Source organism: Engystomops pustulosus, chromosome 2 (genome assembly GCF_040894005.1).
Source record: "Engystomops pustulosus chromosome 2, aEngPut4.maternal, whole genome shotgun sequence".
In the NCBI taxonomy this organism is placed as follows: domain Eukaryota; kingdom Metazoa; phylum Chordata; class Amphibia; order Anura; family Leptodactylidae; genus Engystomops; species Engystomops pustulosus.
In genome coordinates, this window is record NC_092412.1 from 17,360,715 (window position 1) to 17,504,893 (window position 144,179).

At 44.9% G+C, this 144,179-nt stretch overlaps 1 protein-coding gene across 1 annotated transcript; it reads left to right on the plus strand.

Annotated features, from left to right (window-relative positions):
• The first annotated feature begins 18,654 nt into the window (after window positions 1-18,654).
• On the plus strand, window positions 18,655-88,325 carry CHRDL2 (chordin like 2). Its single transcript, XM_072133808.1, has 11 exons — window positions 18,655-18,813; window positions 56,240-56,349; window positions 59,411-59,504; window positions 60,026-60,168; window positions 62,598-62,691; window positions 63,199-63,254; window positions 63,614-63,785; window positions 67,899-68,093; window positions 69,314-69,496; window positions 79,804-79,896; window positions 85,147-88,325. Exons 1-11 carry the CDS (start codon window positions 18,723-18,725, stop codon window positions 85,224-85,226), a joined length of 1,311 nt encoding a protein of 436 aa, XP_071989909.1. The 5' UTR covers window positions 18,655-18,722; the 3' UTR covers window positions 85,227-88,325.
• The last annotated feature ends 55,854 nt before the right edge of the window (window positions 88,326-144,179 follow it).

Genomic DNA, 144,179 nt, shown 5'->3' on the forward strand with positions numbered 1-144,179 from the left:
CCTACAAAAATCACTGTGATAGGACCGAACCAAAGAATAAAGGACACAAATGATTTGGAGCAGCAAAAGTATTAAAATCTACAGCTTCCCAGTACACGACATGGAATAATAAATGACAAGTAAAATATGTTACGCAAAATATAAGCCCTCACACAGGTATATATAAATGCACATATAAATTTATAATATAATATGCATATACATAATTACATACATAAAAATACATATGTTACTTACTCTTGCTCAGGTGTCTGTTGTTCCAGGGGGGGGGGATGCAGCATCTGGAGTTCTGGGCAGTTTGGTTATGAGGCATGAGTTCCAGGGGAGAGGGTGATGGGGGGGGGGGGGGCAGTGACCGGAGTTGAGCGGGGGGGGGGGCGCTAGTGAGAGCGGCCGGAGTTCTTGCGGGGGGGGGGGGGGCAGTGACCGGAGTCGAGCGGGGGGGGGGGGGGTTGAATTGCGATAGCGGGCAGAACAGGCTGGGGTTCGGGGGCGGGGGGGGGGGTGTGCTTGTGGTAGTGCTTGTGGCGCAGTTTGTGCACTGACTTTCGGCCCGGTTGCGGGCGGAGTTTTATGGGAGGTGCGGGAGCGGGCAGGAAATCAGCCTTCCTATCTATCTGTGGAAGCGCCGAAGTAAAAAAAAAAAAAAAAATACACTCACCTGAGACTCGGCGTTCCTCCGGCTGATCACTGCAGCACACACGGAGTAAGGTTCCCCAGCGCTGGCAGCGTAATGACATCATTTCGCTGCCAGCGCTGGGACGCTTACCGTCCTGTGCGCTGCTGTGATCGGAGTGACAGAGGAGGCAGTGTCGGCGCCCTGCACTGTCATGGCTGTTAGCAGTATCGGAGCGCAGCTCCGATACTGCTAGCAGCCATGACAACCAGGTGTGGACAGTGGTTGTCCGCACCTGGCAGTGGTTGGGAGGATGGGGCGCGTGCCAGCAGTGAGGGCTCTGCGTGCCCTCTCTGGCACGCGTGCCATAGGTTCGCCACCGCTGATCTAGAGGATTGTATGGTGTCTCTAAGGGTCCAAAGAGAAAAATGTGGAGTAGCCGCGCCCAAGTCCTGATGCTTTATGGCGTCTCGTCAGTGACAGTCGTGATAAAATGGGTCGACTCCACAAACATATAATAAATTGCAAAATTCCCTTTAAATGTCTGTCCTAGTCCTGATCTAAGGATTTAGGACAGGGGTGAGCAACATTTATTGGTCCAAGGGCCCCATTGTCATACTGCTCAGGGGCCACATCAGTAACCAGCACCCTAGACGCACCAAAAACCACAAAATGCCACCCCCAGAAATTACACCCCATTATAGACAGACCTCGGGTTACCTACAAGATTGGTTCTTCAGGTTTCTACTTTTAAGTTAAATTTGTATGTAAGTCAGATCTGGTATATTTTATAATTGTAGCGGCAGACAAATTTTATTTTTGTCCCGGTGAATATTGGATTTAAAAATGTTTCTTAATTTTTTTTTTTTCTTTTTGCTGTCATGGGAACAAAGATTTGTAACAAAACTTGATTGCAGCCTGGGATTAATCACTTGTCCCTGTCACCTCTACCTGTTGGAGCAGCTCACAAGGATCCCATCCCAGCCTTTATCTAGTTACTTCATACATTAATCATTATAAAATCATCTTTTCTTTATTATGTAAATGAGGCTGGTCACATGGTCAGAGGCAGGGATGTCACCCCTGTTACCCCTCCCCTCTCCTCCCCCTGCTCATGTCTGTGTGTAATGTATAGTAAAGCATGGCTGGTGTGTGTGCTGCATCTGCTGACATGCTGCATCCTCCTAATATACAGGTGAGACACACAGACATCAGCTACACAAGTACCTGACATGTTCTGCTATAACATGGCTGCCTGGAGCTGCTGTATCTCTCCTATGCACATACACACACACATGCACACACAGGCTGCAGGGGGCGTGGCCACCAGCACCAGGAAGCACATCATTATACAGCCTCACATCATTATACAGGCTGTCAGTCATGCACTGGGGGTGTGGCTGTGCCTCCCACTCATAAATAAGATGGACAGCACGAATATGCTAATGCTTCATTGGACATTTCACAGGTCATTTGCATACAGCTTTAGGACCTCATTGCTTAGGTTTACAGGCATGTAGAGGGACAATGAAGGGATAGAGGCAATGCTCTCTAATGGCAGTTTATGAAAATATATTTAGTTTAGGGGGGTTATTTGGCATGACGGGTTCTCTTTAAAGTAACATCCAGAGGGATTAGGGGTCGGATGTCCTGAAGTCAGGGACCACCTGTACAGCACATAATACCAACCCCGCAACTAAATGCTGTATTCAGAGCAGACCATGATAATAATGGAGTGACCCTCCCTCCCCCCTCCTTCTAGAGAAGACACATCGTGCAGGACACCCCAGGGCTGTGGAGTCTTGGGACAAGTGTCCCATAAGTACTATACTCTCTATACTAGTCCATTTCCAAATATCTGGGTAGTTCTCATCTATGACTATAGCTGCATCACCCAATAAATGGTAACAAGCTGCCCCAAATATATATATATATATATATATATATATATAGGAAATGGTCAAGCGTTCACCCATGACTGTCAATTTGTCGTAAAAACGAATTCCTCCAATTGGCAATGATTAAAGGAAAGATCCATCCTGATAAACCAGGGACATTACTCCTAGATCCAGGCACCGGGACTGTGGTATCTTCTTATATGTGTTATCCATGGCCTCCTTCCTTCTAACATCAACTTTTAAAATGATGTTAATGAGCCAGAAGGACTCCTGTGGGGGTGTTACCAGAGCCCCTCATGCTCTGTCTTCACAGGCTGTTACACTGTCTCACCCTCCCCCTGCTCCCGCAGCGCTTCTCAGAACGGCCAACACATTGGGGCAGATTTATCAAGCAGTCTGAAAGTCAGAATATTTCTAGTTGCCCATGGAAACCAATCACAGCTCCCCTTTAAAATATTCATGAGCACTGGTAAAATGAAAGCTGAGCTGTGATTGGTTGCCATGGGCAACTGGAAATATTCTGACTTTGACTGACTGATAAATCTGCTCCTTTATGGATTTTGAAAAGAGGGGAGCAAAAACACAAGTTTGTCATTTGTTAAGAGCGCAGTTTTTTTTATAAGCTCCCCCCCCCCCCCTTTAAAAGTCTGTAACTTTTCATTTTTCCGTTCGCATAGCTGTGAAAAATTCCCAATGCGGTGGAACTGGCAAAAAAAACAACGCATTTTCTTGTGGGCTCAGTTTTTATGGACTTCACTGTGCGCTTTAAATAATACGTGTACTTTCTTCTTTCGGTCGGTACAATCACGGTGATACCACATTTATACGGTATTCTTGCCATATACTGCAATACTACGTTTTTACATATGATCTATTACAGTGTGCCACTGGCACATTGTAACAGATCAGCATAAAATGAGCAGCCTCACATAAAGACCCAAGGTTGTCACTGATAGTCGCTCCCCGGTGACCTGACAGGAAGCGACAAGCAAAAACAACATGACAGCACCCATGCTCCACTGTGGTTATGAGTGCCACTGAGGGTGCTAGCGTTGGGTAATTGCTGCAATATGTAGCAAACTCCGTGTCTGTATGACTTCATATTTCCTTAACAACTACATGATGTACCTCTGGCAGGAAGCTTGGTGAACTCCCCCCCCCATACAGCAGTTTCGGCACATATGGGGCAATTTTACACTCCTGAGAAATTGGGGATCAAACTTTTCAGAGCGTTAAGTCATTTTAACCATTGTTGATGTATAATTTTTGAGAGCAACTGAACGTGTGTTTTTTTTTTTTTTGTTTTTTTTAAATAACTTCTAATCGCTTCTTTTTTTTTTTGTTTGTTTGTTTTAACCCCTGTGAAACACTTTTAAAGGGGTAACAAACTTCCTAAAAATTGTTCTACATTGAGTGAAGCAGCTTCTATAATGGAGTAATTCATGGGAGGTTGTGTTTTTTTTTTTGTTTGTTTTTTTTTTTTTCACACCCCCCCCATTCTATTATACGGGCTTCTCAAAATTGCTGAAAACCGAGCAGGTCCCTCACAACGGGGAAAATGTGTAAAATCGTTCCTAAATTTCTTAGCCTCCTAATATCCTACGAAAATGAGAGGGCAGAATCCGATCAATGTATAGCAGGCATCCGGTAAATATTAAAACAGATTTCACCCAAACGCTTTGATAACTAAGAAGAAGTTGGGGGGGGGGGAGGGGGGCAAAAAAACAGAAAACTTTCAAACTTTTTAACCAAGTGCAATGTGTAATGAGCTTGGTTATATGAAAATGTTCCAAAGTTATAACTTTGCATTAAAGGTAAAAATAAGGGGTTAACGTAGACCCCCATAGCGGCTCCCTAGATGTTAAGAAATAATTGCCATTAAAACAAATAATTTGCCTGAAAAAGATTGTAACGTAGCATAGACATTCCTTTAGGTAATCCGTGTATCCATTGTACCTATTATAGGATTGTAAACCCACCATTGAAATTAACACACTCGGAATAAATGCATATTTAAAAACTCTGATTTTAAAGTTTTGCCCTTATCCCTACATAGTTCCTTTTCCGTTTCTGCAATGTTAAAAAAAAAAATAATTTTTGTTTTTTATCGGACTCAAATCAGGAGAGTTCTGCGAGTCCAAGTGGTTACTGCATTGCCCCACCTACTTGTTCCTGATTGACAGGTGTCACTGCTAGCACATGCTGCTGTATGGTACATTGAGAGAGACATCGGTTACATTATTGGGCACTTCATCTCTTCTTACCACGGTGATGTCATTAAAGGTCCATTTACATTTGCCTCACCTACCCTATGTGTGTATCTGATCACATGAAATCGCAGCAGCCTCCATAGACTTTTACACCTCTATGCTGGCTGCTGTCATTTCATGTGATCAGATAAATACACGGGGTAGATCATTCAAATGTAAAAAAAGATTGTTAGATGATATTACCCTGGTCCCATGACAGGAAGTTCTGAATGCTTAGAGGCAGGGGAGGAGGAATAGATGGGAGGGGCCAGCTGAGCAGGACATGCTCGCTCTGATGCAGGCTATAGAAGAGAAAGTTGAGTAATGGAGACTTGAGGGAAAACATTTTTTATTTAAAAGGGTGTCACTTAATAGGGCTCTATGGGTCACTATGCTACTAGCTGTATTTGTGAAAAGGTGGTGACAGGTTTCCTTTAAGTTGGATAGGGAGTGCTTCCAATGCTATGTACACAGGTACAGCAGCGTAATGTCGCAAGTTGTGTTATTATGCACCAAATGAAGCAGAATTGTAATCTGTGTCTCTTTGAAGAACCCACGTGTCCCCTGAACCAATGATTGTAGATGTTTGTTGACCCAATTGCGCAGGTTTTCCTTCGAAGAACCCAAATCGGCAATGATGGCTCTAAAGAGGGAGGAAGAGTTGGCTTATGGACTCTGACTACGACTACATGCCTGGGGACAATGGTTGTATCTTTAGGAGGTTTAGAGGGAAAATTTTTCTGGTACTACTGTCTAATACGACCCCTTCTGCCAGGTCCGATGACACCACATGGAAGGATCCGGGCCCATTACAGTTTTTTTTTTGCACTGGTCCATTAAAAAAAAAGTTCAACTTTGGTTTCTACTAGGGACTGCAAAAGTTCATCTCCTATCTTCTCTGAAGTAGTTAAGTTCTCGACAACCTTTACGACTCAGCAGTTGGAAAAATAATTTGCCATAATAAGATGTTTGTCGAAAATTGAAAAATTCTCTTGGAACAATCCCAGTGCGGTTATATCTCCCCCCCGGCACCGCGTCATCACCCCTCAAAAAATGTCACAGTAAATACCTGTCTTCTGCCACATGGCGAGTGGGGGAGTGAGAAGGTTATTGTTTCTTAGAAGCGGAGATGACACAGCATGTGGTTGTCAACACTTTACGAGACTTGGATCCCCCCCCTTTCCATATTTTCTGTTGCTGGCTCCACGACTTCCTACTTGGATGTATAGTAAAATTTCTTTACGAGATTTTTCTTCGATTTTCAGGCCTGTCCAAAAACATTTATCTGATTTGTTTTGACTCCTCTATGAAACGTGATATTTCGGGAACCGTGAAGGAAGGCAAAGATGATAAAATTCTTGATCTACGGGAAGTCAGTAGCGATCAAGAGGAGACGTCAGCTCTGCGGCGGGATAATTTATGTGGTGAGGGTACACACTGTTGGACTGAGACGCCTATAATTTTCTCTGGAATTTTGGAGATCGTTCTGCCAGAATGAAAGGGCCAAAAACAAAAGGCCGAGATGTCTCCTTCACAAAAGATGTCCTACTAGAAGAAAAAGGCGGAAATGTGTCCTTAAAAAAGATGTTCTTCAAGTAAACAACGGAAAAATGTATCTTTCCAAACATTGACCAGAGATGGTCCAGGCTGTAGGGTGGGGGACAAATCTTTAGGTGAAATGATGTGGATCCTTCCACTGAACTTATTTGAAGACTATTCTGGAACATATGAAAACGGTCACTAAGAAGAGACCGGAACTAGACCGGAGATGAGACCTTCAAGAAAAGCATTGTCCAAATAGTTACTTGAAGTGGAAAGGTAGGCCAAAATGTCTTAGGTAGGCCAATTTGTATCCTACAGAAAATTGACTTGGTATGGTCCAAGCTGTAGCGGGGAATATGTAGAAACCTGTTCTTTGGGTGACATGAAATGGAACCTTCTATAGAATCTGGATAAATTCCAGGACAATGATTCTCTTGCGGCAGATAGAAAGAAGGGGACTACCATTAAAGAAAAAAGTCATACAGAAGCCGGATCTACACAAGAATTTTTTTTAGAAAAACACTTCATTTGATCACCTGAATTTGAATTGAAATGTGTCCTTCAAAAAAGATCTTTGGGTTACATGAAGTAGATCCTTGAATCAGAATGTATTATTGGAACCGACGTGATGATGAAAGTGATACAGAGCCCGGAACAAGAGATAAGACAGGACCTTCTGGAGAAACTGTCCATTTGGGCACCTAAAGACTATATGCCAAGACTTGCCTTTTGTTCCCAAAAGCCTTCTTGGTTCGTCTCTTGTCTAGGTGTATAGCGTTTGTATTGAACTTCATCATCTTCAAAACTTTCTGGAAACAAACTTTCCATGTGGTCACCCGAAGTCAAAAGTTTTGGCCAAGATGTGTCCTTCAAAATGTGACCAGAAAAGGTCCAGTCTGTGCTGTGAAGAGGAAGAAGCCTGATCTTTGGATGACATGGATTCTTGAACCTTCTACTGAATCTGGTTTTAAACCAATACATGTCCCCTCTGTGTGTTTGCATACTGTGGGTACAGAAGTATTCAGATATTTTTTACACTCTGTGTCCCATTGACAAAAAAAAACAAGAAATGAAGATATTTTTATTAATTAAACAAGAAAAACTGAAATGTCCCCTGGTGATAAGTATTTGGCCCCTTTACTCAGTGTTGAGTAGAAACAGTTTTGGAGCAGCCAGGGGTTTCTCACACCTGGATTTGGGGATCCTCAGCCTCTTCCTTGTAGATCCTCTCCAGGTCCCTCAGGTTGGATGGTGAACGATGGTGGAAGCCATTTTCAGGTCTCTCCAAAGAGGTCGGGGCTGTGTCTGGGCCAGTCAGGAATAGTCACTGAGATGTTCTGCAGCCTCTGCTGTGTTTATTTTAGCTTGTCCTTAGGGTCATTGTCTTGTTGAAAGGTTCGGCCCAGTCTGAGGTTCAGAGCATCTGGAAGAGGTTCTCATCCAGGATATCTCTGTACTTGGCCGCATTCATCTTTCCTTCCATTACACGCGGTGGTCCTGTCCCCCCCAATAGCCTGATGCTGCCACCACCATGTGTCAGTGCTGGGATTGTATTTGGCAGGTGATGATCGGCGCCTGGTTTTCTGCACTGCTTAGAATTAGAACCAAAAAGTTCAATCTTCATCTCATCAGAGCAGAGAATCTTATTCCTCATAGTCTCGGATCCTTCATGTGTTTTGGGCACTGTTTGTGGCTTTCATGTGTCTTGTACTGAGGAGAGGCTTCTGTAAAGCCCTGACTATGGCGTTACCTATCACTGCAGCCTCCATATCTCCCTACTGCATCTTTGGAGCTCGGCCACAGTGATCTTGGGGCTCTTCTTTTCTTCTCTCACGACTGCTTAGTTTGGCTGGATGGCCAGGTCAAGGAAGAGATATGGTCCTCCTAAACTACTTCTTCCATTTTTAAGGATTATGGAGGCTACTGTGCTCTTAGGAACCTTAAGTGCTGCAGAAATTCTTTTTAACCTTGGCCAGATCTGTGCCTTGCCACCATTCTGTTTCTAAGTTCCTTGGGCAGTTCCTTAGATCTCATGATTCTCATGTGCTCTGACATGCACTGTGAGCTGTGAGGTCTTCTATAGACAGGTGTGCACCTTTCCTTATCAAGTCTAATCAGTTTAATTAAACACAGCTGGACCCCAATAAAGGAGTAGAACCATCTCAAGGAGGATCAGAAGGAAATGGACAGCATGTGGGTTATAAACAAGTGTCACAGCAAAGGGTCTGAATACTTATAACTGTGATATTTCAGTTTTTCTTGTTTAAATAGCAAAAATCTTTCATCTTTTTCTGTCAAGATGGGGTGCAGTAAGTACATTGATAAGCAAATAAAGAACTTTATATAGCAGTTATATCCTTGTACATAGGGGGCAGTATTATAGCAGTTATATTCTTGTACATAGGGGGCAGTATTATAGTAGTTATATTCTTGTACATAGGGGGCAGTATTATAGTAGTTATATTCCTGTACATAGGGGGCAGTATTATAGTAGTTATATTCTTGTACATAGGGGGCAGTATTATAGTAGTTATATTCCTGTACATAGGGGGCACTATTATAGTAGTTATATTCCTGTACATAGGGGGCACTATTATAGTAGTTATATTCTTGTACATAGGGGGCAGTATTATAGTAGTTATATTCTTGTACATAGGGGGCAGTATTATAGTAGTTATATTCTTGTACATAGGGGACAGTATTATAGTAGTTATATTCTTGTACATAGGGAGCAGTATTATAGTAGTTATATTCTTGTACATAGGGAGCAGTATTATAGTAGTTATATTCTTGTACATAGGGGACAGTATTATAGTAGTTATAGTCTTGTACATAGGGGGCAGTATTATAGTAGTTATATTCTTGTACATAGGGGGCAGTATTATAGTAGTTATATTCCTGTACATAGGGGGCAGTATTATAGTAGTTATATTTCTGTACATAGGGGGCAGTATTATAGTAGTTATATTTCTGTACATAGGGGGCAGTATTATAGTAGTTATATTCTTGTACATAGGGGGCAGTATTATAGTAGTTATATTCTTGTACATAGGGGGCAGTATTATAGTAGTTATATTCTTGTACATAGGGGGCAGTATTATAGTAGTTATATTCTTGTACATAGGGGGCAGTATTATAGTAGTTATATTCCTGTACATAGGGGGCAGTATTATAGTAGTTATATTCTTGTACATAGGAGGCAGTATTATAGTAGTTATATTCCTGTATATAGGGGCAGTATTATAGTAGTTATATTCCTGTATATAGGGGCAGTATTATAGTAGTTATATCCTTGTACATAGAGGGCAGTATTATAGTAGTTATATTCTTGTACATAGGGGGCAGTATTATAGTAGTTATATTCTTGTACATAGGGGGCAGTATTATAGTAGTTATATTCTTGTACATAGGGGGCAGTATTATAGTAGTTATATTCTTGTACATAGGGGGCAGTATTATAGTAGTTATATTCTTGTACATAGGGGGCAGTATTATAGTAGTTATATTCTTGTACATAGGGGGCAGTATTATAGTAGTTATATTCTTGTACATAGGGAGCAGTATTATAGTAGTTATATTCCTGTACATAGGGGACAGTATTATAGTAGTTATATTCTTGTACATAGGGGGCAGTATTATAGTAGTTATATTCTTGTACATAGGGGGCAGTATTATAGTAGTTATATTCTTGTACATAGGGGGCAGTATTATAGTAGTTATATTCTTGTACATAGGGGGCAGTATTATAGTAGTTATATTCTTGTACATAGGGGGCAGTATTATAGTAGTTATATTCTTGTACATATGGGCAGTATTATAGTAGTTATATTCTTGTACATAGGGGGCAGTATTATAGTAGTTATATTCTTGTACATAGGGGGCAGTATTATAGTAGTTATATTCTTGTACATAGGGGGCAGTATTATAGTAGTTATATTCTTGTACATAGGGGGCAGTATTATAGTAGTTATATTCTTGTACATAGGGGGCAGTATTATAGTAGTTATATTCCTGTACATAGGGGGCAGTATTATAGCAGTTATATTCTTGTACATAGGGGGCAGTATCATACATCTCTATACATGATATAAGATACATGTTTGCTCTCTGTAGTAGGTAGTGTTTTGCAGGTTGTACCACCCTGTCAGTGTTGACATGTCGCACATTTCACACTACGCTGTGCGGATAATTGGGTAACGCTGACATGGTGACACGGCGTTGCGCTGCTAATGTTACACTCGCCAAGACCTTGGATTATCCTGACTGCTGGAGACTGACGTGATTGGCGACGCTCCAGTCTCGGTCTTCGCACGTCTCTAAATAAGGTCAGGTATTAGGGGCTCCAGATGTAATCTGCAGATTTTCTATCGGATTCTGGGAGCCTGGAGACTATCGACTGTAAGGAATCACGGAGGAGATGTTCTGTGTCTGGGAGTGAGACCACCGCTGGAGCCTCCTCTGTGTGCGACACATGGGGCACCTCCTCCGCAGTCTATATGGAGAGATGGTTCTGTGTGTTCCTTGTGCCTAAATGTCTGTCTCCCCCAAAATAGTCCTCCAGGATGCTCAAACAAGATTTAATAAATGTCAGATGATAAAAGTTCCTTGTGAATTGCCTTCAGAATATTTTTGTCATGATGTAAAAATGAAAGTTATAGCAAAAAATCCTAAGCAGAAACAGTAATAGTAAGTAATTTGCAATAGACCCAGGACTCCATTGTATTGTAGAATGTGCCCCCTCCCCATGTATCAGGTGCGGTGCAGATACAATGTGACCATGACCGGATGTCCCATCTCATGTTCAGCACCATGGACAGGGGCAGGAGTTAGAGGTGATGGATGGTTGCCATAGGGTGGGGGAGCTGGATGGAGTATATATAGACCATGCCATGATGTTTTTTTTTTTTCTCCAGTTTTTATCATTCTTTTTCAAGATATGTCATCATCTTGTGTCCATCCACCATCAAATGGCTGGTACATGTTGTTCCAGGTCAGACCTTATGATAAGATCTGTACACAAGGCACAGGAAGGTTGGTTAAAGGCTCAGGAGTAGCACAAAGGATCGTTTGGTGGAGGAGCATAACCAGGATATAGGTGGATTTGGTGCAGGAAACTTATGTGTCCCGGTGTTGAAAGTTATATGTAAGAGAAGGCATCAGAACAGGACTCCAGAAAGGTTTGTGGATGAGGAGGCTCGGAAGCAAGAGACGGGAAGGTTTGACGGAGGAGGATGATGCTCAGGATTAGAGCATGAGAAGCTTCTGTGAAGAAAAGGGTCTTGGGGAGCCGGACACGGGAATGTATTGTGGTGCAAGAGGCTTAGGGGCAGGATTCCTGATGATCTGCTGGATGTGGAGGCTCAGGAGCAAAAGAGATGAAGGTTCAATGGAGAATAAAGTTGCAGAAGGACACAGAAATGTTTGAGAGGGGAAAGGCTCAGGACCAGGTCACAGGAAGGTTTGTTGGAGGAGAGGATGGCTCAGGAGCAGGACTAAAGAAGGTTCCATGAGGAATCTCAGGAGCAGTATCCAGGAAAGTTCGGTAAAGGAGTCGGGAAGGTTCAGTAAAGCCGTAGGCTCAGGAGTAGGGGGAATCGGGAAAGTTTGGTGCACGAGGAGGCTCAGGAGCAGCAGACGGTTTTAATGGAGTGAAAGGGGACTCAAAATCAGGAGACTGTAAGATTTAGTGCAGGAAGAGGTTTAGGAGCAGGGCAAAGTTTTATTTAGGGGGAAGATTGCTCAGAAAAAGAATTTCAGGAATCATCAATGGAGAAGGAGGTTCACACAAAGGTTCAAAGGAGGAGGCGGCTCTGGTACAAGACAGATGAAGGTTTAAGGAGGAGGCTGAGGAGCAGGACTGGAGAGGTTCAGCATAAAGAATGCCCCTTCCACTTTTCAGTGAATAGTCATCACCCTGAAGGGTACGCAGTTTCTGGATGCCAGGAACAGAGCACAGGAAGGTATTGTGTAGGAGGAGGTACCAGTGGTTCGGTTCAGTGGTGGGAGAGAAGCAGCAGGACCCAGGATCGCTCTTTGGCGGAGGAGAATGTTCAGAAAAAGGTTTTGGTGAAGGAGGCTCAGGCTGGGACTTGAGCTCCTAGGGCCAATTATTCCTGGTACTCTTGTAGGCCAGTACAACGGTGGAAGCAACGCACAAAAAGCTTAAGTGCAGAAGGTGCACTGAACCTTCCTGTGTCCTGCAACAAAGGAGAAAGGCTCTGGAGCTGTACAGAAGTAAGCTCAGGACATAGGAAGGTTCAGTGCAAGAAGCAAAAGCTCAGGAGCAGGACACAGGAAGGTTCAGTGCAAGAAGCAAAAGCTCAGGAGCAGGACACAGGAAGGTTCAGTGCAAGAAGCAAAAGCTCAGGGCAGGACACAGGAAAGTTCAGTGCAAGAAGTGAAAGTGCAGGACACCGGAAGGTTCAGTGCAATGGAGAAGGACCAGGCTCTGGAGCATTACAGAAGGAAGCTCAGGCGCAGGACACTGGAAGGTTCAGTGCAGAAGGAAGCTCAGGCGCAGGACACTGGAAGGTTCAGTGCAGAAGGAAGCTCAGGCGCAGGACACTGGAAGGTTCAGTGCAGAAGGAAGCTCAGGCGCAGGACACTGGAAGGTTCAGTGCAGAAGGAAGCTCAGGCGCAGGACACTGGAAGGTTCAGTGCAGAAGGAAGCTCAGGCGCAGGACACTGGAAGGTTCAGTGCAGAAGGACGAGCTTCAGGAGCAGGACACTGGAAGGTTCAGTGCAGAAGGACGAGCTTCAGGAGCAGAACACAGGAAGGTTCAGTGCAGAAGGACGAGGTTCAGGAGCAGGACACAGGAAGGTTCAGTGCAGAAGGACGAGGTTCAGGAGCAGGACACAGGAAGGTTCAGTGCAGAAGGACGAGGTTCAGGAGCAGGACACAGGAAGGTTCAGTGCAGAAGGACGAGGTTCAGGAGCAGGACACAGGAAGGTTCAGTGCAGAAGGACGAGGTTCAGGAGCAGGACACAGGAAGGTTCAGTGCAGAAGGACGAGGTTCAGGAGCAGGACACAGGAAGGTTCAGTGCAGAAGGACGAGGTTCAGGAGCAGGACACAGGAAGGTTCAGTGCAGAAGGACGAGGTTCAGGAGCAGGACACAGGAAGGTTCAGTGCAGAAGGACGAGGTTCAGGAGCAGGACACAGGAAGGTTCAGTGCAGAAGGACGAGGTTCAGGAGCAGGACACAGGAAGGTTCAGTGCAGAAGGACGAGGTTCAGGAGCAGAATACAGGAAGGTTCAGTGCAGAAGGACGAGGTTCAGGAGCAAGTTTCAGTGGAGAAGGTGAAAGCTCAGGAGCAAAGCACAAGAATCTTCATTCCAGAAAGAGGAGGCTCAGGAGCAGGACACGGGAAGGTTCAGTGTAGAATAAGGAGGTGAAGGAGCCTGTGTTGAATAACACATGGTGCCGGGCCTGAAGGAAGGAGCATTATTTATTCTCATTGTATTCCTAGAACCTGGAGTCCTGCTCCTCCCTTCAGGACCTGCACAAGGTATAAATCAATGAATCTGCTGTGACTGGAGGGTTCCTTTTAGTTACAGAAAATGTATACACATGTAGTATCTGTGTCTATGTCTCTTCTTGCGGCTCCCCCTGCTGGCTGCATTCTGTCCAGAAACCATGTAACTTCAATGTTTCCATACTCTGCCAGCCCAGGGTTAACCGTACCCCAGTCCTCACACTGCTGTGCTCTGTGTGGTATTGTCCCTGGAGAGATGTGTAATTCTACCGTTGTGTATGTTCATATATACCCATATATCACAGTCCTTCCCCTACTAACAACATACACAACGCTACAGGTTACACATCTCACCAGGAACAATACTACAGAGAGCACAGAATTACTGCTGCTGATCTTGTAGTTCCTGTTATATATGATGGGAAGAAAGCATCACAATCCAACTTCAAACCAGGCTCTATTCTTTATTACATCCACAAATTACATGTGACACGTCAGAACAGAGGTATGGGTAGAGATGCCATACACACCAGAAAATCTGGTTCTTATAGTCCCCCCAATGTCCTGCAGGTGGAGCTCCGCTGCAGTATCTGGTGTTGCTGGTGGTTGTAGTCCTGCAGTCTTCCTGTAGTCCCCCCTGTGCCCTGCAGGTGGCGCCCCCGGTGCAGTATCGGGTATTGCTGGTGGATGTAGTCCTGCAGTCTTCCTGTAGTCCCCCCTGTGTCCTGTAGGTGCGCCCCCCCCCCCCCCCCCCCCCCCCGTTGCAGTATCTGGTATTGCTGGTGGATGTAGTCCCGCAGTCTCCCTGTGTCCTGTAGGTGGCGCCCCAGGGCAGTATCTGGTATTGCTGGTGGATGTAGTCCCGCAGTCTCCCTGTGTCCTGTAGGTGGCGCCCCGGCAGGTGGCGCCCCCGGTGCAGTATCTGGTATTGCTGGTGGTTGTAGTCCCCCTGTGTCCGGCAGGTGGCGCCCCCGGTGCAGTATCTGGTATTGCTGGTGGTTGTAGTTCCCCCTATGTCCTGCAGGTGCTGCCCCCGCTGCAGTATCTGGTATTGCTGGTGGATGTAGTCCTGCAGTCCCCCCTGTGTCCTGCAGGTGGCGCCCCCGGTGCAGTATCTGGTATTGCTGGTGGATGTAGTACCTTAGCCTCTCTGTAGTCCCCACTGTGTCCTGCAGGTGGCGCCCCCGGTGCAGTGTCTGATATTGCTGGTGGATGTAGTCCTGCAGTCCCCCCTGTGTCCTGCAGGTGGCGCCCCTGGTGCAGTATCTGGTATTGCTGGTGGATGTAGTCCTGCAGTCCCCCCTGTGTCCTGCAGGTGGCGCCCCCGGTGCAGTGTCTGATATTGCTGGTGGATGTAGTCCTGCAGTCCCCCCTGTGTCCTGCAGGTGGCGCCCCCGCTGCAGTATCTGATATTGCTGGTGGATGTAGTCCTGCAGTCCCCCCTGTGTCCTGCAGGTGGCGCCCCCGGTGCAGTGTCTGATATTGCTGGTGGATGTAGTCCTGCAGTCCCCCCTGTGTCCTGCAGGTGGCGCCCCTGGTGCAGTATCTGGTATTGCTGGTGGATGTAGTCCTGTAGTCCCCCCTGTGCCCTGCAGTGGCGTCCCCCCAATGCAGTATCTGGTGTTGCTGGTGGTTGTAGTCCCCCCTGTGTCCGGCAGGTGGCGCCTGCAGTGCAGTATCTGGTATTGCTGGTGGATGTAGTCCTGCAGTCCCCCGTGTGTCCTGTAGGTGGCGCCCCTGGGGCAGAATCTGGTACTTCTGGTGGATGTAGTCCTGCAGTCCCCCCTGTGTCCTGCAGGTGGCGCCCCGGTGCAGTATCTGATATTGCTGGTGGATGTAGTCCCGCAGTTTTCCTGCAGTGCCCCCTGTGTCCTGCAGGTGGCGCCCCTGGTGCAGTGTCTGGTGTTGCTGGTGGATGTAGTCCCGCAGTCTCCCTGCAGTGCCCTCTGTGTCCTGCAGGTGGCGCCCCCGGGGCAGTATCTGGTATTGCTGGTGGATGTAGTACCTTAGCCTCTCTGTAGTCCCCCCTGTGTCCTGCAGGTGGCGCCCCTGGTGCAGTGTCTGGTGTTGCTGGTGGATGTAGTCCCGCAGTCTCCCTGCAGTGCCCTCTGTGTCCGGCAGGTGGCGCCCCCGGGGCAGTATCTGGTGTTGCTGGTGGATGTAGTACCTTAGCCTCCCTGTAGTCCCCCCTGTGTCCGGCAGGTGGCGCCCCGTTGCAGTATCTGGTATTGCTGGTGGATGTAGTCCCGCAGTCTCCCTGCAGTGCCCCCTGTGTCCTGCAGGTGGCGCCCCCGGGGCAGTATCTGGTATTGCTGGTGGATGTAGTACCTTAGCCTCTCTGTAGTCCCCCCTGTGTCCGGCAGGTGGCGCCCCCGGGGCAGTATCTGGTGTTGCTGGTGGATGTAGTACCTTAGTCTCCCTGCAGTGCCCCCTGTGTCCGGCAGGTGGCGCCCCGGTGCAGTATTTGGTGTTGCTGGTGGATGTAGTCCCCCCTGTGTCCTGAGGTGGCGCCCCTGGGCAGTATCTGGTGTTGCTGGTGGATGTAGTCCCCCCTGTGTCCGGCAGGTGGCGCCCCCGGGGCAGTATCTGGTATTGCTGGTGGTTGTAGTTCCCCCTGTGTCCGGCAGGTGGCACCCCCGGTGCAGTACCTGGTATTGCTGGTGGATGTAGTACCTTAGCCTCCCTGTAGTCCCCCCTGTGTCCGGCAGGTGGCGCCCCCGGTGCAGTATCTGGTGTTGCTGGTGGATGTAGTACCTTAGCCTCCCTGTAGTCCCCCCTGTGTCCGGCAGGTGGCGCCCCTGGTGCAGTATCTGGTGTTGCTGGTGGATGTAGTACCTTAGCCTCCCTGTAGTCCCCCCTGTGTCCGGCAGGTGGCGCCCCGGGGCAGTATCTGGTATTGCTGGTGGTTGTAGTTCCCCCTGTGTCCGGCAGGTGGCGCCCCGGTGCAGTATCTGATATTGCTGGTGGATGTAGTCCCGCAGTCTTCCTGCAGTCCCCCCTGTGTCCTGAGGTGGCGCCCCTGGGCAGTATCTGGTGTTGCTGGTGGATGTAGTCCCCCCTGTGTCCAGCAGGTGGCGCCCCCGGTGCAATATCTGGTATTGCTGGTGGATGTAGTACCTTAGCCTCTCTGTAGTCCCCCCTGTGTCCGGCAGGTGGCGCCCCCGGTGCAGTATCTGGTGTTGCTGGTGGATGTAGTACCTTAGCCTCCCTGCAGTCCCCCCTGTGTCCGGCAGGTGGCGCCCCCGGTGCAGTATCTGGTGTTGCTGGTGGATGTAGTACCTTAGCCTCCCTGCAGTCCCCCCTGTGTCCGGCAGGTGGCGCCCCCGGGGCAGTATCTGGTGTTGCTGGTGGATGTAGTACCTTAGCCTCCCTGCAGTGCCCCCTGTGTCCGGCAGGTGGCGCCCTGGTGCAGTATCTGGTGTTGCTGGAGGATGTAGTACCTTAGCCTCCCTGTAGTCCCCCCTGTGTCCGGCAGGTGGCGCCCCTGGGGCAGTATCTGGTATTGCTGGTGGATGTAGTACCTTAGCCTCCCTGCAGTGCCCCCTGTGTCCGGCAGGTGGCGCCCCGGTGCAGTATCTGGTGTTGCTGGTGGATGTAGTACCTTAGCCTCCCTGTAGTCCCCCCTGTGTCCGGCAGGTGGCGCCCCCGGTGCAGTATCTGGTGTTGCTGGTGGATGTAGTACCTTAGCCTCCCTGTAGTTCCCCCTGTGTCCGGCAGGTGGCGTCCCGGTGCAGTATCTGGTGTTGCTGGTGGATGTAGTACCTTAGCCTCCCTGCAGTGCCCCCTGTGTCCGGCAGGTGGCGCCCCCGGGGCAGTATCTGGTGTTGCTGGTGGATGTAGTACCTTAGCCTCCCTGTAGTCCCCCCTGTGTCCGGCAGGTGGCGCCCCCGGTGCAGTATCTGGTGTTGCTGGTGGATGTAGTACCTTAGCCTCCCTGTAGTTCCCCCTGTGTCCTGCAGGTGGCGCCCCCGGTGCAGTATCTGGTATTGCTGGTGGATGTAGTACCTTAGCCTCCCTGTAGTCCCCCCTGTGTCCGGCAGGTGGCGCCCCCGGTGCAGTATCTGGTGTTGTTGGTGGATGTAGTACCTTAGCCTCCCTGTAGTCCCCCCTGTGTCCGGCAGGTGGCGCCCCCGGGGCAGTATCTGGTATTGCTGGTGGATGTAGTACCTTAGCCTCCCTGTAGTCCCCCCTGTGTCCGGCAGGTGGCGTCCCGGTGCAGTATCTGGTGTTGCTGGTGGATGTAGTACCTTAGCCTCCCTGCAGTGCCCCCTGTGTCCGGCAGGTGGCGCCCCCGGTGCAGTATCTGGTGTTGCTGGTGGATGTAGTACCTTAGCCTCCCTGTAGTTCCCCCTGTGTCCTGCAGGTGGCGCCCCCGGTGCAGTATCTGGTATTGCTGGTGGATGTAGTACCTTAGCCTCCCTGCAGTGCCCCCTGTGTCCGGCAGGTGGCGCCCCCGGTGCAGTATCTGGTGTTGCTGGTGGATGTAGTACCTTAGCCTCCCTGTAGTTCCCCCTGTGTCCTGCAGGTGGCGCCCCCGGTGCAGTATCTGGTGTTGCTGGTGGATGTAGTACCTTAGCCTCCCTGCAGTGCCCCCTGTGTCCGGCAGGTGGCGCCCTGGTGCAGTATCTGGTGTTGCTGGTGGATGTAGTACCTTAGCCTCCCTGTAGTCCCCCCTGTGTCCGGCAGGTGGCGCCCCCGGTGCAGTATCTGGTGTTGCTGGTGGATGTAGTACCTTAGCCTCCCTGCAGTGCCCCCTGTGTCCGGCAGGTGGCGCCCTGGTGCAGTATCTGGTGTTGCTGGTGGATGTAGTACCTTAGCCTCCCTGTAGTCCCCCCTGTGTCCGGCAGGTGGCGCCCCGGGCCGTGACGTCGCGCTGTCCCGCTGGCCGCTGGGCTCTTATAGCCGGGGAGGAGAAGCGGCCGGAGCAGAGGAGACACCGGAGACATGACACCCGCAGCCCGGGAGCTCGCACTCATCCTGGGGGCACTCACCCTCATCTGTGTCACCCGGAGCACGCCCGCCAGAGCCCGAGCCCGTGAGTACAGGGGGGAGACTGAGGGTGCAGGTGAGTGTGAGTGCAGGTGAGTGACAGATGACATGTGTGCAAGTGAGTGCAGGAGGTGAGTGACAGGGAGTGTGTGACTGAGTGTAACGGTAAGTGCAAGGGGGGAATGAGCAGAAGGGGAGTGTGTGCAGGTGAGTGTCAGTGTGTGACACTGAGTGCAAGAGGTGACAGTGAGTGACCCTCAGTGATAAGAAAGCTGCAGAGATATGCAAATTCTGTAAGTAAGAATCAGCACCTGTGCAGGTAAGTGGCATCTATATGAGTGTGAGGGGACAGTGATTGTACAGATGATAAGTGCACACTCACCCCCAGTGTCAGAGATGACTGAATACTGACTGTAACCAGGGGGTAAGAAGTGAGTGTGAGATCAACCAGGAGCCGGAGAGTGACAGGAGAGACAAATCATCACAGGTCAGGGGAGGGGTCAGTCCTGCAGTCCTATGTAACACCACAGATAACACAGTGATATCTCTCTGAGTACAGATCATGTAGTAGATGTGTCCTGCAGTCCTATGTAACACCACAGATAACACAGTGATATCTCTGAGTACAGATCATGTAGTAGATGTGTCCTGCAGTCCTATGTAACACCACAGATAACACAGTGATATCTCTGAGTACATATCATGTAGTAGATGTGACCTGCAGTCCTATGTAACACCACAGATAACACAGTGATATCTCTCTGAGTACAGATCATGTAGTAGATGTGTCCTGCAGTCCTATGTAACACCACAGATAACACAGTGATATCTCTGAGTACAGGTCATGTAGTAGATGTGGCCTGCAGTCCTATGTAACACCACAGATAACACAGTGATATCTCTGAGTACAGATCATGTAGTAGATGTGTCCTGCAGTCCTATGTAACACCACAGATAACACAGTGATATCTCTCTGAGTACAGATCATGTAGTAGATGTGTCCTGCAGTCCTATGTAACACCACAGATAACACAGTGATATCTCTGAGTACAGATCATGTAGTAGATGTGTCCTGCAGTCCTATGTAACACCACAGATAACACAGTGATATCTCTGAGTACAGATCATGTAGTAGATGTGTCCTGCAGTCCTATGTAACACCACAGATAACACAGTGATATCTCTCTGAGTACAGATCATGTAGTAGATGTGACCTGCAGTCCTATGTAACACCACAGATAACACAGTGATATCTCTCTGAGTACAGATCATGTAGTAGATGTGACCTGCAGTCCTATGTAACACCACAGATAACACAGTGATATCTCTCTGAGTACAGATCATGTAGTAGATGTGTCCTGCAGTCCTATGTAACACCACAGATAACACAGTGATATCTCTCTGAGTACAGATCATGTAGTAGATGTCACCTGCAGTCCTATGTAACACCACAGATAACACAGTGATATCTCTGAGTACAGATCATGTAGTAGATGTGACCTGCAGTCCTATGTAACACCACAGATAACACAGTGATATCTCTCTGAGTACAGATCATGTAGTAGATGTGACCTGCAGTCCTATGTAACACCACAGATAACACAGTGATATCTCTCTGAGTACAGATCATGTAGTAGATGTGACCTGCAGTCCTATGTAACACCACAGATAACACAGTGATATCTCTCTGAGTACAGATCATGTAGTAGATGTGTCCTGCAGTCCTATGTAACACCACAGATAACACAGTGATATCTCTCTGAGTACAGATCATGTAGTAGATGTGTCCTGCAGTCCTATGTAACAGCACAGATAACACAGTGATATCTCTGAGTACAGATCATGTAGTAGATGTGTCCTGCAGTCCTATGTAACACCACAGATAACACAGTGATATCTCTGAGTACAGATCATGTAGTAGATGTGTCCTGCAGTCCTATGTAACACCACAGATAACACAGTGATATCTCTGAGTACAGATCATGTAGTAGATGTGTCCTGCAGTCCTATGTAACACCACAGATAACACAGTGATATCTCTCTGAGTACAGATCATGTAGTAGATGTGTCCTGCAGTCCTATGTAACACCACAGATAACACAGTGATATCTCTGAGTACAGATCATGTAGTAGATGTGTCCTGCAGTCCTATGTAACACCACAGATAACACAGTGATATCTCTCTGAGTACAGATCATGTAGTAGTCACCTGCAGTCCTATGTAACACCACAGATAACACAGTGATATCTCTGAGTACAGATCATGTAGTAGATGTGTCCTGCAGTCCTATGTAACACCACAGATAACACAGTGATATCTCTGAGTACAGATCATGTAGTAGATGTGTCCTGCAGTCCTATGTAACACCACAGATAACACAGTGATATCTCTGAGTACAGATCATGTAGTAGATGTGACCTGCAGTCCTATGTAACACCACAGATAACACAGTGATATCTCTCTGAGTACAGATCATGTAGTAGATGTGACCTGCAGTCCTATGTAACAGCACAGATAACACAGTGATATCTCTGAGTACAGATCATGTAGTAGATGTGTCCTGCAGTCCTATGTAACACCACAGATAACACAGTGATATCTCTCTGAGTACAGATCATGTAGTAGATGTGTCCTGCAGTCCTATGTAACACCACAGATAACACAGTGATATCTCTCTGAGTACAGATCATGTAGTAGATGTGTCCTGCAGTCCTATGTAACACCACAGATAACACAGTGATATCTCTCTGAGTACAGATCATGTAGTAGATGTGTCCTGCAGTCCTATGTAACACCACAGATAACACAGTGATATCTCTGAGTACAGATCATGTAGTAGATGTGTCCTGCAGTCCTATGTAACACCACAGATAACACAGTGATATCTCTGAGTACAGATCATGTAGTAGATGTGTCCTGCAGTCCTATGTAACACCACAGATAACACAGTGATATCTCTGAGTACAGATCATGTAGTAGATGTGTCCTGCAGTCCTATGTAACACCACAGATAACACAGTGATATCTCTGAGTACAGATCATGTAGTAGATGTGCCCTGCAGTCCTATGTAACACCACAGATAACACAGTGATATCTCTGAGTACAGATCATGTAGTAGATGTGTCCTGCAGTCCTATGTAACACCACAGATAACACAGTGATATCTCTGAGTACAGATCATGTAGTAGATGTTTCCTGCAGTCCTATGTAACACCACAGATAACACAGTGATATCTCTGAGTACAGATCATGTAGTAGATGTGTCCTGCAGTCCTATGTAACACCACAGATAACACAGTGATATCTCTGAGTACAGATCATGTAGTAGATGTGTCCTGCAGTCCTATGTAACACCACAGATAACTCAGTGATATCTCTGAGTACAGATCATGTAGTAAATGTGTCCTGCAGTCCTATGTAACACCACAGATAACACAGTGATATCTCTGAGTACAGATCATGTAGTAGATGTGTCCTGCAGTCCTATGTAACACCACAGATAACACAGTGATATCTCTCTGAGTACAGATCATGTAGTAGATGTGTCCTGCAGTCCTATGTAACACCACAGATAACACAGTGATATCTCTGAGTACAGATCATGTAGTAGATGTGCCCTGCAGTCCTATGTAACACCACAGATAACACAGTGATATCTCTGAGTACAGATCATGTAGTAGATGTGACCTGCAGTCCTATGTAACACCACAGATAACACAGTGATATCTCTGAGCACAGATCATGTAGTAGATGTGACCTGCAGTCCTATGTAACACCACAGATAACACAGTGATATCTCTGAGTACAGATCATGTAGTAGATGTGTCCTGCAGTCCTATGTAACACCACAGATAACACAGTGATATCTCTGAGTACAGATCATGTAGTAGATGTCTCCTGCAGTCCTATGTAACACCACAGATAACACAGTGATATCTCTCTGAGTACAGATCATGTAGTAGATGTGTCCTGCAGTCCTATGTAACACCACAGATAACACAGTGATATCTCTCTGAGTACAGATCATGTAGTAGATGTGTCCTGCAGTCCTATGTAACACCACAGATAACACAGTGATATCTCTGAGTACAGATCATGTAGTAGATGTGTCCTGCAGTCCTATGTAACACCACAGATAACACAGTGATATCTCTCTGAGTACAGATCATGTAGTAGTCACCTGCAGTCCTATGTAACACCACAGATAACACAGTGATATCTCCGAGTACAGATCATGTAGTAGTCACCTGCAGTCCTATGTAACACCACAGATAACACAGTGATATCTCTCTGAGTACAGATCATGTAGTAGATGTGTCCTGCAGTCCTATGTAACACCACAGATAACACAGTGATATCTCCGAGTACAGATCATGTAGTAGATGTGTCCTGCAGTCCTATGTAACACCACAGATAACACAGTGATATCTCCGAGTACAGATCATGTAGTAGATGTGTCCTGCAGTCCTATGTAACACCACAGATAACACAGTGATATCTCTCTGAGTACAGATCATGTAGTAGATGTGTCCTGCAGTCCTATGTAACACCACAGATAACACAGTGATATCTCTGAGTACAGATCATGTAGTAGATGTGTCCTGCAGTCCTATGTAACACCACAGATAACACAGTGATATCTCCCTGAGTACAGATCATGTAGTAGATGTGACCTGCAGTCCTATGTAACACCACAGATAACACAGTGATATCTCTGAGTACAGATCATGTAGTAGATGTGTCCTGCAGTCCTATGTAACACCACAGATAACACAGTGATATCTCTGAGTACAGATCATGTAGTAGATGTGACCTGCAGTCCTATGTAACACCACAGATAACACAGTGATATCTCTCTGAGTACAGATCATGTAGTAGATGTGTCCTGCAGTCCTATGTAACACCACAGATAACACAGTGATATCTCTCTGAGTACAGATCATGTAGTAGATGTGACCTGCAGTCCTATGTAACACCACAGATAACACAGTGATATCTCTGAGTACAGATCATGTAGTAGATGTGACCTGCAGTCCTATGTAACACCACAGATAACACAGTGATATCTCTCTGAGTACAGATCATGTAGTAGATGTGTCCTGCAGTCCTATGTAACACCACAGATAACACAGTGATATCTCTCTGAGTACAGATCATGTAGTAGATGTGTCCTGCAGTCCTATGTAACACCACAGATAACACAGTGATATCTCTCTGAGTACAGATCATGTAGTAGATGTGTCCTGCAGTCCTATGTAACACCACAGATAACACAGTGATATCTCTCTGAGTACAGATCATGTAGTAGATGTGACCTGCAGTCCTATGTAACACCACAGATAACACAGTGATATCTCTGAGTACAGATCATGTAGTAGATGTGTCCTGCAGTCCTATGTAACACCACAGATAACACAGTGATATCTCTGAGTACAGATCATGTAGTAGATGTGTCCTGCAGTCCTATGTAACACCACAGATAACACAGTGATATCTCTGAGTACAGATCATGTAGTAGATGTGTCCTGCAGTCCTATGTAACACCACAGGTAACACAGTGATATCTCTCTGAGTACAGATCATGTAGTAGATGTGACCTGCAGTCCTATGTAACACCACAGATAACACAGTGATATCTCTGAGTACAGATCATGTAGTAGATGTGTCCTGCAGTCCTATGTAACACCACAGATAACACAGTGATATCTCTCTGAGTACAGATCATGTAGTAGATGTGTCCTGCAGTCCTATGTAACACCACAGATAACACAGTGATATCTCTGAGTACAGATCATGTAGTATATGTCCTGCAGTCCTATGTAACACCACAGATAACAAAGTGATATCTCTCTGAGTACATATCATGTAGTAGATGTGCCCTGCAGTCCTATGTAACGCCACAGATAACACAGTGATATCTCTGAGTACAGATCATGTAGTAGATGTGACCTGCAGTCCTATGTAACACCACAGATAACACAGTGATATCTCTGAGTACAGATCATGTAGTAGATGTGTCCTGCAGTCCTATGTAACACCACAGATAACACAGTGATATCTCTCTGAGTACAGATCATGTAGTAGATGTGTCCTGCAGTCCTATGTAACACCACAGATAACACAGTGATATCTCTCTGAGTACAGATCATGTAGTAGATGTGACCTGCAGTCCTATGTAACACCACAGATAACACAGTGATATCTCTCTGAGTACAGATCATGTAGTAGATGTGTCCTGCAGTCCTATGTAACACCACAGATAACACAGTGATATCTCTCTGAGTACAGATCATGTAGTAGATGAGTCCTGCAGTCCTATGTAACACCACAGATAACACAGTGATATCTCTGAGTACAGATCATGTAGTAGATGTGTCCTGCAGTCCTATGTAACACTACAGATAACACAGTGATATCTCTGAGTACAGATCATGTAGTAGATGTGTCCTGCAGTCCTATGTAACACCACAGATAACACAGTGATATCTCTGAGTACAGATCATGTAGTAGATGTGTCCTGCAGTCCTATGTAACACCACAGATAACACAGTGATATCTCTCTGAGTACAGATCATGTAGTAGATGTGACCTGCAGTCCTATGTAACACCACAGATAACACAGTGATATCTCTCTGAGTTAGGATCATGTAGTAGATGTGACCTGCAGTCCTATGTAACACCACAGATAACACAGTGATATCTCTGAGTACAGATCATGTAGTAGATGTGTCCTGCAGTCCTATGTAACACCACAGATAACACAGTGATATCTCTGAGTACAGATCATGTAGTAGATGTGTCCTGCAGTCCTATGTAACACCACAGATAACACAGTGATATCTGAGTACAGATCATGTAGTAGATGTGACCTGCAGTCCTATGTAACACCACAGATAACACAGTGATATCTCTGAGTACAGATCATGTAGTAGATGTCTCCTGCAGTCCTATGTAACACCACAGATAACACAGTGATATCTCTGAGTACAGATCATGTAGTAGATGTGTCCTGCAGTCCTATGTAACACCACAGATAACACAGTGATATCTCTGAGTACAGATCATGTAGTAGATGTGACCTGCAGTCCTATGTAACACCACAGATAACACAGTGATATCTCTGAGTACAGATCATGTAGTAGATGTGTCCTGCAGTCCTATGTAACACCACAGATAACACAGTGATATCTCTGAGTACAGATCATGTAGTAGATGTGACCTGCAGTCCTATGTAACACCACAGATAACACAGTGATATCTCTCTGAGTACAGATCATGTAGTAGATGTGTCCTGCAGTCCTATGTAACACCACAGATAACACAGTGATATCTCTCTGAGTACAGATCATGTAGTAGATGTGTCCTGCAGTCCTATGTAACACCACAGATAACACAGTGATATCTCTGAGTACAGATCATGTAGTAGATGTGTCCTGCAGTCCTATGTAACACCACAGATAACACAGTGATATCTCTGAGTACAGATCATGTAGTAGATGTGTCCTGCAGTCCTATGTAACACCACAGATAACACAGTGATATCTCTCTGAGTACAGATCATGTAGTAGATGTGTCCTGCAGTCCTATGTAACACCACAGATAACACAGTGATATCTCTGAGTACAGATCATGTAGTAGATGTGACCTGCAGTCCTATGTAACACCACAGATAACACAGTGATATCTCTGAGTACAGATCATGTAGTAGATGTGTCCTGCAGTCCTATGTAACACCACAGATAACACAGTGATATCTCTGAGTACAGATCATGTAGTAGATGTGACCTGCAGTCCTATGTAACACCACAGATAACACAGTGATATCTCTCTGAGTACAGATCATGTAGTAGATGTGTCCTGCAGTCCTATGTAACACCACAGATAACACAGTGATATCTCTGAGTACAGATCATGTAGTAGATGTGTCCTGCAGTCCTATGTAACACCACAGATAACACAGTGATATCTCTGAGTACAGATCATGTAGTAGATGTGACCTGCAGTCCTATGTAACACCACAGATAACACAGTGATATCTCTCTGAGTACAGATTGTGTAGTAGATGTCTCCTGCAGTCCTATGTAACACCACAGATAACACAGTGATATCTCTGAGTACAGATCATGTAGTAGATGTGTCCTGCAGTCCTATGTAACACCACAGATAACACAGTGATATCTCTGAGTACAGATCATGTAGTAGATGTGTCCTGCAGTCCTATGTAACACCACAGATAACACAGTGATATCTCTGAGTACAGATCATGTAGTAGATGTGATTTGCAGTCCTATGTAACACCACAGATAACACAGTGATATCTCTCTGAGTACAGATTGTGTAGTAGATGTCTCCTGCAGTCCTATGTAACACCACAGATAACACAGTGATATCTCTGAGTACAGATCATGTAGATGTGTCCTGCAGTCCTATGTAACACCATAGATAACACAGTGATATCTCTCTGAGTACAGATCATGTAGTAGATGTGTCCTGCAGTCCTATGTAACACCACAGATAACACAGTGATATCTCTGAGTATAGATCATGTAGTAGATGTGTCCTGCAGTCCTATGTAACACCACAGATAACACAGTGATATCTCTGAGTACAGATCATGTAGTAGATGTGACCTGCAGTCCTATGTAACACCACAGATAACACAGTGATATCTCTGAGTACAGATCATGTAGTAGATGTGTCCTGCAGTCCTATGTAACACCACAGATAACACAGTGATATCTCTCTGAGTACAGATCATGTAGTAGATGTGTCCTGCAGTCCTATGTAACACCACAGATAACACAGTGATATCTCTGAGTACAGATCATGTAGTAGATGTGTCCTGCAGTCCTATGTAACACCACAGATAACACAGTGATATCTCTCTGAGTACAGATCATGTAGTAGATGTGTCCTGCAGTCCTATGTAACACCACAGATAACACAGTGATATCTCTGAGTACAGATCATGTAGTAGATGTGTCCTGCAGTCCTATGTAACACCACAGATAACACAGTGATATCTCTGAGTACAGATCATGTAGTAGATGTCTCCTGCAGTCCTATGTAACACCACAGATAACACAGTGATATCTCTGAGTACAGATCATGTAGTAGATGTGTCCTGCAGTCCTATGTAACACCACAGATAACACAGTGATATCTCCGAGTACAGATCATGTAGTAGATGTCACCTGCAGTCCTATGTAACACCACAGATAACACAGTGATATCTCTGAGTACAGATCATGTAGTAGATGTGTCCTGCAGTCCTATGTAACACCACAGATAACACAGTGATATCTCTGAGTACAGATCATGTAGTAGATGTGTCCTGCAGTCCTATGTAACACCACAGATAACACAGTGATATCTCTGAGTACAGATCATGTAGTAGATGTGACCTGCAGTCCTATGTAACACCACAGATAACACAGTGATATCTCTGAGTACAGATCATGTAGTAGATGTGTCCTGCAGTCCTATGTAACACCACAGATAACACAGTGATATCTCTCTGAGTACAGATCATGTAGTAGATGTGTCCTGCAGTCCTATGTAACACCACAGATAACACAGTGATATCTCTCTGAGTACAGATCATGTAGTAGATGTGTCCTGCAGTGCTATGTAACACCACGGATAACACAGTGATATCTCTGAGTACAGATCATGTAGTAGATGTGTCCTGCAGTCCTATGTAACACCACAGATAACACAGTGATATCTCTCTGAGTACAGATCATGTAGTAGATGTATCCTGCAGTCCTATGTAACACCACAGATAACACAGTGATATCTCTGAGTACAGATCATGTAGTAGATGTGTCCTGCAGTCCTATGTAACACCACAGATAACACAGTGTTATCTCTCTGAGTACAGATCATGTAGTAGATGTATCCTGCAGTCCTATGTAACACCACAGATAACACAGTGATATCTCTGAGTACAGATCATGTAGTAGATGTGACCTGCAGTCCTATGTAACACCACAGATAACACAGTGATATCTCTGAGTACAGATCATGTAGTAGATGTCTCCTGCAGTCCTATGTAACACCACAGATAACACAGTGATATCTCTGAGTACAGATCATGTAGTAGATGTGACCTGCAGTCCTATGTAACACCACAGATAACACAGTGATATCTCTCTGAGTACAGATCATGTAGTAGATGTGACCTGCAGTCCTATGTAACACCACAGATAACACAGTGATATCTCTGAGTACAGATCATGTAGTAGATGTGACCTGCAGTCCTATGTAACACCACAGATAACACAGTGATATCTCTCTGAGTACAGATCATGTAGTAGATGTGTCCTGCAGTCCTATGTAACACCACAGATAACACAGTGATATCTCTGAGTACAGATCATGTAGTAGATGTGACCTGCAGTCCTATGTAACACCACAGATAACACAGTGATATCTCTGAGTACAGATCATGTAGTAGATGTCTCCTGCAGTCCTATGTAACACCACAGATAACACAGTGATATCTCTGAGTACAGATCATGTAGTAGATGTGTCCTGCAGTCCTATGTAACACCACAGATAACACAGTGATATCTCCGAGTACAGATCATGTAGTAGATGTGTCCTGCAGTCCTATGTAACACCACAGATAACACAGTGATATCTCTGAGTACAGATCATGTAGTAGATGTGTCCTGCAGTCCTATGTAACACCACAGATAACACAGTGATATCTCTCTGAGTACAGATCATGTAGTAGATGTCACCTGCAGTCCTATGTAACACCACAGATAACACAGTGATATCTCTCTGAGTACAGATCATGTAGTAGATGTGTCCTGCAGTCCTATGTAACACCACAGGTAACACAGTGATATCTCTCTGAGTACAGATCATGTAGTAGATGTGTCCTGCAGTCCTATGTAACACCACAGATAACACAGTGATATCTCTGAGTACAGATCATGTAGTAGATGTGTCCTGCAGTCCTATGTAACAGCACAGATAACACAGTGATATCTCTCTGAGTACAGATCATGTAGTAGATGTTTCCTGCAGTCCTATGTAACACCACAGATAACACAGTGATATCTCTCTGAGTACAGATCATGTAGTAGATGTGACCTGCAGTCCTATGTAACACCACAGATAACACAGTGATATCTCTGAGTACAGATCATGTAGTAGATGTGTCCTGCAGTCCTATGTAACACCACAGATAACACAGTGATATCTCTCTGAGTACAGATCATGTAGTAGATGTGTCCTGCAGTCCTATGTAACACCACAGATAACACAGTGATATCTCTGAGTACAGATCATGTAGTATATGTCCTGCAGTCCTATGTAACACCACAGATAACAAAGTGATATCTCTCTGAGTACTTATCATGTAGTAGATGTGCCCTGCAGTCCTATGTAACACCACAGATAACACAGTGATATCTCTGAGTACAGATCATGTAGTAGATGTGACCTGCAGTCCTATGTAACACCACAGATAACACAGTGATATCTCTCTGAGTTAGGATCATGTAGTAGATGTGACCTGCAGTCCTATGTAACACCACAGATAACACAGTGATATCTCTGAGTACAGATCATGTAGTAGATGTGTCCTGCAGTCCTATGTAACACCACAGATAACACAGTGATATCTCTGAGTACAGATCATGTAGTAGATGTGTCCTGCAGTCCTATGTAACACCACAGATAACACAGTGATATCTCTGAGTACAGATCATGTAGTAGATGTGACCTGCAGTCCTATGTAACACCACAGATAACACAGTGATATCTGAGTACAGATCATGTAGTAGATGTGACCTGCAGTCCTATGTAACACCACAGATAACACAGTGATATCTCTGAGTACAGATCATGTAGTAGATGTCTCCTGCAGTCCTATGTAACACCACAGATAACACAGTGATATCTCTGAGTACAGATCATGTAGTAGATGTGTCCTGCAGTCCTATGTAACACCACAGATAACACAGTGATATCTCTGAGTACAGATCATGTAGTAGATGTGTCCTGCAGTCCTATGTAACACCACAGATAACACAGTGATATCTCTGAGTACAGATCATGTAGTAGATGTGTCCTGCAGTCCTATGTAACACCACAGATAACACAGTGATATCTCCGAGTACAGATCATGTAGTAGTCACCTGCAGTCCTATGTAACACCACAGATAACACAGTGATATCTCCGAGTACAGATGATGTAGTAGTCACCTGCAGTCCTATGTAACACCACAGATAACACAGTGATATCTCTCTGAGTACAGATCATGTAGTAGATGTGTCCTGCAGTCCTATGTAACACCACAGATAACACAGTGATATCTCTGAGTACAGATCATGTAGTAGATGTGATTTGCAGTCCTATGTAACACCACAGATAACACAGTGATATCTCTCTGAGTACAGATTGTGTAGTAGATGTCTCCTGCAGTCCTATGTAACACCACAGATAACACAGTGATATCTCTGAGTACAGATCATGTAGTAGATGTGTCCTGCAGTCCTATGTAACACCACAGATAACACAGTGATATCTCTCTGAGTACAGATCATGTAGTAGATGTGTCCTGCAGTCCTATGTAACACCACAGATAACACAGTGATATCTCTCTGAGTACAGATCATGTAGATGTGTCCTGCAGTCCTATGTAACACCATAGATAACACAGTGATATCTCTCTGAGTACAGATCATGTAGTAGATGTGTCCTGCAGTCCTATGTAACACCACAGATAACACAGTGATATCTCTCTGAGTACAGATCATGTAGTAGATGTGTCCTGCAGTCCTATGTAACACCACAGATAACACAGTGATATCTCTCTGAGTACAGATCATGTAGTAGATGTGTCCTGCAGTCCTATGTAACACCACAGATAACACAGTGATATCTCTGAGTACAGATCATGTAGTAGATGTGTCCTGCAGTCCTATGTTAAACCACAGATAACACAGTGATATCTCTGAGTACAGATCATGTAGTAGATGTGTCCTGCAGTCCTATGTAACACCACAGATAACACAGTGATATCTCTGAGTACAGATCATGTAGTAGATGTGACCTGCAGTCCTATGTAACACCACAGATAACACAGTGATATCTCTGAGTACAGATCATGTAGTAGATGTGTCCTGCAGTCCTATGTAACACCACAGATAACACAGTGATATCTCTCTGAGTACAGATCATGTAGTAGATGTGTCCTGCAGTCCTATGTAACACCACAGATAACACAGTGATATCTCTGAGTACAGATCATGTAGTATATGTGACCTGCAGTCCTATGTTAAACCACAGATAACACAGTGATATCTCTGAGTACAGATCATGTAGTAGATGTCTCCTGCAGTCCTATGTAACACCACAGATAACACAGTGATATCTCTGAGTACAGATCATGTAGTAGATGTGTCCTGCAGTCCTATGTAACACCACAGATAACACAGTGATATCTCTGAGTACAGATCATGTAGTAGATGTGTCCTGCAGTCCTATGTAACACCACAGATAACACAGTGATATCTCCGAGTACAGATCATGTAGTAGATGTCACCTGCAGTCCTATGTAACACCACAGATAACACAGTGATATCTCTGAGTACAGATCATGTAGTAGATGTGTCCTGCAGTCCTATGTAACACCACAGATAACACAGTGATATCTCTGAGTACAGATCATGTAGTAGATGTGTCCTGCAGTCCTATGTAACACCATAGATAACACAGTGATATCTCTGAGTACAGATCATGTAGTAGATGTGTCCTGCAGTCCTATGTAACACCACAGATAACACAGTGATATCTCTGAGTACAGATCATGTAGTAGATGTGACCTGCAGTCCTATGTAACACCACAGATAACACAGTGATATCTCTGAGTACAGATCATGTAGTAGATGTGTCCTGCAGTCCTATGTAACACCACAGATAACACAGTGATATCTCTCTGAGTACAGATCATGTAGTAGATGTGTCCTGCAGTCCTATGTAACACCACAGATAACACAGTGATATCTCTCTGAGTACAGATCATGTAGTAGATGTGTCCTGCAGTCCTATGTAACACCACAGATAACACAGTGATATCTCTCTGAGTACAGATCATGTAGTAGATGTGTCCTGCAGTCCTATGTAACACCACAGATAACACAGTGATATCTCTCTGAGTACAGGTCATGTAGTAGATGTGTCCTGCAGTCCTATGTAACACCACAGATAACACAGTGATATCTCTCTGAGTACAGATCATGTAGTAGATGTGTCCTGCAGTCCTATGTAACACCATAGATAACACAGTGATATCTCTGAGTACAGATCATGTAGTAGATGTGTCCTGCAGTCCTATGTAACACCACAGATAACACAGTGATATCTCTGAGTACAGATCATGTAGTAGATGTGTCCTGCAGTCCTATGTAACACCACAGATAACACAGTGTTATCTCTCTGAGTACAGATCATGTAGTAGATGTGTCCTGCAGTCCTATGTAACACCACAGATAACACAGTGATATCTCTGAGTACAGATCATGTAGTAGATGTATCCTGCAGTCCTATGTAACACCACAGATAACACAGTGATATCTCTGAGTACAGATCATGTAGTAGATGTGTCCTGCAGTCCTATGTAACACCACAGATAACACAGTGTTATCTCTCTGAGTACAGATCATGTAGTAGATGTATCCTGCAGTCCTATGTAACACCACAGATAACACAGTGATATCTCTGAGTACAGATCATGTAGTAGATGTGACCTGCAGTCCTATGTAACACCACAGATAACACAGTGATATCTCTGAGTACAGATCATGTAGTAGATGTCTCCTGCAGTCCTATGTAACACCACAGATAACACAGTGATATCTCTGAGTACAGATCATGTAGTAGATGTGACCTGCAGTCCTATGTAACACCACAGATAACACAGTGATATCTCTCTGAGTACAGATCATGTAGTAGATGTGACCTGCAGTCCTATGTAACACCACAGATAACACAGTGATATCTCTGAGTACAGATCATGTAGTAGATGTGACCTGCAGTCCTATGTAACACCACAGATAACACAGTGATATCTCTCTGAGTACAGATCATGTAGTAGATGTGTCCTGCAGTCCTATGTAACACCACAGATAACACAGTGATATCTCTGAGTACAGATCATGTAGTAGATGTGACCTGCAGTCCTATGTAACACCACAGATAACACAGTGATATCTCTGAGTACAGATCATGTAGTAGATGTCTCCTGCAGTCCTATGTAACACCACAGATAACACAGTGATATCTCTGAGTACAGATCATGTAGTAGATGTGTCCTGCAGTCCTATGTAACACCACAGATAACACAGTGATATCTCCGAGTACAGATCATGTAGTAGATGTGTCCTGCAGTCCTATGTAACACCACAGATAACACAGTGATATCTCTGAGTACAGATCATGTAGTAGATGTGTCCTGCAGTCCTATGTAACACCACAGATAACACAGTGATATCTCTGAGTACAGATCATGTAGTAGATGTGTGCTGCAGTCCTATGTAACACCATAGATAACACAGTGATATCTCTGAGTACAGATCATGTAGTAGATGTGTCCTGCAGTCCTATGTAACACCACAGATAACACAGTGATATCTCTCTGAGTACAGATCATGTAGTAGATGTGTCCTGCAGTCCTATGTAACACCACAGATAACACAGTGATATCTCTGAGTACAGATCATGTAGTAGATGTGTCCTGCAGTCCTATGTAACACTACAGATAACACAGTGATATCTCTGAGTACAGATCATGTAGTAGATGTGTCCTGCAGTCCTATGTAACACCACAGATAACACAGTGATATCTCTGAGTACAGATCATGTAGTAGATGTGACCTGCAGTCCTATGTAACACCACAGATAACACAGTGATATCTCTGAGTACAGATCATGTAGTAGATGTGACCTGCAGTCCTATGTAACACCACAGATAACACAGTGATATCTCTCTGAGTACAGATCATGTAGTAGATGTGTCCTGCAGTCCTATGTAACACCACAGATAACACAGTGATATCTCTGAGTACAGATCATGTAGTAGATGTGTCCTGCAGTCCTATGTAACACCACAGATAACACAGTGATATCTCTCTGAGTACAGATCATGTAGTAGATGTGTCCTGCAGTCCTATGTAACACCACAGATAACACAGTGATATCTCTCTGAGTACAGATCATGTAGTAGATGTGTCCTGCAGTCCTATGTAACACCACAGACAACACAGTGATATCTCTCTGAGTACAGATCATGTAGTAGATGTGTCCTGCAGTCCTATGTAACACCACAGATAACACAGTGATATCTCTGAGTACAGATCATGTAGTAGATGTGTCCTGCAGTCCCATGTAACACCACAGATAACACAGTGATATCTCTCTGAGTACAGATCATGAAGTAGATGTGTCCTGCAGTCCTATGTAACACCACAGATAACACAGTGATATCTCTCTGAGTATAGATCATGTAGTAGATGTCACCTGCAGTCCTATGTTACACCACAGATAACACAGTGATATCTCTGAGTACAGATCATGTAGTAGATGTGTCCTGCAGTCCTATGTAACACCACAGATAACACAGTGATATCTCGGAGTACAGATCATGTAGTAGATGTGTCCTGCAGTCCTATGTAACACCACAGATAACACAGTGATATCTCTCTGAGTACAGATCATGTAGTAGATGTGTCCTGCAGTCCTATGTAACACCACAGATAACACAGTGATATCTCTGAGTACAGATCATGTATTAGATGTGTCCTGCAGTCCTATGTAACACCACAGATAACACAGTGATATCTCTCTGAGTACAGATCATGTAGTAGATGTGTCCTGCAGTCCTATGTAACACCATAGATAACACAGTGATATCTCTGAGTACAGATCATGTAGTAGATGTGTCCTGCAGTCCTATGTAACACCACAGATAACACAGTGATATCTCTGAGTACAGATCATGTAGATGTGTCCTGCAGTCCTATGTAACACCACAGATAACACAGTAATATCTCTCTGAGTACAGATCATGTAGTAGATGTGTCCTGCAGTCCTATGTAACACCACAGATAACACAGTGATATCTCTCTGAGTACAGATCATGTAGTAGATGTGTCCTGCAGTCCTATGTAACACCACAGATAACACAGTGATATCTCTGAGTACAGATCATGTAATAGATGTGTCCTGCAGTCCTATGTAACACCACAGATAACACAGTGATATCTCTGAGTACAGATCATGTAGTAGATGTCCTGCAGTCCTATGTAACACCACAGATAACACAGTGATATCTCTCTGAGTACAGATCATGTAGTAGATGTGTCCTGCAGTCCTATGTAACACCACAGATAACACAGTGATATCTCTGAGTACAGATCATGTAGTAGATGTGTCCTGCAGTCCTATGTAACACCACAGATAACACAGTGATATCTCCCTGAGTACAGATCATGTAGTAGATGTCACCTGCAGTCCTATGTAACTCCACAGATAACACAGTGATATCTCCCTGAGTACAGATCATGTAGTAGATTTGTCCTGCAGTCCTATGTAACACCACAGATAACACAGTGATATCTCTCTGAGTACAGATCATGTAGTAGATGTGTCCTGCAGTCCTATGTAACACCACAGATAACACAGTGATATCTCTGAGTACAGATCATGTAGTAGATGTGTCCTGCAGTCCCATGTAACACCACAGATAACACAGTGATATCTCCCTGAGTACAGATCATGTAGTAGATGTCACCTGCAGTCCTATGTAACACCACAGATAACACAGTGATATCTCCCTGAGTACAGATCATGTAGTAGATTTGTCCTGCAGTCCTATGTAACACCACAGATAACACAGTGATATCTCTCTGAGTACAGATCATGTAGTAGATGTGTCCTGCAGTCCTATGTAACACCACAGATATCACAGTGATATCTCTCTGAGTACAGATCATGTAGTAGATGTGTCCTGCAGTCCTATGTAACACCACAGATAACACAGTGATATCTCTGAGTACAGATCATGTAGTAGATGTATCCTGCAGTCCTATGTAACACCACAGATAACACAGTGATATCTCTGAGTACAGATCATGTAGTAGATGTGTCCTGCAGTCCTATGTAACACCACAGATAACACAGTGATATCTCTGAGTACAGATCATGTAGTAGATGTGTCCTGCAGTCCTATGTAACACCACAGATAACACAGTGATATCTCTCTGAGTACAGATCATGTAGTAGATGTGTCCTGCAGTCCTATGTAACACCACAGATAACACAGTGATATCTCTGAGTACAGATCATGTAGTAGATGTGTCCTGCAGTCCTATGTAACACCACAGATAACACAGTGATATCTCTGAGTACAGATCATGTAGTAGATGTGTCCTGCAGTCCTATGTAACACCACAGATAACACAGTGATATCTCTGAGTACAGATCATGTAGTAGATGTGTCCTGCACTCCTATGTAACACCACAGATAACACAGTGATATCTATCTGAGTACAGATCATGTAGTAGGTGTGACCTGCAGTCCTATGTAACAGCACAGATAACACAGTGATATCTCTCTGGGTACAGATCATGTAGTAGATGTGACCTGCAGTCCTATGTAACACCACAGATAACACAGTGATATCTCTGAGTACAGATTATGTAGTAGATGTGTCCTGCAGTCCTATGTAACACCACAGATAACACAGTGATATCTCTCTGAGTACAGATCATGTAGTAGATGTGCCCTGCAGTCCTATGTAACGCCACTATGAGTAGAGCTCTTCTCCCGTGTTCTCAGTAGTGTGTGTGGGGTCCGGTGCCCCTGTGTTAGTAACTCCACTACATACAGATCATACAGGCCCCTCTAGGGGGAGCTCACTACATACAGATTATACACCACCACTAGGGGGAGCTCACTACATACAGATTATACACCACCACTAGGGGGAGATCACTACATACAGATTATACATCACCACTAGGGGGAGCTCACTACATACAGATTATACACCACCACTAGGGGGAGCTCAATACATACAGATTAAACACCACCACTAGGAGGAGCTCACTACATACAGATTATACATCACCACTAGGGGGAGCTCACTACATACAGATTATACACCACCACTAGGGGGAGCTCACTACATACAGATTATACACCACCACTAGGAGGAGCTCACTACATACAGATTATACATCACCACTAGGGGGAGCTCACTACATACAGATTATACATCACCACTAGGGGGAGCTCACTACATACACATTTTACAGCCACCACTAGGGGGAGCTCACTACATACACATTATACAGCCACCACTAGGGGGAGCTCACTACATACACATTATACAGCCACCACTAGGGGGAGCTCACTACATACAGATTATACATCACCACTAGGGGGAGCTCACTACATACAGATTATACATCACCACTAGGGGGAGCTCACTACATACAGATTATACACCACCACTAGGGGGAGCTCACTACATACAGATTATACACCACCACTAGGGGGAGATCACTACATACAGATTATACACCACCACTAGGGGGAGTTCACTACATACAGATTATACACCACCACTAGGAGGAGCTCACTACATACAGATTATACACCACCACTAGGGGGAGATCACTACATACAGATTATACAGCCAACACTAGGGGGAGCTCACTACATACAGATTATACACCACCACTAGGGGGAGATCACTACATACAGATTATACACCACCACTAGGGGGAGTTCACTACATACAGATTATACACCACCACTAGGAGGAGCTCACTACATACAGATTATATACCACCACTAGGAGGAGCTCACTACATACAGATTATACACCACCACTATGGGGAGCTCACTACATACAGATTATACACCACCACTAGGGGGAGCTCACTACATACAGATTATACACCACCACTAGGGGGAGCTCACTACATACAGATTATACACCACCACTAGGAGAAGCTCACTACATACAGATTATATACCACCACTCGGGGGAGCTCACTACATACAGATTATACATCACCACTAGGGGGAGCTCACTACATACAGATTATACACCACCACTAGGGGGAGATCACTACATACACATTATACACCACCACTAGGGGGAGATCACTACATACAGATTATACACCACCACTAGAAGGGGCTCACTACATACAGATTATACACCACCACTAGGAGGAGCTCACTACATACAGATTATACACCACCACTATGGGGAGCTCACTACATACAGATTATACACCACTACTAGGGGGAGCTCACTACATACAGATTATACACCACTACTAGGGGGAGCTCACTACATACAGATTATACACCACCACTAGGGGGAGCTCACTACATACAGATTATACACCACCACTAGGAGGAGCTCACTACATACAGATTATACACCACCACTAGGAGGAGCTCACTACATACAGATTATACACCACCACTAGAGGGAGCTCACTACATACAGATTATACACCACCATTAGGAGGAGCTCACTACATACAGATTATACACCACCACTAGGGGGAGCTCACTATATACAGATTATACACCACCACTAGGAGGAGCTCACTACATACAGATTATACAGCCACCACTAGCGGGAGCTCACTACATACAGATTATACACCACCACTAGGGGGAGCTCACTACATACATATTATACAGCCACCACTAGGGGGAGCTCACTACATACAGATTATACACCACCACTAGGGGGAGCTCACTACATACAGATTATACAGCCACCACTAGGGGGAGCTCACTACATACAGATTATACACCACCACTAGGGGGAGCTCACTACATACTGATTATACAGCCACCACTAGGGGGAGATCACTACATACAGATTATACACCACCACTAGGGGGAGATCACTACATACAGATTATACACCACCACTAGGGGGAGCTCACTACATACAGATTATACACCACCACTAGGGGGAGCTCACTACATACTGATTATACAGCCACCACTAGGGGGAGATCACTACATACAGATTATACACCACCACTAGGGGGAGATCACTGCATACAGATTATACACCACCACTAGGGGGAGCTCACTACATACAGATTATACACCACCACTAGGAGGAGATCACTACATACAGATTATACACCACCACTAGGGGGAGCTCACTACATACAGATTATACACCACCACTAGGGGGATATCACTACATACAGATTATACACCACCACTAGGGGGAGATCACTACATACAGTTTATACAGTCACCACTAGGGGGAGATCACTACATACAGATTATACACCACCACTAGGGGGAGCTCACTACATACAGATTATACACCACCACTAGGAGGAGATTACTACATACAGAATATACACCACCACTAGGGGGAGCTCACTACATACAGATTATACACCACCACTAGGGGGAGATCACTACATACAGATTATACACCACCACTAGGGGGAGTTCACTACATACAGATTATACACCACCACTAGGAGGAGCTCACTACATACAGATTATATACCACCACTAGGAGGAGCTCACTACATACAGATTATACACCACCACTATGGGGAGCTCACTACATACAGATTATACACCACCACTAGGGGGAGCTCACTACATACAGATTATACACCACCACTAGGGGGAGCTCACTACATACAGATTATACACCACCACTAGGAGGAGCTCACTACATACAGATTATATACCACCACTCGGGGGAGCTCACTACATACAGATTATACATCACCACTAGGGGGAGCTCACTACATACAGATTATACACCACCACTAGGGGGAGATCACTACATACACATTATACACCACCACTAGGGGGAGATCACTACATACAGATTATACACCACCACTAGAAGGGGCTCACTACATACAGATTATATACCACCACTAGGAGGAGCTCACTACATACAGATTATACACCACCACTATGGGGAGCTCACTACATACAGATTATACACCACTACTAGGGGGAGCTCACTACATACAGATTATACACCACCACTAGGGGGAGCTCACTACATACAGATTATACACCACCACTAGGAGGAGCTCACTACATACAGATTATACACCACCACTAGGAGGAGCTCACTACATACAGATTATACACCACCACTAGAGGGAGCTCACTACATACAGATTATACACCACCATTAGGAGGAGCTCACTACATACAGATTATACACCACCACTAGGGGGAGCTCACTATATACAGATTATACACCACCACTAGGAGGAGCTCACTACATACAGATTATACAGCCACCACTAGCGGGAGCTCACTACATACAGATTATACACCACCACTAGGGGGAGCTCACTACATACATATTATACAGCCACCACTAGGGGGAGCTCACTACATACAGATTATACACCACCACTAGGGGGAGCTCACTACATACAGATTATACAGCCACCACTAGGGGGAGCTCACTACATACAGATTATACACCACCACTAGGGGGAGCTCACTACATACACATTATACACCACCACTAGGGGGAGCTCACTACATACAGATTATACAGCCACCACTAGGGGGAGCTCACTACATACACATTATACACCACCACTAGGGGGAGCTCACTACATACACATTATACACCACCACTAGGGGGAGATCACTACATACAGATTATACAGTCACCACTAGGAGGAGATCACTACATACTGATTATACAGCCACCACTAGGGGGAGATCACTACATACAGATTATACACCACCACTAGGGGGAGATCACTACATACAGATTATACACCACCACTAGGGGGAGATCACTACATACAGATTATACAGTCACCACTAGGGGGAGATCACTACATACAGATTATACACCACCACTAGGAGGAGATCACTACATACAGATTATACACCACCACTAGGGGGAGCTCACTACATACAGATTATACACCACCACTAGGGGGAGATCACTACATACAGATTATACACCACCACTAGGGGGAGATCACTACATACAGATTATACAGTCACCACTAGGGGGAGATCACTACATACAGATTATACACCACCACTAGGGGGAGCTCACTACATACAGATTATACACCACCACTAGGAGGAGATCACTACATACAGATTATACACCACCACTAGGGGGAGCTCACTACATACAGATTATACACCACCACTAGGGGGAGATCACTACATACAGATTATACACCACCACTAGGGGGAGCTCACTACATACAGATTATACAGCCACCACTAGGGGGAGCTCACTACATACAGATTATACACCACCACTAGGGGGAGCTCACTACATACACATTATACACCACCACTAGGGGGAGCTCACTACATACAGATTATACAGCCACCACTAGGGGGAGCTCACTACATACAGATTATACAACACCACTAGGGGGAGCTCACTACATACACATTATACACCACCACTAGGGGGAGATCACTACATACAGATTATACAGTCACCACTAGGAGGAGATCACTACATACTGATTATACAGCCACCACTAGGGGGAGATCACTACATACAGATTATACACCACCACTAGGGGGAGATCACTACATACAGATTATACACCACCACTAGGGGGAGATCACTACATACAGATTATACAGTCACCACTAGGGGGAGATCACTACATACAGATTATACACCACCACTAGGGGGAGCTCACTACATACAGATTATACACCACCACTAGGAGGAGATCACTACATACAGATTATACACCACCACTAGGGGGAGCTCACTACATACAGATTATACACCACCACTAGGGGGAGATCACTACATACAGATTATACACCACCACTAGGGGGAGATCACTACATACAGATTATACAGTCACCACTAGGGGGAGATCACTACATACAGATTATACACCACCACTAGGGGGAGCTCACTACATACAGATTATACACCACCACTAGGAGGAGATCACTACATACAGATTATACACCACCACTAGGGGGAGCTCACTACATACAGATTATACAGCCACCACTAGGGGGAGATTACTACATACAGATTATACACCACCACTAGGGGGAGATCACTACATACATCTACATTTTTACTGAGAATCTGATATGGTTATAGTTTATTTTATATTAAGCAGTTTCCCGTTTAGGGCTGAATATACACATAGGTTTAAATATATTCAAAACAATAATACAGTTTATTTAATAATCCTCCACAGTATTTCAGATCTGCTTGCTGTCAGTGAATGAGAACCCTCTAGAAGTAGTAGTCCTGTTCTTTGCTGAGCGTTTGCTACAATTGTATCAGGGCTTTACAGTTCTCTCTAAACTTAACAGCCTGAAGTCCAGACTTTAACATTGTAACCAACTATCATAGAGATCTGTTCAGCCGCTGCCGATGTGTTTAGCTCACAGAGCATCTGTGTCCCCGTCCTATCCCCCCAAGTGTCAGCGTGTCCCTGTCCTGTCCCCCAAGTGTCAGCGTGTCCCTGTCCTGTCCCCCCAAGTGTCAGCGTGTCCCTGTCCTGTCCCCCCAAGTGTCAGCAGGTCCCTGTCCTCTCCCCCAAGTGTCAGCGTGTCCCTGTCCTCTCCCCCAAGTGTCAGCGTGTCCCTGTCCTCTCCCCCAAGTGTCAGCGTGTCCCTGTCCTGTCCCCCAAGTGTCAGCGTGTCCCTGTCCTGTCCCCCAAGTGTCAGCGTGTCCCTGTCCTGTCCCCCAAGTGTCAGCGTGTCCCTGTCCTGTCCCCCAAGTGTCAGCGTGTCCCTGTCCTGTCCCCCAAGTGTCAGCGTGTCCCTGTCCTCTCCCCCAAGTGTCAGCGTGTCCCTGTCCTGTCCCCCAAGTGTCGGCGTGTCCCTGTCCTGTCCCCCAAGTGTCAGCGTGTCCCTGTCCTGTCCCCCAAGTGTCAGCGTGTCCCTGTCCTGTCCCCCAAGTGTCAGCGTGTCCCTGTCCTGTCCCCCAAGTGTCAGCGTGTCCCTGTCCTGTCCCCCAAGTGTCAGCGTGTCCCTGTCCTGTCCCCCAAGTGTCAGCGTGTCCCTGTCCTGTCCCCCAAGTGTCAGCGTGTCCCTGTCCTCTCCCCCAAGTGTCAGTGTGTCCCTGTCCTGTCCCCCAAGTGTCAGCGTGTCCCTGTGCTGTCCCCCCAAGTGTCAGCGTGTCCCTGTCCTGTCCCCCAAGTGTCAGCGTGTCCCTGTCCCTGTCCCCCAAGTGTCAGCGTGTCCCTGTCCTCTCCCCCAAGTGTCAGCGTGTCCCTGTCCTCTCCCCCAAGTGTCAGCGTGTCCCTGTCCTCTCCCCCAAGTGTCAGCGTGTCCCTGTCCTCTCCCCCAAGTGTCAGCGTGTCCCTGTCCTCTCCCCCAAGTGTCGGCGTGTCCCTGTCCTCTCCCCCAAGTGTCGGCGTGTCCCTGTCCTGTCCCCCAAGTGTCGGCGTGTCCCTGTCCTGTCCCCCAAGTGTCGGCGTGTCCCTGTCCTGTCCCCCCAAGTGTCAGCGTGTCCCTGTCCTGTCCCCCCAAGTGTCAGCGTGTCCCTGTCCTGTCCCCCCAAGTGTCAGCGTGTCCCTGTCCTGTTCCCCCAAGTGTCGGCGTGTCCCTGTCCTGTCCCCCAAGTGTCGGCGTGTCCCTGTCCTGTTCCCCCAAGTGTCGGCGTGTCCCTGTCCTGTCCCCCAAGTGTCGGCGTGTCCCTGTCCTGTCCCCCAAGTGTCGGCGTGTCCCTGTCCTGTCCCCCCAAGTGTCAACGTGTTCCTGTCCTGTCCCCCAAGTGTCAGCGTGTCCTTGTCCTGTCCCCCCAAGTGTCAGCGTGTCCCTGTCCTGTCCCCCCAAGTGTCAGCGTGTCCCTGTCCTGTCCCCCCAAGTGTCAGCGTGTCCCTGTCCTGTCCCCCCAAGTGTCAGCGTGTCCCTGTCCTGTCCCCCCAAGTGTCAGCGTGTCCCTGTCCTGTCCCCCCAAGTGTCAGCGTGTCCCTGTCCTGTCCCCCCAAGTGTCAGCGTGTCCCTGTCCTGTCCCCCCAAGTGTCAGCGTGTCCCTGTCCTGTCCCCCAAGTGTCAGCGTGTGCCCTGTCCTGTCCCCCCAAGTGTCAACGTGTTCCTGTCCTGTCCCCCAAGTGTCAGCGTGTCCCTGTCCTGTCCCCCAAGTGTCAGCGTGTCCCTGTCCTGTCCCCCCAAGTGTCAGCGTGTCCCTGTCCTGTCCCCCCAAGTGTCAACGTGTTCCTGTCCTGTCCCCCAAGTGTCAGCGTGTCCCTGTCCTGTCCCCCAAGTGTCGGCGTGTCCCTGTCCTGTCCCCCAAGTGTCAGCGTGTCCCTGTCCCCCAAGTGTCAGCGTGTCCCTGTCCTGTCCCCCAAGTGTCAGCGTGTCCCTGTCCTCTCCCCCAAGTATCAGCGTGTCCCTGTCCTGTCCCCCAAGTGTCAGCGTGTCCCTGTCCTCTCCCCCAAGTATCAGCGTGTCCCTGTCCTGTCCCCCAAGTGTCGGCGTGTCCCTGTCCTGTCCCCCAAGTGTCAGCGTGTCCCTGTCCCCCAAGTGTCAGCGTGTCCCTGTCCTGTCCCCCAAGTGTCAGCGTGTCCCTGTCCTCTCCCCCAAGTATCAGCGTGTCCCTGTCCTGTCCCCCAAGTGTCGGCGTGTCCCTGTCCTGTCCCCCAAGTGTCAGCGTGTCCCTGTCCCCCAAGTGTCAGCGTGTCCCTGTCCTGTCCCCCAAGTGTCAGCGTGTCCCTGTCCTCTCCCCCAAGTATCAGCGTGTCCCTGTCCTGTCCCCCAAGTGTCGGCGTGTCCCTGTCCTGTCCCCCAAGTGTCGGCGTGTCCCTGTCCTGTCCCCCAAGTGTCAGCGTGTCCCTGTCCTGTACTATTATGTTGGTTATCCTCCTCTGTTACCTCTTCTCGGCTTCAGTGCAGGAGATGACAGGCTGCAGGGTGCTGCGGGGCCAGCAGGGGGCGCTCTTCCACACGCTTTGTGTGGTGTGTATTACAGCTGTTATATGATATATGGGGAGGCGCTGTCTTGCTGTGTGGATGTTTGGGGCTATTATGGCTGCACTGTGTGGATGTGATATACATTATAGACAGAAGTATGTGCCCCCTCCCCTCTTCATCCACTTATAGAAGGGGTTGTAGAGCCGCTCCATTACAATAACTCCAGGACATGGAGGATGATGTCAAGGTGCAGAAGCTTCAGCTGTGAACAGTGAGGGCACAGCGCCCCCTGCTCTCAGCGTCAGGACAATGCTCTGTGAGATCAGGACATGCTCAGCAGCTGCACAGATCTCTCTGCTGCTCTGTTACAGTCCGGGCTGTAGCCCGGGTGAGCCCGGCGGGGGGGACTGTGGTAAATGTGGGGGCCGGACGTTCATGCCCCGCTCCCCGCCCGATCAATGACCTGAGAAGGAGATGTAGATGGGTTCTCATAAATCTGGGCCAATGTATCAGTCTGGAATTCAGGCTACTAAGCTGCTAGAGCAGAGTCTAGTCCCTGGTGTCCAGTGGTTTAGTCTCCCTGTCCCTGGTGTCCAGTGGTTTAATGTCAATTGTTTTGGTGTCCCCATGCCTAATGTCCAGGGACCGGGACACTTAACCACTGGTGTCTGGTGGTTTAGTGTCCCGGTTCCTTGGTGTCCAGTGGGTTAGTGTCCCGGTTCCTTGGTGTCCAGTGGGTTAGTGTCCCTGTCCCTGGTGTCCAGTGGGTTAGTGTCCCTGTCCCTGGTGTCCAGTGGATTAGTGTCCCGGTCCCTGGTGTCCAGTGGGTTAGTGTCTTGGTCCCTGGTGTCCAGTGGGTTAGTGTCCCTGTCCCTGGTGTCCAGTAGTTTAGTGTCCCGGTCCCTGGTGTCCAGTGGGTTAGTGTCCCGGTTCCTTGGTGTCCAGTGGGTTAGTGTCCCGGTCCCTGGTGTCCAATGGGTTAGTGTCTCTGTCCCTGGTGTCCAGTAGTTTAGTGTCCCGGTCCCTGGTGTCCAGTGGGTGAGTGTCTCGGTCCCTGGTGTCCAGTAGGTTAGTGTCTTGGTCCCTGGTGTCCAGTGGGTTAGTGTCCCGGTTCCTTGGGGTCCAGTGGGTTAGTGTCTTGGTCCCTGGTGTCCAGTGGGTTAGTGTCCCGGTTCCTTGGTGTCCAGTGGGTTAGTGTCCCGGTCCCTGGTGTCCAATGGGTTAGTGTCTCGGTCCCTGGTGTCCAGTGGGTTAGTGTCTCGGTCCCTGGTGTCCAGTAGTTTAGTGTCCCGGTCCCTGGTGTCCAATGGGTTAGTGTCTCGGTCCCTGGTGTCCAGTGGGTTAGTGTCCCGGTCCCTGGTGTCCAATGGGTTAGTGTCCCGGTCCCTGGTGTCCAATGGGTTAGTGTCCCGGTCCCTGGTGTCCAATGGGTTAGTGTCTCGGTCCCTGGTGTCCAGTGGGTTAGTGTCTCGGTCCCTGGTGTCCAGTGGGTTAGTGTCTCGGTCCCTGGTGTCCAGTGGGTTAGTGTCCCGGTCCCTGGTGTCCAGTGGGTTAGTGTCTCGGTCCCTGGTGTCCAGTGGGTTAGTGTCCCGGTCCCTGGTGTCCAATGGGTTAGTGAAAGAAAAAAACAAAAACAACAGCGGAGGAGGACGGCGCCTCGCATGATAACGTAGAGACAAGTGTACCAATTGTGGTGAGATAAATGGTTGCTCACCTGGTAACCACTTGGATACAAGTGGTATATAGTATCCAGTGAGGGGGAGGATCCTTGAAGGTACGGAGGTTTGAATCCTAGGTTACTGCAGCAACTATTAGGCTCTCCGAAAACCGGTAGCCAAAGGTACCGTAAAATGGATTGTATAAAGAGAAAAATGGAGAGGGCCGGGAAAGTGCGCTAGTAACCGAACAGAAATCTCCAAGTGTAGTGATTAACACAATTTTTATTGGTTGCAGTGAAATCCAAAGGCAACGCGTTTCGGGGAGACCCCTTCGTCAGACCAAAATGGAAGTGCTGAGTGGGAACTCAGAAGAGGACCGCCTGAGCTCCCTCTCAGCGCTCCTCTTCTGAGTTCCCACTCAGCACTTCCATTTTGGTCTGACGAAGGGGTCTCCCCGAAACGCGTTGCCTTTGGATTTCACTGCAACCAATAAAAATTGTGTTAATCACTACACTTGGAGATTTCTGTTCGGTTACTAGCGCACTTTCCCGGCCCTCTCCATTTTTCTCTTTATACAATCCAATGGGTTAGTGTCTCGGTCCCTGGTGTCCAGTAGTTTAGTGTCTCGGTCCCTGGTGTCCAGTGGGTTAGTGTCGCGGTCCCTGGTGTCCAGTGGGTTAGTGTCGCGGTCCCTGGTGTCCAGTGGGTTAGTGTCTCGGTCCCTGGTGTCCAGTAGTTTAGTGTCTCGGTCCCTGGTGTCCAATGGGTTAGTGTCCTGGTCCCTGGTGTCCAATGGGTTAGTGTCCCGGTCCCTGGTGTCTGGTGGTTTAGCTTCCATGTGTCTTCTTTGCATAATGGGTAATATGTGATATAAATTATGACATGTTCAGGAGTTTCCTATGAAGGGATTCTGTATCCTGGACACCAGGCGGGAGCCCCCCACACCCAGCGTCCCCCCTTAGATAGTAGATGCCAGGAGGTCTCACATCCCTTTATGGGAACGCTCTGTGTGCGCTCACAGTCTGCAGCGATCGCTGTCCATGGTTCTGTGTAACGTGAAACATGTGGCGCTGTACTGCAGGAACCCGACATGTAGCCTCATGTAGTGCCTGGAAGAGGCAGCACAGAGTATTTCAGCCCGGGAGTGTATGGATCTTCTGGTGGGTCACAGACAGAGACTTACATGGAGGATGGAGCAGGCTTCACAGCAGCACAGAGTATTTCAGCCCGGGAGTGTATGGATCTTCTGGTGGGTCACAGACAGAGACTTACATGGAGGATGGAGCAGGCTTCACAGCAGCACAGAGTGTTTCAGCCCGGGAGTGTATGGATCTTCTGGTGGGTCACAGACAGAGACTTACATGGAGGATGGAGCAGGCTTCACAGCAGCACAGAGTATTTCAGCCCGGGAGTGTATGGATCTTCTGGTGGGTCACAGACAGAGACTTACATGGAGGATGGAGCAGGCTTCACAGCAGCACAGAGTGTTTCAGCCCGGGAGTGTATGGATCTTCTGGTGGGTCACAGACAGAGACTTACATGGAGGATGGAGCAGGCTTCACAGCAGCACAGAGTGTTTCAGGAGAGGAGTGTATGGATCTTCTGGTGGGTCACAGACAGAGACTTACATGGAGGATGGAGCAGGCTTCACAGCAGCACAGAGTATTTCAGCCCGGGAGTGTATGGATCTTCTGGTGGGTCACAGACAGAGACTTACATGGAGGATGGAGCAGGCTTCACAGCAGCACAGAGTATTTCAGCCCGGGAGTGTATGGATCTTCTGGTGGGTCACAGACAGAGACTTACATGGAGGATGGAGCAGGCTTCACAGCAGCACAGAGTGTTTCAGGACAGGAGTGTATGGATCTTCTGGTGGGTCACAGACAGAGACTTACATGGAGGATGGAGCAGGCTTCACAGCAGCACAGAGTATTTCAGGACAGGAGTGTATGGATCTTCTGGTGGGTCACAGACAGAGACTTACATGGAGGATGGAGCAGGCTTCACAGCAGCACAGAGTATTTCAGCCCGGGAGTGTATGGATCTTCTGGTGGGTCACAGACAGAGACTTACATGGAGGATGGAGCAGGCTTCACAGCAGCACAGAGTATTTCAGCCCGGGAGTGTATGGATCTTCTGGTGGGTCACAGACAGAGACTTACATGGAGGATGGAGCAGGCTTCACAGCAGCACAGAGTATTTCAGCCCGGGAGTGTATGGATCTTCTGGTGGGTCACAGACAGAGACTTACATGGAGGATGGAGCAGGCTTCACAGCAGCACAGAGTATTTCAGGACAGGAGTGTATGGATCTTCTGGTGGGTCACAGACAGAGACTTACATGGAGGATGGAGCAGGCTTCACAGCAGCACAGAGTGTTTCAGGACAGGAGTGTATGGATCTTCTGGTGGGTCACAGACAGAGACTTACATGGAGGATGGAGCAGGCTTCACAGCAGCACAGAGTGTTTCAGCCCGGGAGTGTATGGATCTTCTGGTGGGTCACAGACAGAGACTTACATGGAGGATGGAGCAGGCTTCACAGCAGCACAGAGTGTTTCAGGAGAGGAGTGTGCAGAACTTGTAGGAGATCACACACTGTCATTTTATTGTATCAGGAGGAGAAGGGTCCTCCAGCAGCACAGAGTATTTCAGGAGTGTAGTTCGGTACCAGCCATATAGTATTTCGGCATAGACGCCGTGCTCTCTGGGCATGCTGGTACTTGTAGTAGCTCAGGCTGTGATGTGTTGGCTGCATTCAGGGCTGACAACCTAATACCTAACCTAATGGAACCGAACTCATTACAAGCACCCGGCACTAGTCTGATTGTCCCGGCACTGATGGCGGGAAACCGCGAGCTGACGATCCGAAATAATATACCAAGACCGGCAGAGAGGGTCCACATGACCCCCAGGACAGTGATGAGAGGGTTCAATGCTGTCCCCCCCACCTACAGGCACCGCACCCCCTGCTTATTACAGGAAAATACTGCTGCTATATAATAACCTGATATACTACACACAGGAGGCTACAATGTATCATAGTGGTTATATTCCTGTACATAGGGGGCAGTATTATAGTAGTTATATTCCTGTACATAGGGGGCAGTATTATAGTAGTTATATTCTTGTACATAGGGGCAGTATTATAGTAGTTATATTCTTGTACATAGGGGGCAGTATTATAGTAGTTATATTCTTGTACATAGGGGGCAGTATTATAGTAGTTATATTCTTGTACATAGGGGCAGTATTATAGTAGTTATATTCTTGTACATAGGGGGCAGTATTATAGTAGTTATATTCTTGTACATAGGGGCCAGTATTATAGTAGTTATATTCCTGTACATAGGGGGCAGTATTATAGTAGTTATATTCTTGTACATAGGGGCAGTATTATAGTAGTTATATTCTTGTACATAGGGGGCAGTATTATAGTAGTTATATTCTTGTACATAGGGGGCAGTATTATAGTAGTTATATTCTTGTACATAGGGGGCAGTATTATAGTAGTTATATTCTTGTACATAGGGGCAGTATTATAGTAGTTATATTCTTGTACATAGGGGGCAGTATTATAATAGTTATATTCCTGTACATAGGGGGCAGTATTATAGTAGTTATATTCCTGTACATAGGGGGCAGTATTATAGTAGTTATATTCCTGTACATAGGGGGCAGTATTATAGTAGTTATATTCTTGTACATAGGGGGCAGTATTATAGTAGTTATATTCTTGTACATAGGGGGCAGTATTATAGTAGTTATATTCCTGTACATAGGGGGCAGTATTATAGTAGTTATATTCCTGTACATAGGGGGCAGTATTATAGTAGTTATATTCTTGTACATAGGGGGCAGTATTATAGTAGTTATATTCCTGTACATAGGGGGCAGTATTATAGTAGTTATATTCTTGTACATAGGGGGCAGTATTATAGTAGTTATATTCCTGTACATAGGAGGCAGTATTATAGTAGTTATATTCTTGTACATAGGGGGCAGTATTATAGTAGTTATATTCTTGTACATAGGGGGCAGTATTATAGTAGTTATATTCTTGTACATAGGGAGCAGTATTATAGTAGTTATATCCTTGTACATAGTGGGCAGTATTATAGTAGTTATATTCCTGTACATAGTGGGCAGTATTATAGTAGTTATATTCTTGTACATAGGGGGCAGTATTATAGTAGTTATATTCTTGTACAGAGGGGGCAGTATTATAGTAGTTATATTCTTGTACATAGTGGGCAGTATTATAGTAGTTATATTCCTGTACATAGGGGGCAGTATTATAGTAGTTATATTCTTGTACAGAGGGGGCAGTATTATAGTAGTTATATTCTTGTACATAGGGGGCAGTATTATAGTAGTTATATTCCTGTACACAGGGGGCAGTATTATAGTAGTTATATTCCTGTACATAGGGGGCAGTATTATAGTAGTTATATTCTTGTACATAGGGGGCAGTATTATAGTAGTTATATTCCTGTACATAGGGGGCAGTATTATAGTAGTTATATTCTTGTACATAGGGGGCAGTATTATAGTAGTTATATTCCTGTACATAGGGGGCAGTATTATAGTAGTTATATTCCTGTACATAGGGGGCAGTATTATAGTAGTTATATTCTTGTACATAGGTGGCAGTATTATAGTAGTTATATTCTTGTACATAGGGGGCAGTATTATAGTAGTTATAGTCTTGTACATAGGGGGCAGTATTATAGTAGTTATATTCTTGTACACAGGGGGCAGTATTATAGTAGTTATATTCTTGTACATAGGGGGCAGTATTATAGTAGTTATATTCCTGTACATAGGGGGCAGTATTATAGTAGTTATATTCTTGTACATAGAGGGCAGTATTATAGTAGTTATATTCTTGTACAGAGGGGGCAGTATTATAGTAGTTATATTCTTGTACATAGGGGGCAGTATTATAGTAGTTATATTCCTGTACATAGGGGGCAGTATTATAGTAGTTATATTCTTGTACATAGTGGGCAGCATTATAGTAGTTATATTCCTGTACATAGGGGGCAGTATTATAGCAGTTATATTCTTGTACATAAGGGGCAGTATTATAGTAGTTATATTCTTGTACATAGGGGGCAGTATTATAGTAGTTATATTCTTGTACATAGGGGGCAGTATTATAGTAGTTATATTCCTGTACATAGGGGGCAGTATTATAGTAGTTATATTCCTGTACATAGGGGGCAGTATTATAGTAGTTATATTCTTGTACATAGGGGGCAGTATTATAGTAGTTATATTCCTGTACATAGGGGGCAGTATTATAGTAGTTATATTCCTGTACATAGGGGGCAGTATTATAGTAGTTATATTCTTGTACATAGGTGGCAGTATTATAGTAGTTATATTCTTGTACATAGGGGGCAGTATTATAGTAGTTATAGTCTTGTACATAGGGGGCAGTATTATAGTAGTTATATTCTTGTACACAGGGGGCAGTATTATAGTAGTTATATTCTTGTACATAGGGGGCAGTATTATAGTAGTTATATTCCTGTACATAGGGGGCAGTATTATAGTAGTTATATTCTTGTACATAGAGGGCAGTATTATAGTAGTTATATTCTTGTACAGAGGGGGCAGTATTATAGTAGTTATATTCTTGTACATAGGGGGCAGTATTATAGTAGTTATATTCCTGTACATAGGGGGCAGTATTATAGTAGTTATATTCTTGTACATAGTGGGCAGCATTATAGTAGTTATATTCCTGTACATAGGGGGCAGTATTATAGCAGTTATATTCTTGTACATAAGGGGCAGTATTATAGTAGTTATATTCTTGTACATAGGGGGCAGTATTATAGTAGTTATATTCTTGTACATAGGGGGCAGTATTATAGTAGTTATATTCCTGTACATAGGGGGCAGTATTATAGTAGTTATATTCCTGTACATAGGGGGCAGTAATATAGTAGTTATATTCTTGTACATAGGAGGCAGTATTATAGTAGTTATATTCTTGTACATAGGGGGCAGCATTATAGTAGTTATATTCTTGTACATAGGGGGCAGTATTATAGTAGTTATATTCTTGTACATAGGGGGCAGTATTATAGTAGTTATATTCTTGTACATAGGGGGCAGCATTATAGTAGTTATATTCTTGTACATAGGGGGCAGCATTATAGTAGTTATATTCTTGTACAGAGGGGGCAGTATTATAGTAGTTATATTCTTGTACAGAGGGGGCAGTATTATAGTAGTTATATTCTTGTACATAGGGGGCAGTATTATAGTAGTTATATTCTTGTACATAGTGGGCAGCATTATAGTAGTTATATTCCTGTACATAGGGGACAGTATTATAGTAGTTATATTCTTGTACAGAGGGGGCAGTATTATAGTGGTTATATTCTTGTACATAGTGGGCAGCATTATAGTAGTTATATTCCTGTACATAGGGGGCAGTATTATAGTAGTTATATTCTTGTACATAGGGGACAGTATTATAGTAGTTATATTCTTGTACATAGGGGGCAGTATTATAATAGTTATATTCTTGTACATAGTGGGCAGCATTATAGTAGTTATATTCCTGTACATAGTGGGCAGTATTATAGTAGTTATATTCTTGTGCATAGGGAGCAGTATTATAGTAGTTATATTCTTGTGCATAGTGGGCAGTATTATAGTAGTTATATTCTTGTACATAGTGGGCAGTATTATAGTAGTTATATTCCTGTACATAGGGGGCAGTATTATAGTAGTTATATTCTTGTACATAGGGGGCAGTATTATAGTAGTTATATTCTTGTACATAGGGGGCAGTATTATAGTAGTTATATTCCTGTACATAGGGGGCAGTATTATAGTAGTTATATTCTTGTACAGAGGGGGCAGTATTATAGTGGTTATATTCTTGTACATAGGGGGCAGCATTATAGTAGTTATATTCTTGTACATAGGGGGCAGTATTATAGTAGTTATATTCTTGTACAGAGGGGGCAGTATTATAGTGGTTATATTCTTGTACATAGGGGGCAGTATTATAGTAGTTATATTCTTGTACATAGGGGGCAGTATTATAGTAGTTATATTCTTGTACAGAGGGGGCAGTATTATAGTGGTTATATTCTTGTACATAGGGGGCAGTATTATAGTAGTTATATTCTTGTACATAGGGGGCAGTATTATAGTAGTTATATCCCTGTACATAGGGGCAGTATTATAGTAGTTATATTCTTGTACATAGGGGACAGTATTATAGTAGTTATATTCCTGTACATAGGAGGCAGTATTATAGTAGTTATATTCCTGTACATAGGTGGCAGTATTATAGTAGTTATATTCTTGTACATAGGGGGCAGTATTATAGTAGTTATATTCTTGTACATAGGGGGCAGTATTATAGTAGTTATATTTTTGTACATAGAGGGCAGTATTATAGTAGCTATATTCTTGTACATAGGGGGCAGTATTATAGTAGTTATATTCTTGTACATAGGGGGCAGTATTATAGTAGTTATATTCCTGTACATAGGGGGCAGTATTATAGTAGTTATATTCCTGTACATAGGGGGCAGTATTATAGTAGTTATATTCCTGTACATAGGGGGCAGTATTATAGTAGTTATATTCTTGTACATATGGGTAGTATTATAGTAGTTATATTCTCGTACATAGGGGGTAGTATTATAGTAGTTATAGTCCTGTACATAGGGGGCAGTATTATAGTAGTTATATTCTTGTACATAGGGGGCAGTATTACAGTAGTTATATTCTTGTACATAGGGAGCAGTATTATAGTAGTTATAGTCCTGTACATAGGGGGCAGTATTATAGTAGTTATATTCCTGTACATAGGGGGCAGTATTATAGTAGTTATATTCTTATACATAGGGGGCAGTATTATAGTAGTTATATTCTTGTACATAAGGGGCAGTATTATAGTAGTTATATTCCTGTACATAGGGGGCAGTATTATAGTAGTTATATTCCTGTACATAGGGGGCAGTATTATAGTAGTTATATTCTTGTACATAGGAGGCAGTATTATAGTTTTTTCTAAATTCTTCTTGTATATTCTATATTTATCAGTGGTCCTCATGGCTATTATATTCTGAGCCTCGCATCTCTAGTGTATATGTGGCCTCTCTGCCCCTCTGGTTCTCATGGTTGATACATAATTGCTGCTGAGGATCTTGGACAAGGGATCTTCATGTCTCCGGGACTTCTTTGTCCTCTGGATTTCTCCTTGAAGTATATCAGTTGTCACACATTATTATCCAGGATACAGATCTCCTCCATGATCCAGGACCTGAGCTCCGTGATGCTCTCCAGCTGGAGGACCATATCATCCACCGCATCCCATGGATTATAAATGTGGAGTCCTACATAATCCCCTCCATTGGATTACAAGCCTTTTTGCGCCCCATGGATAATAACTTGGACTGACTGGAGATAACAACCCTGTGGATTATGAATTGACTCTTTCCTATTGGATTGTGGATTATGATGTAACCTGTGGACTACGATTATTCAGTGATGGATTACAAGCGTCATCCCAAGCTCTGCCGATTTGTTCCGATTTGTTTCTCTCTTCCTTTGGGATGTTCCTTGGGATTCTGCAGGAATAGAAGCTGGTAGCAGCCATGGTGGACGCTCTTTGAATTTTTTGGGTGAATTCCTTGGTCATCTTGCGTTTCAGAACCTAGAACAATGTTTTTGGTTTTTGGGCAGAACTCTTGTTTATTACTAAAGGGGGTGATACGTATCCATGTCCTGTGCATAGGAGAGGCCAACAATAAGTAGAATATAATTGCAATACACTCTGGTTGGCTCATGTGCTGAGGTTCAACAGAATTTAATTTTTTTTTTATGATTATTTTAGGTCCAGATATGTTCTGCCTATTTCATGGCAAGAAGTACAACCCCGGAGAGAGCTGGCATCCCCACCTGGAGCCTCAAGGGATTGTCTACTGCATACGTTGCACGTGTGAGGTATGTGTGATGGGTCTTATGAGGTTTGGTGTACAGGGTTTTGGGAGGAGACCTCATCATGTTTAGGAATGGGACAAAGTAACCTGGAGAAAGGTTCCTCGTCGGCTCCTTGGGTGATGTGTTGATCATCCACAGTGGACGCTCTTCTTCAGCATCAGGGTTTGCATCTGATGACCTAAGCCACATATTTCTCCTGCTGGAAGATCTCTGGTGGATCTTCATCCCACATCCCTTCATTGGTCAATAAATCATCTATAGAGACCAGGAAATGTATCTAGCTAGCTTTGGGGGCTCTAGTCACCACCAATTATTAGTTAATAACACACAACTACCAACTGGGAGAGGGTGATGGACACTAGTGACTAACTAGTAGTAACTAATCCTTAGGTGGAAGCTTCCAACCAGTAAGTGATAACCAGCAGCTTGTTCTAACCAATGAATAGATAGTAACAACTTCAATAGCTGGTTACCAACAACTACTAGCCAACAGATGATGACAAAGCTGATATTGACAAGCAACGAGTAATAACTGATGCCAACCGATTCACAGTGAGAAAGCACTAATGATACCAACCAACTCATAACAAGAAGCCACCAGCAGATCCAAATTAACTCCTAGAGAGAAACCAACAACTGATACCAACCAACCCATGTTGAGAAGCCAACAGCTACTACCTACAGTTTCACAAAGAGAAAGCACAATCTGATACCAACCTTCTCCTAGAAAAAAGCCACCAGCTGATACCAACCATCTCCTAGCGAGAAGCCATTAGCCAGTAACCACAACTCAACTCCTAGAGAAAAACCACCAACTGATACCAATCAACACATGGTGAAGAAGCCACCAGCTGATACCAACCAGTTTATAGTGAGAAAGGACAATCTGATACTAACCTATTCCTAACCTATTGATACTAACCTAGCGAGAAGCCACCAGCTAATGCCATCCAATTCAATGCAAGAAGCCACAGCTGATATTGAGCAACCCATATCAAGAGACTGATACCAACCAACTCCTAGCGAGAAGCCACCAGCTGATACCAACCAACTCCTATCGAGAAGCCACCAGCTGATATCAACCAACTTGTAGCGAGAAGCCACCAGCTGATACCAACCAACTCGTAGGGAGAAGCCACCAGCTGATACCAACCAACTCGTAGGGAGAAGCCACCAGCTGATACCAACCAACTCGTAGGGAGAAGCCACCAGCTGATACCAACCAACTCGTAGGGAGAAGCCACCAGCTGATACCAACCAACTCGTAGGGAGAAGCCACCAGCTGAGACCAACCAACTCGTAGGGAGAAGCCACCAGCAGATATCAACCAACTCCTAGCGAGAAGCCACCAGCAGATATCAACCAACTCCTAGCGAGAAGCCACCAGCTGATACCAACCAACTCGTAGGGAGAAGCCACCAGCTGATACCAACCAACTCGTAGGGAGAAGCCACCAGCTGAGACCAACCAACTCGTAGGGAGAAGCCACCAGCTGAGACCAACCAACTCGTAGGGAGAAGCCACCAGCTGAGACCAACCAACTCGTAGGGAGAAGCCACCAGCTGAGACCAACCAACTCGTAGCGAGAAGCCACCAGCTGAGACCAACCAACTCGTAGCGAGAAGCCACCAGCTGAGACCAACCAACTCGTAGCGAGAAGCCACCAGCTGAGACCAACCAACTCGTAGCGAGAAGCCACCAGCTGAGACCAACCAACTCGTAGCGAGAAGCCACCAGCTGAGACCAACCAACTCGTAGCGAGAAGCCACCAGCTGAGACCAACCAACTCGTAGCGAGAAGCCACCAGCTGAGACCAACCAACTCGTAGCGAGAAGCCACCAGCTGAGACCAACCAACTCGTAGCGAGAAGCCACCAGCTGAGACCAACCAACTCGTAGCGAGAAGCCACCAGCTGAGACCAACCAACTCGTAGCGAGAAGCCACCAGCTGAGACCAACCAACTCGTAGCGACAAGCCACCAGCTGAGACCAACCAACTCGTAGTGACAAGCCACCAGCTGAGACCAACCAACTCGTAGCGAGAAGCCACCAGCTGAGACCAACCAACTCGTAGTGACAAGCCACCAGCTGAGACCAACCAACTCGTAGTGACAAGCCACCAGCTGAGACCAACCAACTCGTAGTGACAAGCCACCAGCTGAGACCAACCAACTCGTAGTGACAAGCCACCAGCTGAGACCAACCAACTCGTAGTGACAAGCCACCAGCTGAGACCAACCAACTCGTAGTGACAAGCCACCAGCTGAGACCAACCAACTTGTAGTGACAAGCCACCAGCTGAGACCAACCAACTCGTAGTGACAAGCCACTAGCTGAGACCAACCAACTCGTAGTGAGAAGCCACTAACATCTCCCATTCAACACCAAAACCAACCAACTTACATCTGTGGATCACCATCCTCCACCAGCAACCACAGGAGATCCAGTCCCAGCTCCATGCACTGTATGTACCTGCACCTAATATGTGAGGCTCGGGTCACTTCTCTTCTTTCCTTCACTTATTGTGGAGAACTAAAGACCTACTGGAGATGTGACCTGACCAGCAGAAACCATGTACTGCCCCCCCCCCCTTACTCATATCCAGATCATGGGTGGCCAAAGTCCTGAGGATTACCATCTGGTCGGTGAGGGTCACAGCCCTGGGACCACCACTACACAGGAGAACGGGGTCCTAATTGATGGAATGCCAGGTCCTTCTGCTCCATTCAGTTACTCTGTAAGTTCTATGCAGGACCCTCGTTCTCCTGTTTGGTGGGACCCTCTCAGATCACATGGGGGATAACAAACTTGGCCCAACCTAATGAGGCCGATCTGCTATACCGCACCGAGCCTGTGCACAGAGAGGGCGCTGTATCTGCCGGTGCCACCGCTGATGGGTGCCGGCGCCACCACTGATGGGCCCTGTTCTGAGCTCAATCCTGTTGTTAGTGAATAGAAATCAATGCAGAATACCTGCAAATAGCTGTTACTTCTCAGAGCAGAGGCTTTGTTACAGTTGCGTCCGGTGTAGATGTAACATTTGTGTGTTCTTTTGTGTCCTGCAGGGCGGCACCGTCGGCTGCTACAGGATAAAGTGCCCAGTCCTGCCTTGTGTCCACACTGTCACGGATCCCCAGCAGTGCTGCCCACGTTGTGTAGGTAGGTCTTTGACCTAGTTCTTCTCGCAGCAGAGGGTTTGTTACAGATTTATCCTATCCTGGGAACACATCAGTAATGCATCTCCCTTCTCTCCAGCGTTTGTTGCAATGTATCAGTGCTGGTAAAATGTAACCGTGTACAGTTATATAGACTGGATACAATGGTAGCAAACCCCCAGCTGTGAAAAGTAATATCGGGACCTATTCTAAAAAATTATGTTTTAGTGAATTCTGGAAATAATATTTACATTTAAAGGCCAAAAATCCTGCCGGACCTTATCCCTTTCTACAGCTGAGGGTTTGTTACAGCTGTATCAGGTCCTCTGTGCGGTGAAGTGCACATTTTTCTCCAGCTCTGTGTTTGTTACAATGTGTCAGGAGAGGAACGCATCACTTGGAACTGTTTAACTTGGAGAGAATGATGATGCAATTGTAACAAACCCTCACCTATGAGAAGTTTTTTGTATGTTTGTTTTTTTTTCCCGAAAAGCTTGAATGATAAAGCTGTATCCTCTCTTGCAGAGCCGCACTCCCCCTCAGGGCTCCGGGCCCCTCCAAAGGTTTGTCAGCACAATGGGACGACCTACCAGCAGGGGGAGATGTTCACGACCCAGGAGCTCTTCCCGTCCAGACAGTCCAATCAGTGTGTGCAGTGCAGCTGCTCAGTAAGTGGCCGCCTATAAGGGGTGCACCCCCGCCATAGAGAGGACACCCCAAAATCTGGGATATCGGAAAGTGACGTATTACTGGTATATCATGAGACACAAATGACTAATCCTCAAATGGCAAATAGAGGATTGATTGGATGAGGCTGTAACAAACCCTCTGCTGTGTTTTCCTGCCCCTGTACAGACAAAGAGTCTTGTCACCCAGCTTTCCCCACACCCTGATTACTCTAAATATGAATAGGTTTGAAGTGCTTTTTATTGTGTTTAATTCTATTCATGAACCAGGAGGTACTGGATGAGCAGATTTCTCCCAAGTTATGTAGTGGCGATCCCTCATCTTATGCCTTTCTTTACTTCCCTGAATGATTGTTAGTCCTTACTGTGACTCTGGCATTGAGTTCATGAACCAGGAGGTCCAGGATGAACAATAAAGTGGACCCCCCTATTATTCTATTGATGTTCCTGTAGCCCACGCAGTTGGTATCGCCCAGTTCTGAGCGGCTTGTGTCAGTCTAGTCCTGTAAAGCCTCAGCTTTTAATGTTCTGCTTCTTGTTTCTTATGACCGATTGATATATGGGGAATTTTTGTGATTTTGTTACAGTCTCTGTATACACTCACCGGCCACTTTATTAGGTACACCTGTCCAACTGCTCGTTAACACTTAATTTCTAATCAGCCAATCACATGGCGGCAACTCAGTGCATTTAGGCATGTAGACATGGTGAAGACAATCTCCTGCAGTTCTCCCGAGCATCAGTATGGGGAAGAAAGGTGATTTGTGGCCTGTGAACGTGGCATGGTTGTTGGTGCCAGAAGGGCTGGTCTGAGTATTTCAGAAACTGCTGATCTACTGGGATTTTCACGCACAACCATCTCTAGGGTTTACAGAGAATGGTCCGAAAAAGAAAAAACATCCAGTGAGCGGCAGTTCTGTGGGCGGAAATGCCTTGTTGATGCCAGAGGTCAGAGGAGAATGGGCAGACTGGTTCGAGCTGATAGAAAGGCAACAGTGACTCAAATCGCCACCCGTTACAACCAAGGTAGGCAGAAGAGCATCTCTGAACGCACAGTACGTCCAACTTTGAGGCAGATGGGCTACAGCAGCAGAAGACCACACCGGGTGCCACTCCTTTCAGCTAAGAACAGGAAACTGAGGCTACAATTTGCACAAGCTCATCGAAATTGGACAGTAGAAGATTGGAAAAACGTTGCCTTGTCTGATGAGTCTCGATTTCTGCTGCGACATTCTGATGGTAGGGTCAGAATTTGGCGTCAACAACATGAAAGCATGGATCCATCCTGCCTTGTATCAGCGGCTCAGGCTGGTGGTGGTGGTGTCATGGTGTCTTTGGGCCCCTTGGTACAACGCCACAGCCTACCTGAGTATTGTTGCTGACCATGTCCATCCCTTTATGAGCACAATGTACCCTGTAACATCTGATGGCTACTTTCAGCAGGATAATGCGCCATGTCATAAAGCTGGAATCATCTCAGACTGGTTTCTTGAACATGACAATGAGGTCACTGGACACAAATGGCCTCCACAGTCACCAGATCTCAATCCAATAGAGCATCTTTGGGATGTGGTGGAACGGGAGATTCGCATCATGGATGTGCAGCCGACAAATCTGCGGCAACTGTGTGATGCCATCATGTCAATATGGAGCAAAATCTCTGAGGAATGCTTCCAGCACCTTGTTGTATCTATGCCACGAAGAATTGAGGCAGTTCTGAAAGCAAAAGGGGGTCCAACCCGTTACTAGCATGGTGTACCTAATAAAGTGGCCAGTGAGTGTATAAGTTATGGGGGAATAAGCTGCCCTTTAGGTGTTCACCTGTAATATCACTAACCCCCCTCCCCCATAAGCTGGACAGTTGGTATCACCCAGTTCTGAGCAGCCAGTGTCAGTCTGTTCCCGGAAAGCCTCAGCTTTTATGTTGTGCTTGATCGTTTTTATACCTTGGTTTATTTTTGGGTTTTTTTTGTGATTTTTTTTCTGTATATATAATCCCTGGATGATGAATGCTGCCTGTGAGACGCGGCAGGATCAACAGATCACGTTACACGTCCTACGGAGCGGCGGTCAGTGTGTGGGCTCACTGGCCCGGGGGCTGGACTGTTCCAGCTAGTCATCTGATCGGTCCGCTGCCTTCAGGATTGTTGCTGGAATGTACACTGTTTACATTCCGTGGTCTGAATTCTTACCTAGTACTTCTCACAGCTGAGGGTTTGTTACAGTGTGTGCAGTCTGTAGAAATCACATCTCTTATGTCCTGTTACAATGTATCATTAGATAGAATGTATCTGCAATTCAGGCTGGATGCAATTGTAACAAACCCTCAGCTGTGAGAAGTATAAGGACTTCTGACATTCTGGTGTATTATATGTTATAATCAAGTCACTTCTGATTGGTTCTTCTATCAGGACGGGCAGATATACTGCGGCCTGGTGACCTGTCCCGAACTGGTCTGCTCCTCACCACTGACTGTACCCGACTCCTGCTGTCCAGTGTGCAGAGGTAAGTGGCCACCCCTTGTCTCCTGCACCAGTGTTATATAAGACTTACCTAGTCTGCTGCCAAACATTATAATACACACATCAGCTGCTGCAGAACCTCTTAATACATCCCTCAGCCACTATAGAACATCATAACGCACACCTCGGCTGCTGCAGAACCTCATAGTAAATCCCTCAGCTTCTGCAGGACATCATAACGCACCCCTCGGCTGCTGCAGGACATCATAACGCACCCCTCGGCTGCTGCAGGACATCATAACGCACCCCTCGGCTGCTGCAGAACATCATAACGCACCCCTCGGCTGCTGCAGAACATCATAACGCACCCCTCGGCTGCTGCAGAACATCATAACGCACCCCTCATAGTAAATCCCTCGGCTGCTGCAGAACAAATGGCCTCAGCGAATGGTATTTAGTTATTGGATGTGACATGATATTTTCTGAAATTGTACCTGTTCACTGACATGAAGTGGAGGTAGTGAAAAGTTGCGGTGTTTGTTTCTTGCAGACGGCTCGTACGATCGCTCGCTGGAGGAGGAGCCGCTGCAGTTACACAGAGGTGTTGTACGTGACATTCTCCTCTATTTTCTGTATGACGTCCCCAATTACAGATCCCGGGGGGTCCGGAGCCCCCATCATCCCCTCTACCTCCCCAACCTCACACGGCCCAGTCTCTGGCTGTATTCTCACTATGCAATTACAGGGATGTTCCGATCCTCACATGACCTGCTAAGCTGCAATACCAAATGTCACCACTATATCAGGTGTGGCGCTGTTCTTATCACATTGTAGCCCCCCATATCAGGTGTGACCACTGCTGTATTTCGGTTTTGATCTCCTGCCCCCTCTGTTGCCTTCCATTAGATTTTGATAAGTGAAGTTTAGGGGGTCTTAGTAGTGTGTGACGTGTCTGTCCCCCGCAGAGACATTCCCAGGACCAGTGTCTTAGCGAGCTGCTCAGCAAGAAAACCCTGGGGGCCACAGAGTCCACCATCGTCAGCTCCTCCCTGGGGTTCAACCCTCGCAGCTTCAAGCAGAAAGGTGGCGGAGGGGGGACGACGGTGAAGATCCTGATGAAGGAGAAGCATAAGAAAGGTGAGCAGGAATATGGACGTCCCCTCTCACCACCCCCCCCCCCTCATGCTTTACACTGCGGCTCTGCTTCTCTATAGGCATCTATCAGCAGGTGGGACCATACAGACTGCAGCCAGTGTTATGTATTGTCCCTGGAGAGATGTGTAATCAGACCTTTGTGTATATTGTTAGTAGCAGCAGGGCTGTGAAATACAGATTTTATATTTTAATGATTGTAACTTCTCCAATTGGACTGGGGGGGTGTCCTCACACTCCAGTGCTCTGTGCTCTCTGCAGACAGTTTAAGGTATTGTCCCATAAGAGTTGTGTAATCATACTGTTGTGTATTGTGTAAGTAGCAGCAGGACTGTGATATTTGCATTAATATTCCAGGCTTGTAGTATCTAAAAGTGCACAGTGGGTGTGTGCTCACACTGCTGCGCTCTCTGCCGTCAGTGTAGGGTATTATCACTGTAGAATAATGTGTAATCATACATTTATAAATGTAGTGAGTAGCTGCAGGACTATGATTTATGGATTTCTATTCAATGATTGTAACTTCTCCAAGCGAACTGGGGGGTGTTTCCTCACACTGCTGTGCTCTGTGCCCTTTGCAGATAGTTTAAGGTATTATACCTAGAGAGATGCGTCATCATACTGTTGTGGATTTTTGTTAGAAGCAGCAGGACAGTGATGTATGGATTAATATTCCAAGATTTCAGCTTCTCTAAGAACTCTGGAGCTTTGTCCTCACACTGCTGTGCTCTCTGCACTGACCTACTATACATCCTCCTCTCTGCTCAAAGCGACTTCTTTACTATTTAACTAGAAGACTCCTACATCAAATACTTGTAGAGGCTCAGATCAATTCATTGAACAGTGTGTGTGTGGGGGGGGGGGGGGGGGGGGGGTAGGGGGGGTCCTCACACTGCTGTGCTTTTCACACTTTTCAATGAATTGATCTAAGCCTCTATGAGTATAAAGTAGTCCCTCAGAGTAGAGGATGGAGGATGTGTAGTAGTTAAATGGAGCACAGCAGTGTGAGGAAACACCTCCAGAGCACTTGGAAAAGATGCTAAAAATTTAGAATAATTTTTTGTGTTTTTTAACCCACCCCCAACCATCCCAGAGCTACCAGAGTTAGGGCCCCTCCTGCCCTAGAAAACTATTGTTCCTAAAGAGCCTCCATAACCTCCAGATATAGGCTTAAAGGGGTTTTCCCACGAAACAAGATAGGCGCTATCCACAAGGACCTGCACAGATCATGAGAAAAGGGGGTCCGATGTACCTCTGTTGGACCCCTCGTCGCTCCCTGAGATAAGCGGAGCAGACGCTTGCGCACAACCAGTCTGCCCTGCTCATCTCTATGGAGCAATCTCTCCATAGTCCGCTCCATAGAGATGAATGGGGCGGCCCGGACATGCGCGACCGTCTGCTCCGCTCATCTCGGGGAGCGACAAATGGTCTGACGGGGCCCCCCGTTCTCATGATCTTTGCAGGTCTCATCACTAAGACCCCCACAGATCACCTTGTTAGGCCCTATCCACAGGATAACTAACTTATCAGTGAGAAAACCCCTTAAAGAGCCAGAGAGAGTAGCGGTGTCAGAGGTCGTGATGGGAGTCCTGGCGTGTCCATACACATCCCCCAAATTTTTAATTAAATTTAGATTTACAGTTAAGTTTCAGGTATAAACCATATTCCGGTCTGAGGACATTATTCATTATGGAGAAGATTTATCATCAAGTTTCTGAGGTAAAACTGGTCTAGTTGCCCATGGAAACCAATCAGAGCTCAACTTTCATTTCATAAACAGCTGTGGGAAAATGAAAGCTGGGCTCTGATTGGTTGCCATGGGCAACTAGAACAGGTCCGCTCTAAGAGACTTCTAATAAAGGCCTCGGCCTTATCCAATGTGCTGCAATCAATTTTCCCAGTCATATATTTTATATAAAAAGGGGGAAAGTAATGTTTCCAGGTTATCTGCAATGTGATCCCTCAGCTGACAGGTCACTACTACCTATAAATATATGATCCGAAATACGACCTGCAAAGGGCCCAGAGTCTGAGGGATTGGGTCTAGAGGGAGTAGGACTGATTTGTCCCCCTCTCCAATTCAGAGGCATACGAGATGCTACCATTGACCTTAACCCTTGCCTTTGGTTGGGAATAGAGCAATCGACCCACATAATAAACCCCAACCTGTGTATCACGGCCCATAAAAAGTTCCAGTCCATTCTGTCAAAGTCTTTGGCAGCCTTGAGGGAAAGGCCCTCAAACTTCAAACTTTGTATATTAATGGAAGTGGAATTCGCCCGGATTGGCCTGTGGGGGTAATAACTTTCAGAAGGCGGTGAGCCGGGGCTTTGGGTAATCTTGACGTCTGCCAATAGTATATATTAAGGCGGTAGGAGTCTGCTCATCTCAGGTCCTTGTCTGGGTTAGGTATGAGGTCTACAATGGCTTCGCGCATTGATGGTGGAAGGGAACCCTGTGTATTAGACTCTTGTAGCACCTGTAATAACCAGGGTAACAGTACCTCTAAAGATTACCCCTGGTAGACCATCTAACCCCGGCGCCTTATCATTGGGGGAGGATCTTCAGTGACATTGGTGATTCTAGGCTTTCCACCGGACACTGAGGCCGTCTGGTTTATGCTATAGCATTGAAATAATCATGTATTCCAGATATATATCGCATCGGAGCTTAGATCTGTAAAACCCTTAGGAAAATACTTGATGTTTTCCATAAATTCAACACTTGATCCTTTAAAGGAAACCTACCATCAGGTATGTACCTTACAAGGTAGGTCCAATGGTACCATCGGCCTCATCCTCCCCATACTGTATATAGTAGAATATAAGCAAAACTTATCTTTCAGTTATGCAAATCATCAGCCGCGGCTCTACTGCCATGGAGCAGGAGCTATGGATACTCCTCACCCCTGTAGTAGTGGCCTCTCCCTCCCATCAATGCGTTGGCGCCGCCTTCTGTGCATGCGCCGAACTCCGGCTTCACAATGAGAAAGCTGAAATGACGATAAGGATGCACTGACGCAGCCAATGATTTGCATAAATGAAGGATACGTTTTGCTAAGATTCTACTAAACTCTTAGATATGCTGGATACAGCATGTGGATGACGCCAATAGTAGGAACCTACCGTGTAAGGAGTGTCTGGGCCTCTTTCCAGTTGGTCTCAGAGATGAGACCCTCTGCTGCATGTCCATAGTAAGTAATTTGGAATTATGTCTATAGATCCCCCCCCCCCCCTTAATATAAATCTTCATCGCCCCCCCGCTATAGAATCGGCATTTCTTTGAAAGTTTCAATTTCCTTAGGGAATAAGTCCCCCTTATCTACTCATTGTATCCAAAAGGGATTTTTCGGCAGCTGCCTACTTGATGGATAATATCCGATGAAAACACCATTTTGATGAATATCGGAGAGTGGTCCAATACGCTGCAGGGCGAGCAGTCTACATCTGAGACATAGCTGTGCAATACCCAAAATAGAACTGGCAGACCTCCGGATGTTTTACTAGCCAGTAATCATACCATCCAATCTCCTCCAGCTACTCAGCTAGGATGGTAGGGCTATCAGGGCTTGACTGTATCCCCCTGCCAAACCTATCCAGTCCTGGGATCCTGGAATATTAATCCATATATCACAGTCCTGCTGCTACTAACAAGATACTGATTACACATCTCTCCGGGGACAATACATAACACTGGCTGAAGAGCGCACAGAGCACAGCAGTGTGAGGACACCACCTCAGTGCACGTAGAGAAGCTACAATCATTGAATAGAAATCCATAGATCACAGTCCTGCTGCTACTAACAACATACACAGAGGTCTGATTACACATCTCTTCAGGGACAGTACATAACACTGGCTGAAGAGCGCACAGAGCACAGCAGTGTGAGGACACCACCTCCGTACACTTGGAGAAGCTACAATTATTGAATAGAAATCCATATATCACAGTCCTGCTGCTACATACACAGAGGTCTCTCTCTACATACACATCTCTGCCCACGGACAACCACTGTAGTGTCTGGATGTGACGACCACCTCTGTTTCCCCTATAGTCCCTCCACCTTTATTCCCGTGATTGCCCTTCTTCTCCCCGTAGCCTGCGTCTATAATGGGAAAACGTATTCCCACGGTGAAGTCTGGCATCCCGTCTTCCGGAATTTTGGAGCAATCCCTTGTATCCTGTGTACGTGCAAAGACGGGAACCAAGACTGTCAGCGGATCACCTGTCCGGAGGAATATTCCTGCGATTATCCGGAGAAAGTTGAAGGGAAGTGCTGCAAGGTCTGCCAGGGTAAGAACATATGTGTCAGTCTGTACTGCACTGCTGCCATTGTATTCATCAACCAGTTTGCCGGTCTATATTTATGTGTCTGCAGCTTCTATGCAGAACGATTTTTTTTCCATGGCAACAGACTACAAGCAAATCTTTATGTAGTCTGATCCTGCAGTCATCCCGCTGTTTCTTCCTTACCTATATTCGGTAGGTGATTGAGAATTAGAGGACATTAGAGAGAAGGCAGTGTGACTGTAGAGACCGATGACATGGCTCTGCACAGGGGCTGTGGACACGAAATGATGACGTTATTTGATTAATATAAAATATTAGCGGTAGCTCCCGGCGTTGTCCGCGATAGTAAATAACTGCTCTTCGCTATAACAAAAAGAATGGGTTAACACAAAATATTTTATATGTATCTATCCATCTCTGACTGTTGTGACTGGTTCTGTCTATCTGTCACTGATTGTCTCTGTCTATGACTGTCTCTGTCTTTCTCTGACTCCGGTTGTCTCTGATTGTCTCTGTCTGTTGCTGTCTCTGGTTCTAGTTTTCTCTGTCTGTCTCTGACTATCTCTGTCTTTGTCCCTGATTGTCACTTTGTCTATGGAGAGATTTATTGGAAGTGTCTGAGAGCAGAACTGAATTCCCCATGGCAACCAATCAAAGCTCAAATTTCATTTTCCCACAGCTGTTTATTAAATGACATCTGATCTCTGATTGGTTTCCATGGGCAACTAGAACAGTTTTACCTCAGACACTTCTGATAAATCTCTCCCTATCTCTGTATCCCTCTCCATCTTACCTCACAACTAAGCTGCATTATGCTCATTGCCTATAGTAACCAATCACAGCTCAGAGCTCATATTAATGACCTGTGGCAGAAAAGTAACCAATCACAGCTCAGCTTCCACCTGCCACAGCAGCAGCAGACAATGGCTCCTGTATATGGTGGTTAATAAGTAGATTTTGGAAAGTGTGGGGTTACAGCTCGGGTCTATGACGTTCCCTGGGTCACAGAGAACGACAGTGCAAAATTTGGTGATTGTAAATGCGATGGTGCAGATTCCTTTAGCACACACACATACATACACATATACACACATATACATACACATACATATACATACATACATACATACACATACATATATATATACACACACAGCTTTATATATTAGATGTGTGTAGTGTAATATCCAATAGATGTAAGAACATCTTCTACTTCATCCCAGATGAGAAGGTGAAGCCCACGGCAGAGGTCATCTCCCCCCGGTGTGTGAAGAACCTCAACAAGATCCTGGTCTACATGTACATGTCCCCCAACTCCGCAAACCAGAAGGAGAACCTCCGAAAGATCGCCATCGAGAAGGAAGCGTCCGAGGACGTGGAGATTTATGTCTGGAAGATGGTGAAAGGTGAGAACCAAAACACAGGCCAAGCCGTCTACTCTTCACAGCTGGAGGTTTGTTACAACTCTTTCCATTCATCACCTCCGAAGTTGGGCTCAACCTCCATTAGCCCCTAGAGATTAGACCTTAGTAGCCCCCAATTTGTTTTGTCTTGTGCTTGACATCTCGGGTCCATCATTGGGTTAGACCAGGGGTGGGCAGTTAATTTTCCCATAGGGCCACATGAGAAATTGTAATGGTTTTACTCCCCCATTCATTATGCCCACTTTTATAGTGCCCATTTTTTTGATACTCGCCTTTCTAGTCTCCCCAGTGCGGGGGTTGCCCTGGTCCTGCAGCGAGGTGACAAACCTAGTGACAGCCGCACTGTCCATAGTGGCCCCCTGCGCTCCTGCTGGCCCCACAATATCAGTCGCTGGGGATGTGACCGTGGTGTGCGGTCACGGGTAGCATGCCCAGGGTTAGAGCTTGGGCCCACCATAGGATCCTCTGATTCTATGGTGGGCCTGTCCGACACTGAGTAACCTAACATCATAATTCTAAGTCTGATGGAGTGTAATACTATCAGGACATACGTGCTGCTCATATATATATATTTACCTGATGTAATCGCATGAACTGGATACACAGTAGCAAATTCTCCGCTGTGAAATATATTGGGGTTCCTATTGACTGAGAGCAAGCTGAAATATAGAAGATGGAGAGGGGTTGTAATGCAGAGTATGTTACAAAGTTGCTCAAGTTTCTATGTATCCATGTGACATTTCTCATTCTGTACTGAGTTACATCCAGTATTATACCCCAGAGCTGCACTCACTATTCTGCTGCTGGTGCAGTCACTGTGTACATACATGACATTACTTATCCTGTACTGATCCTGAGTTACCTCGTGTATTACACTCCAGTGCTGCACTAACTATTCTGCTGCTGGTGCAGTCACTGTGTACATACATGACATTACTTATCCTGTACTGATCCTGAGTTACATCCTGTATTATACTCCAGAGCTGCACTCACTATTCTGCTGCTGGTGCAGTCACTGTGTACATACATGACATTACTTATCCTGTACTGATCCTGAGTTACATCCTGTATTATACTCCAGAGCTGCACTCACTATTCTGCTGCTGGTGCAGTCACTGTGTACATACATGACATTACTTATCCTGTACTGATCCTGAGTTACATCCTGTATTATACTCCAGAGCTGCACTCACTATTCTGCTGCTGGTGCAGTCACTGTGTACATACATGACATTACTTATCCTGTACTGATCCTGAGTTACATCCTGTATTATACCCCAGAGCTGCACTAACTATTCTGCTGCTGGTGCAGTCACTGTGTACATACATGACATTACTTATCCTGTACTGACCCTGAGTTACATCCTGTATTATACCCCAGAGCTGCACTCACTATTCTGCTGCTGGTGCAGTCACTGTGTACATACATGACATTACTTATCCTGTACTGATCCTGAGTTACATCCTGTAGATCTTTTATTTTATATAAAAGTAAAAAACATAACAATACAAACAAAACATAATATACAATATATACAATCTTACCTGCTGGTCCAGCCACATTCACTCCTAGCAAAACAATAACTTACAATACACCGAAATGAATAACACCAAATACCACAACCCCCACCCAACCGATTATCACATCCTCAACCAAATCAATAAACAATAAGACAAGCCACACCCACAAATAAACATAAATGACTATAAATATACATAAACCCACCCCACACCCTCTAATAACAAACCACCCCACTCAGATCACATCCCACACCCGTTTTTTTTTTTTTTTTTTTTTTTTAAATATATAATACATAATACACACAACACTACACTAAACTAGATCCCTCGCCCGCACCCTCCCCTTCCCCCCAGACACTGGTCTAACGTCCAAAGTTTGCGTTAAGTAGTCCAGACCAGTGCCCAGGGTCGTTCATAAGTCCCACCACCATCACCCCCCTCCCAACCTAACGCTATGTCCCAAACCCCACTATATACAATATATACAATATATACAGTATTTACAACACAACATAAAGAAAACAGAATACAAATAAAATCTAAACAACTTCAATCAAAACCACATAAAGCCCAGGTTCGGCGCCTGCAAGCCGCTACATCACTATAACCTCAGAACACAAAACAAAAATCTACAGTGCAGCATCAGCCCAACACCAGGAGAGGAGATGACAGACTAAGGGACACTAAAGGAGAACCCCCTCCAAAGGAGAGAGGCCCTCCCCGTGCCCAGCCTCTCATACTCCAGAGAGCGCACCATCACCAGGTCACCCAGAATGTTCCTAACCACCTCATCCACCGGGAGGATTTTACGCTGCGTCGATACTAAACACCGTGCGTTCCACATGTGGTACCTGACCACTAGGCTGACTAGAAATAACGTGCAGCGGTCCCGGCCACCCAGGCCTCTGAATGCTCCATAGGCCCACTCCGCATAGGAGAGACCGGCCAACCCGGGCCAATGGATGGAAGCGCCCACCCGGTTGTACACCTCTGTGTTAAAGGGGCACTGAAGCAGGAAGTGGTCCATGCTCTCCAGCAGGCCACCGCACTCCTCCCGGGGACAACCCCTTTCCTCAGAGCTCCTACACTTCAGATTGTCCCTCACACACAGCTTTCCATGGAAGCAGCGCCAAGCCAAGTCCCAAAACTTCAAGGGGATCCGGATAGAATTCAATAAACTCAAACCCACCCCCAGATCCCGACTTGGGCAATCCCTGAGGGCCAGAGGCTTCTGGAAATGGGTCAACAGAACCCTCTTGTCAAGGACTTTCCTCGACATGGTCCTGATCTCCCACATTCCCAGACCCCACCGGCGAATCACCTTCAGAACCGGGGTAGCGTAAGCCGGAAGATGCCCATGCGGTGTACGGAGATCCTTCACTCGCCCTCCTGTCTCCCATTCCTGGAAGAAAGGCCGAAACCATCCCCTACAGGAGTATACCCACGGAGGAGCCCTCTCTTTCCAGAGGTTTGCTACATTGATCTTAAGAAAGGTATTCACTAGGAACACCACAGGGTTGACCATACACAACCCTCCTTGTCTCCTCGTGCGGTAAGTAACCTCCCTCTTGATTAGGTTCAGCCTATTCCCCCATAACAGCTGGAAGAACAGACTGTACACCCGAGTCCAGAGGGGTTCTGGCAACATGCACACACTGCCCAGATAAATCAGCAACGGGAGCAGGTAAGTTTTGATCAGATTAACCCTTTCTCTGAGGGTCAAAGACCAACCCTTCCACTGGTCCACCTTCTGAGCGGCGATCTTAAGCCTGCCGTCCCAGTTTTGCATGGGGTAATCCCCCTGGCCGAATTCGATGCCGAGAACTTTGGCGGAGTCCTGGGACCCTGGAAGAGTGTCCGGGAGATCAAAGCCTGGATCCCCCTCTCCCAGCCAGAGACTCTCACACTTATCCCGGTTGATCTTGGACCCAGAAACCTCTGAGTAGCGGTCAACCTCTGACATCACCCATTGCGCCTCCCCTCCCGAGGACACGAAAACAGTGACATCATCAGCATACGCTACCACCCTTAGAGTGGCTTCCGGTGCTGCCCGATCCATCCCGACTCCCACCAACGGCCCACGATCAACCCTCCTAAGGAATGGGTCAATCGCGAACACGTATAAAAGTGGGCTCAGAGGACAACCCTGGCGAACACCAGACCCGACCTCAAAAGAGCGGCCAATCCAACCGTTCACAAGCGGGAAACTCTCTGCCCCTGCGTACAAAACTTTCAGCCAATTGACAAACTCCCCAGGCAGGCCATACCTCAGAAGGACAGACCAGAGGTACTCGTGGTTAACCCGATCAAACGCTTTTGCCTGATCCAAGGACAGCAAGTACCCCTTCCAGTTACCAGCCCTGCCCTGCTCCACTGCCTCCCGAACACAAAGCACAGCACTAAATGTACTGCGGCCTGGAACAGAGCAGTGCTGGGTCCCCGAAAGGAGCCGGGGCGCAAACTGCACCAGCCGATTAAACAGCACCTTTGCCAAAACCTTTCTGTCCGTATTGAGAAGCGCTATGGGACGCCAGTTCTCAATACGAGATCGGTCCTTACCCTTTGACAGGATGATCAGGGCAGACCTCCTCATTGACTTCGGCAGAGCGCCCGAGGAAAGACACTCATTGAATACCTCAGTCAAGAGGGGAACCAAGGCGTCCTTAAAGGTCTTATAAAACTCAGATGTTAAGCCATCCGGGCCTGGCGATTTCTTGAGGGCGAGCCCTTCAATCGCCCGGCTGACTTCCTCTTCCCTGATCATCTCTGTCAAAACATCAAGAGAGGGGTCTACTCCTGGCTCAGGGACAGTTTCAGCCAGGAAAGCCGACATCACATCCCGATCTAGATCCTTCCTGCCCAAGAGGTGCGAGTAGAAGGATCTGACGACCTCCAGGATCCCTGATCTGGACCTTTTCAGGGATCCCGTACTGTCAACCAGTCCCGTGACAACTTTACCATTCACTGACATCTTGCAGTTTCTGTAAGGGTCGGGCGAGCGGTATTTCCCGTAATCCCTCTCAAAAACCAAAGATGCGTGTCTATCGTACTGACACCTCTTCAGCAAGGATTTCACTCTGGAGATGTCCTCACGACTACCCCCAGTCGAGACGAGATGCTCGAGTTTCCTCCTCAGGCCCTGATACAGGCGGTACCTGTCCAGGCTCCTGAGGCTCGAGAGCTGGCGGAAGAATCTCGCCACCCTTTTCTTGAGCATCTCCCACCACTCTGACTTACTGCTACAAAGGCCCAGCAATGGTACCTGGCTCTGAAGAAAGTCCTCAAAGGATTGTCTGATCTCTGCTTCCTCCAGGAGAGATGAATTGAGCTTCCAGTAGCCTCTTCCCATCCGGGGGGTCTCTGTAACATTCAGAGAAAACAAAATTAAACAGTGGTCGGAGAACTCCACCTCAACAACGGACACTGCTGAAGAGATGGCTTCCTCCTTTAAATAAAACCTGTCTATTCTAGACCTGCAGCTACCCCTATAATAGGTGAACCCCGCGTGGCCTGGGGTGTGCCGGATGTGGACATCCACCAGGCGAGCCTCACTAGCTATGCTATTAAGAGCGACGCTATCATAAGTCAGCTTGTCTCTGGAACCTCCCCTATCCTGGGACCTCGTGACAGCATTGAAGTCCCCTCCAAAGACCACCTGCCGACTTGTAAAAAGGTAGGGCTTGATCCTCATAAAGAGACACTTCCTGTCCCACTTGGACTGGGGACCATAGATGTTAATTAGGCGAAGTTCTTGTCCCTTCATGAGGACATCCAGGATCAGGCACCTCCCCATTTCTAACTCAATAACTCGTCGGCATTCTACCGGTGCGGTAAAAAGTACCGCCACTCCGCTATACGGCTCGGCCGCAAGAGACCAATAGGAAGGCCCGTGTCTCCATTCCCTCTTAGCTTTAAACACGGCCGCCAAATCTGGCAGCCTGGTCTCCTGCAAAAATAAAATGTCGGCTTCAACACGGCCAAGAAAATCAAAGGCCGCAAATCTAGCCGCATCAGACTTAATGCTGGCGACATTAATGGACGCCAGCGTCAACGGAGTGGGTGCCGCCATCATGAGTGATTGAGTTAGACGGCTTTCTTTTTACCCATCTTACCACCACCCTCGGGAAATGAACACCCCCTTTTTAGACATATTGTGGTGTCCATCTCCCGCACCTCTGATGCTTCAGGGGCAGATCCAGGACCTGCCCCCTCATCCTCGTCTCCAGACTCTGGGCCAGTCTCCCCTCCTGAGGACCCTGACTCCCCAGGGGGAGACTCGGCACCCCCTGCAGGCTCCGCCACCTCTGGCCCTTCACCCTCAGCCCCTCCATCGGCAGGAGAGGCTCCATCCAGGGCCAGGAATCGATTTGAAAGTTCGACCAGCGGGGGGTCGGTTGCACCTTCCTTGGGTACCTTAGTCAGGGTGGGAGAAGATCTTACACCTCCCTTCTTTTTACCCTTTTTCTTCTTTTTGGCGCCACGCTTACGCTTTTCCTCTAGCCACGCCCTATTATCCTCGTCCATACTCTCATAATGGGAGGAGTCTGAGGACGTGGCACCTTCCTCTCTCTCGATCCTCCTGACCTCCTCATCCAGTACATCATCCCCTGGGGCCTCAGCGACAGGTGTGGTCTTCAGGATAGCGCCAGAGGTTGTCCCAGCAGCCCGAGACTCCCCCCGCTCTCTCTCCTGTTGACGCTTCTCTAGACGCCTTAGCTGGGCAGGCGTCTTTTTCCTGTCTTTCTTCCTTGGCCCCTCCATTCCTCCGCCTCTGCTAGTCCCCTCCCCAGCAGATTCAGCCTCATGGCCTTCATCCGCTGAGGTTGAGCCCGCATTAGCGAAGGAAAGAGGACAACGACTGTACGGGTGACCGAGATCACCACACAGGTTACACCTAATCTGCCCTGTACAGGATGCAGCGAGATGGCCGACACCCCCACACAACGCACACTTCTGCACGGTGCAGTTTGCGCTGAAATGTGTGGGGTCACCGCACCTGTGACACAGCTTAGGCTGCCCCCGGTAGAAGATCAGGATACGATCCCTCCCCAGGAAGGCTGATGAAGGGATGTGGGCGACTGAGTTACCTGAACGCCTCAACTTTACCATGAAGGTCCAGGCCCCTGACCAGATACCAAACTCGTCTCGATTTTTCTCGGGTACTCCCAGTACCTCTCCATAACGATTCATCCAGGTCATGATGTCAAAGCAAGATAATGATTCGTTACGGGTAAGAACGGTCACTTTCTTGACCTCGTTCTGGCGGGACACTGCTTGCACAGCAAAGTCCCGCCACTCGGGCTCGTTGTATCTCAGCTCATAGTTGGACCAGAAGAGCTCAAGCCCCTCCGGCCGAACAAAGCTGACATCAAACTCAGATGTACCATAGGGATGGATCAAGGCAAAGATGTCAGCCGCCTTGAAGTCCATCTTCAGCAGCAGCTCAACTACCCGTGCCCGAGGGGGACACACATCACTGCCACGCCACCGAAGACGCACCACATTCCTACGGTTAGCACCCGGCCCGGTTGTCGGGAGCGACCATGATGTCTCCCTGCCTCTTTGCTCTCGGAAGGCAGACAGGCCGTGCCTCTCTATCCAAAACGACAAATCAACCTCCTGCCCCGCTACATTGATCGTCCTTTCTCCCTTCTGTAAGGCCTGCAGGAGGCGCCGTTGCAAAAAGCCGTCCCCAGAGCCCAGAGACGAGGATGATGGACCCCTACTTCCCCCAGCAGCGACACTGGCATAGCTCTTAACGGGGGCCGCCACTGGGGGAGCAACCGGACCAACCCCTGCACCCACCACATTAATACTACCCACCTCCATGCCACCCGCACCACCAGTCCCTCCATCACTCACTCCCATAACTGGTAACGGTTCTGCACCACTCACTCCACTCACATTATCCACCACAACATTACTGACACCATTCTCACTAGCCACCACAACATTACTGACACCACTCACACTGGCTGGACCAGCAACAACATCAGGGGACATGACCACCTCCGCATCTTCGGGCACAAGGGACGGGGGTCCCCTCGCAGAGCATCGCCCAAAGGGGAGCCCAACTCTTGTCGCACTTGTGCCCTCCGCATCATCGGTAGCAGATGTTATTTTGCTTTTCCTGGGACTTGGTAACAATCGCCGCTGCTCCTTAGCCGGTGTGAGGCGCCGCTGATCTCCGGTCTGCACAGAATTGTCATTATCCCCAACACCGACACAAAAGAGTACCTTCTGTCTGGGAGGTCCGGAGCTCTCAGCCTCAGCGACCCCTCCACACTGACGCCGCCCCATAACCAAGTGATCAGCAGCGACAGCATGAAGAGGCGCCGAGGCACGAAGAGGCACCGAGGCACCGGAAGCTGCCACCAGTGCTGGGCTATCCCCCCCTCCCACCAGGGGACGCACCGCAGCACTGGATTTTGATGTTATCGCCACTGCCAAGCCGCCCTGACTGTCCGGCCTTGCGGCTGATGCCTCCTCTGCTCCCCCACTGTTACCACAAACAGAGACGGAGCCCATCGCCACATCAGATGTCACACCTGTAATCTCCCTGCACCTTTGCACCGGGTCCACAGCAGAACTCGGGGGGGTTTGGGTAGCAGGGCTTGCACAGTGAGCTGACCCTGCGCTTTGCCCGGGGGGGTTTACAGGGAGGGGGGTAAAGATGAAACGTACCTCTTCTTGCTGCTTGGGCCTGGTCTTCTTCGCCTTCCTCCGGCTGCTCCCCCCAGCGGCTTCCTCTGGGAGTTCATCACCAAACGAAAAGTTCTGCATGCGCACTGGGGACTCGAGCAGCCGGATCTCCGCCATGAGCGCCCCTCCCTGGCTGCCGGTGTCACTGTCCTCCCCCGAGCGAGGTGTTACTGCTGGCTGTCCTGCAGGGGGCCCACTGCACGAGGCCTGCTGATCTTCCTGCAGGCCGCCAGGTGGGAACTGCTGCTCGTTATCATCATCATCATCCTCCTCCTCCACCTGGCTCGCAGGCTGCAACCCCTTCAGCCTTTGCTCTCTGGTATCAGCCATCTGAGCAAATCGGTCATCATTTAAAAGTTTTTCTTGAAATGGTCCGCTGTTGTTGCAAATAAAGTTTTTTCTTTTCAGCAGTTTATCAATATCCGCTTTAAGTTTGTTAATTTCACAACATATCTCAGTTTTTCTCTTCTTAGGCGCCGTGTTCGCCCTGGCGCGGGCACATCGCAGCTCCTCCCGGAGCCTCCTGATGGTCTTTGTCGCCTCTTCGTACTCACAGAGGTGGCTCTGGACCCGGGAGGCATAGGTGGACAAAGACTCCCGGGGTCCCTGCACCGCCCAGCCTCCCCCCGCATGGTCAGCCTTACCCCTGTGAGCACTCCGCTTCATGGCTCCAGCCCCGGAAGGACCGCTCTCACCCGCACCATCATGGACGTCCGGCTTCTTACGGTGTTGCTTCACATTGGACTCAGGGGGGGTGGGAGTCACACTGCTGCGACTCCTGGTGGAACGTCTCACCCCTGAGTCCTCCATAGCGCTGGCCGGTTGCTGTCCTCTCCTGCCCCCCGCCGGCCTGGCCCGGGAAGCAGGAGCCTGGGAGTCGGCTCCCTCGCTCATCCCCAGGAACCTAACTCCCTCCCTGGGAGAGGAGAGAGCAGGCCCTGGGTAGGTAGATGGATCCTCCAGGAGCTCAGGAGCACAAGCACAGAGCAGCTTCACACACAGACACACCCTCCTCTAACGAGGTAACCGCCTCCAGAGCTGCACTCACTATCTGCTGCTGGTGCAGTCACTGTGTACATACATGACATTACTTATCCTGTACTGATCCTGAGTTACAGCCTGTATTATACCCCAGAGCTGCACTCACTATTCTGCTGCTGGTACAGTCACTGTGTACATACATGACATTACTTATCCTGTACTGATCCTGAGTTACATCCTGTATTATACTCCAGAGCTGCACTCACTATTCTGCTGCTGGTGCAGTCACTGTGTACATACATGACATTACTTATCCTGTACTGATCCTGAGTTACATCCTGTATTATACCCCAGAGCTATACTCACTATTCTGCTGCTGGTGCAGTCACTGTGTACATACATGACATTACTTATCCTGTACTGATCCTGAGTTACATCCTGTATTATACCCCAGAGCTGCACTCTGTATTCTGCTGCTGGTGCAGTCACTGTGTACATACATGACATTACTTATCCTGTACTGATCCTGAGTTACATCCTGTATTATACCCCAGAGCTGCGCTCACTATTCTGCTGCTGGTGCAGTCACTGTGTACATACATGACATTACTTATCCTGTACTGATCCTGAGTTACATCCTGTATTATACTCCAGAGCTGCACTCACTATTCTGCTGCTGGTGCAGTCACTGTGTACATACATGACATTACTTATCCTGTACTGATCCTGAGTTACATCCTGTATTATACCCCAGAGCTGCTCTCACTATTCTGCTGCTGGTGCAGTCACTGTGTACATACATGACATTACTTATCCTGTACTGATCCTGAGTTACATCCTGTATTATACTCAGAGCTTCACTCACTATTCTGCTGCTGGTGCAGTCACTGTGTACATACATGACATTACTTATCCTGTACTGATCCTGAGTTACATCCTGTATTATACCCCAGAGCTGCACTCACTATTCTGCTGCTGGTGCAGTCACTGTGTACATACATGACATTACTTATCCTGTACTGATCCTGAGATACATTGTGAGCGCAGCTCTGAAGTATAATGTTTGTATTGCTAATTTTTTGCAGGAATTTTTCACTTAATCCAGATTAAAAAAGTGGCAAAACAAGACTTTAAGCAAGAAGCAGAACATTTCCGGCTGGTGACAAGGACGAGTGAAGGTAATTTCAGTCATTGGTAGTAAAGTAGAGTAACAGCCTGTGAAGCTACAGAACGGAGGGGCTCTGGTAACACCCCCAGTGCCCATCAGGCTCAAAGGAATAATTTTAATAGTTGATTTTAGAAGGGAGGGGGCCATGGATAACACATATAAGAAGATTAGCACAGTCACTGGATCTAGGAGTAATGCCCCTGGTTCATCAGGATGCATTGTGATGGTAGTTTTCCTTTCACTGACAGCAAGCACAGTTCTTGATAATGGAAATGAAGTTTTTTCATAGAATTTACCGGACAATTAAAGAACGCTCTTGGATTTAGAGATGTTGTCATTGTTCGGGCCCTTTAAGGCTTGCTGGATGCTCACGTTATAGCGGAGACTCCAGATCTTGATATTTTACATCTATTTTGGGGGGGATAATCCATCCCCTTGTGTGCGGGTGGTGACCTGTGTGCGGAGCTGGAGGGGAATGTTATGGGGCCACAAATAATAAATGTGGTAGGAAAAGCCGAGGGGAAAGTGGAATATCCACACCTGGAAATCGGAGCCTCCGCTGCCACCAGACTGGGGAAAGTGAAGTTACTGCCGGTCACCACCGACATGGAAAGGTCACTTAAAGGGGAAGTGGCCCCTGTCACCATAGACCTCTATAGGGCAAACACATTAAACTTGTCCATCACCCCCTTAAGATGGGAATTGGAAATCGCAGTCATGGTGGTCACCACCCAACTTTCCAGGACTGTGTAGTGCATGGAGCACCCTCCATGTTTTCCACATGTTTATAGCCGTGCGGTGAGACCTCCCGGGAGCGCAACGTCCTCTATTAGTGTTCCATCACCTTCCCTCATTATTTGCCCTTTTCGAAATAAATATATTTTCACACATTTATGTAAGTAACACCTATAAAATGAGCAAAAATATTCCGCATAGTCTAACCTGATCACTGCTGGACAGAAGGGAAGAGACCCCGAGGGACCAAATATACTAAAGAGAATATACTGCCCCCTATGTACAGGAATAAAACTACTATAATACTGCCCCCTATGTACAAGAATATAACTACTATAATACTGCTCCCTATGTACAGGAATATAACTACTATAATACTGCCCCCTATGTACAGGAATATAACTACTATAATACTGCCCCCTATGTACAAGAATATAACTACTATAATACTGCCCCTATGTACAAGAATATAACTACTATAATACTGCCCCTATGTACAGGAATATAACTACTATAATACTGCCACCTATGTACAAGAATATAACTACTATAATACTGCCCCCTATGTACAGGAATATAACTACTATAATACTGCCCCTATGTACAGGAATATAACTACTATAATACTGCTCCCTATGTACAAGAATATAACTGCTATAATACTGCCCCCTATGTACAAGAATATAACTGCTATAATACTGCCCCCTATGTACAGGAATATAACTACTATAATACTGCCCCCTATGTACAAGAATATAACTGCTATAATACTGCCCTCTATGTACAAGAATATAACTACTATAATACTGCCCCCTATGTACAGGAATATAACTACTATAATACTGCCCCTATGTACAGGAATATAACTACTATAATACTGCCCCTATGTACAGGAATATAACTACTATAATACTGCTCCCTATGTACAAGAATATAACTGCTATAATACTGCCCCCTATGTACAAGAATATAACTGCTATAATACTGCCCCCTATGTACAGGAATATAACTACTATAATACTGCCCCCTATGTACAAGAATATAACTGCTATAATACTGCCCTCTATGTACAAGAATATAACTACTATAATACTGCCCCCTATGTACAGGAATATAACTACTATAATACTGCCCTCTATGTACAAGAATATAACTACTATAATACTGCCCCCTATGTACAAGAATATAACTACTATAATACTGCTCCCTATGTACAGGAATATAACTACTATAATACTGCCCCCTATGTACAAGAATATAACTACTATAATACTGCCCCCTATGTACAAGAATATAACTACTATAATACTGCCCCCTATGTACAAGAATATAACTGCTATAATACTGCCCCCTATGTACAGGAATATAACTACTATAATACTGCCCCCTATGTACAAGAATATAACTGCTATAATACTGCCCTCTATGTACAAGAATATAACTACTATAATACTGCCCCCTATGTACAGGAATATAACTACTATAATACTGCCCCTATGTACAGGAATATAACTACTATAATACTGCCCCTATGTACAGGAATATAACTACTATAATACTGCTCCCTATGTACAAGAATATAACTGCTATAATACTGCCCCCTATGTACAAGAATATAACTGCTATAATACTGCCCCCTATGTACAGGAATATAACTACTATAATACTGCCCCCTATGTACAAGAATATAACTGCTATAATACTGCCCTCTATGTACAAGAATATAACTACTATAATACTGCCCCCTATGTACAGGAATATAACTACTATAATACTGCCCTCTATGTACAAGAATATAACTACTATAATACTGCCCCCTATGTACAAGAATATAACTACTATAATACTGCTCCCTATGTACAGGAATATAACTACTATAATACTGCCCCCTATGTACAAGAATATAACTACTATAATACTGCCCCCTATGTACAAGAATATAACTACTATAATACTGCTCCCTATGTACAGGAATATAACTACTATAATACTGCTCCCTATGTACAGGAATATAACTACTATAATACTGCCCCCTATGTACAAGAATATAACTACTATAATACTGTCCCCTATGTACAGGAATATAACTACTATAATACTGCCCCCTATGTACAAGAATATAACTACTATAATACTGCCCCCTATGTACAGGAATATAACTACTATAATACTGCCCCTATGTACAAGAATATAACTACTATAATACTGCCCCTATGTACAAGAATATAACTACTATAATACTGCCCCTATGTACAGGAATATAACTACTATAATACCGCCCCCTATGTACAGGAATATAACTACTATAATACCGCTCCCTATGTACAAGAATATAACTACTATAATACTGCCCCCTATGTACAAGAATATAACTACTATAATACTGCCCCCTATGTACAAGAATATAACTACTATAATACTGCCCCCTATGTACAAGAATATAACTACTATAATACTGCCCCCTATGTACAAGAATATAACTACTATAATACTGCCCCCTATGTACAAGAATATAACTACTATAATACTGCCCCCTATGTACAAGAATATAACTACTATAATACTGCCCCCTATGTACAGGAATATAACTACTATAATACTGCCCCCTATGTACAAGAATATAACTACTATAATACTGCCCCCTATGTACAGGAATATAACTACTATAATACTGCCCCCTATGTACAGGAATATAACTACTATAATACTGCCCCCTATGTACAAAAATATAACTACTATAATACTGCCCCCTATGTACAGGAATATAACTACTATAATACTGCCCCCTATGTACAGGAATATAACTGCCCCGGGATGGGGGTACATTGCTGTGTAGTATTTCTCTGTGTGCTGCGGGTGATTTATGGCGGGTGAGTGGCTGCTCCTCTTCTCAGGGTTTTATGGTTCCCTCTTGGAGTGTAAGGATGTCTGGAGTGAGTGTGGAGTCGTCTCTCGCCCCTGAATCCCATAAATCAGCCTGTGGATGTTTGTTACTGGACTCCTCGCTGCACGGAGTGAGAATTTCATGACAGAACTTGTAAAAATGTAGCAGCCAGAAAGTAAAATAGATGAGGTGATCCTGTGCCAGTGCTGGGGGCGGAAGCGCGAGGAGAAGGGGAACGGCAGGAGCAGAATGCATGGAAATCCAAGGCAGAGCTGTGTTATGTGATGTCACCCAGGGGCGGGGCTGTGACTACCTCTCACACATGATGTACAGGCAGGGGGCGGGGCTGTGACTACCTCTCACACGTGATGTACAGGCAGGGGGCTGGGCTGTGACTACCTCTCACACATGATGTACATGCAGGGGGCAGGGCTGTGACTACCTCTCACACATGATGTACAGGCAGGTGGAGGGGCTGTGACTACCTCTTACACGTGATGTACAGGCAGGGGGTGGTGCTGTGACTACCTCTCACACATGATGTACAGGAAGGGGGCGGGGCTGTGACTACCTCTCACACATGATATACAGGCAGGAGGTGGGGCTGTGACTACCTCTCACACATGATGTACAGGCAGGGGGCGGTGCTGTGACTACCTCTCACACGTGATGTACAGGCGGGGGGCGAGGCTGTGACTACCTCTCACACATGATGTACAGGCAGGGGGTGGGGCTGTGACTACCTCTCACACATGATGTACATGCAGGGGGCAGGGCTGTGACTACCTCTCACACATGATGTACAGGCAGGGGGCGGGGCTGTGACTACCTCTCACACATGATGTACATGCAGGGGGCGGGGCTGTGACTACCTCTCACACGTGATGTACAGGCAGGGGGCTGGGCTGTGACTACCTCTCACACATGATGTACATGCAGGGGGCAGGGCTGTGACTACCTCTTACACACGATGTACAGGCAGGGGGAGGGGCTGTGACTACCTCTTACACGTGATGTACAGGCAGGGGGTGGTGCTGTGACTACCTCTCACACATGATGTACAGGAAGGGGGCGGGGCTGTGACTACCTCTCACACATGATATACAGGCAGGAGGTGGGGCTGTGACTACCTCTCACACATGATGTACAGGCAGGGGGCGGTGCTGTGACTACCTCTCACACGTGATGTACAGGCGGGGGGCGAGGCTGTGACTACCTCTCACACATGATGTACAGGCAGGGGGTGGGGCTGTGACTACCTCTCACACATGATGTACAGGCAGGGGGTGGGGCTGTGACTACCTCTCACACATGATATACAGGCAGGGGGAGGGGCTGTGACTACCCCTCACACATGATGTACAGGCAGGGGGCGGGGCTGTGACTACCTCTCACACGTGATGTACAGGAAGGGGGCGGGGCTGTGACTACCTCTTACACGTGATGTACAGGCAGGGGGCGGGGCTGTGACTACCTCTCACACATGATGTACAGGCAGGGGGCGGGGCTGTGACTACCTCTTACACGTGATGTACAAGCAGGGGGCGGGGCTGGGCCTACCTCTCACACATGATATACAGGCAGGGGGTGGGGCTGTGACTACCTCTCATTTCTTATCTCCTCCTCCTTGCCTCCCTCCAGGTCAGTGGAACATCTTCAGGCCTCAGCCTCCAGACCTGAACATGACAGAGGTCACCGAGCTGCAGACCAGAACGTTGTAGTGACAACTCGACCCTCCGCCGATACAAAGACTGAAAACCAAAAACTTTTATACCAAAAACATTACCTAATCTGATTTTCAAGGTGATGGGACCTTGGAGAAGAAGAGACTTGTATCTGTGCTGAGCAGAGACTGTGGTCGAGTCAGAAGAGGAAGGTCTGAGCAGACACTGGCTCCTCCTCCAGCTCCGCCTCCTCTGGGGTCGGAGACTTTCCTTCTTGCTGCGCTGGGACCCAGGAGAGATTTGCGTTGCTCCTCTTTGTAACTCGTCTACTGCAAGCAAAATGATTAGAATGTAAACACTTCCTTGAAATTCTGAAACTTGGAAGCAAACGGAATGTAACGTTTTCCAATTTTTTTTTTTAATTTTTTTTTTTCAAGCTCTGAGCTCACATCTCCCTTCTGCCCCTGCTTGTTCAGTGTCCTATTCCATCTTCTGGTCAGAAGAGTCTGCTTTACGTCTGCTGTAATGTTTTTATGTTATTTCATGTCTTATCCTCCTGCAGAACTGCTAAATATCTTCTGCTTCGCTCTGAGCTCACATCTTCCTGTAGCTCCTGCTGGTTCAGTGTCGGGTTTATCCTTCGTTCCTAGTTTTAAGACTCAGCTTTACATGTATTTTATTGACTTTCAGTTATTTCATGTCTTATCCTCCTACAGAACTGCACAGAAGATTCTTGCTTATTTTTAACTCTGAGCTCACATCTTTTAGCAGTTTCTTCTGTTTCAGCGTTTATTTTGCTCGTCATGTTTGACAATGGTGCCTTATTTTTCTTCTATTGCTTTTGAGTTTTTATTTTTTTTTTTTTTTTACTTCTTGCCATTTAACAGAACTGGACAGAAGATCCTGTTGGCTTATTTATAGCTCTGAGCTCACATCTTCCAGTACCTCCTGCTTGTTCAGTGTCAGTCTAGTGTTTTTGTCGTTCACATATTTTTCCTGTTTTATTCAATGTCTTATCCTACTGCAGAACTGCGCAGAGATTTCTCCTCCTTTCTTAATAGGTTCATGCACATCCTCCATTAGCTTCTGCTTGATCAGTGTCTTCATGTCAGAAAGATACTTCCTTCTCTTGTATTGGTCGTGACTTGTATCAGGATTGCACAGAAGGTTGTATTGGCTTATTTTTGGCTTTGTGCTTTCATCCCTCTGTTGGCTTTTTCATAGCTCTGAGCTCACATCTAACTAAAACTACTGCTGGTTCAGTGTCAACTTAAGTCCTTCATTTTCTTTTCTATGCCTTTGCCTTATTTTTCTTATATTGCTCCTGAGTTATTGCTTGTATTATCCTCCAATAAGAACTACACAGAGTATTCTGCCTTCTTCTTCTTGGCAGCCCCTGCTGGTTCAGTGGTCTTGCCATGTTTTATGACGGTGCCTTACTTCATATTGCGCTTGATATTTCATATTTTGTTCACCAGCAGAATTGCACAAAAAGTTTATTTTTTCTTGATTGCTCTGAGCTCACAATTTCTGGCAGCCCCTGCCAATTCAATCTGTTCATCCTGTTTCATGACCTTCCTTCTATTTATTTTGAGGTGTTTTTTTTATGTCTTATCCCCCAGCAAAACTCCAGAGAAGATTCTATTGCCTCATTCTTAGCTCATACCTCTCCACAGCTTCTGCTGGTTCAGTCTCTTAAGAGTGTAGCTTTTTTGTTGTATTATTATTTATATCAGACTAGTTAACAAGGCCTTACCCAGATAAGTACATAAGTTATGCCCCAGGGCAGAGCTTGCTTTGTGCAGATCCTGAATCAGCAGGGGCGGGGGTGAGATTCAATATCAATACAATAATATTACTGCACATTTTAAGAACTTTATGTAGATTCCTCATGTCATATGGAGCTTGAAAGGTGAATTTGAGTTTTTAAAGTGTAAATACCAGGAAGCTTTCTGTAGACCGTGTAATTCAGAGTGTAACAAATATACAGCTCTAGAGCGCCCTCTAGTGGTGGCTGCAGGAGGATGTAATTTCGTCATGTAAGTCTATGTCTGAGCAAATGGTTTAGGACTCCAAATCCTGTGTATATATTTAAAGATGTAGGATGTGGCCAAAACCACAACTAATTTAACACACATGTCATGTCGCTATTAAAGGGAACCTATCAGCAAGTGTGACCATGCATGTCCTCACACTGCTGTGCTCTGTGCTCACTGCAGCCAGTGTTAGGTATTGTCCCTGAGGAGATGTGTAATCATATCTTTGTGTATGTTTTTAATAGCAGCAGGACCCTGAAAAATGCATTTACATTCCAGGATTGAAGTTTCTCCAAGTACTTGGGGTCCTCACACTGCTGTGCTCTGCAACCAGTGTTATGCATCACTCCTGGACATAGGTGTAATCATACTGTTGTGTATGTAAGTAGCAGCAAAACTGTGAAAAAGGAGTTTGCACTGCAGGATTATATCTCCTCCAAGTGCACTGTGTCCTCACACTGCTGTGCTCTGTGCTGATAGCTCTCTCCAATGGTCTGCCACACAGTCCCCTCCTATCTGCTTTAAGAGACTGCTGTTGTACTCAGCTAGTATTCACTTTTTCACTGCTAGGAGGGGCCAAGGAACAGCTCATTGAAGAGAGCACAGAGAACAGCAGTGTGAGGACACACCCCAAGTGAACTTGGAGAAGCTACAATCCTGGAATATGAATCCATACATCACAGTCCTGCGGCTCATGGCACAAAGATCTGATTACACTTCTGCCCAGGGACAGTACATGGCACTGGTGGCAGCCTATGGTCACACCTGCTGATGGTTTCCCTGTATGCTGATGGTATTTCCGCCCATAGACATCAGTGGGGGATTATACGCGTCTCAGATGTTCATGTTTCTTCTATCTTATCTACTGTAATGTTCTCCTGGAGGTAGGTGGGAGTCCTAGGGGAGGGTCCGCAGTGTTAGGGTGCTGGATGGACGGGCTCCTGGAGGTAGTTGGGGGCTCTGGGGGGAGGGGTCCGCAATGTCAGGGCGAAGGGTGGTGAACTCCTGGAGGAGGTGCAGGGTCAAGTAGCTGGATGTTCAGTCTCCTGGAGGTAGTTGTGGGCCCACAGTCAGGGTGCTGAACGGTTGCTCCCCTGGAGGTAGGTGGGCGTCCTGGGCGGCGGGGGAGGGATGGGGGGGGTCAACAGCGTCAGGGTGCTGGATGGTCAGTCTCCTGGAGGTAGGTGGGTGTCCTGGGTGGGGTCCACAGAGTCAGGGTGCTGGATGGTGGTCTCCTGTCGGTGGGTGAGCGTCCTGGGGGGAGGGGGATCCACAGTGGTGGGTCTCCTGGAGATAGGTGGGCGTCCTGGAGGAGGGGGGTCCGCAGTGTTGGGGTGCTGGGTGGTCGCTCTCCTGGAAACAGGGGGCGTCCTGGAGGAGGTCTGTCTCCTGGAGATAGGTGGGCGTCCTGGGGGAGGGGGATCCGCAGTGTCAGGGTGCTGGGTGGTCGGTCTCCTAGAGATAGGTGGGCGTCCTGGGGGGGAGGGTTCCACAGTGTCGGGGTGCTGGGTGGTCGGTCTCCTGTGGGGGAGGGGGGTCCTCAGTGTCGGGGTGCTGGTGGTCGGTCTCCTAGAGATAGGTGGGCGTCCTGGGGGAGGGTTCCACAGTGTCGGGGTGCTGGGTGGTCGGTCTCCTGTGGGGGGGAGGGTTCCGCAGTGTCAGGGTGCTGGATGGTCAGTCTCCCGGAGGTAGGTGGGCATCTTGGGGGCTGGGGTCCGCAATGTCGGGGTGCTGGATGCTTGTCTCCTGTGGGGGAGGGGGGTCCTCAGTGTCGGGTTGTGGGTGGTGGTCTCCTCACTGACCGCCTCTCAGCTCATCTATTTATTTTGATATATATTTCTGTCTGAGAAAACCTAAAGAAAAGATTTAATTAAAATATTTTTAGAATTATTTTTTTCTTGTTTATGAATGTTTGTTTTGTGTTTGTAAAATTTATAATAAAGTATTAATCTATTCTACCGACGGCCCCGCGTTTATTCTCAGAGAAGATGTGGGAGGAGAAAGGCAAATATCATTAGAATATGACATCACTCGCCTGTACAAACATGATGACATCACCAGGATATACAAAGGTGATGACATCACCAGGATACAGGAACGTGATGACATCACCGGGGTACAGGAACTTGATGACATCACCAGGATACAGGAACGTGATGACATCACCGGGGTACAGGAACATGATGGCATCACCGGGGTACAGGAACATGATGGCATCACCGGGGTACAGGAACATGATGGCATCACTATAATATGGCAACATGATGACATCACCAGGATATACAAAGGTGATGACATCACCGGGGTACAGGAACGTGATGACATCACCATCGGGATATAAAACCATGATGACATCACTAACATATTCCAATATGATGACATGACCAGGATATGGGATCATGTTTGTCACATTGTTACAGTAGCGTCCACTGTAGCAGAGGGTGTGACATAGACGGCCTGCACTGATACACTGTAACAAAGCATCTGAATTATGCATAGAAATGTCTATTAGAAATTTCCGGATGATTTTCCAGGGATTTCCTAATATGTCCCTGTCCCTCTATATGGAGGGCGCTGGATGATTTCCTGACACAATGCAGTTTGCTGAATACAAGACCCTGTGTAAGTGCCGGGCGGCGGGTGAGGTCCAGACTAATCATCCTGTGGATTTTAGGAGAAGCCATAGATCCGCCAGCTCCAATAAATTCCTTCTACATGAAAACAGATGCCTGTAGCCCACACCAGTAGCCAACCTCATGGAGACTGCGCGCAGCACGGAGCCGCGTGTGAGACCCCGCAAGATTTATACGTTTATTTTACCTGCGCAGAATACAAGCCCCCTGTGCCAATGAAACCCAAACCGTGACATCTACAGAGTCGCCCTGACCATGGGGGGCACAGCGAGCCCAGACCATCACTGAGACTGGGAAATGGGGCATACAACAGCATACCTAATATTATATAACACATAGCAGAATAGTGAGTGCAGCTCTGGAGCATAATACAGGATGTAACTCAGGATCAGTACAGGATAAGTAATGTGATGCATGTACACAGTGACTGCACCAGCAGCAGAATAGTGAGTGCAGCTCTGGAGTATAATACAGGATGTAACTCAGGATCAGTACAGGATAAGTAATGTCATGTAAGTACACAGTGACTGCACCAGCAGCAGAATAGTGAGTGCAGCTCTGGGGTATAATACAGGATGTAACTCAGGATCAGTACAGGATAAGTAATGTCATGTATGTACACAGTGACTGCACCAGCAGCAGAATAGTGAGTGCAGCTCTGGGGTATAATACAGGATGTAACTCAGGATCAGTACAGGATAAGTAATGTCATGTATGTACACAGTGACTGCACCAGCAGCAGAATAGTGAGTGCAGCTCTGGGGTATAATACAGGATGTAGCTCAGGATCAGTACAGGATAAGTAATGTCATGTATGTACACAGTGACTGCACCAGCAGCAGAATAGTGAGTGCAGCTATGGAGTATAATACAGGATGTAACTCAGGATCAGTACAGGATAAGTAATGTGATGTATGTACACAGTGACTGCACCAGCAGCAGAATAGTGAGTGCGGCTCTGGAGTATAATACAGGATGTAACTCAGGATCAGTACAGGATAAGTAATGTGATGTATGTACACAGTGACTGCACCAGCAGCAGAATAGTGAGTGCGGCTCTGGAGTATAATGCAGGATGTAACTCAGGATCAGTACAGGATAAGTAATGCCATGTATGTACACAGTGACTGCACCAGCAGCAGAATAGTGAGTGCAGCTCTGGAGTATAATACAGGATGTAACTCAGGATCAGTACAGGATAAGTAATGTCATGTATGTACACAGTGACTGCACCAGCAGCAGAATAGTGAGTGCAGCTCTGGGGTATAATACAGGATGTAACTCAGGATCAGTACAGGATAAGTAATGTCATGTATGTACACAGTGACTGCACCAGCAGCAGAATAGTGAGTGCGGCTCTGGATTATAATACAGGATGTAACTCAGGATCAGTACAGGATAAGTAATGTCATGTATGTACACAGTGACTGCACCAGCAGCAGAATAGTGAGTGCAGCTCTGGAGTATAATACAGGATGTGAATGTGGAAGTTTTACAACTCATGACTACTTTCTGCTCGGCTTCATCTTGTTCTGATGGAACTCTGTGCTTTTCCCTTTAAGGTCAGATGTGGCGTAGCTGATTCTGTGCCCTTTATACATGATGCCCTGCTGGGATGGGGTGTCAGCCGATATGCTAATTCTGTCAGCGGGTCCTACTTGACACAAGTGCTTTGGCCCCTGCGCCTTTTCCTTGGCTTCCTCACAAATGCCAAGATAGGAACTCTGGTGACATCAGCTTCAGAAATGTGATATCGTTGGCATCAATTCTTCAATGCATCATCCCATGTCAAGTATAGTCCTCTCCGCTATAAATATCAATGTCCTCTCATTACCGGGCAGCAGGACCTCATACCCTGCACTTCTGCCCATGTGGATGATGGGAAAGCATCAAATATCAGTATCATATTAATGCGAGGACAGTCTGGGGTCCATGATTTTGTTTCTAGATTTTTAGCTGGATCTTTTTCCAATTATTTTTGTAAAGGTTTGGGTCATTTGAATATCATAAAGGGAGCTCCTTGAGTATTCACCCTTTAATTTCCACACTGTGATGTGTTGCAGGGCAACTACTAGGTCGCTAGCTCTTGTCCAGTAGATTCAATGAATTGGGCAGTGCACCACAATGTTACACAGGGGTCTGTGTAACCAAGGGCAATATCTCTTGGTAAGGATACTTTCCAATACAATGAAACCCCCAGGTTGCTACCTCTTTACCAGTAGAAACAAGCTGCTCTTGCATTAGAGGGTGTTTTATTTCTGTAGTGGTTCTGAATAGACAATGGCAAGTTCTCTTTGCAAACCAACTCTCCACTTGTAATGTAATCAATGTTACATTTGTGCAGGTTTAACTGTACAACTTCTATTGGCAAAGCTAACTGTCTGTTATAGGAAAACCACCAGGTCACTACCTCTTAGAGATGTCTTCATTCAGTAGAGAGTCATTCTGATGTATCCAAGCCACCTTGGCTTAGATAGTGACCTAAAATGTTACATTTCAGAAAGGTATCAGCATAATTAAGGGCAACAACTCAAAGTCACTTTCCACCAGGTTGCTACCTCTTTACCAGTAGACTGTAGCTGCTCTTGTATTAGATGTTATATTTCTGTTGTCTTCAGTGGTTCTTTATAGACAGGGGCAAGTTCTATTAGCAAAGCAATTGTTTGCTCCAGGAAAACCACCAAGTCGCTACCTCTTGGAGGTCTTCATTCAGCACAGAGATGAACCCAAGTTGACTTGTATTATACATAGTCTTATAATGTTACATTAGAGCGAGGTAAATGTAAAACTGAGGGCAACTTGTCTAGGTAAAGCCATAATTCCACTTTTGAACTATTGACCAGTATCAATCAGGGTGTATTTGGTAACCCTACAGTTGCTCTATCTAGATCAATAGCTTTGAGGAGATCTTGGGTCTTGACTTGTCCTGAGACCACCAGCTCGCCGCTCCTGATCTTTTCCACATGTTGTCATTTTCTTCTCCACATGATCTCCTCTCCCCATCCCTTGAAGCTCATCCTAGCATTTAACCATAAATAGTTGTGGCCAACTTTCCTAGACTTGAGACCTTCTCCTCGGCGTTGAGCGTGTGTGTGCCCGCGGTTTATGGCCGCTGGTGCCTTGGGATGAGGTTGTTAAAGGCACTCTATAAATTGCATCATTAAGGACTGTCTTTGGCTGCAAACGTCGAGTCACCACTGAGGTTTCATCAGTTGTCTTTGGGGGTAAACATGAATCATAGCAGGAGCTTGTTAAAAGGCTTTCACTTGCCATTCAGCCCCCTCCTCCTTGGCTCTCGCCCCCCCCCCCCTTCTTCCCTCTCGAGAAGACGTGATTTCAGGAGCCGTGGTGCTGACAGCCGTTCTTTGATGAAGAGAGCTTGTAAATGGGAATGCAAGACGGGCAGCTTACACAGAAGCAGAAGTCATGCCAAGCCCCAAGTCACACCTGCTGAGAACTAAAAAAGCAACCTCTGTGCCAAGTGCCACCACCGAGCCCCCCTCCTACTCCGTCTCTCTCGCCATCCTGACTTCATCTTGGGCACCGTCTATCGCCCATTTCCCATAGAGAATGGGGATGAGGACATGGAGTGGTCCAGTAGCCAGACACCTCCCGTATGGGACGTTCCAAGCACGGAGACACATTAATGGGCATCTCTTATGACGGGATGCCACTAAGCCTCTTCTTAAACACATAAATTAGCCAAAACCTCCCATAAAATTTTGACGGGACACTCCGAATGTATCGTCCCCCGGCGACTGTCTCTGCAAAGCGTTGACAGTTTTTGCTCTCCCTCTGAGAGGCCGGAGTGCCCAGAATGTGTCTGGTAGACTGCAATCTCTGTTACACCTTTGGTGTAAGGGACTGGGACGTCGCCAACCTGAAAAATAGCCAGGTAGTAGATCATGGGAGGAAAACATAATAAAGAACATCTTATACTCAGGACTGGGGGGGATGGGGGGCTCCTGTCTGTGGCAAACACAACGTAACCAGTCAGAGGTCCAAGATGTTGGCAACAATGTATCCACCACTAAGAACTGATACATTTTATTAGAATTTTTTTTTTAAGTCCATAAAATCACAAAAAATTGTTTATCTTATCTGTGTCCTATCATTTACACAAAGAGGTAAGTTATTTTATCATATAAGTATTCTCAGAGGGAACCTGTCAGCAGGTGTGACTATGTAGAGTGTAAAGACGGATGTTTAAATACTGGGTAGTGAATAACCACGTTCTGTGCAGGTCCTGCCCCCACGATCCAAATGGTTAGACCTCCACGTATCAGATTTGTTATACCCAATCCAAGAACAAACCCCTTTAATAATATATTTGTCTATGTTGTTAGTAGCAGCAGGACTGTGAAATACATATTTATATTCCAGGATTGCAGCCTCTCAAAGAACAGAGGTGGATGTCCCCTCACACTGCTCTGTTCTGTGCTCTCTGCAGACAGTGTTGGGTATTGACTATGGACAGATGCGTAATAGTACTTTTGTGTTTATTATTAGTAGCAGCAGGACTGTTCTATTTGGATTTAAATTCCAGGATTGAAGCTTCTCCAAGAGAAGAGGGGATGTCTCCTCACACTGCTCTGTTCTGTGCTCTCTGCACACAGTGTTAGGTACTGGCCCATGGTCAGATGTGTACTCAGACCTTTGTACATGTTGTTAGTAGAGGCAGGACTGTGACATATGGGTCAATATTCCAGGATTGTAGCTTCCTTTGCTTTGAACTACTCTCATTTGCTTCTGCTCACAATCGCAGCCCATCCACCTCCCCCATGTGGTCAGACCCATGATAATGAGCCGACCTCAGGGCTGATGCCATCCTATCTGTGAGACACAAGCTGCTGCTGTTGCGTTGAGACGTTTATTGGTTATGTGGACACATTGGATGGGATTCATTCCAGCTGTTCTGCTACAGAAAAGCATCACACACAAAGGGCTTCACTTTAAACATTTTTACAAGGCTCTGGAGAAGTCCCTTCTTGGAGAATTGCAGATTGTTCGACACTTTTGTAAGAGTAAATAATCAGGAGTGGATTTCCTGTCGTTGAGTTACCAGAACTATGAGTAATAACTGGGCTATAGTTCATGACGGAGAGATCAATCACAAGGAGGACACACTGTAACCCCCATATAGGTACGCTCCAAATTCCACATGTTTTGGGAGAGCAGGAAAATTTAGTTTGGTATTGTCCTGACCTGTCAACGTCTAAGTATGAAAGACCAGGAGACCAAGTGTCAGATGTGTGGCTTCATCTTTGACCTCTTGGTCAACCGACCATCATTGGATAATTGGATGACAAAGGCTTCTCAAATATTCATGTTGTATGACAAATCCCCCACCGAGACATGTACAGGGAGACACAGACTAAAAGATTGAAGAACAAGCAAATTATTTTTGACCCGTCTGGTAGGTAGGAGTTAATGTAGAAGGACCCGACTCCTGAAGAAGGCAGAGTTTCCCTTTTGCACGGATCTGCCATCTATGTTAAGGGGAAACCAAGCACCTTCTCTTCTCCAATAAACAGAGGAAAATTCCTGGAAAGAAAAATAAGTCTTCCAATCCCATAGAATATTTTCATCTTCTGCTTCTGGAAGTTTCCATAAACATAGGATGTTTAGGTTGGGATTTTCCGCTGGAGATGTTAGAGAGAGACAGAGCAGAGTTGCACTCGCCACACTCCGCATTGTCAGTGGAGGACATCTCCGGCTCACACTTGTGCTCCAGCACTAAGCCCAGTGATATCCGAGACCCTCATCCTAATGTTTCATCTCGAAGACGATTCAAATGAAGAAATCTCTTCTATCCTCCAAAATAATCGATTCGCTGCTGTCAGCGTTGGAGGATTAGGACTGAGTAATGGGGTTTTCTTGGAAGTCAGCTTCAAGATATTCCATTAAGATGTCCAGAATATGGGAAATGGGACTGAGGAGAATTAGACAAGTGCTATGCTGGGAGGGGTCACCGAATTTCTGAGAGGTCTCCTAGTTTGCCACAAAAAAGCTTCTTTCCATATAGTTCAGCATAGACATAGCTCTGGAGGCACTGCTGTCCTGTTGGTTCACACCATGCTTTCCTCAGTCTGTGTAGGAACCAGAAGAAGAACCAACGACCCATTAGAAAGGGATCCACTTTCCACCTATTGCCTGGTGATTGAGGCGGTTCAAGGGGGCTGGAGAATCCATGGCCGTGTGCATGAACCCATAGAAAGGAATAAAAACGCTAGCACATGACCCTAGAACACGTTTGTAGATTTATAGTGTTAATAATGCCAAAACTCTAACAAGCTTTGTACAACTTTTGAAAAGCATTTTAAGTCCCTCTTTATGACTTGAGGAAAGTGGGAGGCCTCCGCGGGAAGACATCTACAAAGTGAGCTCCTATGCTCCTACCTGCATCGCTAATAAGAAATATGGTGGCTTCAATCGTGTCTATAAATAATTTGCTCCAAAATATGTAATTTGAAATCACTGGTACATTTTGTTGTTTTAGCTGTGAAAGATAAAGCTTCTACAGATGGACCAGTTAGGTGGCCAGAGCTTTTTTTATAGCCTTAGAGCTGCGATAAAAAGATCTAACTTGTGGTCCAAGCTTCTTTCCCTCATTGGAGCTTCTTTAGAATAATAAACCTTTATTCATAAAGAGCCATGATATTCTCCAGCGCTTTGAAAATTATGGGGTACAAATAAAATAATACATGACATAGTAATAAGATAATCAGATGGAGAGATAGGAATGAGGTCCCAGCTCCATACTGGTGGTCAGAGCTTTTCTTCTACATTGGAGCTGCTGGAGAAGGACCTGACTTGTGGTCCGAGCTTCTTTCCCACTTTGGAGCTTCTTAAGGTGGTCTATTCAATTCCTCCACATTGGAGCTGTTAGAAAAGGCTCTTATTTGTGGTCCGAGCTTCTTTCCCACATTGAGCTTTTCTTTCACATTGGAGTTGCTGGAGAAGTCTCTGACAGATGGTCGGAGATTCTTATGCAAATTGGAGCATTTGATAAAAGGATCTTACTTGTGGTTAGACCTTTTCTCCCACATTGAAGCTTCTATTGATGGGACCTGACTGGTAGTCCAAGCTTTTCACCAACATTGAAGCTTCTATTGATGGGACCTGACTGGTAGTCCAAGCTTTTCTCCAACATTGAAGCTTCTATTGATGGGACCTGACTGGTAGTCCAAGCTTTTCTCCAACATTGAAGCTTCTATTGATGGGACCTGACTGGTAGTCCAAGCTTTTCTCCAACATTGAAGCTTTTATTGATGGGACCTGACTGGTAGTCCAAGCTTTTCTCCAACATTGAAGCTTCTATTGATGGGACCTGACTGGTAGTCCAAGCTTTTCTCCAACATTGAAGCTTCTATTGATGGGACCTGACTGGTAGTCCAAGCTTTTCTCCAACATTGAAGCTTCTATTGATGGGACCTGACTGGTAGTCCAAGCTTTTCTCCAACATTGAAGCTTCTATTGATGGGACCTGACTGGTAGTCCAAGCTTTTCTCCAACATTGAAGCTTCTATTGATGGGACCTGACTGGTAGTCCAAGCTTTTCTCCAACATTGAAGCTTCTATTGATGGGACCTGACTGGTAGTCCAAGCTTTTCTCCAACATTGAAGCTTCTATTGATGGGACCTGACTGGTAGTCCAAGCTTTTCTCACACATTGAAGCTTCTATTGAATGGTGGCAAGAGCTTTTCTCTAACCACCTTGGAGATGCTGTAAAATGACCTGACTGATGGTCGGAGCTTCTCTCCTGAACTGAAGCTGCTGAAGAGAGAGTCGGAGCTTCTCTCCCGCATTGCCGCTGCTCTAGACAGACATTACAGGCGGTCCGAGCTCTTTTTTTTCCATATTGAAGCTGATGTAGAAGGACCTTACTGGTGGTGGCAGCTTCTCTCTCACATTGGAGTTTCTGTAAAAGGACCTAACTGGTGGTCCAAACTTTTCTTCTGTATTGGAGCAGCTGTAGAAGGGACCTGATTGGTGATCTGAGCTTCTTTCCCACATTGGAGCTTCAATAGAAAAATCGTACTGGTGGTCGAAGCTTTCTCCCAAATTGCTGTAAAAGGACCTTACTGGGGGGTCGGAGCTTCTCTCCTGAATTGGAGCAATGGAGCTGGAGTTTCTCTACTGCCCAACCATGTTGTTATAAATGATTATACTGTGTGAACATGTTTTATTGTTACACCTCATTATTGACCACATTCCTTCGTTGGCCCCCGTCCTTACCCCCACAGCACTATCTGCAATCTCTGGTAGACTCTTCCTAAAAATGTAAGAAATCTACGGGACTTCCTTTCCAACTTTTTTGGCTTCACCATGAAAAAAAGTTGTAAAAACACGAGCAGATCAGATAAGAAGGTCTACGATTTCAAAGCAAGACGTGGAAGTGCGAAGTTGTCAAGAGCCAAGAGGTCGGAAAAAAACGCTTGTGAGGTAGAAAGTCGAAAGTTGGCTCCGTCTGTGCGCGCGAGCCCGAATACAATGTGCTTTTAATTTCACTCCTCGACGAGAAGCAAAATCCGAGAGATGACAAAAAGATGTTTGTTTTTTGCTCGCTGCCCTCACGATATTACGTATTTCGGCGAGAGCAGCTGGGACGCGGCTGCTGCTGCTTCTGCTGCTGCTGTGGAGGTTTCCAAGTCTATCAGCTCGTCCACCTGCAGTCAATCTGCTCTTGGTGTTGACTTGCAGATACACTTGGGAGTTGGGAGCTGAGTCTCGAGCCAGGAGGAGGATATGGGATTTGGCTTCATCTGCTTAAACACTGAGCATTTCAGTTCAGTAGCCTGTGCCTTGTAGGAACCATACAAAAAGAATATAACAACACGTTTCGGGGGGTTTAACAAGTAATGATACAATAAATTTGGGAATAAGCTGGAACGTGCACTTGCTGGAGGCAGAGGATAAACAATTTTATAATATTGCACTCAGAGAGTTGAGTTTGATTTCTGTGAGCTCGAAGCCCCTACCAAATATTTAGCTCTGCTGCAATTTGGTGTCAATTATACATATGATTGACATTTATAGCAAGTTCAAAGATAATACAATTTGTAATTAATTTTGCTAATTGTTACTATGTGTATTAAAGGAAATCTACCACCAGGATGAAGGACTGTAAACCAAGCACACTGACATACTGGTGTGTGACCCCTCGGGTAGGATCCGCTCTTATCTTAGCTTCTTATGCCATAGTTTTTATGAAAAAAGGCTTTAAAGGTTATGCAAATGAGACTCAGGAGATCCAGGCTCAATTAACAGCTATGGAGCCCAGAGCCCCTCAGTCTCATTTGCATAATTTTGAAAGCCTTTTTTGTATAGACAAGGATGTAAGAAGCTAAAAGAAGAACAGACCCTACTAGATGGGGCACACACCAGTATGTCAGTGTGCTTGGTTTACAATCCTTCATCCTGGTGGTAGATATCCTTTAAATGTCTCTTTCCAGCATAAGCGGCTGCTCAGAATCTCTGCACTCGCTGAGAAACAATTAGGCTTTTATTTATATGTCACCGACATATTCCAAAGCTCTTAACGGAGAAGGAAAAGAAGGGAAGGAGCGTAGGAGGATTCTGTGTCTGTAGGAGGCAGTCCAGTGTAAAGAGATTGTGGCCTCCTCCAGAGCAGGGCCACCACAAGGAATTTTGGGGCCCCTGACTGTTACACGATGTCATGAACACATGCTTACAACTATGGAAAGGGGGTTCTGTGACTCCAGGCCCCCCTCCTGCCCCTAACTGCAGTCATAGGAAACTGCCCCGATGGTGACCCTGGTCCACAGTCATAGATACCAGAACCACAGATTACCAGAACCAAGACTACTACATAGATACAATACCTACATATACATCACCAAAACCAACATTGATATATATATTTATATGTTAGCAGAACCAAGCTTAATACATAGAAACGATACCAGAACCAAGATTACTACATAGATACATTACCTAAACCAAAATTAATACGTAAACACAATACCAGAACCAAGCTTAATAATTAGATATGGTAGCAAAACCAAGATTATTACACAGATACAGCACCAGAACTAAGCTTACTACATAGATACAACACCAGAACTAAGCTTACTACATAGATACAATATCAAAACTAAGCTTACTACATAGATACAATATCAAAACTAAGCTTACTACATAGATACAATATCAGAACTAAGCTTACTACATAGATACAATATCAAAACTAAGCTTACTACATAGATACAATATCAGAACTAAGCTTACTACATAGATACAACATCAAAACTAAGCTTACTACATAGATACAACATCAGAACTAAGCTTACTACATAGATACAACATCAGAACTAAGCTTACTACATAGATACAACATCAGAACTAAGCTTACTACATAGATACAACATCAGAACTAAGCTTACTACATAGATACAATATCAAAACTAAGCTTACTACATAGATACAATATCAAAACTAAGCTTACTACATAGATACAATATCAAAACTAAGCTTACAACATAGATACAATATCAGAACTAAGCTTACAACATAGATACAATATCAGAACTAAGCTTACTACATAGATACAATATCAGAACTAAGCTTACTACATAGATACAACACCACAACTAAGCTTACTACATAGATACAATAGCAGAAATAAGCTTACTACATAGATACAATATCAGAACTAAGCTTACTACATAGATACAATATCAGAACTAAGCTTACTACATAGATACAATATCAGAACTAAGCTTACTACATAGATACAATAGCAGAAATAAGCTTACTACATAGATACAATATCAGAACTAAGCTTACTACATAGATACAATATCAGAACTAAGCTTACTACATAGATACAACATCAGAACTAAGCTTACTACATAGATACTACATCAGAACTAAGCTTACTACATATATACAATATCAGAACTAAGCTCACTACATAGATACAATACCAGAAGCAAGCTAACTACATACATATAATACCAGAACTAAGCTTACTACATAGATACAACATCAGAACTAAGCTTACTACATAGATACAATATCAGAACTAAGCTTACTACATAGATACAACATCAGAACTAAGCTTACTACATAGATACTACATCAGAACTAAGCTTACTACATATATACAATATCAGAACTAAGCTCACTACATAGATACAATACCAGAAGCAAGCTAACTACATACATACATATAATACCAGAACTAAGCTTACTACATAGCTACAACATCAGAACTAAGCTTACTACATAGATACAGCACCAGAGGCAAGCTTACATACTTCACAAGATTTATGACGGAGTCTAATGCTGAATGATAAATCTGACATATTAGAGAAGATAACACAAGAGAGCCACTGACCACTATGTGAGCTTCTTCAACCCAAAACTCATCTCTAAAGATTTAGCAACACAAAACTTGTAGTAGTTGTCTACTCTGCAAAATTTTATACAGTTCTGCTGCACAATAATTTTTATACCCCTGTAGTAGCCAATACAGTATTTGTGTCCACCCACTATCGCCAATTTAGAAACAAAAGACCCACCACAATAGTTAACAACAAAACATTAACCCCACAGTAGCCAAAGAAGTAACAGAGCAACCACAGTAGCAAATATAGTAATGGTAAACCAATCCTTCTCCTCATCAGACATAACTATATACAGGAGATCCCCAGGTTATACCAGCTGTACATATATCATTATATACAGGAGATCCCCAGGTTATACCAGCTGTACATATATCATTATATACAGGAGATCCCCAGGTTATACCGGCTGTACATATATCATTATATACAGGAGATCCCCAGGTTATACCGGCTGTACATATATCATTATATACAGGAGATCCCCAGGTTATACCAGCTGTACATATATCATTATATACAGGAGATCTCCAGGTTATACCGGCTGTACATATATCATTATATACAGGAGATCTCCATGTTATACCGGCTGTACATATATCATTATATACAGGAGATCCCCAGGTTATACCAGCTGTACATATATCATAATATACAGGAGATCCCCAGGTTATACCGGCTGTACATATATCATTATATACAGGAGATCCCCAGGTTATACCGGCTGTACATATATCATTATATACAGGAGATGCCCAGGTTATACCAGCTGTACATATATCATTATATACAGGAGATCCCCAGGTTATACCAGCTGTACATATATCATTATATACAGGAGATCCCCAGGTTATACCGGCTGTACATATATCATTATATACAGGAGAATCCCAGGTTATACCAGCTGTACATATATCATTATATACAGGAGATCCCCAGGTTATACCAGCTGTACATATATCATTATATACAGGAGATCCCCAGGTTATACCGGCTGTACATATATCATTATATACAGGAGATCCCCAGGTTATACCGGCTGTACATATATCATTATATACAGGAGATCTCCAGGTTATACCGGCTGTACATATATCATTATATACAGGAGATCCCCAGGTTATACCGGCTGTACATATATTATTATATTCAGGAGATCCCCAGGTTATACCGGCTGTACATATATCATTATATACAGGAGAACTCCATGTTATACCGGCTGTACATATATCATTATATACAGGAGATCCCCAGGTTATACCGGCTGTACATATATCATTATATACAGGAGATCCCCAGGTTATACCGGCTGTACATATATCATTATATACAGGAGATCCCCAGGTTATACCGGCTGTACATATATCATTATATACAGGAGATCCCCAGGTTATACCGGCTGTACATATATCATTATATACAGGAGATCCCCAGGTTATACCGGCTGTACATATATCATTATATACAGGAGATCCCCAGGTTATACCGGCTGTACATATATCATTATATACAGGAGATCCCCAGGTTATACCGGCTGTACATATATCATTATATACAGGAGATCCCCAGGTTATACCGGCTGTACATTTATCATTATATACAGGAGATCTCCAGGTTATACCGGCTGTACATATATCATTATATACAGGAGATCCCCAGGTTATACCAGCTGTACATATATCATTATATGCAGGAGATCCCCAGGTTATACCAGCTGTACATATACCATTATATACAGGAGATCTCCAGGTTATACCGGCTGTACATATATCATTATATACAGGAGATCCCCAGGATATACCAGCTGTACATATATCACTATATACAGGAGATCCCCAGGTTATACCGGCTGTACATATATCATTATATACAGGAGATCCCCAGGTTATACCAGCTGTACATATATCATTATATACAGGAGATGCCCAGGTTATACCGGCTGTTCATATATCATTATATACAGGAGATGCCCAGGTTATACCAGCTGTACATATATCACTATATACGGGAGATCCCCAGGTTATACCGGCTGTACATATATCATTATATACAGGAGATCCCCAGGTTATACCAGCTGTACATATATCATCATATACAGGAGATCCCCAGGTTATACCAGCTGTACATATATCATTATATACAGGAGATCCCCAGGTTATACCAGCTGTACATATATCATTATATACAGGAGATCCCCAGGTTATACCGGCTGTACATATATCATTATATACAGGAGATCCCCAGGTTATACCAGCTGTACATATATCATTATATACAGGAGATCCCCAGGTTATACCGGCTGTACATATATCATTATATACAGGAGATCCCCAGGTTATACCGGCTGTACATATATCATTATATACAGGAGATCCCCAGGTTATACCGGCTGTACATATATCATTATATACAGGAGATCCCCAGGTTATACCGGCTGTACATATATCATTATATACAGGAGATCCCCAGGTTATACCGGCTGTACATATATCATTATATACAGGAGATCCCCAGGTTATACCGGCTGTACATATATCATTATATACAGGAGATCCCCAGGTTATACCGGCTGTACATATATCATTATATACAGGAGATCCCCAGGTTATACCGGCTGTACATTTATCATTATATACAGGAGATCTCCAGGTTATACCGGCTGTACATATATCATTATATACAGGAGATCCCCAGGTTATACCAGCTGTACATATATCATTATATGCAGGAGATCCCCAGGTTATACCAGCTGTACATATACCATTATATACAGGAGATCTCCAGGTTATACCGGCTGTACATATATCATTATATACAGGAGATCCCCAGGATATACCAGCTGTACATATATCACTATATACAGGAGATCCCCAGGTTATACCGGCTGTACATATATCATTATATACAGGAGATCCCCAGGTTATACCAGCTGTACATATATCATTATATACAGGAGATGCCCAGGTTATACCGGCTGTACATATATCATTATATACAGGAGATGCCCAGGTTATACCAGCTGTACATATATCACTATATACGGGAGATCCCCAGGTTATACCGGCTGTACATATATCATTATATACAGGAGATCCCCAGGTTATACCGGCTGTACATATATCATTATATACAGGAGATCCCCAGGTTATACCGGCTGTACATATATCATTATATACAGGAGATGCCCAGGTTATACCGGCTGTACATAAATCATTATATACAGGAGATCCCCAGGTTATACCGGCTGTACATATATCATTATATACAGGAGATCCCCAGGTTATACCGGCTGTACATATATCATTATATACAGGAGATCCCCAGGTTATAGCAGCTGTACATATATCAGTATATACAGGAGATCCCCAGGTTATACCAGCTGTACATATATCATTATATACAGGAGATCCCCAGGTTATACCGGCTGTAAATATATCATTATATACAGGAGATCCCCAGGTTATACCAGCTGTACATATATCAGTATATACAGGAGATCCCCAGGTTATACCAGCTGTACATATATCATTATATACAGGAGATCCCCAGGTTATACCGGCTGTACATATATCATTATATACAGGAGATCCCCAGGTTATACCGGCTGTACATATATCATTATATACAGGAGATCCCCAGGTTATACCGGCTGTACATATATCATTATATACAGGAGATCCCCAGGTTATACCGGCTGTACATATATCATTATATACAGGAGATCCCCAGGTTATACCGGCTGTACATATATCATTATATACAGGAAATCCCCAGGTTATACCGGCTGTACATATATCATTATATACAGGAGATCTCCAGGTTATACCGGCTGTACATATATCATTATATACAGGAGATCCCCAGGTTATACCAGCTGTACATATATCTTTATATGCAGGAGATCCCCAGGTTATACCAGCTGTACATATACCATTATATACAGGAGATCTCCAGGTTATACCGGCTGTACATATATCATTATATACAGGAGATCCCCAGGATATACCAGCTGTACATATATCATTATATACAGGAGATCCCCAGGTTATACCAGCTGTACATATATCATTATATACAGGAGATCCCCAGGTTATACCGGCTGTACATATATCATTATATACAGGAGATCCCCAGGTTATTCCGGCTGTACATATATCACTATATACAGGAGATCCCCAGGTTATACCAACTGTACATATATCACTATATACAGGAGATCCCCAGGTTATACCGGCTGTACATATATCATTATATACAGGAGATCCCCAGGTTATACCAGCTGTACATATATCATTATATACAGGAGATGCCCAGGTTATACCGGCTGTACATTTATCATTATATACAGGAGATGCCCAGGATATACCAGCTGTACATATATCACTATATACGGGAGATCCCCAGGTTATACCGGCTGTACATATATCATTATATACAGGAGATGCCCAGGTTATACCGGCTGTACATATATCATTATATACAGGAGATCCCCAGGTTATACCGGCTGTAAATATATCATTATATACAGGAGATCCCCAGGTTATACCAGCTGTACATATATCAGTATATACAGGAGATCCCCAGGTTATACCAGCTGTACATATATCATTATATACAGGAGATCCCCAGGTTATACCGGCTGTACATATATCATTATATACAGGAGATCCCCAGGTTATACCGGCTGTACATATATCATTATATACAGGAGATCCCCAGGTTATACCGGCTGTACATATATCATTATATACAGGAGATCCCCAGGTTATACCGGCTGTACATATATCATTATATACAGGAGATCCCCAGGTTATACCAGCTGTACATATATCATTATATACAGGAGATCCCATGGTTATACCGGCTGTACATATATCATTATGTACAGGAGATCCCCAGGTTATACCGGCTGTACATATATCATTATATACAGGAGATCCCCAGGTTATACCGGCTGTACATATATCATTATATACAGGAGATCCCCAGGTTATACCGGCTGTACATATATCATTATATACAGGAGATCCCCAGGTTATACCAGCTGTACATATATCATTATATACAGCAGATCCCCAGGTTATACCAGCTGTACATATATCATTATATACAGGAGATCCCCAGGTTATACCAGCTGTTCATATATCATTATATACAGGAGATCCCCAGGTTATACCGGCTGTACATATATCATTATATACAGGATATACCCAGGTTATACCAGCTGTACATATATCATTATATACTGGAGATCCCCAGGTTATACCAGCTGTACATATATCATTATATACAGGAGATCCCCAGGTTATACCGGCTGTACATATATCATTATATACAGGAGATCCCCAGGTTATACCAGCTGTACATATATCATTATATACAGGAGATCCCCAGGAAATACCGGCTGTACATATATCATTATATACAGGATATCTCCAGGTTATACCGGCTGTACATATATCATTATATACAGGAGATCCCCAGGTTATACCAGCTGTACATATATCATTATATACAGGAGATCCCCAGGTTATACCAGATGTACATAAATCATTATATACAGGAGATCCCCAGGTTATACCGGCTGTACATATATCATTATATACAGCAGATCCCCAGGTTATACCGGCTGTACATATATCATTATATACAGGAGATCCCCAGGTTATACCGGCTGTACATATATCATTATATACAGGAGATCCTGAGGTTATACCGGCTGTACATATATCATTATATACAGGAGATCCCCAGGTTATACCGGCTGTACATATATCATTATATACAGGAGATGCCCAGGTTATACCATCTGTACATATACCATTATATACAGGAGATCCCCAGGTTATACCAGCTGTACATATATCATTATATACAGGAGATCCCCAGGTTATACCGGCTGTACATATATCATTATATACAAGAGATCCCCAGGTTATACCAGCTGTACATATATCATTATATACAGGAGATCCCCAGGTTATACCAGCTGTACATATATCATTATATACAGGAGATCCCCAGGTTATACCGGCTGTACATATATCATTATATACAGGAGATCCCCAGGTTATACCGGCTGTACATATATCATTATATACAGGAGATCCCCAGGTTATACCAGCTGTACATATATCATTATATACAGGAGATCCCCAGGTTATACCAGCTGTACATGTATCACTATATACAGGAGATGCCCAGGTTATACCAGCTGTACATATATCATTATATACAGGAGATCCCCAGGTTATAGCAGCTGTACATATATCATTATATACAGGAGTTCGCCAGGTTATAGCGGCTGTACATATATCATTATATACAGGAGATCCCCAGGTTATACCAGCTGTACATATATCATTATATACAGGAGATCCCCAGGTTATACCGGCTGTACAGATATCATTATATACAGGAGATCCCCAGGTTATACCGGCTGTACATATATCATTATATACAGGAGATCTCCAGGTTATAGCGGCTGTACATATATCATTATATACAGGAGATTCCAAGGTTATAGCGGCTGTACATATATCATTATATACAGGAGATCCCCAGGTTATACCAGCTGTACATATATCATTATATACAGGAGATCCCCAGGTTATACCGGCTGTACATATATCATTATATACAGGAGATCCCCAGGTTATACCGGCTGTACATATATCATTATATACAGGAGATCCCCAGGTTATACCGGCTGTACATATATCATTATATACAGGAGATCCCCAGGTTATACCGGCTGTACATATATCATTATATACAGGAGATCCCCAGGTTATACCAGCTGTACATATATCATTATATACAGGAGATCCCCAGGTTATACCGGCTGTACATATATTATTATATACAGGAGATCCCCAGGTTATACCAGCTGTACATATATCATTATATACAGGAGATCCCCAGGTTATACCAGCTATACATATATCATTATATACAGGAGATCCCCAGGTTATACCGGCTGTACATATATCATTATATACAGGAGATCCCCAGGTTATACCGGCTGTACATATATCATTATATACAGGAGATCCCCAGGTTATACCGGCTGTACATATATCATTATATACAGGAGATCCCCAGGTTATACCGGCTGTACATATATCATTATATACAGGAGATCTCCATGTTATAGCGGCTGTACATATATCATTATATACAGGAGATCCCCAGGTTATACCAGCTGTACATATATCATTATATGCAGGAGATCCCCAGGTTATACCAGCTGTACATATACCATTATATACAGGAGATCCCCAGGTTATACCGGCTGTACATATATCATTATATACAGGAGATCCCCAGGCTATACCGGCTGTACATATATCACTATATACAGGAGATCCCCAGGTTATACCGGCTGTACATACATCATTATATACAGGAGATCCCCAGGTTATACCAGCTGTACATATATCATTATATACAGGAGATCCCCAGGTTATACCGGCTGTACATATATCATTATATACAGGAGATCCCCAGGTTATACCGGCTGTACATATATCATTATATACAGGAGACCCCAGGTTATACCAGCTGTACATATACCATTATATACAGGAGATCCCCAGGTTATACCAGCTGTACATATATCATTATATACAGGAGATCCCCAGGTTATACCAGCTGTACATATATCATTATATACAGGAGATGCCCAGGTTATACCAGCTGTACATATATCATTATATACAGGAGATCCCCAGGTTATACCAGCTGTACATATATCATTATATACAGGAGATCCCCAGGTTATACCGGCTGTACATATATCATTATATACAGGAGATCCCCAGGTTATACCAGCTGTACATATATCATTATATACAGGAGATCTCCAGGTTATACCGGCTGTACATATATCATTATATACAGGAGATCTCCATGTTATACCGGCTGTACATATATCATTATATACAGGAGATCCCCAGGTTATACCAGCTGTACATATATCATAATATACAGGAGATCCCCAGGTTATACCGGCTGTACATATATCATTATATACAGGAGATCCCCAGGTTATACCGGCTGTACATATATCATTATATACAGGAGATGCCCAGGTTATACCAGCTGTACATATGTCATTATATACAGGAGATCCCCAGGTTATACCAGCTGTACATATATCATTATATACAGGAGATCCCCAGGTTATACCGGCTGTACATATATCATTATATACAGGAGAATCCCAGGTTATACCAGCTGTACATATATCATTATATACAGGAGATCCCCAGGTTATACCAGCTGTACATATATCATTATATACAGGAGATCCCCAGGTTATACCGGCTGTACATATATCATTATATACAGGAGATCCCCAGGTTATACCGGCTGTACATATATCATTATATACAGGAGATCTCCAGGTTATACCGGCTGTACATATATCATTATATACAGGAGATCCCCAGGTTATACCGGCTGTACATATATTATTATATTCAGGAGATCCCCAGGTTATACCGGCTGTACATATATCATTATATACAGGAGATCTCCATGTTATACCGGCTGTACATATATCATTATATACAGGAGATCCCCAGGTTATACCAGCTGTACATATATCATAATATACAGGAGATCCCCAGGTTATACCGGCTGTACATATATCATTATATACAGGAGATCCCCAGGTTATACCGGCTGTACATATATCATTATATACAGGAGATGCCCAGGTTATACCGGCTGTACATATATCATTATATACAGGAGATCCCCAGGTTATACCAGCTGTACATATATCATTATATACAGGAGATCCCCAGGTTATACCGGCTGTACATATATCATTATATACAGGAGATCCCCAGGTTATACCGGCTGTACATATATCATTATATACAGGAGATCCCCAGGTTATACCGGCTGTACATATATCATTATATACAGGAGATCCCCAGGTTATACCGGCTGTACATGTATCATTATATACAGGAGATCCCCAGGTTATACCAGCTGTACATATATCATAATATACAGGAGATCCCCAGGTTATACCAGCTGTACATATATCATTATATACAGGAGATCCCCAGGTTATACCGGCTGTACAGATATCATTATATACAGGAGATCCCCAGGTTATACCGGCTGTACATATATCATTATATACAGGAGATCCCCAGGTTATACCGGCTGTACATATATCATTATATACAGGAGATCCCCAGGTTATACCGGCTGTACATATATCATTATATACAGGAGATCCCCATGTTATACCGGCTGTACATGTATCATTATATACAGGAGATCCCCAGGTTATACCAGCTGTACATATATCATTATATACAGGAGATCCCCAGGTTATACCAGCTGTACATATATCATTATATACAGGAGATCTCCAGGTTATACCGGCTGTACATATATCATTATATACAGGAGATCCCCAGGTTATACCGGCTGTACATATATCATTATATACAGGAGATCCCCAGGTTATACCGGCTGTACATATATCATTATATACAGGAGATCCCCAGGTTATACCGGCTGTACATATATCATTATATACAGGAGATCCCCAGGTTATACCGGCTGTACATATATCATTATATACAGGAGATCCCCAGGTTATACCGGCTGTACATATATCATTATATACAGGAGATCTCCATGTTATACCGGCTGTACATATATCATTATATACAGGAGATCTCCATGTTATAGCGGCTGTACATATATCATTATATACAGGAGATACCCAGGTTATACCAGCTGTTCATATTTCATTATATACAGGAGATCCCCAGGTTATACCAGCTGTACATATATCATTATATACAGGAGATCCCCAGGTTATACCAGCTGTACATATATCATCATATACAGGAGATCCCCAGGTTATACCAGTTGTACATATATCATTATATACAGGAGATCCCCAGGTTATACCAGCTGTACATATACCATTATATACAGGAGATCTCCAGGTTATACCGGCTGTACATATATCATTATATACAGGAGATCCCCAGGATATACCAGCTCTACATATATCATTATATACAGGAGATCCCCAGGTTATACCGGCTGTACATATATCATTATATACAGGAGATCCCCAGGTTATACCAGCTGTACATATATCATTATATACAGGAGATCCCCAGGTTATACCGGCTGTACATATATCATTATATACAGGAGATCCCCAGGTTATACCGGCTGTACATATATCATTATATACAGGAGATCCCCAGGTTATACCGGCTGTACATATATCATTATATACAGGAGATCCCCAGGTTATACCGGCTGTACATATATCATTATATACAGGAGATCCCCAGGTTATACCGGCTGTACATATATCATTATATACAGGAGATCCCCAGGTTATACCGGCTGTACATATATCATTATATACAGGAGATCCCCAGGTTATACCGGCTGTACATATATCATTATATACAGGAGATCCCCAGGTTATACCGGCTGTACATTTATCATTATATACAGGAGATCTCCAGGTTATACCGGCTGTACATATATCATTATATACAGGAGATCCCCAGGTTATACCAGCTGTACATATATCATTATATGCAGGAGATCCCCAGGTTATACCAGCTGTACATATACCATTATATACAGGAGATCTCCAGGTTATACCGGCTGTACATATATCATTATATACAGGAGATCCCCAGGATATACCAGCTGTACATATATCACTATATACAGGAGATCCCCAGGTTATACCGGCTGTACATATATCATTATATACAGGAGATCCCCAGGTTATACCAGCTGTACATATATCATTATATACAGGAGATGCCCAGGTTATACCGGCTGTTCATATATCATTATATACAGGAGATGCCCAGGTTATACCAGCTGTACATATATCACTATATACGGGAGATCCCCAGGTTATACCGGCTGTACATATATCATTATATACAGGAGATCCCCAGGTTATACCAGCTGTACATATATCATCATATACAGGAGATCCCCAGGTTATACCAGCTGTACATATATCATTATATACAGGAGATCCCCAGGTTATACCAGCTGTACATATATCATTATATACAGGAGATCCCCAGGTTATACCGGCTGTACATATATCATTATATACAGGAGATCCCCAGGTTATACCAGCTGTACATATATCATTATATACAGGAGATCCCCAGGTTATACCGGCTGTACATATATCATTATATACAGGAGATCCCCAGGTTATACCGGCTGTACATATATCATTATATACAGGAGATCCCCAGGTTATACCGGCTGTACATATATCATTATATACAGGAGATCCCCAGGTTATACCGGCTGTACATATATCATTATATACAGGAGATCCCCAGGTTATACCGGCTGTACATTTATCATTATATACAGGAGATCTCCAGGTTATACCGGCTGTACATATATCATTATATACAGGAGATCCCCAGGATATACCAGCTGTACATATATCACTATATACAGGAGATCCCCAGGTTATACCGGCTGTACATATATCATTATATACAGGAGATCCCCAGGTTATACCAGCTGTACATATATCATTATATACAGGAGATGCCCAGGTTATACCGGCTGTACATATATCATTATATACAGGAGATGCCCAGGTTATACCAGCTGTACATATATCACTATATACGGGAGATCCCCAGGTTATACCGGCTGTACATATATCATTATATACAGGAGATCCCCAGGTTATACCGGCTGTACATATATCATTATATACAGGAGATCCCCAGGTTATACCGGCTGTACATATATCATTATATACAGGAGATGCCCAGGTTATACCGGCTGTACATAAATCATTATATACAGGAGATCCCCAGGTTATACCGGCTGTACATATATCATTATATACAGGAGATCCCCAGGTTATACCGGCTGTACATATATCATTATATACAGGAGATCCCCAGGTTATAGCAGCTGTACATATATCAGTATATACAGGAGATCCCCAGGTTATACCAGCTGTACATATATCATTATATACAGGAGATCCCCAGGTTATACCGGCTGTAAATATATCATTATATACAGGAGATCCCCAGGTTATACCAGCTGTACATATATCAGTATATACAGGAGATCCCCAGGTTATACCAGCTGTACATATATCATTATATACAGGAGATCCCCAGGTTATACCGGCTGTACATATATCATTATATACAGGAGATCCCCAGGTTATACCGGCTGTACATATATCATTATATACAGGAGATCCCCAGGTTATACCGGCTGTACATATATCATTATATACAGGAGATCCCCAGGTTATACCGGCTGTACATATATCATTATATACAGGAGATCCCCAGGTTATACCGGCTGTACATATATCATTATATACAGGAAATCCCCAGGTTATACCGGCTGTACATATATCATTATATACAGGAGATCTCCAGGTTATACCGGCTGTACATATATCATTATATACAGGAGATCCCCAGGTTATACCAGCTGTACATATATCTTTATATGCAGGAGATCCCCAGGTTATACCAGCTGTACATATACCATTATATACAGGAGATCTCCAGGTTATACCGGCTGTACATATATCATTATATACAGGAGATCCCCAGGATATACCAGCTGTACATATATCATTATATACAGGAGATCCCCAGGTTATACCAGCTGTACATATATCATTATATACAGGAGATCCCCAGGTTATACCGGCTGTACATATATCATTATATACAGGAGATCCCCAGGTTATTCCGGCTGTACATATATCACTATATACAGGAGATCCCCAGGTTATACCAACTGTACATATATCACTATATACAGGAGATCCCCAGGTTATACCGGCTGTACATATATCATTATATACAGGAGATCCCCAGGTTATACCAGCTGTACATATATCATTATATACAGGAGATGCCCAGGTTATACCGGCTGTACATTTATCATTATATACAGGAGATGCCCAGGATATACCAGCTGTACATATATCACTATATACGGGAGATCCCCAGGTTATACCGGCTGTACATATATCATTATATACAGGAGATGCCCAGGTTATACCGGCTGTACATATATCATTATATACAGGAGATCCCCAGGTTATACCGGCTGTAAATATATCATTATATACAGGAGATCCCCAGGTTATACCAGCTGTACATATATCAGTATATACAGGAGATCCCCAGGTTATACCAGCTGTACATATATCATTATATACAGGAGATCCCCAGGTTATACCGGCTGTACATATATCATTATATACAGGAGATCCCCAGGTTATACCGGCTGTACATATATCATTATATACAGGAGATCCCCAGGTTATACCGGCTGTACATATATCATTATATACAGGAGATCCCCAGGTTATACCGGCTGTACATATATCATTATATACAGGAGATCCCCAGGTTATACCAGCTGTACATATATCATTATATACAGGAGATCCCATGGTTATACCGGCTGTACATATATCATTATGTACAGGAGATCCCCAGGTTATACCGGCTGTACATATATCATTATATACAGGAGATCCCCAGGTTATACCGGCTGTACATATATCATTATATACAGGAGATCCCCAGGTTATACCGGCTGTACATATATCATTATATACAGGAGATCCCCAGGTTATACCAGCTGTACATATATCATTATATACAGCAGATCCCCAGGTTATACCAGCTGTACATATATCATTATATACAGGAGATCCCCAGGTTATACCAGCTGTTCATATATCATTATATACAGGAGATCCCCAGGTTATACCGGCTGTACATATATCATTATATACAGGATATACCCAGGTTATACCAGCTGTACATATATCATTATATACTGGAGATCCCCAGGTTATACCAGCTGTACATATATCATTATATACAGGAGATCCCCAGGTTATACCGGCTGTACATATATCATTATATACAGGAGATCCCCAGGTTATACCAGCTGTACATATATCATTATATACAGGAGATCCCCAGGAAATACCGGCTGTACATATATCATTATATACAGGATATCTCCAGGTTATACCGGCTGTACATATATCATTATATACAGGAGATCCCCAGGTTATACCAGCTGTACATATATCATTATATACAGGAGATCCCCAGGTTATACCAGATGTACATATATCATTATATACAGGAGATCCCCAGGTTATACCGGCTGTACATATATCATTATATACAGCAGATCCCCAGGTTATACCGGCTGTACATATATCATTATATACAGGAGATCCCCAGGTTATACCGGCTGTACATATATCATTATATACAGGAGATCCCCAGGTTATACCGGCTGTACATATATCATTATATACAGGAGATCCCCAGGTTATACCAGCTGTACATATATCATTATATACAGGAGATCCCATGGTTATACCGGCTGTACATATATCATTATGTACAGGAGATCCCCAGGTTATACCGGCTGTACATATATCATTATATACAGGAGATCCCCAGGTTATACCGGCTGTACATATATCATTATATACAGGAGATCCCCAGGTTATACCGGCTGTACATATATCATTATATACAGGAGATCCCCAGGTTATACCAGCTGTACATATATCATTATATACAGCAGATCCCCAGGTTATACCAGCTGTACATATATCATTATATACAGGAGATCCCCAGGTTATACCAGCTGTTCATATATCATTATATACAGGAGATCCCCAGGTTATACCGGCTGTACATATATCATTATATACAGGATATACCCAGGTTATACCAGCTGTACATATATCATTATATACTGGAGATCCCCAGGTTATACCAGCTGTACATATATCATTATATACAGGAGATCCCCAGGTTATACCGGCTGTACATATATCATTATATACAGGAGATCCCCAGGTTATACCAGCTGTACATATATCATTATATACAGGAGATCCCCAGGAAATACCGGCTGTACATATATCATTATATACAGGATATCTCCAGGTTATACCGGCTGTACATATATCATTATATACAGGAGATCCCCAGGTTATACCAGCTGTACATATATCATTATATACAGGAGATCCCCAGGTTATACCAGATGTACATATATCATTATATACAGGAGATCCCCAGGTTATACCGGCTGTACATATATCATTATATACAGCAGATCCCCAGGTTATACCGGCTGTACATATATCATTATATACAGGAGATCCCCAGGTTATACCGGCTGTACATATATCATTATATACAGGAGATCCTGAGGTTATACCGGCTGTACATATATCATTATATACAGGAGATCCCCAGGTTATACCGGCTGTACATATATCATTATATACAGGAGATGCCCAGGTTATACCATCTGTACATATACCATTATATACAGGAGATCCCCAGGTTATACCAGCTGTACATATATCATTATATACAGGAGATCCCCAGGTTATACCGGCTGTACATATATCATTATATACAAGAGATCCCCAGGTTATACCAGCTGTACATATATCATTATATACAGGAGATCCCCAGGTTATACCAGCTGTACATATATCATTATATACAGGAGATCCCCAGGTTATACCGGCTGTACATATATCATTATATACAGGAGATCCCCAGGTTATACCGGCTGTACATATATCATTATATACAGGAGATCCCCAGGTTATACCAGCTGTACATATATCATTATATACAGGAGATCCCCAGGTTATACCAGCTGTACATGTATCACTATATACAGGAGATGCCCAGGTTATACCAGCTGTACATATATCATTATATACAGGAGATCCCCAGGTTATAGCAGCTGTACATATATCATTATATACAGGAGTTCGCCAGGTTATAGCGGCTGTACATATATCATTATATACAGGAGATCCCCAGGTTATACCAGCTGTACATATATCATTATATACAGGAGATCCCCAGGTTATACCGGCTGTACAGATATCATTATATACAGGAGATCCCCAGGTTATACCGGCTGTACATATATCATTATATACAGGAGATCTCCAGGTTATAGCGGCTGTACATATATCATTATATACAGGAGATTCCAAGGTTATAGCGGCTGTACATATATCATTATATACAGGAGATCCCCAGGTTATACCAGCTGTACATATATCATTATATACAGGAGATCCCCAGGTTATACCGGCTGTACATATATCATTATATACAGGAGATCCGCAGGTTATACCGGCTGTACATATATCATTATATACAGGAGATCCCCAGGTTATACCGGCTGTACATATATCATTATATACAGGAGATCCCCAGGTTATACCGGCTGTACATATATCATTATATACAGGAGATCCCCAGGTTATACCAGCTGTACATATATCATTATATACAGGAGATCCCCAGGTTATACCGGCTGTACATATATTATTATATACAGGAGATCCCCAGGTTATACCAGCTGTACATATATCATTATATACAGGAGATCCCCAGGTTATACCAGCTATACATATATCATTATATACAGGAGATCCCCAGGTTATACCGGCTGTACATATATCATTATATACAGGAGATCCCCAGGTTATACCGGCTGTACATATATCATTATATACAGGAGATCCCCAGGTTATACCGGCTGTACATATATCATTATATACAGGAGATCCCCAGGTTATACCGGCTGTACATATATCATTATATACAGGAGATCTCCATGTTATAGCGGCTGTACATATATCATTATATACAGGAGATCCCCAGGTTATACCAGCTGTACATATATCATTATATGCAGGAGATCCCCAGGTTATACCAGCTGTACATATACCATTATATACAGGAGATCCCCAGGTTATACCGGCTGTACATATATCATTATATACAGGAGATCCCCAGGCTATACCGGCTGTACATATATCACTATATACAGGAGATCCCCAGGTTATACCGGCTGTACATACATCATTATATACAGGAGATCCCCAGGTTATACCAGCTGTACATATATCATTATATACAGGAGATCCCCAGGTTATACCGGCTGTACATATATCATTATATACAGGAGATCCCCAGGTTATACCAACTGTACATACATCATTATATACAGGAGATCCCCAGGTTATACCAGCTGTACATATATCATTATATACAGGAGATCCCCAGGTTATACCGGCTGTACATATATCATTATATACAGGAGATCCCCAGGTTATACCAGCTGTACATATATCATTATATACAGGAGATCCCCAGGTTATACCAGCTGTACATATATCATTATATACAGGAGATCCCCAGGTTATACCAGCTGTACATGTATCACTATATACAGGAGATGCCCAGGTTATAGCAGCTGTACATATATCATTATATACAGGAGTTCGCCAGGTTATAGCGGCTGTACATATGTCAATATATACAGGAGATCCCCAGGTTATACCAGCTGTACATATATCATTATATACAGGAGATCCCCAGGTTATACCGGCTGTACAGATATCATTATATACAGGAGATCCCCAGGTTATACCAGCTGTACATATATCATTATATGCAGGAGATCCCCAGGTTATACCAGCTGTACATATACCATTATATACAGGAGATCCCCAGGTTATACCGGCTGTACATATATCATTATATACAGGAGATCCCCAGGCTATACCGGCTGTACATATATCACTATATACAGGAGATCCCCAGGTTATACCGGCTGTACATACATCATTATATACAGGAGATCCCCAGGTTATACCAGCTGTACATATATCATTATATACAGGAGATCCCCAGGTTATACCGGCTGTACATATATCATTATATACAGGAGATCCCCAGGTTATACCAACTGTACATACATCATTATATACAGGAGATCCCCAGGTTATACCAGCTGTACATATATCATTATATACAGGAGATCCCCAGGTTATACCGGCTGTACATATATCATTATATACAGGAGATCCCCAGGTTATACCAGCTGTACATATATCATTATATACAGGAGATCCCCAGGTTATACCAGCTGTACATATATCATTATATACAGGAGATCCCCAGGTTATACCAGCTGTACATGTATCACTATATACAGGAGATGCCCAGGTTATAGCAGCTGTACATATATCATTATATACAGGAGTTCGCCAGGTTATAGCGGCTGTACATATATCAATATATACAGGAGATCCCCAGGTTATACCAGCTGTACATATATCATTATATACAGGAGATCCCCAGGTTATACCAGCTGTACATATATCATTATATACAGGAGATCCCCAGGTTATACCAGCTGTACATGTATCACTATATACAGGAGATGCCCAGGTTATAGCAGCTGTACATATATCATTATATACAGGAGTTCGCCAGGTTATAGCGGCTGTACATATGTCAATATATACAGGAGATCCCCAGGTTATACCAGCTGTACATATATCATTATATACAGGAGATCCCCAGGTTATACCGGCTGTACAGATATCATTATATACAGGAGATCCCCAGGTTATACCAGCTGTACATATATCATTATATGCAGGAGATCCCCAGGTTATACCAGCTGTACATATACCATTATATACAGGAGATCCCCAGGTTATACCGGCTGTACATATATCATTATATACAGGAGATCCCCAGGCTATACCGGCTGTACATATATCACTATATACAGGAGATCCCCAGGTTATACCGGCTGTACATACATCATTATATACAGGAGATCCCCAGGTTATACCAGCTGTACATATATCATTATATACAGGAGATCCCCAGGTTATACCGGCTGTACATATATCATTATATACAGGAGATCCCCAGGTTATACCAACTGTACATACATCATTATATACAGGAGATCCCCAGGTTATACCAGCTGTACATATATCATTATATACAGGAGATCCCCAGGTTATACCGGCTGTACATATATCATTATATACAGGAGATCCCCAGGTTATACCAGCTGTACATATATCATTATATACAGGAGATCCCCAGGTTATACCAGCTGTACATATATCATTATATACAGGAGATCCCCAGGTTATACCAGCTGTACATGTATCACTATATACAGGAGATGCCCAGGTTATAGCAGCTGTACATATATCATTATATACAGGAGTTCGCCAGGTTATAGCGGCTGTACATATATCAATATATACAGGAGATCCCCAGGTTATACCAGCTGTACATATATCATTATATACAGGAGATCCCCAGGTTATACCGGCTGTACAGATATCATTATATACAGGAGATCCCCAGGTTATACCGGCTGTACATATATCATTATATACAGGAGATCTCCAGGTTATAGCGGCTGTACATATATCATTATATACAGGAGATTCCCAGGTTATAGCGGCTGTACATATATCATTATATACAGGAGATCCCCAGGTTATACCAGCTGTACATATATCATTATATACAGGAGATCCCCAGGTTATACCGGCTGTACATATATCATTATATACAGGAGATCCCCAGGTTATACCAGCTGTACATATATCATTATATACAGGAGATCCCCAGGTTATACCAGCTGTACATATATCATTATATACAGGAGATCCCCAGGTTATACCGGCTGTACATATATCATTATATACAGGAGATCCCCAGGTTATACCAGCTGTAAATATATCATTATATACAGGAGATCCCCAGGTTATACCAGCTGTACATATATCATTATATACAGGAGATCCCCAGGTTATACCGGCTGTACATATATCATTATATACAGGAGATCCCCAGGTTATACCGGCTGTACATATATCATTATATACAGGAGATCCCCAGGTTATACCGGCTGTACATATATCATTATATACAGGAGATCCCCAGGTTATACCGGCTGTACATATATCATTATATACAGGAGATCTCCATGTTATAGCGGCAGTACATATATCATTATATACAGGAGATCCCCAGGTTATACCAGCTGTACATATATCATTATATACAGGAGATCCCCAGGTTATACCAGCTGTACATATATCATTATATACAGGAGATCCCCAGGTTATACCAGCTGTACATATATCATTATATACAGGAGATCCCCAGGTTATACCAGCTGCACATACATCATTATATACAGGGGATCCCCAGGTTATACCAGCTGTACATATTTTATTATATACAGGAGATCCCCAGGTTATACCAGCTGTACATATATCATTATATACAGGAGATCCCCAGGTTATACCAGCTGTACATATATCATTATATACAGGAGATTCCCAGGTTATACCGGCTGTACATATATCATTATATACAGGGGATCCCCAGGTTATAGCGGCTGTACATATATCATTATATACAGGAGATCCCCAGGTTATACCGGCTGTACATATATCATTATATACAGGAGATCCCCAGGTTATACCGGCTGTACATATATCATTATATACAGGAGATCCCCAGGTTATACCGGCTGTACATATATCATTATATACAGGAGACCCCCAGGTTATACCAGCTGTACATATATCATTATATACAGGAGACCCCCAGGTTATACCAGCTGTACATATATCATTATATACGGGAGATCCCCAGGTTATACCAGCTGTACATATATCATTATATACAGGAGATCCCCAGGTTATACCGGCTGTACATATATCATTATATACAGGAGATCCCCAGGTTATACCAGCTGTACATATATCATTATATACAGGAGACCCCCAGGTTATACCGGCTGTACATATATCATTATATACAGGAGATCCCCAGGTTATACCAGCTGTACATATATCATTATATACAGGAGATCTCCAGGTTATACCGGCTGTACATATATCATTATATTCAGGAGATCCCCAGGTTATACCAGCTGTACATATATCATTATATACAGGAGATGCCCAGGTTATACCGGCTGTACATTTATCATTATATACAGGAGATGCCCAGGTTATACCGGCTGTACATTTATCATTATATACAGGAGATCCCCAGGTTATACCGGCTGTACATATATCACTATATACAGGAGATCCCCAGGTTATACCACCTGTACATATACCATTATATACAGGAGATCCCCAGGTTATACTGGCTGTACATATATCATTATATACAGGAGATCCCCAGGTTATACCGGCTGTACATATATCATTATATACAGGAGATTCCCAGGTTATACCGGCTGTACATATATCATTATATACAGGAGATCCCCAGGTTATACCGGCTCTACATATATCACTATATACAGGAGATCCCCAGGTTATACCACCTGTACATATACCATTATATACAGGAGATCCCCAGGTTATACCGGCTGTACATATATCATTATATACAGGAGATTCCCAGGTTATACCAGCTGTACATATATCATTATATACAGGAGATCCCCAGGTTATACCAGCTGCACATACATCATTATATACAGGGGATCCCCAGGTTATACCAGCTGTACATATTTTATTATATACAGGAGATCCCCAGGTTATACCAGCTGTACATATATCATTATATACAGGAGATCCCCAGGTTATACCAGCTGTACATATATCATTATATACAGGAGATCCCCAGGTTATACCGGCTGTACATATATCATTATATACAGGGGATCCCCAGGTTATAGCGGCTGTACATATATCATTATATACAGGAGATCCCCAGGTTATAGCGGCTGTACATATATCATTATATACAGGAGACCCCCAGGTTATACCGGCTGTACATATATCATTATATACAGGAGATCCCCAGGTTATACCGGCTGTACATATATCATTATATACAGGAGACCCCCAGGTTATACCAGCTGTACATATATCATTATATACAGGAGACCCCCAGGTTATACCAGCTGTACATATATCATTATATACAGGAGATCCCCAGGTTATACCAGCTGTACATATATCATTATATACAGGAGATCCCCAGGTTATACCGGCTGTACATATATCATTATATACAGGAGATCCCCAGGTTATACCAGCTGTACATATATCATTATATACAGGAGATCCCCAGGTTATACCGGATGTACATATATCATTATATACAGGAGATCCCCAGGTTATACCGGCTGTACATATATCATTATATACAGGAGATCCCCAGGTTATACCGGCTGTACATATATCATTATATACAGGAGATCCCCAGGTTATACCAGCTGTACATATATCATTATATACAGGAGATCCCCAGGTTATACCAGCTGTACATGTATCATTATATACAGGAGATCCCCAGGTTATACCAGCTGTACATATATCATTATATACAGGAGATCCCCAGGTTATACCGGCTGTACATATATCATTATATACAGGAGATCCCCAGGTTATACCAGCTTTACATATATCATTATATACAGGAGATCCCCAGGTTATACCGGCTGTACATATATCATTATATTCAGGAGATCACCAGGTTATACCAGCTGTACATATATCATTATATACAGGAGATGCCCAGGTTATACCGGCTGTACATTTATCATTATATACAGGAGATCCCCAGGTTATACCGGCTGTACATATATCACTATATACAGGAGATCCCCAGGTTATACCACCTGTACATATACCATTATATACAGGAGATCCCCAGGTTATACTGGCTGTACATATATCATTATATACAGGAGATCCCCAGGTTATACCGGCTGTACATATATCATTATATACAGGAGATGCCCAGGTTATTCCGGCTGTACATATATCATTATATACAGGAGATCCCCAGGTTATACCAGCTGTACATATATCACTATATACAGGAGATCCCCAGGTTATAGCGGCTGTACATATATCATTATATACAGGAGATCCCCAGGTTATACCAGCTGTACATATATCATTATATACAGGAGATCCCCAGGTTATACCAGCTGTACATATATCATTATATACAGGAGATCCCCAGGTTATACCGGCTGTACATATATCATTATATACAGGAGATCCCCAGGTTATACCAGCTGTACATATATCATTATATACAGGAGATCCCCAGGTTATACCGGCTGTACATATATCATTATATACAGGAGATGCCCAGGTTATACCGGCTGTACATATATCATTATATACAGGAGATTCCCAGGTTATACCGGCTGTACATATATCATTATATACAGGAGATCCCCAGGTTATACCGGCTGTACATATATCACTATATACAGGAGATCCCCAGGTTATACCACCTGTACATACAGGGCAGCCATCAGGAAATTCGGGGCCCCATACAGCAAAAGTGTCTGGGCCCCAACACACCCCAAAACCGAACAAGCCTCCTGCCCCCCGCAGTGACCTTTCACAAACAGGGTTTGAGGCCTGTTGCTACGACAAGGCACACTCTTCTGGTCAGGGGCGGACTGGGAATTTAAAATGGCCCTGGAAAAAAATATAAAAGTGGCCCCATTTAACGGGCGGAGTCAAAACAAGTGGGTGTGGTCAGATAAAGTGGGTGGGGTTATAACAGACAAATTGTTGGTAGATGGCCTTAATGCAAAACAATAACATCTTTTGCTAGTAAGTGAATCTAATGAGCAAAGAATGTGACCTGTCGATTAGTAAATGATGCAAACACACAACCCGATAAGCCTTATATACCTTTCCCCTGTGCCGTACATGTACAAGTCAGAGAAAGAATATATTGATACTGCCTCCTATGTACAAGAATAATGCTACAATAACACATTCAATCCTGCCTTCTATATACAAAATAAAACTACTACAATACCTTCTCCCATATACAAGCCAATTACTATATAACTACTATAATACTGCCCCTATGTACAGGAATATAACTACTATAATACTGCTCCCTATGTACAAGAATATAACTACTATAATACTGCCCCCTATGTACAAGAATATAACTACTATAATACTGCCCCCTATATACAAGAATATAACTACTATAATACTGCCCCCTATGTACAGGGATATAACTACTATAATACTGCCCCCTATGTACAAGAATATAACTACTATAATACTGCCCCCTATGTACAAGAATATAACTACTATAATACTGCCCCTATGTACAGGAATATAACTACTATAATACTGCCCCCTATGTACAAGAATATAACTACTATAATACTGCCCCCTATGTACAAGAATGTAACTACTATAATACTGCCCCTATGTACAAGAATATAACTACTATAATACTGCCCCTATGTACAAGAATATAACTACTATAATACTGCCCCTATGTACAAGAATATAACTACTATAATACTGCCCCTATGTACAAGAATATAACTACTATAATACTGCCCCCTATGTACAGGAATATAACTACTATAATACTGCCCCCTATGTACAGGAATATAACTACTATAATACTGCCCCCTATGTACAAGAATATAACTACTATAATACTGCCCCCTATGTACAGGAATATAACTACTATAATACTGCCCCCTATGTACAGGAATATAACTACTATAATACTGCCCCCTATGTACAAGAATATAACTACTATAATACTGCCCCCTATGTACAGGAATATAACTACTATAATACTGCCCCCTATGTACAGGAATATAACTACTATAATACTGCCCCCTATGTACAAGAATATAACTACTATAATACTGCTCCCTATGTACAGGAATATAACTACTATAATACTGCCCCTATGTACAGGAATATAACTACTATAATACTGCCCCCTATGTACAGGAATATAACTACTATAATACTGCCCCCTATGTACAGGAATATAACTACTATAATACTCCCCTATGTACAAGAATATAACTACTATAATACTACCCCCTATGTACAAGAATATAACTACTATAATACTGCCCCCTATGTACAGGAATATAACTACCATAATACTGCCCCCTATGTACAAGAATATAACTACTATAATACTGCCCCCTATGTACAGGAATATAACTACTATAATACTACATATATACACAGAAGCGAACATGAAAAAAATCAGTATTTATCATATACAGCTACAGAAAACACACGAGATCCTCACCTATTACATCCAGAGACATCAGGTGACGTTTCCTCGGATTGTACTTGTTCCTCATCTTCTCCATTAGTTCCACCATCTCCTTGTCTCTTCCTCCAGGTACACAGCTTTCCTGCAGAGTTTACCAAACAGACGTCTTATGTTCTGCACTTTCCCATTGTCCCTTCTTCTGCTATAACCTATACTGTGCCACAAATACTGTAATAGAGCCCCCTGAAATATTAGTACCACACAAATAGTGCCCCATAATGTAACACCCCTACCCCAGACATATAATTAATGGCCCCAGCCTACCCCAGACATAGAATTTATGCCCCCAACCTACCCCAGACATAGAAATTATACCCCCTGCCCGCCCCACACATATAATTAATGCCCCCTGCCAGCCCCAGATATAAAATAATCCCCCCACCCCTACCCCAGACGTATAATTAATGCCCCCTGCCAGCCCCAGATATACAATAATGCCCCCTGCCCGCCTCAGACATATAATAAATGCCCCCTGCCAGGCCCAGATAAACATTAATGCCCCCGCCATATAATTAATGCCCCCTGCCAGCCTTAGATATAGAATAATGCCCCCCGCCCCAGACATATAGTTAATGCCCGCTGTCAGCCCCAGATATACAATAATGCCCCCCGCCATATAATTAATGCCCCCTGCCCGCCCCAGACATATAATAATGCCCCCTGCCCGCCTCAGACATATAATTAATGCCCCCTGCCAGCCCTAGATATGGACTAATGCCCCCCCCCCCGCCCCAGACATATAATTAATGCCCCCTGCCAGCCCCAGATATAGAATAATGTCCCCCACCATATAATTAATGCCCCCCTGCCAGCCCTAGATATAGAATAATGCCCCATGGCTAGGCATAAAATTAATGCCCCCTGCCAACCCCAGATATAGAAAAATGCCCCCCTGCCATATAATTAATTCCCCCTGCCAGTCCCAGATATAGAATAGTGCCCCCTGCCATATAATGAATCCCCCCCTTCCCGATATACAATAAAGCCCCCCATTCTATAATTAAAAAAAAAACAAAAAACACATAATACTCACCTCTTTGGAGCAGGTTTCTTCCCGTCTTCCCTCGGTCTTCGGCGGCTTGGTGCAGAGGCGCGGGATAGTGACGTCACTGCTCCGCGCCTCTTACACCAAGCCGCGGAGCTACACGGAGGCAGGCGACTGGACAGCTGACAGCTGGTAAGTCAGCCTCCTCCACACTACACAGGTCGCGCAATGAAGTCAATTGCGCGACCTGTGTAGCTGAATGTATACACAGACGCAGAAGCAGCGGTGCTGCGCTGCGTCTGTGTACTAATTAATAGTACCTGCATCGTACGATCGTACGATGCAGGTACTATAGATTAAATCAAAAGTTGTAGGGAGGGAGTGCGGGCCGGCCCCGGAGAAGCTCCGGACCGGCCCAGGACCGACCGGCCCACCGGGAAAATTCCCGGTGGGTACAATGGCCAGTCCGCCCCTGCAGACCGCACAGTCTGCGGCCCACCGGCCGGGCCCCCCCCCTAGTGTCTTAGAGTCCGGGCCCCATAGGGCAGTACCAGTTGTACTGCCCTATCGGCGGCCCTGTGTACATATACCATTATATACAGGAGATCCCCAGGTTATACCGGCTGTACATTTATCATTATATACAGGAGATCCCCAGGTTATACCGGCTGTACATATATCATTATATACAGGAGATCCCCAGGCTATACCGGCTGTACATATATCACTATATACAGGAGATCCCCAGGTTATACCGGCTGTACATACATCATTATATACAGGAGATCCCCAGGTTATACCGGCTGTACATATATCATTATATACAGGAGATCCCCAGGTTATACCAGCTGTACATATATCACTATATACAGGAGATCCCCAGGTTATACCACCTGTACATATACCATTATATACAGGAGATCCCCAGGTTATACCGGCTGTACATATATCATTATATACAGGAGATCCCCAGGTTATACCAGCTGTACATATATCATTATATACAGGAGATCCCCAGGTTATACCAGCTGTGCATATATTTTACTATATACAGGAGATCCCCAGGTTATACCAGCTGTACATATATCATTATATACAGGAGATGCCCAGGTTATACCAGCTGTACATATATCACTATATAAAGGAGATCCCCAGGTTATACCGGCTGTACATATATCATTATATACAGGAGATCCCCAGGTTATACCAGCTGTACATATATCACTATATACAGGAGATCCCCAGGTTATACCACCTGTACATATACCATTATATACAGGAGATCCCCAGGTTATACCGGCTGTACATATATCATTATATACAGGAGATCCCCAGGTTATACCAGCTGTACATATATCATTATATACAGGAGATCCCCAGGTTATACCGGCTGTACATATATCATTATATACAGGAGATCCCCAGGTTATACCAGCTGTACATATATCACTATATACAGGAGATCCCCAGGTTATACCACCTGTACATATACCATTATATACAGGAGATCCCCAGGTTATACCGGCTGTACATATATCATTATATACAGGAGATCCCCAGGTTATACCAGCTGTACATATATCATTATATACAGGAGATCCCCAGGTTATACCAGCTGTGCATATATTTTACTATATACAGGAGATCCCCAGGTTATACCAGCTGTACATATATCATTATATACAGGAGATGCCCAGGTTATACCAGCTGTACATATATCACTATATACAGGAGATCCCCAGGTTATACCGGCTGTACATATATCATTATATACAGGAGATCCCCAGGTTATACCAGCTGTACATATATCACTATATACAGGAGATCCCCAGGTTATACCACCTGTACATATACCATTATATACAGGAGATCCCCAGGTTATACCGGCTGTACATATATCATTATATACAGGAGATCCCCAGGTTATACCAGCTGTACATATATCATTATATACAGGAGATCCCCAGGTTATACCAGCTGTGCATATATTTTACTATATACAGGAGATCCCCAGGTTATACCAGCTGTACATATATCATTATATACAGGAGATGCCCAGGTTATACCAGCTGTACATATATCACTATATACAGGAGATCCCCAGGTTATACCGGCTGTACATATATCACTATATACAGGAGATCCCCAGGTTATACCAGCTGTACATATATCATTATATACAGGAGATCCCCAGGTTATACGGCTGTACATATATCACTATATACAGGAGATCCCCAGGTTATACCAGCATGCCCCATGCGGGGGCATGGGGCAGCCTGGGTCGGGGTGATTGGCATTACTGGGATTTTATGGCAATAGATGTTTTCCACCTGGGCCGGGGCCGCATTCCACATCTGCCGGGCCCCGTAACCCGACGCTAATTGGAATCGTATGCAGAGCGGGATCCAATTGTAAAATACAAAGCGAGCTTTCTACAGAAGGCTGGGAACAGCAGGCCGAGCCGAGACCTGGCCCCGAGCCAAGGAGCCGAGGTGGGGATCCAAGATCTCAGGATGACAAGGAGGAATTACAAGCGATCGCAAACATACGGGACAGGGGGGGGGGCAGAATCCTGAGCAAGAAACGGGGAAGGAGGTGATGGAGGGTGCACATGCAGTGCGCAGCCACGAATCCTGATACCTTCCTGGAAGGAGACCAAGTCAGACGCTGACACATGAGACACGGATGTGAAAATATGTTTAGGTATCCAAACTATTTCCTATTGATCGGCCGTAAATGTCCCAGACCCCGTATAGGATATCAACACATAATCCCCGAACCCTACCCCGGAACAAGAGCGATAGAATGATAATGTCACAGGGCGGAAAGGTCAGGAGCAACTGGAGACCTGACAGAGCCAGGAAGACAGAAATATTACTACTATAATACTGCCCCCTATGTACAAGAATATAACTACTATAATACTGTTCCCTATGTACAAGAATATAACTACTATAATACTGCCCCCTATGTACAAGAATATAACTACTATAATACTGCCCCCTATGTACAAGAATATAACTACTATAATACTGCTCCCCATGTACAAGAATATAACTACTATAATACTGCCCCCTATGTACAAGAATAGAACTATTATAATACCTCCTTCCTCTTTCTTCAGGCTATCGGACAGTAAGCAGCAGGACAGCGGCAGTGATGTCATCAGTGTGCACCCGGCACATACTGTATAGCCAGAAGGCTGCACTGAGCTCTCCACAGCTTGCTATAGTGAGTGGGAGGATCCCCAAGACCTGTTGGGTGGTGCATTATTTTGACAGTCCACCCTGAGTCTAGGACACCTCAGTGGTCAGATACAGTGGTGTCCTTTCCCTAATAAAATGCCCATCAGCTGCCTCCCCTCACTAATAACATGTCCCAGAAGTGGCCTCCCCTCACTAATTACATGTCCAGCCGCGACCTCCCCCCACTAATATCATGTCCACCAGCAGCCTCCCCTCATTAATAACATGCCCAGCCGCGGCCTCCCTTCACTATTATCATGTCCAGTAGCAGTGGCCTCCCCTCACTAATAACATGTCCAGCAGCAGTGGACTCCCCTCACTAATAACATGTCCAGCAGCAGTGGCCTCCCCTCACTAATAACATGTCCAGCAGCAGCGGCCTCCCCTCACTAATAACATGTCCAGCAGTAGCCTCTCCTAACTAATAACATACCCAGCAGCAGCCTCCCCTCACTAATAACATGAACATGTGCCAGCAGTGGCCTCCCCTCACTAATAACATGTCCAGCAATAGCCTCTCCTAACTAATAACATACCCAGCAGTGGCCTCCCATCACTAATTACATATCCAGCAGCAGCCTCCCCTCACATACATCAGTGGTCGGATACAGTCTAGAATACATCAGTGGTGAGATACAGTCTAGGACACCTCAGTGGTTAGATACAGTCTAGGACACCTCAGTGGTCAGATACAGTGGTGTCCTTTCCCTAATAAAATGCCCATCAGCTGCCTCCCCTCACTAATAACATGTCCCAGAAGTGGCCTCCCCTCACTAATTACATGCCCAGCAGCGGCCTGCCCTCACAATAACATGTCCAGCAGCGGCCTCCCCCCACTAATATCATGTCCACCAGCAGCCTCCCCTCACTAATAACATGCCCAGCCGCGGCCTCCCTTCACTATTATCATGTCCAGTAGCAGTGGCCTCCCCTCACTAATAACATGTCCAGCAGCAGTGGACTCCCCTCACTAATAACATGTCCAGCAGCAATGGCCTCCCCTCACTAATAACATGTCCAGCAGCAGCGGCCTCCCCTCACTAATAACATGTCCAGCAGTAGCCTCTCCTAACTAATAACATACCCAGCAGCAGCCTCCCCTCACTAATAACATGAACATGTCCCAGCAGTGGCCTCTCCTCACTAATAACATGTCCAGCAATGGCCTCTCCTAACTAATAACATACCCAGCAGTGGCCTCCCCTCACTAATTACATATCCAGCAGCAACTCCCCTCACATACATCAGTGGTCGGATACAGTCTAGAATACATCAGTGGTGAGATACAGTCTAGGACACCTCAGTGGTTGGATACAGTCTAGGACACCTTAGTGGTTGGATACAGCCTAGGACACCTCAGTGGGCAGATACAGTCTAGGACACCTCAGTGGTCAGATACAGTCTAGGACACCTCCGTGGTCAGATACAGTCTAGAACACCTCATTGGTTGGATAGAGTCTAGGACACCTCAGTGCTTGGATACAGTCTAGGACACCTCAGTGGTTGTATATAGTCTAGGACACCTCAGTGGTTGTATACAGTCTAGGACACCTCAGTGGTTGTATACAGTCTAGGACATCTCAGTGGTGGGATGCAGTCTAGGACATCTCAGTGGTTGAATACAGGCTAGGACACCTCAGTGGTTGGATACAGTCTAGGACACCTCAGTGGTTGGATACAGTCTAGGACACCTCAGTGGTTGGATACAGTCTAGGACACCTCAGTGCTTGGATACAGTCTAGGACACCTCAGTGGTTGTATATAGTCTAGGACACCTCAGTGGTTGTATACAGTCTAGGACACCTCAGTGGTTGTATACAGCCTAGGACACCTCAGTGGTTGTATACAGTCTAGGACACCTCAGTGGTCAGATACAGTCTAGGACACCTCAGTGGTCAGATACAGTCTAGAACACCTCAGTGGTTGGATACAGTCTAGGACACCTCAGTGGTTGGATACAGTCTAGGACACCTCAGTGGTTGGATACAGTCTAGGACACCTCAGTGCTTGGATACAGCCTAGGACACCTCAGTGCTTGGATACAGTCTAGGACACCTCAGTGGTTGGATACAGTCTAGGACACCTCAGTGGTTGGATACAGTCTAGGATACATGCGATACAGTCTAGGACGCCTCAGTGGTTGGATACAGTCTAGGACACCTCAGTGGTTGGATACAGTCTAGGACACCTCAGTGGTTGGATACAGTCTAGGACACCTCAGTGGTTGGATACAGTCTAGGACACCTCATTGGTTGGATACAGTCTAGGATACCTCAGTGGTTGGGTACAGTCTAGGACACCTCAGTGGTTGGATACAGTCTAGGACACCTCAGCGGTTGGATACAGTCTAGGACACTTCAGTGGTTGGGTACAGTCTAGGACACCTCAGTGGTTGGGTACAGTCTAGGACACCTCAGTGGTTGGATACAGGCTAGTACCCCTCAGTGGTTGGATACAGTCTAGAATACATCATTGGTTGGATACAGTCTAGGACACCTCAGTGGTTGGATACAGTCTAGGACATCTCAGTGGTGGGATGCAGTCTAGGACATCTCAGTGGTTGAATACAGGCTAGGACACCTCAGTGGTTGGATACAGTCTAGGACACCTCAGTGGTTGGATACAGTCTAGAATACATCATTGGTTGGATACAGTCTAGGACACCTCAGTGGTTTGATACGGGCTAGGACACCTCAGTGGTTGGATACAGTCTAGGACACCTCAGTGGTTGGGTACAGTCTAGGACACCTTAGTGGTGGGATACAGTCTAGGACACATCAGTGGTTGGATACAGTCTAGGACACCTCAGTGGTTGGGTACAGTCTAGGACACCTTAGTGGTGGGATACAGTCTAGGACACATCAGTGGTTGGATACAGTCTAGGACACCTCAGTGGTTGGATACAGTCTAGGACACCTCAGTGGTTGGATACAGTCTAGGACACCTCACTGGTTGGGTACAGTCTAGGACACCTCAGTGGTTGGATACAGTCTAGGACACCTCAGTGGTTGGATACAGTCTAGGACACTTCAGTGGTTGGGTACAGTCTAGGACACCTCAGTGGTTGGGTACAGTCTAGGACACCTTAGTGGTGGGATACAGTCTAGGACACATCAGTGGTTGGATACAGTCTAGGACACCTCAGTGGTTGGATACAGTCTAGGACACCTCAGTGGTTGGATACAGTCTAGAATACATCATTGGTTGGATACAGTCTAGGACACCTCAGTGGTTTGATACGGGCTAGGACACCTCAGTGGTTGGATACAGTCTAGGACACCTCAGTGGTTGGGTACAGTCTAGGACACCTTAGTGGCGGGATACAGTCTAGGACACATCAGTGGTTGGATACAGTCTAGGACACCTCAGTGGTTGGATACAGTCTAGGACACCTCAGTGGTTGGATACAGTCTAGGACACCTCACTGGTTGGGTACAGTCTAGGACACCTCAGTGGTTGGATACAGTCTAGGACACCTCAGTGGTTGGATACAGTCTAGGACACTTCAGTGGTTGGGTACAGTCTAGGACACCTCAGTGGTTGGGTACAGTCTAGGACACCTTAGTGGTGGGATACAGTCTAGGACACATCAGTGGTTGGATACAGTCTAGGACACCTCAGTGGTTGGATACAGTCTAGGACACCTCAGTGGTTGGATACAGTCTAGGACACCTCACTGGTTGGGTACAGTCTAGGACACCTCAGTGGTTGGATACAGTCTAGGACACCTCAGTGGTTGGATACAGTCTAGGACACTTCAGTGGTTGGGTACAGTCTAGGACACCTCAGTGGTTGGGTACAGTCTAGGACACCTCAATGGTTGGATACAGGCTAGTACCCCTCAGTGGTTGGATACAGTCTAGAATACATCATTGGTTGGATACAGTCTAGGACACCTCAGTGGTTGGATACAGTCTAGGACATCTCAGTGGTGGGATGCAGTCTAGGACATCTCAGTGGTTGAATACAGGCTAGGACACCTCAGTGGTTGGATACAGTCTAGGACACCTCAGTGGTTGGATACAGTCTAGGACACCTCAGTGGTTGGATACAGTCTAGGACACCTCAGTGGTTGGATACAGTCTAGGACACCTCATTGGTTGGATACAGTCTAGGATACCTCAGTGGTTGGGTACAGTCTAGGACACCTCAGTGGTTGGATACAGTCTAGGACACCTCAGTGGTTGGGTACAGTCTAGGACACCTCAGTGGTTGGGTACAGTCTAGGACACCTCAATGGTTGGATACAGGCTAGTACCCCTCAATGGTTGGATACAGTCTAGAATACATCATTGGTTGGATACAGTCTAGGACACCTCAGTGGTTGGTTACAGTCTAGGACATCTCAGTGGTGGGATGCAGTCTAGGACATCTCAGTGGTTGAATACAGGCTAGGACACCTCAGTGGTTGGATACAGTCTAGGACACCTCAGTGGTTGGATACAGTCTAGGACACCTCAGTGGTTGGATACAGTCTAGAATACATCATTGGTTGGATACAGTCTAGGACACCTCAGTGGTTTGATACGGGCTAGGACACCTCAGTGGTTGGATACAGTCTAGGACACCTCAGTGGTTTGATACGGGCTAGGACACCTCAGTGGTTGGGTACAGTCTAGGACATCTCAGTGGTTGGATACAGGCTAGGACACCTCAGTGGTTGGATACAGTCTAGGACATCTCAGTGGTGGGATGCAGTCTAGGACATCTCAGTGGTTGAATACAGGCTAGGACACCTCAGTGGTTGGATACAGTCTAGGACACATCAGTGGTTGGATACAGTCTAGGACACCTCAGTGGTTGGATACAGTGTAGGACACCTCAGTGGTTGGATACAGTCTAGGACACCTCAGTGGTTGGGTACAGTCTAGGACACCTCAGTGGTTGGATACAGGCTAGTACCCCTCAGTGGTTGGATACAGTCTAGAATACATCATTGGTTGGATACAGTCTAGGACACCTCAGTGGTTGGATACAGTCTAGGACATCTCAGTGGTGGGATGCAGTCTAGGACATCTCAGTGGTTGAATACAGGCTAGGACACCTCAGTGGTTGGATACAGTCTAGGACACCTCAGTGGTTGGATACAGTCTAGGACACCTCATTGGTTGGATACTGTCTAGAATACATCATTGGTTGGATACAGTCTAGGACACCTCAGTGGTTTGATACGGGCTAGGACACCTCAGTGGTTGGATACAGTTTAGGACACCTCAGTGGTTTGATACGGGCTAGGACACCTCAGTGGTTGGGTACAGTCTAGGACATCTCAGTGGTTGGATACAGGCTAGGACACCTCAGTGGTTGGATACAGTCTAGGACATCTCAGTGGTTGGATACAGTCTAGGACACCTCAGTGGTTGGATACAGTCTAGGACACCTCGGTGGTTGGATACAGTCTAGGACACCTCAGTGGTTGGATACAGCCTAGGACACCTCAGTGGTTGGATACAGTCTAGGACACCTCAGTGGTTGGATACAGTCTAGGACATCTCAGTGGTTGGATACAGTGTAGAATACATCATTGGTTGGATACAGTCTAGGACACCTCAGTGGTGGGATACAGTCTAGGACACCTCAGTGGTTGGATACAGTCTAGGACACCTCAGTGGTTGGATACAGTCTAGGACACCTCAGTGGTTGGATACAGTGTAGAATACATCATTGGTTGGATACAGTCTAGGACACCTCAGTGGTGGGATACAGTCTAGGACACCTCAGTGGTTGGATACAGTCTAGGACACCTCAGTGGTGGGATACAGTCTAGGACACCTCAGTGGTTGGGTACAGTCTAGGACACCTCAGTGGTTGGATACAGTCTAGGACACCTCAGTGGTTGGGTACAGTCTAGGACACCTCAGTGGTTGGATACAGTCTAGGACACCTCAGTGGTTGGGTACAGTCTAGGACACCTCAGTGGTTGGGTACAGTCTAGGACACATCAGTGGTTGGATACAGTCTAGGACACCTCAGTGGTTGGATACATTCGAGGACACCTCAGTGGTTGGATACAGTCTAGGACACCTCAATTACAATTCTCGAATTCTTTGAATGTACAGGTATATTGCAGACTATTCCGCCACATGGTAACTTCACAGATCATGATGACTGTTCCATGAAATGTTGCAAATGAATCTTTTTGTTTTTACTATAACCTTGGCAGCTCATGCAGAGATCCTTATTAATTTGTCGACCTTGTTCCTTCCCTCTTCCAAAAGACTCCTGTAAACAACATTGTCCGAGGGTCGAGGATTTTGCCCTAATGAGTAATAAATCCGCTTGATCCGCTTTTCTCCGTCCAAGAAAAGTTTAAAACCTTCACTTTGTGTAATGCGCTGAACTTCAGGTTAATTTCATACCCAGAGACATATCTCACATCTGGGTCTGGAGAACAGTGAGCGGTTGGCGTGCCGCAATAGTAAGACGGGAATTTTAATATAATGCTGATATATGGCTGGCATCCTATTGAGGGCACATGACAGCGCGCCAGGGAGATTGTAACGTCGCCTCCACAATCAGGGGGAGGGTGCTAATCCTGGAGGTATGCATGAAAAAGCGGCGTCCTTCAGGACTCTACAGACGAGATGGTTTGGATTACAGGAGGTTCTGCCCAGAATTGTTAGTAATTACGAGTTGCAGCGGAGATCCAAAAAAAAGCCTTTAATTCCTCGGTTTTAATTATTCATTGACTGGATCTCAGCCTCCCGAATATTTTGCTGGAATTGATTCATCTACTAGAAGTGGCCAATAATTCTAAAACTTTTTTGAGTAAAGAGGTTGAGAAAGGTAAATATTAATGCTCTTGTAGTATAGTTTAAAGGGGATGTCCCATTAAAGACGCTTATCACCTATGGTGTTAATAATAATGACAATGTCAGTGGGGCTCATTTACCAAGGGTCCGAATAGCGCATTTTCGTCAACTTTCCCGTTGATTCTCGATTTGTGACGAATTGCCCGGGATTTTGGCATACGTGACCGGATTTTGGCGCATCGGCACCGGCTTTCACGCAACAGAAATTGGGGGGGGGGGGGGCGTTGCCGTCGGACAAGTCCACAGATTCGGAAAAACAGCAGAATTTAAAAAATAATTGTGTCGCAAGATCATGCACTCACATACACCGGGAAGAGGGCGAACTCCGGTGGTCCTCGGCGCAGCAGCGACAAAAATGACTACCAGTACCGGGATGAGTCTGCATTTTCTAAGAGATTGGTGTGTCTTAGTGTCTGCTGTCATCCACATGCCATTAGCCATTTTTGGCTAAAAGAGTTCAATCGAAAGTCACCTTACAACTGGTAAGGGCTGTTTTGAGCCCTAGATAACGAGATCTTTAACACATCGGTGTAACACCTACCTGATTTTTACCCTGTTCTGCCTGTCCTGGCCTTGGCTTGTTACCTGACTCTTATCCTGCTCTGTCAGTCCTAGCCTAGTTTTGTTATGAGACTAAGGTTCATGCTTAGTTACCCTATTGCACAAATTCTGCCTGCTCTGACCTTGGCTCGTTCCCTGACCATATCTCTGTCCCACCTTTGGGTGCCACACACTAATGGCTCTCAAACAAATTTGGTCAGCTGTTACTGAATGGAGACCACTTAAAGAGTTAGGGGCCTGGCAGTTTTACTGTAGTAAATTTACCATTCCATGTGGGGGTTAAGGCTAAAAAGTTTGGCAACAAATCAAATCCAATGAGAAACACAGAGGTACCTCATCCAGTGCGTTACAATGTGCACAAACTTGGTTTACCTTTGAGAAAGTCTGCATCGTTTGAAGACCTGTTCACCATTGCTATCTGCAGATTTGGATTCATTCTGTATTTGGCCCTTTGTTACTGTTGCTATTGATGCTTTCGTTGACTCTAACAAGGGGTTTTCCTCCATAATACTAGTGGTCCCACCACTAATGACTCCCAGCAGGTCTGTTTTCTTCTGATGACCCTCTCTTCTGGTGAGATTTCTCATTTGGAGTTTCCTCCCTCTGCTAAATGAAGACTGTTCTCCATCCTAGTCTATCCATCGCCAATCTGGATTATGTCTTACAACTTCAATTGACGGTTTGAACCCAACCCCACTTAGGGTCCTATGAGGATGTTCCCAAATTTATAGAACAATATACTGGCTCCACGCACTACTGGTTTAGGATGGCTTCTGGTTTGACCACTCTCTCAATCTTCACTCCACTAATGTAGGGTTGGCCATTTGTATTGGACTGGTGTTCTCTTTTCTTGAAGTACCCTGTTTGGACACGCTCCTCTTTTGGCCCCCTGTGGGCTGAATTCTGCCATCTTGCCACGGCTTATTGAGATTTTCTCTCAAACTCAACATTCATGTTGCACAAATATGGCTCTCATCAACCAGGATTGGTACCACCTCCCTGCAACCTCCCATTGCACTAAACAGGAACACAATAGTGATTGTGGTTTGGTTTCTTATTTCCAGACCTTGGTAATTGGATTGCAGGTGCTAAGGGTCCAGAAGATTTTCGAGAAACTGCACACACCTTGCAGTGAGATAGAGAAGGATTTAAGGTGGATCGCCCCCTTTTAACTTCAGCCACCATGGAGAACCATTTCCCTTTAGCTCTGGACTTCCTTCTTGTTTCTATTTTGGAGAATTCTTGATAATCTGACCTCAGCTGAAATGATTCCCCCGGCACCATGACACTTTCCAGCTCTTGTCATAATATCATTTTGGTGATTTTCACATTCGTCATAACGTTGGGAATCTGGAATATTTCAGAGGCGGCTGATGTTAGAGAGGAGATTTAGGATCCTTGTTTCCATATATATACGGGTTATCGGTCTTGGATAATTACACTGCGGCCTTGTTACAATTATAACGAAACGGTTCAACGTGTTCAGAGGGTTTTATGAGTTTTTATAGAGATTCCCCGATCCTGTGTCATCCAAATGAGGGGTCCTGTAGAGCATGTTCTCTGTCTCTCCTTTCATACTCTATGGTCAGAGATAGCCAAGAGCAATACTTGTCTCTCCCGGGTGGTAAAAAATAGTCAATTATGGCTCAAGAGTCTGATCATTACAAGAGAAGACCAAAAAATGTAAGAGATAGTGACACGGGGCAGGACTGGAGAGGAGCCCAGTGCCACATACAGCCACCTGACTGGTGCAATTTATACAGAGTGTTAGCGGAAGGACAGGCAACATCTCCCATAACCCTGCCTAGTCACTTACCGACATCTGTAGGTGGATGAGCTGCTGTGTAAAGGATAGCACATAAAAACCCAGCCACTACACACCGGATGGCACTGTACTTGATGGTATCAGAACACCAATAGAGGAATCATCAATGTTATATTTCTGGAAAAACCCCTTTAAATTTTATTCCTATAGGATAAAGATACTAGGTTACTGGAATAGGGAAGTTAATAATCACCCTTTAACCTTAAATGTCACTGAAAAAGTGGGCCAGGAGACGCTGACACACAGTAACAATGGGATAGACAGGGAAGTGGTCAGGGGACAGGGAAGGGTCAGGGCAAGCAGACGTTTGTGCAAGTAATCCAGTGCAAAGTCAGGATAAATGTCTAAAAATACAGACACCTTAGCAGCTCTGTAACATGGTACAAACCTATAACTAACGCAACTTTCTGTAGGTAAAGCTTCCTTAGATAGGAAGCTACGAGGAAGGCAGGAGGTCTGGGGGTGCTTTTACGTTGCCTTATATCCAGGACCCTGTAATAAATGTGATTGGGGGGGGGGGGGGTGTTGAAGCTTTTTCCTACCCCAATTTCCCCTAGCCTCAGCTTAATTGGCCTAATTGAGCTAGATCGTTTACAAACACAGCAGGTATCCCAGCTTCAAAGGGCCTCAACAGCCAAATCGTCTCCTTGCACCCCCCCCCCCCCTCAAGTTTCACACCAAGAGCAATAAAAACTCTTAAACCAATAGGTTGCATAGAGACAGTTATGGAGTTATGGTCCATCTCACCAGAAGAACAAATACATTTTTGGAATTGTTATTTTCTGGAGATCACAATGGTCCAATTCCTGGGACTCTAGCATACTTGAGTCCAGAGATATCAATATTTCTGGATAGGACCATAGCAAATGGGTCAGGTTTGGTATCAATGCAATCCAGGGATTCAACTGGATCCAATGATACTAGAACCAGGACCCTACAACTTCCCCCTGGTTCTGGTTGTAATACCAGGTAGGAGGGACCCATGACTCCTGTTGGGTGGGCAGAGGTGTGTCCGCAACTGATATAATCAGGCACCTCTAAGGCCGCATTTTCTTTTGCCTGGAAACCATTGTGACATCAAGAGCAGAGAAGAATCTTAAGGTGTGAACTAACAGGTTCTACTAGGCCACATACAAGGTAACTAACTTACTGAACTGCTGATACTTGTAGTGCTACCTTGTATTTTGTACTCTGTTCTGTATATATTGTTTTGTCTAGTGTGCCCCTAAGGCAATTAAATATAAAATCTAATCTGAGTTGCTCTTTTATCTCGATCAACGAATCCCCACGTCCGAGTCTCGCATATATACATGCTATCGGGTTGCTTCCTCACCCTATATAATCCCGTTACGGACCGGGCTTATATTAAAGGAGAACTGGTAGCAGCTCCTTGAGTTCAGGGCTGTGATTTATTGTTGTACCATATCCGGAAGTTGAGTGGACAACTTTAAATCACTTCCTGCGCCTCTCAGAACCCGTGCGTTGTGGAAGTGTCTATTACAGGATAACTAAGTGACCTTGTGCACCGTTCAGGGGTCCGAAACATTGCGGTTTCCTTCACAGACCCTGTATTGAACATCTTCCGAAAAGTAGAAAACACACATCTCTCCATCCTAACACACACTAGTGTTACCGATGGGGGTAGTGATCCTCTGAATTTTTCAGCTTTCCAGAATCCAGGACTAGCGCCTGGAATGTACCATGAGCTCACAGACTCTTGTTTTGTTGCAAGGCAATTTCATGGCCGTCCATTCTAATATCCTGAATAAATGAGCTGTGAGGTCACCGCTTCCTGAGCCGGACTCACGCGCTGAACATCCCCGCAGCAGAACCGAGCTTACAGGAGGGAATGTGAACAAGGAGACTATGTGCAGTACAGAGCGTATGGATATGGAAAGTTCCACATACAACTATGTGACCCAAAACCCACCAGACCCTCTATTGTAGGACGCTCAACAATAGGGAGACTGTGGCACATGTTCAAGCCCGTAGAGTTTTTAAAAGACTGAAATACATCTTCCTGACCACCTCTTCTCACCTGAACACTACAGGTGGGGATAGTAAAGACCCTTTATGTCTGGTGGGCATAGTGGTCACAAGATTTTGGCTGGCACAAATCACGGCAGTTACAAAGTCCTGGCGGGCACACAACATGGCATCTACAAGGTACCGAGGAGCGCGTAACATAGTGGTTAAAAGGTCCAGCAGCGCACACAACATGGCAATTACAAGGTTCTGGAGGGCACATAACATGGCAATTACACGGTTCTGGAGGGCACATAACATGGCAATTACAAGGTTCTGGAGTGCACATAACATGGCAATTACAAGGTTCTGGAGGGCTTAAAACATGGCAATTATAATGTCCTGGCGGGCACATAACATGACCATTACAGGGTCCTGATGATCACATAAAAAGTGGTTAAAAGGTCCTGGTGGGCACAAAACAGAGCCCCCCTTTAATGAAATGGCCACACTAAAAGGTGTCCCATTAGTAAAAAATTTTCACAGCAGGGCCCTCTCCCTTTACACAAATGTCCACATTGAGTCCCCTTGGAAAAAAAAAAAAAGCTTCTTCTACCTGTGGCTCAATCTTCTCCTCTTCTGGCCCATGTGTATACACTATGACGTAACGGGGACGGGAACCACAACATAGTGTGTGCAACTCCGGCCACTATTTCCCTAGAAGACCCATGTTAGGCAGTTCAGGATTCAGAGTGATAGGGCCCTACTCTTCTTCACAGACCATCTTAAGTTCTCCTGGTCAATCTTGTCCATAAACTTGGGTATACAGACACTGGCACATCCTGGCATAGCACGATATGACACTATGCTATATCATAATGGGTATGACCCAGTAGTAAAGGCTTCGGTATTACCCAGTCTCTATATAAGCTGCATAAGGTGCTCATGCGGATGTCACCCTGGTTGTCCACATTGGACAGCTAGGACATCTGGTTGACATGGCCTGCCTCAGGCCGCACTTGTTGGTACCAGGTCTGCGCTGACTGCCAGCATTGTAGATGAATCTTGCAGCTGATTATGTCAGGGCTCGGCTCCAGAACACCGGGGACTGGGATGAGCTTCAGCCTCCAGTTTCGCTCCACAGCTGTGAACAACACTGGGGTTTAAGCATTATCACATAACAAATGCGTCTCACTGCTTCCATCTGTGACAGACTTGGCTACCAGCGGGGTCGTCCCTGGTGTTGTGTTCTGCTGCTGCCTGCACGTCTGACACATCGCTTTCTCACACTGGAACATGTATCTCTACATAACAGGTTGGGATGACGTTATCCCAATAAAAAATTCCTACTCGCATTCCAGCGAGACCTGGTGTACCCAGGACACAATGTTCTGCCTCCACCTGCCACGTATATGACATGTCCTAGTCTTTGACTCTATCGAAGACTGGTTGGATAGGTGTGCCTGGACGTCTCATACAGACCCATCAGATGTTGCTCAATTTAGCTTTTTCCTCAAAATTCTCAAAGTTTTATCTCCTGACTATGACCCATGGAGAGTCTTATCATTAAGTCTTAGTATAATACCACTGACCATTAAATCCTTGGACTATCATAATGGTGGCATCTACTCCTCTGGTGGCATCTAACTTAAGCCAAATCTGTAAACTGTGTGCTATCATGATCCCGGCGTGTCAAGATTAATAACAGACAGAGCCGGGATCAAGGTGAAGAGGAGCGGGGGTTGAGTATTTGTAGCTTTTTGTTTTTTTTAAGTGGTTAATTTCCTTTAAATGCCACCAAAGATTTAAATGTCAGAAGATACCAGGTCTTCCAGTTCTTTCTAGGTGCTACTAATTAAAGAGATAGATGATGACCATCAATATCTCAGACCCCCAGATGCATACACTTACCAGATAGAGCACATGTTTTGCGTTTTTACATATCTCCCAACACCACAGGGGTCCAACAAGACGGTTTAGGGGGGGTCATATATGTTTTTTTATAGTGCAGTTTAGTGGACTCACCATTGAATCAGTTGGAGGTATGCAATACCATCCATCTGAGTGCAGCGTTCGTTCTATATAATCGGAGTAACTCTTACATAGAAGTTATGCCAAGTCCGATGAAGAATACTGCAATTTTGTTGGTATCCGATGTCATTTGTTGCCCTACATTTTGTAGACTAAAAGTCTTAGTGCCGTAGAGGGGTTACTCTAGTCTTCCTTCTGGTCCACATGCAGCTATTCCCAGGCCAGGGTTGTTACATGACTTGTTTATAGCCTTGAGTGGCCTATTCCCTGAGCAGTAAACATAAAGAGCAGCTGTCTGTCCATCAGCAAAATTATCTGAGTGACCTTATTATCTAATCCATTGGAGAGGCATCTTGTGGTTAGGTCATCGTGCACTTTATCTGTGGGAAGCTTCTACTTATTGCGCATCCTGTGTGAATTGGGACCCAAAGGTCAGATATAAAAGCTCTGAGAAGACACAACGGGAGAGCTACGTCATCATGATATCAGCTC

What these genes read in the sequence shown, in the direction of transcription:
- CHRDL2 (XM_072133808.1), top strand. Translation starts at nt 18,723, where the DNA reads ATGACACCCGCAGCCCGGGAGCTCGCACTCATCCTGGGGGCACTCACC. An exon ending in GTGTGCAGTGCAGCTGCTCA is followed by an intron (nt 60,169 to 62,597) that starts GTAAGTGGCCGC and finishes TTCTTCTATCAG; the next exon opens with GACGGGCAGATATACTGCGG. An exon ending in GTGCTGCAAGGTCTGCCAGG is followed by an intron (nt 68,094 to 69,313) that starts GTAAGAACATAT and finishes ACTTCATCCCAG; the next exon opens with ATGAGAAGGTGAAGCCCACG.